This window comes from Tenrec ecaudatus, chromosome 5 (genome assembly GCF_050624435.1).
Source record: "Tenrec ecaudatus isolate mTenEca1 chromosome 5, mTenEca1.hap1, whole genome shotgun sequence".
Lineage (NCBI taxonomy): Eukaryota > Metazoa > Chordata > Mammalia > Afrosoricida > Tenrecidae > Tenrec > Tenrec ecaudatus.
In genome coordinates, this window is record NC_134534.1 from 22,383,672 (window position 1) to 22,527,850 (window position 144,179).

A 144,179-nucleotide genomic window follows, 5' to 3' on the forward strand; every position below is an offset into this window, starting at 1 on the left:
TGCCAGTGCTGAGATGCATCCACTGTCACTGGTTACATAAGACTATTTACCCACTGGCCTGTGATCTTATTGCATTCGGCATCAGTGAGTCTGAAGAGGAATTTATAGACTGGTATCAGACATATGGGCTAATATTAGATTTATGCACTTGATCTGGGATGCTTTCTCAATATTCAATTACTCTTGTATATAAAGCTCTTTCTTATACCCATATGAGTGTTTATATATTTATTTCTCTCATCTACCTAGACTAACACTACATGAGATTAAGCAATACGGTTTCTCATTATTATTTTCTCAGCATACAGATTGAATAAATGTGGCGAAAGGATACAAGGCTGATGCACACCTTTCCTGATTTTATACCACACAGTATTCCCTTGTTTGAACGTTGCTTCTTGTTCTATGTACAGGTTCTGCCTGAGCACACTGAATTGTTCTGGAATTCCTGTTCTTTGAATTGCTATCCATCATTTCTTATGATCCACATAGCTAAGTGCCTTTGAATAATGTACAGGTAAGCATCTGGTGTCCTCTGCTTTCAGTCAAGATCCATAAGATTTTTAGCAATGATATCCCTTGTGCTATGTCCTCTTCCGAATCCTGCTTGAATTTCTGACAGTGCTCTGTGACCACAACCATGATTTCATTGTCTTCAGCACAATTTTACAGGTGTGTGATATTAATGCTATTGTTTGATAATGTCCATGTTCCATTGGCTCACCTCCCTTTGGAATAGGCACAAACATGGAGCTCTTCCAGTTGGTGGAAAGGTTGTTGTCTTCCCAATTTCTTGGAGTCAAAGGTTGCAGCCTCATCTGGACTGTCCTTTTCCCTCTGTTATTCTAGGAGAATTGAGACCAATTATTTGCCTTGGATGGCCACTTTCAAGGTTCGAAGACCTCAGGAACTATGCATCAAACTAGGAAGTAGAATAGAGGCAGAAAACATGTCACTGTATTCATTAACTGGAATGTTCCATGACATCGTGACCCTCCATCTTCAAACCAAGAAACTCAGTCCCTTGAGGTGTCTGGTTGTACATAACCAGCCTCAGCAACTACTCTTATTTTTGTCTTTGAAAATAAATATATCTATCATTTTTTCTACTTTAACTAATTACAGGCAAACATCTTGTTGTTAACGTTGTTAATGTCATCTGGAGCTTTACTGTGCCTTAGGTCTAGCTCATAAATTTGATGACATTGTGTAGCAATTATAATTGTAATGATGACCGTCTTGGAGAAGGGAAGATGGGGCAGTGGCTGGCCTTTCCTCTTGTTTCCACAGTGGAGAGAGTTTTAAGGAACCCTGGTGGTGCTGTGGGAAGTAGGAAGTTCAAGCCCACCAGCGCTCTGCAGAAGGACATTGTGGCAGCATCTTCCATGGAGGTTACAGCCTTGGGGACCACATTAGGGAGGTCTCCTCTGTCCTGCAGGCTTGCTATGAGTCTGAGTTAACTCAAAGGCAATGGGTGGTGGAGCGAGCTGAGACTCCCCTCCTCTTCTCTGCGTAGTATTGGAGGCGGCATTCCTGATTCTCTTAGGAAGGGCGCCCTAATTTTATGTTTTAGGATAAACATCTTGTAACCATGAGTAACTTTTCCTCAAGGGAACATATGAGGACCTTAAACCATAAGTCTTATTCTTCAGCTTAAAAAAAAAATTCTTCAGCTTTGACACATGAGAAAGCTTCATACCCCTTGCTGAGAAAATAATGTCCACAAGATCTTCCAGAAAACTTGGTTTTAAAAAAAGTGCTGCTTTGCTTTTATGTCTCTCCTAGGATCTAGACACCCCTCTCGGTGCATGTTGCAAATGTACAGTGCCTTCCTGAAGGACAGTAAGTTGAAGAGTCCTAACATTTGCACGCCTTCCCTCACACAAGGCTGGAACGAATGTTACATTGATCTTTTAGTTAGGTTACCAAACTTATTCCACTTGCTGCCCTCTTCTCAGGCGGAAAAATTACCCAATGACCCTCTGACAAAAACTTTTGTAGTAAAACCCATGAACCAGAATAAAAGCCCCTGTTTCTGCAGTCCCCTCGGTGTCCCAGCTCTACCCCCCACTCACCCCGGGGACAGTTTCACCCAGTTTGGGGAAAGACTGCATAGGTAGGTTGGAGAGTCACAAGCAGAAATGCTGCTTAGCTCTTTATCCCACAAGTAAGAAGACACCTTCAATTCAGGTTGCTCAAAGGAATCTTGCCTCCCGTGGAAGTCTCAGAGCAAGCAACATCTGAGTTATAAATTAGAATAAAGTGACAGTTTAAAAAAAAAACCCCAAAAGCAAACCAAACCCTTGCACTCCTTTGAATACCAAGTAGGAAAACAGGGACATTAAAAAATCTCTCTTGGCTCATCTGTAATGTCTTGCCTCCTCCATTTTACTGCATCTAAAGGACTCTAAGTGAGTCTTGGCCAAAAGGAAACAGCTCCAGCACTAGCTGGTTCTAAGGTTCAGACTGGTCACAGCCTGCTGTTCACTGGGCTGTGTTTTCCTGCTGGGCAGAGTTACGATGCCACAAAGGCAGAACTGGACAGACTATTTATTTGTTCTCCTTTGCACTTAGGCATGGCAGGCTACCCTCTGCTTCCTGTGCCCACGCTGGAATCACTCTTGGGCAGAGTCCAGGCCTTGCTTGGTCAGGCCCTCTTCACCCTCTCTCTTTTTGCCAATCTCAAAATTCTATATTTAATTTTGAAATATTTTCAGCAAAATATGGACATGTCCTAAAAACGTTAGTTTCTGTAACAGAGAAGACGAAGAAGATATTTTTTTTTTGGAATCTAGGGTGAATTGCATGTGTACCATGCAATCAGTCCCCAAAATATCATGCTGCCTTTTTGGAGAGTGGAAATGCAGCTTCGTGGCTGCTGTCATTCCTCTTTGTGGGTTCAGATATATGAATGAGCGTTGGTCTGCTGCCCACGTTTGATTCAAAGATACATTTAACAGCAAGTCGGCTGAAAGCCCCGATAAAGCCACGTCTGCTCTAAGAGCTTCTGCAACAAAGAGGCTATCAATAATATAGATATGTACTTAGGAACTTCCGCTTACCAAGTAAGAGCCTCTCTTACTTAGATGTGCATGAACTGCACTTTGTATAGGCTATCTTCTTACTTACCATTGCCTTAATTTTCTGTTTTTTACAGACCAAAGCCAAAAATAGAACCAAGAGCTCCCATGTACTTAAATATCTCTGTTGTTAACATTTCATACATGCTGTCATACTTCATCTTGATCAAAAGATGTATTTTTAGAGTTTTCTGCCCTGCTTGATAGTAAGTTGTAAAGATAATGTCCCTTTACTCCTAAGCAGGAGCTCTGGTAGTGTCATGGGATACGAATTTGACTGATAACCTTGAAGTGAGAAGTTTGAACCCACCAGCTGCTCCGAGGGAGAAATATGAGGCTGTCTGCTTTTGTAAAGATTCAGAGCTTTGGAAACCTGCACTTCTATTATGTCCTATAAGATTGCTAACCTGGAATTGCCTTGATGGTGGTGAGTTTTTGTTTTATCCCTAAATCCATGGCAGTATATTTCCTAAGAACATGGGCATTCTTTTCATAACCCAGTACAATGCACAAATCAGTAGATAGTCTATGTATTTTTCAAATGTGTTTGGAATTTGAGTCCAGGCTATTGCTACTTCACTGTTCCAACTTAATTTGAATGTTATTGCTCTTCATTGTCCCAACCTATAAAATGTAAAGTCCAGAAGTAGGACAGTATTTCCATTTTGTTCCACTTCTGAGATACTTTTAAATTAAGGAAACTTCAAATACATTCAGAGCAGAGGATCTCTAAAGTCATTGAGTCTCCTTAAAAAAAAAACCCTAAAACCTAACTCTTAGACATTATTTCCCTTTAGTGTTGAAATCATATGTGTCTGAATTACCGATTTTTCCCCCTTTAACAAATTGGATTCACTTTGACCCTGCACTTGGTGGGCATGAGAATATTGACCCTTCACAATGCGTGTCACAGAATAATGGCTTTTCATTTGAACAAACTCAAACGTAACACTTTTTCCTTGTACAGGCTGTGTTTTTGGTGTTAATTCTAAGAATTAATTGTCTTTGCTTAACCCCCAATTCAGGTTTTGTCCAGTGTTTTTTTTTAAACAGTTTAATAGCTCTACCTTTTACATTTAAGTCCATGATTCATTTTCAGTTAATTTTATATAAGGTCCAGGTCTTTTTTTTTGTGCCTCCGAATGCCTAATGACTTCAGCAGTTTCTCTTGAAACCATTATGTTTCCTTCACTCCTTTCCCCCCTTTGTCAAAAATGGGTTGCGCGTGTTTGTCTGACTTTATTTCCTAATTTTCTATTCTGTTCTATTGATTGATCTGTCCTTCTCCTTGAAAGCATCACACTGTCTTCTTCGTTGTTGTTGCTCTTGAGTTTTTTCTAACTCATAACACTTCCTTATGCAGGACCATCCTCATAATAGTTGCTATATTTGAACTCATTATTGCAGCCATGCTATCATTTAATGTTTCACTGTTACTTTGAGGACTAAGGTGTACCTGACCCAAGTCATGGTATTTTCATTAGCCTCATGTTTGTGAAAGTTGAACAATGAAATGAGTTAAAAAAGAATCAATATGTACAGATACATAATAATAATAATAATAATAAAAAGAAAGTTGGACAATAAATAAGGGAGATGGAACAAGAATCAATGTTTGAATTGTGGTGCTAGTCAAGAACATTGAAAGTCCCATGGATTACCAAAAGGACAAACAAATCTGTCTTGGAAGAAGTATAGTCAGAACGCTCCTTAGAGGCCAGGATGGTGAGAGTTCATCTCTTGAACTTTGGACATGGTCTCAAGAGAGACCTGTCCTGATTTAAAGAGAGGGAGAGAGAGAGAGAGAGATCCCAAGAGAATGATATCAAGCTTGGTGAAGCTTTTGTGGTGATTAGGTGCCCTCCAGTTTGTTCTGGCTCATGGTGAAGTAGAAGGGCAGTGAAAAAGAGGAAGGATGGTGACAAGATGGATTGACACCCAGTCACTGCACCAATGGGCTCAAACATAAGGGCAATTAGAAGAATGGCACGGGACCAGGCAGTGTTTTGTTCATAAGATTGCTATGAGTGGTGTTAACAAACGCAAAGACAAGGGAACAATAAGTGATCCAAACTGGTGGTGAGGTGGGTGTGGGAGGCCTGGTAGGGCATGATCAAGGGTAAGGTAACAAGAGGTATTGCTGAAACCCAGGTGGGGATGAAGCACGATAGTGGGACAGGAGGAAAGTCAAGGGAGATGGAGGAAAGAGCTGGGAGGCAAAGGGCATTTATAGAGGTCTAGATAAAGGCATGTACATATGCAAATATGTTTATATATGAGGATGGGGAACTAGATCTATGTGCCTATATTTATAGATTTAGTATTAAGGTGGTGGAAGGACATTGGACCTCCACTCAAGTACTCCCTCAATGCACGAATACTTTCTTCTATTAAATTGGCATTCTATGATGCTCACCCTTCTGACACAATTGCTGAAGACAAAGCGGGTGAATAAGCAAATGTGGTGAAGAAAGCTGATGGTGCCCAGCTATCAAAAGATATAGCATCTGGGGTCTTAAAGGCTTGAAGATAAACAAGCAGCCATCTAGTTCAGAAGCAACACAGCCCACATGGAAGAACACACCAGCCTGTGTGATCACGAGGTTCTGAAGGGATCAGTTATGAGGCATCAAAGAACAAAAAATCATATCATTGGCTGCATACCTCCATGATACGATTGCTGAGGACAAACGGGTACATAAGCAAATGTGGCGAAGGAAGCTGATGGTGCCCGGCCATCAAAAAAGATAGTGTCTGGGGTCTTAAAGATTTGAAGATAAACAAGCGGCCATCTAGCTCAGAAGCAACAAAGCCCACATGGAAGAAGCACACCAGCCTGTAAGATTGCGAGATGTCTAAGGGAGCAAGTATAAGGCATCATCAGAATAACAACAAAAAATCTTACCATAGTGAATGAAGGGGGAAGTGCAGAGTGGAGACCCAAAGCCCATTTGTCGGTCAATGGAGATCCCCTTACAGAGGCGTCTAGGGGAGGAAATGAGTCAGTCAGGGTGCGATGTAGCACGGATGAAGAATACAGCTTTTCTCTAGTTCCTAAATGCTCCCCCCACCTCCCACTGTCATGATCCCAATTCTACCTGGCAAGTCTGGCTAGACCAGAGGATGTACACTGGTGCATATAGGAGCTGGAGGCACAGGGAATCCAGGGCGGATGATACCTTCAAGACCAAGGGTGTGAGTGGCAGTACTGGGAGGGTAGAGGGAGAGTGGGTTGGAAAGAGGGAACCAATTACAAGGATTACATGTGACCTCCTCCCTGAGGGACAGACAACAGAAAAGAGGGTGAAGGGAGACGTCAGACAGGGAAAGAGATGACAAAATAATAATTTATAAATTATCAAGGGCTCATCGGGGAGGGGGAAGTGGGGAGGGTGGGGAAAAAAAGAGGACCTAATGCCAAGGGCTTAAGTGGAGAGCAAATGCTTTGAAAATGATGAGGGCAATGAATGTACAGATGTACTTTACACAATTGATGTATGTATGGATTGTGATAAGAGTTGTATGAGCCCCTAATAAAATGTTTTAAAAAAAGATTGCCATGAGTCACAACTGAGTAGACAGCACTCATTAGGGAACTTAACAGGTTCTACAAGCCACAATCAGTAAACAGTAAGTATATAGTCATTGGTTCACATGGGCGCCTCTCTTAGGCAACAACCAAATCTCTTTCTGATCCTCAGCCTTTCAACTACAAGGTCCCAAGGCTGCTCCTTTGTTCTGTCTCACAGACACCTTCCCTCCGCCTCTGGTCTCGGTCTGGGTGCTTTGCTCTCTTTCATGGTCCCCATACTGCAGCCTCCAGTGCCTCTGGTCAGGGTCTCTGCCACTTCAGACAGAGATGTTGAACATGCTCCACTTCCAATGGTCCTGGGATTTCTCCCCGTGTTCCTGCTTCTGAGGTGGCTCTCTCACATATAGGAATGGCTTTGATAGAGGTGTGGTTTTGTCTTTCAGCAGACCAAGCCTCCAAGGAAAAGGAGGGAGAGTTATTTAAGTCACGCCCTCTAGTAAGGTTACATCTACTAAGGATACATCCACCTTAATCCTGTAACAGTGAAAACTCTAAGCTCACTGCCATGAGTGGATTCCCACTCAGAACAACCCTATAGGGTGTAGTAGAACTGTCTCTGTGAACTTCTGAGAATGTATCTCTTTTAAAAAATCATTTTATTGGGGGCTCCTACAACTCTGATCACAATCCATACATGTATGCATTGATTGTGTCAAGCACATTTGTGGCCCTCATCAGAGAATGTAACTATGGTAGTAGAAAGCTATATCTCGACTCACTAGGGTCATTATGAATTGGTGTCAACTTGAGGGCAGTGGGATTAGATATTCAGTGGAGGTGTTGAGGAAGCAGTTGAGGATGCTTATGGTAAATCTGCAGGAGATACAATTTGGGAGTCCTCAGAGCATATACATGATGTTTACAATCCTGAGAATGCATGAGATTACCATAATCAGAAATAAAGATAAGTGAAGGAAGATATTCAAAGACTGTACTTTGGTATTTAAAAATTTGTGAGGGGAATATGATTGAGAGGAAATAAACAAATCTGTGAGTCAGGCAGGAATTCAAGTGAAGGAAGTGCTATGCCTTCTCTGTGTTTGTAGCCAGGATGTTTATATTCATGTCCCCAGTGCCATCAAGTCAGTGGATGTAGGGTAGAATTGCCCATAGGGCTTCGGAGATTTTGTTTACAGTAGAAAGCTCCATCTTTTTGTTGTGGACTGGCTGTTGGTTTCGAACTGCTGACCTATCAAATCACAGGCCAATGCATAATCACTACGCTACCAGGGTGTTCAGATTAATTTCCTAAATTCAATTCTATGGCATATGGCTGATTTCTTAATTTACTTTATATTTATAATGGGCCATAAATTAGCATGGTTTTTAGGGAGTAATATGTTGTATCTGCATCAACATAATGATATAAAATTGCACAACATAGTGATGTGTTTGGTTTTTATACTCATGTAAATTTCTAGATTAGCAGGGAGGAACCATTAGTTCAGGTAATTCCGATTACAGTTCCTATGTTTGGATTAATTCATGTATCAATTGTCTTAAAACGATTCCTGTCTAAAATTATGGGAGACAAGATGCAATACTGGCTTACTGAATGACACTGGGCAAATCACATCTACATTTCCACCCCTTGTAGTGAGAGCTAGTGACATGTCCCAGAATTTATAAGGTTGCAATTGAGAGTAATGCGGGAAATTAAAAGGGCACGCATTCTTATGTAAGAGACGCTACACAGATGCGAGCTACAGTGTTATCTTGATCATTTTATTAACGCAGAACGTGGAAAACATTTTTGGCTAGAGATGTAAGAAGAACAGGCATGCGCAAAAGCTAGGAGGCAGAGGAGCGCGCTGGGGAAGGACAAAGGCGGGGCCCTGTGTCGGCCACGCCTCCAAGCAAAGCGCCAGGAACGCCGGCCTGTTTATGACGTCACGCGAGGGTTGTACTTCCGCTTCCGGTGGTTTAGTTTCTCTTCTTCCTGTCCGGCTGGAAAGATGGCGTCCCGCAAGGAAGGCACTGGACCAGCAACCACCACCTCCACCTCTGCGACCGGCGCTGCAGGGAAGGGCAAGGGCAAAGGCGGCTCCGCAGACTCGGCCGTGAAACAAGTGCAGATCGATGGCCTGGTGAGTTGCGTCCGGCTTCCTGGTGCCCACGTGGGGAGCGCGGCCACGCGCGTTTTCGTGCCGCCTGCTGTCTGGGCTTGGGGAGCCTGGGCCAAAGTGTTCCCCTCGCTCTCTCCTCCTGAGCCTCACTTTGTGTTCCGTGGACACGGCATCCTGCTCTGCCTTCTGACGGGAGCTGAGCGTTGGGAAAAGGGAGCCAGGCTAGAGGCTTCTGTAACAGATGCTTGGCAGTCTTGGAGACACTCGTTTGCATCTGGAGAGTTCTGGGAGACTAGTAGGTGAGGGAAGTGTCGAGAAGGATCTAGGACCCTGCCTTAGGGCCCTTGGAAAGTGGAGGGTGTGGGAAGGTTTTCACTGCTTCTGTGTGGGATCTGACTAATGCAACTTACTAGTATACAGCCACCTTTTCAGCACATTACCTGAAAACTACATAATCGCAACAAAAAAGAGAATTGCCTTACCTGTCTGTAGTGGTTGAGGTTTGTGAACTAGGTCGCCTAAGGCCGTCTGTGCCAAGGGAATGGTCTAGGCCCGGAGGAGGCAAGTGTAGAGTGATGGGAACTGTTCTGTTGTTTCCAAGTAAACTGCTGTGTACCACCTTCTAGCCATCCTTTTTGAAAGCCTTCCTGTCCCCCTTTAAAAATCATTTCCTTTGATTTTGCACACCTGTGATAAAAAGTTTATTTTCTGCTACTACAGGTCTTCTACTTTTGTAATAAGGTAGTCTTCTATGATTTATTGAAATAATTTAATCGCAAGGAGCTATGTGTATGTGAAGGAGCCCTGGAGTATGGGCCCTTGGCTCCTCATCAGAAAGTGGGCAGTTGGAACTGAGCAGCCAGCCATTCTGTGGAAGAAAAGACCTATTTGATGGGCGATTGTAAAAAATTTAACTTAGCAAACCCTACTGAGCAGTTCTACTTGGTCTTTTAGAGTCACTGAGTAGCATACAACATGACAATGTTAATGTGGAAACTATCCATAATTTCAATATTTTAACCTGTTGAACTTGTAAATTAAAATGGGAAGTATAAGCTAGTAAACTGGATGAGTAAGAGCCTTTCAGTCTTCTGAGTTCTGCCACTTACGAGTTCTGTGATCTTAGGCAAGCTAGATTTCCTAAGCCTCACTTCCTCTGTCTAATGGGGATGAGATGTAGGTAGGCTATGGAGTTGCTGACAATTTATATGATATATAGTAAATTGTTAGTGTGAAGGTCATTATTATTATAAGCATAATGCCTATGGATAGCAGGGTTTGAAAGAGGTAGCAAGTAGTTTGGAAAATCCTTGACTTCTCCACTTATTGTCATTAGCACAGTATTTTGTAAATATCTATTCTACTAACAATTTGCCTGCCCCACTGAAGGCAGCAGTGTGCTCAAGACTAGCATATCTTTAGAGATTGACAATCTGTTGGAAGAGGACCTGAAAGTAAGTATCTAGTTTACTTACTAAATGTAATGTCTTCAGTGACTTTGGGTCCCAAACCACTCTTACTACCGTGGAGTCGATCCTGATTTATTGTGACACTATGGGATAGAGTAGAATTACCCCATAGTGTTGCCAATGCAGTAAATCCTAACAGGGGCAAAAAGCCTCCTCCTTCTCAGGAGCAACTGGTGGGTTTGCATGCCTGACCTTGTAGTTAAGCAGCCCAATATTTAGAGGTAGGTAATTAGCAAATATTTTAGGGCCTTTTACTAAGTATTGAGCACTGTTTGACAAGATGAATGATAACAGGACACCATTAACTCTGTCCTCGGTGTTGTACGAGGCTGGTGGATTAAAGTTATTGTGGGGCTTCAGCAAGACCAAGAGACTTTTTCTCAATTTTTTATTCACTATTTTGTGCTAGGTGCAGGGGATACCTGTGCAAATGACTGCTCTGTGTTTATGAACTAGACGTTGGTGTACATGGAGTAAATCCAGAATTGGCTCGCTCTTGCATAATTTCTGCACATAAATGTCCTGTAGATCCCTCAGATTTGATACACTCAAACTAAATTTAGAACTTTAAACCCTTCTCTCTCTCTGTTCTCTTTGTCTGGCTTACTCGTAATTGTCCTAGTGAGGAGCCGTGGAGTTGGTTCTGATTCATAGTGACCTCGCGTACAATAGTTGTTAGGTGCCACAGAGTTGCTTCTGACCCACCAGAACGAAGCACTGCTCAGTCCAGCGCCATCCTTACAGTTGTCCTCACAGCTGTTCCTGTGCTTGAGCCCATTGCTGCCACCACGGTGTCATTTCCTTTCATTAAGAGCTATCCTCCTTTTTACTGTCCCCTCTACTGAGCATGTTGTTACTCTTCCAAAAACAAAGCAAAAAACCCCAAACTCATTGCCTGCAAGTCTGTTCTGAGTCCAAGTGACCGTGTAGGCCAGGGTAAGGGGATTTCCAAGGCTGCACATCTTTGCAGGAGCAGAAGCCACATCTCTTGTTGTGGGGCAGCTGATGGGTTCCAACTGCTGTTTTGAGTTGGCAGCTGAGTGCTTAATTCCTGTACTGCCAAGGCTCCTTTAAAGAGGGAGGAAATTCACATAAGAGATAAATAGTGCCATCCAGTTGACTTGGGTCGGCAACACAACGTGTAACAGAACACCACTGGTTGTGCCTCATCCTTGCATCCCAGTCGTGGCAGCTATTGTGTCGTTCTGTCTCGTGGAGGGTCGTCCCCCTTTTGGCTGACCCTTTGCTAAGCATGCTGTCCCTTTCCAGGGATTGTTCTCCCTGACAACTTGGGCGAAGTAGGTGAGACAGTCTCCTCTCTTCTAGGACATTTTGACTGTTCTTTCTCCAACACAGACCAATTCTTACTTTCTCATTAATCATGACCTTGGTTAGTCAAGTGATTTCATCTTACTAGGCCTCACTTTTGTCTTTTTCCACACGGGCATGAAGATAGAGTGTTTCTAAGGATTGTGAGAATTAGATGAGGTACGTAAAGTGCTGAGCATGGCACCCATTTCCTAGTGAATACTGCTCAGTTCATCTTTCAAACATTCACTTCATGTGAGAGTTCGGATCTGTTTACTCCTTCCTTGGGTGGCTTCAGGGACTTCCCACTTTGTTTCCAGTTCAAGAGTGAGTCCTTGCTTTTAATTTTGATTCTTTCTGCCCTTCGTAGGAACTACACATTCCTGCACTGTGGGGCTTTTCACAGAATGAGCTCTTCCCTTTGTTCATGAAGTGCTGCTTGTAATTTCTCTCTGGTTGATGTCTATGGAATTAAAGATGTGATTTATGTACTTATCTCTTCCCCTTTAGTTTTTTTGTGTTCTGTACCGATTTGGAATCGGTATACTCTAGATGTGTTTTGTTTTTCATTTATTTTTTAATAAATACTTACTGATTGCCTACCATGTAGCAAATTTAGTCTTGCTAGATGCTGAAAAGGAACCCTGGTGGTGTAGTGGCTGTGCATTGAACTGCTCACTGCATGGTCAGTAGTTCAAAACCACCAGCTTCTCTGTCGAAGAAAGATGAGGCTTTCTACTCCCTTTAAGAATTAAAGTTTCAGAAACCCAAAGGGGAGTTCTACCCTTCCCTATCGGATCCCTATGAGTCGGAACTGATGGCGGTGGATTGGTTGAGGTGCTGGGAGTGTTTTGGCGAGCAAGCTGTACAGCCTCATTCTCATGACCACTCTTCGCCTTGTCTAGACATGGAGGAGCCAGAAAGCCATAGTCAGCCCGATATGTAATTGTGTTTGTTCTTGGCACTTTGGCATCGGCCAAGCCCAACTCTTGTATTCTTGCATCTTTCCTTCCCTACCTGTGGTCTCATTTTATCTGCTCTTCTGGGTCTTTATTATTCACTTTCCTTCAGCTTAATGAACTTAAACTTCACCTTATTCTTTTTGCTCTTGCCCTAACTCTGTTTTATTCTTAGATCCCCTTTTCTTTTCTCTTGAAGTCAGAATGGTTAAAAAAAGTCTGTAATTTAGTCTTTGATCCCCATCCCCCAGAACTCACTGTCAAACCCAGCACCACCAGTTCGTTGAATCAGGATTTCTAAAAGACCCCTGAGAACATTGGCAAATAACTTAAAAAAAAATCAACTATACATGCAAAAGTTCCTTTAATGTAAAATATAAATGATAAAGTAAACACCTAGTTGAGCCCCAATCGACTTGAGAAATAAAACATAAGAAATACCTTTCTAATGCCTTCTCCATTTATCTTCTTCCCCCACTTTCTGAAATTTGTGTTAATATGTTTTCCCTTTTACCCTCATAGCATTGTATCCCTAAATCCCTTTTTAAGATTAGTGGGTACTGTGAACAGGTCATTTATTTTTAGTACTTTGTGGTATTCTGTGAATATAATAACTTCACATTCTACTGTTAGAGGACAGTTAAACAGCTGCTTTCCTTCTCTTTTATACAAGTGACGGAGCAGCTCTACCCTAACACACAGGGCCACCAGGATACCTGAAGTTTTTCTTCATAATAACTGAACATGTACAAGGTTCTTTTGGGTAAATAGCTCATCTCACTGCTGTCGAGTTGATGTTGACTCATAGTGACTCCAGAGGACAAGGTAGAACTCCCTCTGTGGGTTTCCTGTTGTTTTTTTTATTTAAATACTTTTATTGAGGGCTCTTACAGCTCTTATCACAATTCACACATATATCCATGGGTCAAGCACATTTATACATAAATTGCCATCATCATTTTCTTTCTATTTTAGCCCTTGATATCAGCTCTTCATTTTTTTCCCTTCCCCTCATGAACCATTGATAAATTATTATTTTTCATATCTTACATCGTCTGCTGTCTCCCTTCACCCAGTTTTCTGTTGTTCGTCCCACCTGGGAGGGGATTATATGTTGATTCTTGTGATCAATTTCTCCTTTCTCACCCCACCTTCCCCTTCCCCTCTTGGTATATCTGTTCTCATTATTGGTCCTGAAGGGTTTATCGGTCCTGGATTCCCTGTGTTGCAAGCTCTTACCTGTAGCAGTGCATATGTTCTGGTCTATCCAGATTTGTAAGGTAGAATTGAGGTCATGATAATGGGGAGGAAACATTAAAGAACTGAGGAAAGTTGTATGTTTCATCGCTGCTCTACTGCGCCCAGAATGGCCCGTCTCTTCCTTCTGACCCTTTTGTAAGGGGATGTCCAACAGTCTACAGATAGGCTTTTGGTCTCCACTCTGCACCCCTCCCCACACACCCCCAATTCACATTGGTATGATTTTTGTTCTGGATCTTTGATGCCTGATACCTGATCCCATCGACATCTTGTGATCACACAGGCTAGTGTGCTTCTTCTATGTGGGCTTTGTTGCTTCTGAGCCACATGGTTGCTTGTTTACCTTCAAGCCTTTAAAACCCTAGACACTGTCTTTTGATAGCCAGGCACCATCACTTTTCTTCACCACATTTTCTTATGCATCCATTTTGTCTTTAGCGATTGTGTTAGGAAGCTGAGCATCACAGAATGCCGGATTATTAGGACAAAGTGTTCTTGTGTTGAGGGAGTACTTGATTCGAGGCCCAATGCCCATCTGTTACCTTAATACTTAACATATAAATATAAGGACGTAGATCTATTTTCCAATCGTCATGTAAAAATATGTTTACATATGTGCATGCCTGTATTTAGACCTCTGTAAATGAGGCTGTACTTCTTTATAGGAGTAGAAAGCCTTGTTTTTCTCCCATGTTGCTGCTGGTGGTTTCAGACTGCAGACCTTGCAGTTGGCAGCTCACCATACTCCTTAGGGTGAGTACATGACAAACTTTAGTACATGATTGAGTACCGATGGTATTAAAGGAAGGAACACAGGCTTCACTGAAGGCATTGGCAGAAAATAAGACTCCAAAAATTGATAGAATAACAATTGAGATGCTTCAATAAATGAATACAGCACTAGAGGTAAACGGAAGAAAGGATGAAGTCAGAGAGCCTGAGAGAAAACTTCAAAGGGCATGTTGAGAAGACAAAGTAACATACTATAATGAAATGCGCAAAGACCCAGAGTTTGAGAAAAACAAGAACATGCTCAGCCTATCTTAAACTGAGAACTGAAGAAAAAAGCCAAGCCTCAACTCTCAGTCCTGCAAGACTCCATGTGTAAAATACTGAATGATGCAGGAAACATCAAAAGAAGACGGAGTGAGCACACAGCCACTCTACCCCCCGTTAGTGCATATTCCACAATTTCAGGAGGTAGCATATGAGCAAGAACCAAGGCAATGAAGGAAGAAGTTGAAGCTGCAATGAAAATGTTAGCTAAAAATAACACACCACTCCTCCCTCCAAAGCCCCCCAAAACCAAACCACATTCACTGCCATTGAGACAGTGGCGACTCATAACAACCCTGTAGGTTTAGGTGGAACTAACTACCCTTTGAGTTTCTGAGACAAACTCTTTATGGGAGTAGAAAGCCCCATTTTTCTCCCGAGGAATGGCTGGTAGTTTCGAACTGCTGACCTCACAGGATAACACAGTCACTATGCCACTATGGCTCCTTTCCAAAAACAAGGTTCCAGGAATTGATGAAATACCAATTGGATTATTTCAGCAAGCTGATGAAAAAACGGGAGTACTCTTTTTTTTTTTTTTAATGCCAGGAAATTGGGAAGACAGCTTCTAGAACGACTGACTGAAAGAAATCCATATTTGTACCCATTCCAAAAAAAAAGGTGATCCAACAGAATCCACAAATTATAGAACAATATCAGTGATCATGTGCAAGTAAAATTTTGCTGGAAATAATCCAACAATGGTTGCAGCTGAACTTTGAGAGGGAGCTGCCAGAGGTTCCGGCCGGTTTCAGAAGAGGGTTGAAACAAGGACTATCCTTGCTAACATCAGCTGGATCTTGACTGAAAGCAGAGAATACCAGAAAGATGTGTACTTGTGTTTCATTGACTAGGCCAAGACATTTGAATGTGTGGATCATAAACTATGGATAATTTTGAGAATGATGGGAATTCCAGAACATTTCATTATGCTTTTGCAGAACTTACATACAGATAAAGAGAAAGTTGTGAGAACAGAACAAGGGACTATTTCATGGTTTAAAATCAGGAAAGGTATGGAACAGAGTTATCTTCTCATCATACTTATTAAGTCTCTTGTGCTGAGCAAATAATTGAGATACTGGGTTATATGAAGAAGAATGGGGCATCGGAATTGGAGAAAGGCTTATTAACAGTCTTCAATATGCAGATGATGCAATCTTGCTTGATGAAAGTGTCGCGCGCTCAGTCTCGCCAGCAAGAAGGACATGCCACAACAGGATTCTTCCACAGGCGTTTAATGCGGGTTCGATTTGCAGATGCGGAAAAAGACCCCGAAGCCCCAAACTACTGCTGCTTATATGCACTCTATGGGGACGTGCTGTGCATTGATTGGTGCGTTCGCCAGAACCCTTATTAGCATACTCCAGGGTGGAGTTATGACTATTTCATCTAAGCAGTGCGCATGCTCTAAGTGGTTGTTTACCACTTAACTGGGCCACTGCCCTGACTGCCCGGCGCCATCTTGTAATGGCAGCGAGAGCTGCGGCTTCCCACAATGAAAGTAAGGAGGACTTGAAGCATTTGATGAAGATAAAGGATTGCATCCTCCAGTATAGATGACAACTCCATGTAAAGAAAATGCAAGTCCTCACACTGGACCAGTAGGCTACATCATGACAAATGTATTAAAGATTGAAGTTTTCAGTCAAAGATTTTGTTGTACTTGGATCCATAATCATTGCTCATGGAAGCAGCAGTCAAGAGTTAAAAAGATGTATTGCATTAGGGAACTCTGTACAAGTAATCTTTAGAGTATTGACGATCAAGGATGGTCCTTTGAAGACTAAGTGCATAGAATAGATGTATTTGAATTGCCGGTGAGGACTATTGAAAGGACCACGGACTGCTAAATGAATGGACAAGCCATCTATCTGTATTGCAAGAAGTAAGGTGAGAAGCAGGAGGCAAAACTTTGTTTTACATACTTTGGACATACTGTCAGAAGAGACCGGTCCCTGGAAAAGGACCTCATGTTTGGTAAAGTGGGGTGGCAACAATGAGGAAGGCCCGCCATGAGATAGAATGACATCAATGGACTGAGGCTTGGGAACATTTGTGAGGATGGTGCAGGACCAGGCATTGTTTCATTCTGTTGTGCACAGGGTCACTATGGGTCGGAGCCGAGTTGATGGCACTTAATAATGGAGCAAATGGAAAGCTGAGAAAGACAGAAAATGGTGCATTTAAAAAATAGGTCCCTCACCCCTAGTATCACCCTCCCCCAACAACATTCACTCTCCCCTTTGACACGTTTTGAATTCATTCTAGCTTTTGTTATTTAATCTTTTCAACTGGAGATTTTAAGAAAATGTTTCGTTATTGTTGGTTTTTTGGTGTGCATCATTTTCTTTCTATGAAATCCAGGATAGGTAAATGTATAGAGAGTTTAACTTTATTACGTTTCTTGGGGTTATGGCAGGTGAGGTTCAGGGGACATGAGGATCTAACAAGTACTAAAGAAGAAAAAGTTCTAAAATTGATTGTGATGACTGCTCAAATTCGTTTAGTACTTTTAAACTTTGATTTGTACGATAGATATATGAATTACATGTCAATAAAAGTGTTAAAAAACAAAACCAAAACCTCTGTAGCAGGAGTTCTGTTCTGTAACATGTACGACTGCCTGTTGTTCGTCAACACTGGCAACAGTTTTGGTTTTAGATGCCTTGCACATTAAAAACACTTAAGTATTTGTGAGTTGATTATTGTGTTTTTGTTTACTAGTTTACTTGGGGGGGAAGTACGTGTGTTAATTGCTCTTATTGTTTATAAGGCTGTAGGATTGCTTGACTAGATTATTTCTCATGCTTACAGCAGCTTTTGGGATAGCTCTTATTCGTGTTATACTTAGCTGGACGGTTATTCGGGCCAAATGAGAAAGTGCTGGTGGAAGTGCTTTGTAAACTGAGATGAATATTTCCTATGTGTTAAGGATTTATGCTATGCTGTCACATATATTGCTGTATACTTTTAAAAATGATGTTGTATGAAGTTACAGAGACTAGATAACAGCTTGCTCAACATTTATAGAACGGAAGCTCTTGTTTGAAAATCTAGTCCCTGGAAGGACATAGTTTGACCTTTTCATTGTAATGTTTTAAACAAGAAACAGTTACTTGGCTTGGGCGTTCGTCTCAAGGCTATTACGTCAGTGGGGAAAAACTTGCTTCCTGTGTCTGAATTTGTCACTTACATGACTTGGAAACCAGCTTGAGCACCAAAACATGTTATTGTTGAATTTCATTTATAACATTCCATAATTTAGTGTCTCTTTAATCACAGCATTTAAAAATTCATTTTATTGGGGCCTCTTACAGCTCTGATTATCATCCATCCATCCATCCATCCATCCATTGTGTCAAGCACATTTGTACATTTGTTGCCCTCATCATTCTCAAAACATTTGCTTTCTACTTGAACCCTTGGTATCAGCTCCTCATTTTCTCCCCTCTCTCCCACTCCCCTTCTTTCACGAACCCTTGGTAATTTATAAATTATTATTTTGCTATGTCTTACACTGTCTGATGTCTCCCTCCACCCACTTTTCTGTTGTCCGTCACCCAAGGTTGGGGTTATATGTAGATCATTGCAATTGGTTCCCCCTTTCTACTCCACCTTTCCTCCACCTTCCCAGTCTTTCATCTCACCTGGATTCCTTCAAGTTGCCATCTGTACCTGTATACATCCTCTGATCTAGCCGGATTTGTAAGGGAGAATTGGGATCATTATAGTGGTGGGTAGGAAGTATTAAAGAACTAGAGGAAAGTTGTATGTTTCATCATTGCTACACTGCACCCTGACTGGCTCCCCCCGCGACCCTTCTGTAAAGGGATATCCAGTTGCCTGCAGATGGGCTTTGGATCCCCACTCCGCACTCCCCCTCATTCACAATGATATGATTTTTTTGTTCTTTGATGCCTGATCCCTGATCCCATCAACACCTCATGATCACAGGCTGGTGTGCTTCTTCCATGTGGGCTTTGTTGCTTCTGAGCTAGATGGCCGCTTGTTTATCTTCAAGCCCTTAAGATCCCAAACGCTATATCTTTTGATAGCCGGGCACTGTCAGCTTTCTTCACATCTGCTTATGCACCCGGTTTGTCTTCAGTGATCATGTTGGGAAGGTGAGCATCTCAGAGTGCTGGATTATTAGAACAAAGTATTCTTGCATTGAGGGAGTACTTGAATAGAGGCCCATACATATACGCACATAGGTCTATTTCTCCATCCTCACATGTAAATATATTTACATATGTACATGCCTGTAGTTAGACCTCTATAAATGCTCTTTGCCTCCTAGTTCTTTCCTCTATTTCCTTTCCTTTTGTCCCACTATCATGCTCAGCCTTCATTTGGGTTTCAGTATTTTCTCGGTTACATTGCCGTGGATCAAGCCCTACCAGGTCTCTTATACCCTCTTTGCCACCGATTTTGGATCACTTGTTGTTCCCTTACTTCCTTTCCCCTACTTCCCCCTCCTATGTGGCCCCAGAACCATTGGTCTTGTTTTCTCCTCCAGATTGTTTATCCCGCCTATCTTATCTAGGTAGACCTGCAGAAATAATAACATGCACCAAAACAAGACATAGCAAAAGAAGGCAACAAAAGAAAACAATGACAAAACCAAAATAATGGCCTAAAAAAAAAAAGAAGAAAAGCCTGTAAATGGTTCAAGGTCTGTTTGTTGACCTTTAGGAGTGTTTTCTTGTTGAGTCTGATAGGGTCCCAGGCCTTGGCCCCAAAGTGAATTTTTGGTATTCCCGCTCTGCTCCCCTTGCTGTTTTGTTGAACCTCCTTAGTGTTTTGCCTTGGTGTGGTGGGGTCAGATCGGGTGCACTTCCCTCTCCAGTGTTGTTCCCCGTAGGGCTATGGGTCAGTAGGGGATGTCGTGGGGCTGATCATATGGTCCTCTCTGTTGATTGGCTGCTCTCAGTGGGAATAGTGTCCTCAAGGCTTGGTGGGCCAGGATGTGCTCCACTCACTCTTCCTCCCCCTTCATTTGCTCCTGTGTGCTCTGATCAGGCATGTCCCTCTCCCTTAGCCATAGCTCCAGTGCTGTTCTCTGAAGTAAATTCTTCCGGGGATGGGGGGGGGGGGGGTCCTGTCCACGTAGTTGGGATTGGGTCTGGCCCCTGAGACTTCTCTACTGGTTCCCTGCTTCATGCCGGTATGGTGCATTCACATCTTGGAGCACCAGGTTTAAGTCTGGTCCTCTTTCCCTCTAATCACAGCATTTTGAACACGTATTAACCATGTTTTGATGACTTAGTATTTTTAAGAACTTACGTCATTGACTCATGCTGGACCAATAGGCCTTAAGCCATATAAATGTTGTTTCTGTGAATGCTCTGTGACTTGGAATTTTCGATGCAGTGACTGTAGCTGATCTTTCTCTGAAGGTGCCGTTTTAAAGTAATATTTCCATCTTCCCATTTGATTTCGAGTTTTTTTTCATTGTGGATGAAAAAACAAACAAACAATGGGGCTTTCTACTCCTGTGAAGAGTATAGTCTTAGAAATTCAGTGGGGCAGTTCTAACCCTGTCATAATCTTTCTGTGAATCTGTCTTATAATCTTGCTGTGAGTCCGCATTGACTCATGGCAGTGAGTGAGTGAGTGGATGAAAAAGTAGGTAATTTACTTTGTTAGAATTGTTTTTTGCATGAGAGCAAGCACAAACCAAGAATTAAATGTCTAGTCTGACATTTAGATTGCTTAGTTATATTGTTTGCTTAGGCAAGCTAGTGTTGTGTAGCTTTCTTTAACAGAAGAAAATGGTTGACACATTTTTGTGTGAGGGGTCTTAAAAAATATGGAATAGAATGTGTTAAGAAAAGATTATACCTGGATTTCTAATTTGTTTCGCAATAAAATAAACATGTACTAACTTCTTCTAACACCTCTGAACAGGACCTAGTTTTTGGCATTAAGACTAGGACATCAGTTTGGAAAGTGCCCTTATCAGAGCAACATGAATTCTGCTAAAATTGAAGCAAGTACCAACAACAAATTTACATGGAAGGTTGGGAATGATGAAATCCTTAATGCTGTACAAAGAGATTGTGGGGACAAACAAATGAGCAGTTTAGAAATGGCTTTCTGGTCTTGGGAAAGGCCAAGATGCTGCTGCGGAGGAAGCCTGCAGTGGCAGACCATGCCATCAGTTTCCATGCTGTAACTAAAGACGACTAATGAGTCACAGCACAGACAGTACAGTGACTAGCATCAGAGGCATCTCTGTTGGTTTTGCTTCTATACCTCTGACTGGAAACTTAAAGTCAAGCAAACTTTCTGCTCAGGGAGGACCAAAGCTGAAAAACGTTAAGGGAAGGCGAGAGTAGCCGGTGTTAGAAGGAGGTGCTGCCGCTTGGTGGAAATACTTTGTTACAGGACAAGGGGGATCTGCTCCCTAGGGATTCTCAGGCTGTGGACCTTAATGGGAACAGAGCATCTTTCTCTTGAGAGGCGGCTGGTGGGTTTGAACCGCTGACCTTATAAATTAGCAGCCAACACTTAGCTCATTATGCCAGCAGGGCTCCCTTTAATTCAGATATTGCAGGAAAAGTCTCCAAAACATTCACTTATTTAAAAATAAAGAAGGTCTTTGCTAGATCTTATTTCTTCTATTAACTTCTCTCACCTTTATTTTACCAGGTCTACTTTGCATATTTCTTTATAGTAAAGCTTCCAATTTTAGCATTTACACGAAAATGTTTGCATTTATTTTCCCAATTAATTCACAGTTTTGTTTTTGTAAATATTTAAATTGTACCCAGCGTATTCATTTGGCAATGCATGGGAAAATATAGTGAAAGAGAAGATAGGATTATTTTTTTCTGGTAAACTGCTATGTGTAGAAGATCTTCCATCAACTGGATATGTCCTATAAAGATTAGGTTTAATAACAAACTGCAGTGTATTCTATAAACTCATCTGTTTGATGACAAGCAATTTGATTAAACTTACCCAAGAAGGCTTCAAAAATGTATGTAAAAATAGAATGAAAAGAAAATGGAATTTTCATGAGGTTTTTGAAGCCCCCTTATATATACACCAGAGAAGTAGGTGCTATTTTTGCTCAAGGCGGTGGCAAATTTAAGCATGACTGAAAAAACGTATTCATTCATTCAAAAAAATAGTGGCAGCTCTGTATTGGCTTCGTTGAAACAGTTTTTGTTTTTAATCCTTTGGATCTGAACATCAATACAAATTGTGGGGTCCGATTCTCACTAGCCTGTCTTCTTGGAAGCCAAAAGAAACCCCCCCAAACATAAGCTCACCGTCATTGAGTTGATTCCAACTCTTAGGTGTTCTTCTTTTATTTTTGCTTCGAGTTGTATTTTAGCAAGTACTGGCTTCTTTTAAGAAAGCCGAAAGAAACTAATCGAAACACCAGAAAATCACATGTGGTTGTTGTCAGTGCTTAGTCAGTTCCAACAGACCGTTCTGGCATCTGTGATCCATAGAGGAATCTGCGCCAACTCGTTGATTCAAATGCATCAATTTTCTCTTCAGTCTTTCTTACTTATTGTCCAACTATCACATATTTATGAGGCAGTTAAATACTCGAGTCAGGCACACCTTAGTCCTCAAAGTGAAACTTTTGCTTTTTTAACACTTTAAAGATGTCTTGTGCATCAGATTTGCCTAATGCAATATGTCATTTGCTTTCTTGACTGCTAAGTCTATGAGCATTGCTTGTCGATCCAAGAAAAATGAAACTTTTGACATCTTCAGTCTTTTCTCTGTCATGACGTTGCTTATTGATCCAGTTGTGAGGACATTTGTTTGCTTTCTTTTTTTAATTAACAAAAAAATTTAAAAGTTTTATTGGCACTTAGTGTAAATATCACACAACTCATTAGTTTAGTCATGTCAAGAAGAGTCATCAATCATTACCACAATGAATTTCAGAACATTATCTTTCTTTTTTTCTCCAAGATTTAATCTCCCTAAAACCTTTCTTGTTGACTCCTGAAATCCCCTCATGTTCCCCATCTCTCTGCACTCCTTGGATCCCCTGAAAACCCTTGCACCAGCTGTTATCTGTATGCACCCCTTCCTCCTGGGCTTCACAGACTGGTAACCCTAACAGAAACAGTAAAGAACAAAAGTGAAATGAAGGCTTAGGATAAGACAGCAGTCCTACAAAGGTAAAGATACAAACAGCGAGTAAGGAAGATAAGGACCACCGTCAATATTTAAGAACCAGGGAAGAAGTGTTTGTTAAGGAATAAACAAGAGATCCTTGCACCTACAACACATTCATTCTCGGTCTAGAGGAAGGTCATCTGACCAAGTGTCAAGTTTGATCCAGCATAATCAGGATGGCAATGATGTATATTGGACAATGAGGCTGTCCCAGACCTTGGCCTGTGCCTATAGGGCAGCGGTTCTCAACCTGTGGGTTGCGACCCCTTTGGGGGCTGTAGAACAACCCTTTCACAGGCATCACTCGATTCATAACAGTAGTAAAATTATAGTTCGGAGTAGCAACAAAATTAATTTTATGGTTGGAGGGGTCGCCACCACATGAGGAACTGTATTCAAGGGTTGCAGCATTAGGAAGGTTGAGAACCACTGCTCTAGGGGATCTGTCATCGGCGTAATCTGACTAGATTCTCTGCAGATGGGTTTTGGGCTCCCTCTGTCCTCCACAGCCTTCAACATATTGGGTGTTTACAGTTTTAGCAGTGATGCTTTTTTGGGTCATATTTGAATTTTATTTTTGTCATCTTTGGATCACACAGCTGGTGTGCTTCCTCCAAATGGGTTTAGTTGACTCCTTCCTCAGATGGCTCTTTGTTTGCATATAAGCCTTTAAATCCCCAGATACTATACCTGTTGATAGCCGGGCACCTTCTGTTTTCTTCACCACACTTTGCTATAGCACTCTTATCTTCAGTGATCATTTCATGCAGGTGAGTATCAGGCAGGGCCACGTGATCAGAACTAACTGTTTTTGGATTGAGGCTAGAATTCAGTGGGGGCCCAGAATCCATCTGCTTGTCCCTGGGCTATGTATGACCAGAACCCCCTAAGACCAGCTACCCAAACGACAACAACAAACCAACTAGCAGACAACAAAAGACAAATAAAAACAAGCAAAGGAAAGACAGGAAATCAAAACCCCAATGGGAACAGTAAAGTAAAACCTTGTAAATCATCCCACTAGGGCACTAGGCGATCGCACTTGTAACATCGGTCTTTCAAATGACACACCTCTCTAGACACTGGAGCTATGAGACGTCTGCGCAAATGCAGTTCCACTGTTCACCAGAACCCAGGAGTGGTTGCTCCACACAGTCCGCGGAATCTCCCATTCCACTGCTCTCTCTTTACCTGAGGCATGGGAGTTGGTGCCAGGGAGAAGCTTCCTGGATCAGTTCTTCCAAGTTCAAATCCCTACCCCACAGCTGTCATGTCGCTGCAAGGGGAACATTAAGGTACTACATATATGGTCATTAGGATTTATTTTTACTTTGATTTGCAATTCATACGGAAGGCTTCAGCCTTTGACTTTTTTTTCCTTTTTAAAAAATCATTTTATTAGGGGCTCATACAACTCATCACAATCCATACATCAATTGTGTAAAGCACATTTGTACATTCATTGCCCCCATCATTCGCAAAACATTTGCTCTCCACTTAAGCCTCTGGCATCAGCTCTTCATTTTTCCCCTCCTTCCCTGCTCCCCCCTCCCTCATGAACCCATGATAATTTATAAATTATTATTTTGTCATATCAGCCTTCGATTTTCATTGGCAGTTGTGTCATCTGCATATTGCAGGTTGTTCATAAGCCTTTCTCCCGTCCTGATGCAGCCTTCTTTATGTTGCCCAGATGATTCTCTGATGAGTTCGTCAGCACGCAGACTGAGTAAGAGTGGTGAAAAGGGACAACTCTGGCCCATACCGTTCCTGATTGCAGTCCATGCCGTCTTCCCTTTGAATGGCTGCCTCTTGGTCTATGTACAAGTTCCACATGACCATGTAAAAGCTTTCTAATGCTACTGAATAGAACAAACTTGAAATGTTAGGAAACTATATGGATTTTAGAATTTTTTTCTCTGTATTAATTAGGAAATTCTGTTTTTGCCTTTTTATTATTTTACTTTAGAAGAATTGCCATCTTGCTAAAATGTGGGAATTTTTGCAAGTTCTTGGTTGGGGATATATATTAAGTTGCTAAAGTGTACACCTTTTAAGTTAAGCATCCTGACTAACTTTGATTATGAATAGATGCGACATTGGGTAGTATGACCATCAATTAATTGGTAGACAGTTCTTTTTGGTTTTACACTGAGTGAACTTGGTGTATGGCAGAAGTAAAGTAGACTGTAAAACTGACGTTGTTTGCTATTTGTCCCACAGAAACAAGCATATTTATTTCCCCAAGCAGTGCTTTACATTTTTTAAGTACTTAGAAATATTTAAATCATTGTTCTTTTTTACTAAACTTCATTTTTATGGTCAGACCACTTTTTTGAATACCAGAGGTTGTAATACCTTCTTCCCTTCCCAAAAATTACCAGTAGATTTAACACGAATAAGAAATATGGACCATCAATGAGAGTTAGGTTCAATAGAATAATAGTGGAATAGGTTCTTTCAACTGAGATGTCATTGAGATGACATTAAGTGCATTGGAGTCTTGGAAACTAAACCTATGTGTTAGGAGCAAAATGTCATTTTTCTATTGAAGATACAGGCATTCCTTGTCGGACTGTGAGCAGTCCATCGTTATGAACCAACTCCTAACAATGTGAGGTACCTACAATGGTTCATCATAGGAAATGGGCACTGCTTTGTGACATGCATCAAAATAATGATTATTATGTTGGTTGGGTTTTTTTTTTAAATGTTTCTGAAAATGTGTCTATGCATAGAAAGCTACGCCCATGTTAACCGACCTAAGATGTGAACAGTTAGTTCCTAAGTCACTGACTCAAATACACATCTGAGTTAGGACGGACTTAGGAACAGAACTCATTTGTAAATCAGAAACTGCTGCCTGTGCTTAAAACTTGGCTGTTTCCTACTTTCAAAAACTGCCTGGAGGTGGAGTGTTTTGTGAACTGTAGGTCCTGCCACCCTGTTGATTATTTGTTGATTTATTTGCTCTTTCCACTCCTTGGTTTGTGTTTTTTTTTTTTTTGGTAAGGTTGAGATTGCATATATTTAAATTTCTTCTTTCACAATTTAACTCGCATATTATTTGACTCAGTTGGTTATGAAATGAAATCCCTATCCCACTTGAGTCATAAAATGTGTTAGAGACTAATGCAGCTTTCTGGTTTTTGAATTTACATTTTGGCAATAGCTACCTTCTTTGTTCAATGTTAGAAAAATGATCCAGCCTTAAACAAATATGGAAACTGCCAAGTTCACAGATCAGTCAGTAAATGAAGCCAGAATTAAATGAAAGTCTAGATATTGATTTTACATAATATGCTAAGGGAGAGATTTTGTGGCATTGCACTTACTTTGACAATAAAATTCTTTTAAGGTAATAGTTGTTCTCTGACAGTGATTGATGGGAGGAATTCAGGCTGTGGATCTTACCTCCCAGAATCTACAAAACTGGCATAAAGCCAGTTAGGAACCATTCATGCTGCCTAACGTCTTCTCCAACTGGCCAGCAATGGCTGCAGCCTGGGCTTGTTCCTTCCTGTTCCAGACTTCTGAGAAATGTTTGTGGAGTGGACCTCATCTTTCATTGTTAGCAAGGATAAAGGTTGGTCAAAGGAAGATTTTACACACACACACACACACACACAATATTTTGAAAAAACAAAAGCAAAAGAATTTAACAATTTAGCCACCTTCACTTTTTATTCTTTTAGGTTTGAAAAAGCAGAACAGAAAGTTCAGAGCTTTCCTTGATCAGAATTATAGTTTTTCTCATAGACCCCATACACATTTTGTTAAAATTACATCTAAATACTTTTTTATTTTTGGTGCTAATGTAAATAGTGTTGTTTTAAATATCATAACCTAGTTTTTCATTGCTGACATAGAAGAATGCAAGCGACTTTTGTATATTAGCCTTGTGTCCTGCAACCACTTATTAAGATCCAGGAGTGTGTATGTATGAGGGGCGCCAATGGAATTTTTTTCAAAGCCATGTGTTTAATTTTATTTACAAAACAATCTTGTCACCTTCAAAATACTCTCCATTACACTTAATACATTTGTCAAACCTGTGATTCCATTCTTGGAAACATTTCCCAAACTCATCTGTTTGGATGACCGACAACACCTCCCTCTTTTTTTTTCTTCATTTCTTTTACTTCGTCACATTGCTATCCTTTCATGTCCCTCTTCATTCACGGGACCAAAAGAAGTTGCATGGAGGTCAGGTTCTTGGAGCAAGAGAGGCATGCTATTTTTGCCAAAAACTGGTGCACTGAGATGACTGCATGTGCAGGTGTATTGTGGTGGTAAAACATGTCCCCCATCTGCCACAGCCAGGCCTTTTTTGTCACACACAGTTATGCAATCTTTTCAGAATTTCTAAATAGCTTAATTGACAGACCTGGCTGAATGAACTCCAAATGGACTGTGTGTGAGTTGACATTTTTGTCCATTTAGGAAGTTGACAGACATCCAGAACGCGGTTTGTCATCAACTGACACGTCACCTTTTTTGAAATGAGAAAACCTCTCTTACACTTGAGTTTTTCTATAGCGCTGTCCTTGTAAGCTATGTTCAACATCACAACAGTTCTGCAGCATTTTTCCCAAGCAGGAAACATTTCACAGCCCCATGCTGCTCTCTTAAATCGACCCAAGCGAGGTTCGAGAGAAACTGCTTCTAAGAAAAAAATTTACTGTGACCAGAGAGAACCTTCCCAGGCAATGCCACCGAATATACTAACTCAGAAAGAGATGTTAGATGCTCGCCTAGTGGGAAGAATGCATACTATGAAAGCTCTGCTTTGCCCAGTGCCGTTCTGTTTTATTTTGGGTACCCCCTTGTATGTATTTTGCTGTTGTTGATTCCTTGGGGTTTTTAAAACTTAGATGATCCTGCCTTACGCACACAGAGGCATGTATTTTTTTTCTTTTCCGTTTCTTTCCCAATCTTGATTTCTTTCAACTAATAGTGTTAGTTCAGCTCTCCAATAGTGTTAAAAGGAGTGGTGAGAGGTTACCTCTTTGACTTAATACTGTGTGTGTATATACATGCTATTGTAATTCATTTATGTGTGCGTAGTGATATGTGTGACTAGGGTTGAGGAGTAACCACATCAATGAGAGATTAGAATTTACAGTAAGCAGAAGCTTAGGCTATAGGGTTTATGTGGGTTTTTCCCGTTTCTCCTTTCAGTTCACTAAACCCATACTTTACTAACATACTTGAAATATATGTCTAAATCATTCTGTTATGTTACTAGCGATAAATTAAGTAGTTATATTTGTTTGTGCCCTGTGTATTTTTAAGACCCCCTTCCTTAATTTGTTCCTTATTTAATGGTCCCCCCCCCCCCAGACGCTCTGGTTTTGTTGTTAGTTAAGTATTGGACTGCTAAGTGCAACATCAGTTTGTCATACCCACCAGTTGCTTATAGCAACCACTTGGCAAATTTCTGGATTAATGTATTAATGGAAGAAGTTCAGTGGAACAGAAACTTGGCAATTCTGTGCCGAGCTTACAGTTCTTGTTACAATAACTGGGCTTTGCAGAGGTGCTTATTTCACAGAGCATTATCTTAGCTCATTCAAACGATGCTCTCTATGTAAACTTTCTTGGTCAGTACGCATTTGGCTGCTGTCTGTGAGGTGAGCGGTTTTAAACCACCAGTTGCTCCGTGGGAGCCTTGGGGCTTTTCACTCCAGTAAAGAGCTGCAGCCTCTGAAACTCCCAGCGGCAGTTCTACCCTGCCCCGTGGGGTTGCTGAGTCAGAATTGACTCCGAGGCAGAGTTTGGCTTGGTGCAGAGTTGAACGTGTTTGACATGATTTTGATGGGGAGGTCTGAAGCATTCTGCCGCACCTTCCTTTGTAAGCAGGGTGGACGGTTCATGGTACCCATCAGGCTTACTTCTTTCTCATGGGTTTCATTTGTTGAGATCCTCTACGTTGTGTTTTATATTTTATCCCATCTTATGGGATACTTATTGTAAAAGTTAAAACCTCTGTTGCTTTTAGGTTTTTTAGCTTTGGTCAAAGTTACATTTTTTCCTTTCTTTAAAGCCAGACACACCTTAGAAGAAGTATGAGAAGTTTGTTTACTGGTTGCCATCAAATTCACTCTGACCCATGGAGATAATGTCCACCACTCATTCCAATACATTCTGATGATCTTTGGTGGTAGGACCATGTGGTAGATCACTGACTCCGGGTGATGCCGTGGGGTCAGCTTGAACCGTGTGTACTCAGTGCACAGCACCAGACCTTTCAGTGAGGCAGGCACCTCTTGGTAAACCCAACTTTCCAGCCTTTTTGTTAGCAGCTGAGTTGTGTTAACTGTGTCACTTATGAGAGATTAGACTCAACTCATAAATAGATAAGAGAAATAGTTCTTTCAAATGGTCTACGTGGAACAGTTAACAATAATAGGGAAAATGGGTCCATTAGGAAAATTTCTGCACACAGTCCATATGTTCAGGATCTTGCAAATTGAGGTTTCTTGCTAAGTTAAGATGTGCCCAACTTTAGAACATGCAAACCTCAGAAATCTGGGAGCTACATCTAGAACCAACTGACTGACTCCGAGAATAATGCGTACAGTGGCAAAATAAGGGAAGTGTGCATTTAGCATGTGACACCATTTGTGAAGTGGAGACCCACGGCTGTGGATTTGATTCTCACTCAAAGCCATGGGGTCAAGTTCTGTAATGGAATTGCTAGTGTTGTCATCCCTTGCTTTCTCTAAGGAAGGCCCAGGTGTCCTCATGCACCCTCCGCCAATGCGGACTCATTTCACTTTGATCTAGTCCTTGCTGACTCGGTGATCCTATTGGACAGGATAGAACTGCCTCTGTTCTGTGCGTTCCCGAGCCTGTCCTGTATGGAGCAGAACACCTGGTCTTTCTTCTTTGATTCTGACCCTTTGATGTCAGGGTAAGCACTCCTTTGTGGGTGCTCATTATGGGGAGTTTCAGGTCTCATTTCGGGAAGCCAGTGGTGGCTTCAAGTTAGCAGCCAAATGCTCGGCAGTGCAGCACCAGGACCCCTTTGTGCTCACTCCTTTGTGTTGGGGTGATATTTATGAGGTCGCTACGTGTTGAAATCAACCCCATTGCTATAGATGTTTACTGATCCCTTCATAAATAGCTCACTTTTAAAACAAAAGTCAGGAACCTTGTGCTGGTGTAAACCACCATGTTGATTCCGACCACCTGAGGAGTGACAGGGACGCAAAGCCACAGTTGAGCTGAATTGTACGAGGCTAAGCACATAGTCTGGGCAGTTAGAGACACCATTCCACTGAAGCTCATGTTAAGAGAGAGCTTTATATAAAGGGTAAGTGCACATCAAGAAAACATCCCAACCCAGTGCTGCCCAAGCCAAGTTCAACATTAACCCACATGTCCAACAACAATCCACAAAGTCCTCCTCCATCTCACAAAACACATGCAACGATGCCGACTGCAGGAGGAAAGCTGAGTCAGTGAACGTGTAAACATCTCAGCGCTGGCAGGGTTCTTCACACAGCTGCTCCAGCACCCAGAGCTGCATCAGGGAAGGTCCATGTGGTTTCTCCTCGGGGATGTCTTGCAGGAAGTGAGCCTTGCCCCACATGTTTATCGGCCAGGTTGGCACAATTAACTAACTCAGGGTTTTAGGCCATGCATGAATAGATTTCTTCCAAACAATGCACACTTAAACAACTCTGCGATCAGTGGTTGGCTGCAGACACGTAGTCTCAGTAATACTCTTGTCTTAATCTTGTTAGGTTGCCTTCATAAAAAGAAAAAAAAAACGCCCTTTCAAAACAGCTAAATTCAAGACTGACTATTTTGCTCCGATCTTGGTGACAGCATTTGGGATCCCAAGGGGGTTGTGATCTTGATAGACCGTCTTAAAGAACACAGGATGATCACAGGGACTTGTTAGGAAGATTGGTGAGGAAAGGTCAGGGCAGTGGTTCCAAAGAATCGTTTTCCATTATGGCAAAGCACCTGCTCATTCTTTGAGGGTCACAAGAGCTGCTTGATAAAACTTTGGTTGGGAAGCCTTAACCCACTCACCATACGTACAGCTCTGATCTTACCTGCTCCTTCACTCTATTCCCCGAATTCAAAGAACGGGATTTGAGTCTCTTGAGGATGCCCAAATTACTATTTTAATATTGGTATAAACTGAAGAGCACAGAATTCTTCAGGGAACGGTTTCCTTATGGGAGCAGAAAGCATCTAGCTCTTGAGCAACTGCCGGTATGTTTGAACCACTGACCTTACACTTGGCAGTCTAATGCTTATCCCGTGCGCTACCCGGGCTCTTCAGAGAATGGTTAGACTGAGAGGGAAACATCTTTTTCAGGAGACCTAGATGGAGAATATGTGGAGAAACAATACTTCAGGTTTGATAAATGTTTCTGTAATTTTGTAGGTAGACTTTTTTGACTTACTTTGCATGTTCCTAAAGCCTTACTATGAAGTAGTTTTATTTTTTTTTCTTTTGAAGTGGTTTATTTGAATCACCTGGAGAACCTAACAGTAAAAACTCACTGAAGCAAACAAAACAGGACACAGGCAGGAATCCAGCCTGGATTAATTACCTCAAGATTTCAAAGTTAGCTTCTGACCTCAGCATTTTTTACTGTTCCCGGGTGGTTCTGATAGAGAGTCAGGGTGAAGAGCTTCCATGCCATTTTGGTAAGCTGAGAGTAAATGTTATAGGGCTTCTGAGTGGGCGGGGTCATTTTGGGCACAAAAGTACTATGGGGTGTGCTTTCCTTATATCAGTTTTAAAGAGAAAGAACAGAGAGCAGGACATCAGTAAATAGGAGTAAATAAACAAATATCAGCACTGTTTTATGGACAGGCATACAGTTGGCTGGAGAGAAAACTGGGCTAGTGAGCATGACTGAACAAGTTTGGTAGGGTAGCATTTCCTTGTGGCTTGTGAGAATGGGGTCATTAACAATTGACAGCTGGATTGCATTCTTGCAACTATTTCCAGAGACCGGGACTCAAGTCTGACCACCGTCATTAGTAGCCCTCCTTGAATTGTTGCACACACCACGAAGGAAGCGCTGCCTCTATGACCCCTGTAACAGGACGTTCTCCAGGAAGGCCTTTTCAGCCTAAAGACCGGAAGTCCACAGTCAGTGCTCTTGGGAGTGCAGTCGAGAGATAGGGAACTGCGCTGCACAAGGCCTCTTAAAAGTGTTAAAAAGCAAGGATGCTACTTTGAGCACTAAGGTGCGCCTGACCCAAGTCATGGTATTTTCAACTGCCTTATATGCCTGTGAAAGGTGGACATTGGATAAGGAAGACCAAAGGAAAACGGATGTTTTGGAACTATGGTGTTGGTGAAGAATATTCAAAGTACCATGAACTGCCGAAAGAACAAACAGATCCGCCTTGGAAGAAGTACAGCCAACCTGCTCTTTAGAGACAAGGATGACTTTATCTCCCACACATTGGACATGTTATCGGGAGAGACCAGTCCCTGGAGAAGGACATCATGCTTGACAAAGAGGAGGGACAACAAAAAAGACACTTGACAAGACGTATTGGCACCGGGGCCGCAGCAGTGGGCTCAAATGTAAGACCCGTCCGTTGTGATGGTGCAGAACTGGGGGACGTTTCGTTCTGTTGTGCATAGGGTAGGGCCACCATGACTCTGAACCGACTGGATGGTACCCAGCAACAAGGACACGTCCCAGACATGGCGAAGTAGTTACAATGTCTTGGAGTCAGAAGTTAGATTTCCCTTAAGTGTGAGGCCACCTCTGTTTTCTGATCTGTAAAATTATTAAATGGAGAAGCTGGTGTTGGTTACTTTATGTGGTGGTTGTGAGGATTTAATGAATCCTGGTGATGCAGTGGTTATGTGTTGGGCTGTGATCTGCCTGGTTAGCAGTTGAAAACCAGCAGCAGCTCGGGTGACAGACTGCTGAAAACAGTTACAGTCCCGGAAACCCATAGGGCAGCTGTTCTCAACTTGGGGGTCAGATGACCCTTTCACAGGGGTTTCCTGATTCATAACAGTAGCAAAATTACAGTGATGAAGTAGCAAGGAAAATAACTACATGGTTGTGGGGGGCGGGGGCTTACCACCACATGAGGAACTGTATGAAAGGGTTGCAGCATGAGGAAGGTTGAGAACCACTGCCCTAGGGGGTTGCTGTGAGTAAACATTGACTTAATGGCCGTGAGAGTTGCATGTACGGCACTTGATAGATCTCTGATCTCCTCATAACACGATGGACTGTGAGAGAGAAGTAAAGGTTCACCACTCAGATAGATGTATTGTGAATATCTTCTGTGGCAGGACCATATGTGTCGGGTTACAAGAATGTGGTAGTGAGTAAGGTACAGTATCCTGCACTCGTGTTCTTAGATGCTGCCTTGTTTGTTCTGACTCAGCAGCTTGTGTAAAACAGACACATACTGTGCTCCTCTGCTCTGTGCCAACATCACAGTTCCATTTGAGCCAGTTGCTGTAGTCACTGGGTCAGTCCATCTTTATTGAAGGTGCTCCTTTTCTGATCCTCTGTTTTCTCACATGTGTCTTGCACCAGGGACTGATTGCTTCTGATAGCATGTCCAAAGTACCTGAGATACACCCTCCCATTCATGGTTCTAAGGAGCTTCTTACCTGTATCACTTTCAAGACATAGTTCTTTCTTGTAATGTTCTTTACCAACACCATGTATCAATATATCATTGTCCAACTTTCCCATGCATATATGGCTACTGAAAAATACCATGGTTTGGGTAAGAGGCATCTTAATCTTAAAGTAAATTACTTGCTTTTCAACATACAGATCAGTATACAGACCACTTACTGTGAAAGCATACAATGGTGATATACAACTTGATTTTAAACCATGCAGTATGCCCTTATTGCGTTTGAATGACTGCCTGTTGGCCTATGCTCAGGTTCTGCATTACCACAGTGATGTGTTCCCATCGTTCTCAGTCTATCCATCTTTATTATGATCCACTCACTCATTCCCTTTGCATAGTCCACAAAGCACAAGTAAACAACTTTTTCAAGTATTGTGTATCTTCAGCCAAGACTCATTTGATATTAGCAACAGTATCTAATTTCATATCTTCTTCTGAATCTGGTTTAAATTTTCTAACAGTTGTTTTATGTATTGCAACATTTTGAATTACCATATATACTCGAGTATAAGCCGACCCGAATATTAGCAGAGGCACTTAATTTTAACCACAAAAACTGTATAAAATATGTGCTGGGAAACTCGGCTTATACATGCGTACACACACACACACACACACTTCTTGCAAAATGTTACTTGATGTGATATTAATGACATTGTTCAGTTACTTTTGTATTTTGTTGTTTTACCTTTCTTTGGAGTGGATCTCTTCCTGGCAGCTGGCTAGATTTCTGCCTTCCAAAGTGGTGGCATGCTTCCAGGACTGCAGCAGTTTGCTGAAACTTTAATTCGAGCTCCTTCAATTCCTAGAGTTTTGTTTTTTGCCTATTGAATCCTTAGGTATTGCAGCTGGAGTCTTGAATTTTGTTGTTGTTCTTTCATCTGAGTTAAGCTGATCATGTTCTTTTGCTTTTTAACTCCAAGTCTTTGCATATATAGTAATTAAAATGCCTTATTTTGTTGTCTGGGGTTGCATTTGGAAATTTGTTTTTCCGCTCTTATTTCATTTCATTCAATCACTGTAGTTTTTCTTGAAAGAGTAAATTACAGAGATCTTCTGACATCCACCTTGGTCTCCCCCCTCCCCCCCACTTTCTTAATGACTCTTTGCTTTCTTGTGACATTCTTTATGTGTTGTCCCTCAACTTGTCTGATCCTCACTCCTTAATGCTCATTGTATGGACTCTTCTTGACATGCTCGTCTACATTCTGTGAGATACATTCATGACAGCTTCAGCTCCAGTGGCTCTTGGCTGAGGTCAAGCTCTTCCTCACTGTCTCCTCCCACAGGTGTAGACTAAACCTCCAGTCCTGATAACCGGAGGAATGATCTTTGACCTATTCCTAGCCTAGGAGAAGACTTGAATTTACTGACTGCTCCTCATCACAAATATTTCAGTTTTCTTTACTAATGACCCCCTTTACGTATATACTTACTCATATCGATTCTTTTATAGCAAGTAAACTACTGTGCTTTCTCCCATCTTAGTTGAGTACTTTTAGTGGTAAAATTTCTCTCTGATTTTGGTTTAGAACAGAACCCAAGAATTCAAGGATGCTGCAAAGAGTGAGAAGAGGATGATGGTGACTACTTCTTTTGTTTGGAGCTCTGTACTTCTCTTGATGCTTTAAAAAGTTGCATTGACTTTTTGGGTAGACCTATCAAGCCAGCTCGGCTCAGCTATTGGGTTACATTTCCTGTAAAAGTCAAGGCAGTTTTTTTTTTTAATTGGCGATTTTAAGAAATTGTGATAACTCATTTTTAAATACAAGAGGCTTCAAAAATGTTCATGTAAAAATCTGATTTTTTTCATCTTTGTGTATCAGTTGTTCCCTTTCAATACAGTCCTTTTGGCCTGACCTCTTTGTGAAATTGTGCCTGTCCTGGCTCTCCAGTGCATTTTACACAAACAGGACCCATCACAGATTTCCACAAAGATGCACAATAAGCTCGTGTGGCTCCTAGCATTTCTCATGTACTTGTACTTCACCAGTGGTTCAGTGAGTTCATCACCAGCCTGAGTGTTACGCATCTAGGAATCTACTGGACCTAAACTAGGTGACTTGAAATCATTTAGAGTTGTTTGGTTTGTTCTTACTAACTCATCTGTTTTGTTTATCTGTTTGTCCTATTTTGTTTCAAGTGTGAAAATAATTTTCCTTGGGAGAAAGCTACATCGAGTAGGAAGTGAATAATTCTGCTTTCTTTTTATTGACAGCATCAATAGTGTCGATCATTTGTGATCACTTTGCTTGGCTAACCCTGTGTGAAGTATTTTCCGTCTCTTATCTCATTCTCAGTAGTGTCACCACTGCTGGGAAACAGTTTCATCTGGCAAATTACAATGATGGTGCTAAGAAGATGAAGGTGAAATCACGTCCGCAAGGTTACTGGTAGTAAGTGCTGCGTCTAGGACTCACACCCATACTTGTGTGACTCTTAAACCTATTTTTGTGCCTTGTAAGAAGCGATTGGTTCCTCCTTTTTCCTCCTTCTCCCCCTACCTTCCCCCTACCCTCAGGATGTCACTACTCTCATTATTGGTCCCGAGGGGTTTATCTGTCCTGGATTTTGTGTCAGAAGCTCGTATCTGTACCAGTGTGCATGCTCTGGTCTAGCTAGATTTGCAGTGGTTTGTCTTGTTGTATAATAGCAAACTTAGGGTAAACAGATATGCTTTGGGAGTTAATTGGGCTTAAATCTTGACTCTACCACTATTACTTTTTTCTCTGCTTCAGTTTTCTTAACTGTAGCGTGCATAATAATTTATAAGGTGGTGTGAGAATTAAGAGGGTTTGATGATCGTCGATGTTAGCTGCTCTGAAGTTGGTTTCAACATGTGGTGCCCCCAGGTATAACGGAAGGAAAGAATTCTGGGCCTTGCCCCCTCCTCACAATCGTTGTTTTGTTTAAGGGAATTGTTGAAGCGAGTGTCCACCCATTTCATCAAGGATCGACCTCATTTTCGCTGTTCTTCCTCTTTACCAAGCATGATGTTCATTTCCAGGAGATTATGAGTTATTTATAGTAAGGGAATCATTAGAATATTGTCTGATCCATAATCAGTTATTATTAAGTGATTATATTGTTTTTGTGAAGAATGCCTTTGTTTTAAATGGGATGTAGGTTAATTAAACACTAATAAATATTAGACCTATTTTTTCCTCTGAGGACTTTTCATTAAATATTTGACTATTCGCCTTTGATTTTAACAGCGGTTTAATGATACAATCAATAATATTCAGGAACTTTTAGATGTTAACAATACTGTGGATAAATTGTGTTGATCAAGTACTGTTCTAAATGCTTTATTAACTACACCTTGTTGTAGGAATGAACTTTAAAATTAAAAAAATCATTTTATGATTTTAAAGGGGCTCGTACACTCTTATCACATTCCTTCCATCCATCCATCCATCCATCCATCCATCCATCCATCCATCCATCCATCCATCCATCCATTGTGTCAAGCACATTTGTACATTTTCTGCCATCATCATTCTCAAAACATTTGCTTTCTACTTGAGCCCTTGGTATCAGCTCATGTTTCCCCCTCCCTCCCCATCCCTCCCTCATGAACCCTTGATAACGTATAAATTATTATTTTGTCTTATCTTGCATTGTCCGACGTCTCCCTTCACCCACTTTTTTGTTGTCTACCCCCCAGGAGGGGGTTATATGTAGATCCTTGTAATCGGTTCCCTCTTTCTACCTCTCCTTACCCTCTAGCCTCCCGGTATCACCACTCACCACTGGCCCTGAGGGGTCCATCTGTGCTGGATTCCCTGTGTTTCCAGTTCCTATCTGTACCGCTGTGCATCTCTGGTCTAACTAGGTTTGTAAGGTAGAATTGGGATCATGATAGTAGGGGGAGGAGAAACATTTAAGTACTAGAAGAAAGTTGTATGTTTCATCATTGCTATACTACAGCCTGACTGGCTCATCTCTTTCCTGTGACCCGTCTGTATGTGTATATCCGTTTGTCTGCAGATGGGCTTTGGGTCCCCACTCTGTACTTCCCTCCTCATTTACAATGATATGATTTTTTGTTCTTTGATGCCTGATAACTCATCCCTTGGACAACTCGTGATCACACAGGCTGGTGTGCTTCTTACATGTCAGCTTTGTTGCTTTTGAGCTAGATGGACGGTTGTTGATCTTCAAGCCTTTAAGACCCCATACACTATATCTTTTGATAGCCAGGCACCATTAGCTTTCTTTACCATATTTGCTTATGCACCCATTTGTTTCCAGCCATCATGTTGGGAAGGTGAGCATCATGGACTGTGAATTTATTTATTTAATTGTTTTTTAACAAATCATTTTATTGGGGCTCCTACAACTCTTATCACAATCCATACATACATCATTTGAGTAAAGCACCCTTATACATTCATTGCCCTCATCATTCTCAAAATTTGCCTTCCACTTGGGTTCCTGGAATCAGCTCATTTTCCTTTTTTCCCTCCCCCTCCCCCCTTCCTCACGAACCCTTAATAACTTATAACTTATTACTCTATCCTATCTTACACTGCCTGGTGTCTCCCCTCACCCACTTTCCTGTTGCCCATCCCCCAGAGAGGAGGTTACGTGTAGACCCCCAAGATAGGTTCCTTCTTTCTACACCCCCTTCCCTCCCGATGTCGGAATGTGAATTTAATAGAACAGAGCCTTCTTGCATTGAGGGAGTACTTGAGTAAAGGCATAGGATTGAACTTTTAAATTGCCCTTTCAGCCATGCTCAGTGTTAACTTCCATTATCGTTTCAAATATTAGGTGAGAGAATAATATATTCCATTATATTAGAGCTGATTATTTAATGACAGGGTGCTTATTGTTTCTTGGTGAGGACAACTAGGTAATGTTTGAGCCTGTGTTTTCTTGTATTTTCCATTACCAAACAGATTCTTGTTGGGTACATGTTCCCATTGTTGTTTTTTATAATTAATGCGGTGGTCTGTTCAAGAAGGCAGGTTGAGAATTGTCGGAGGCCTCTGCTTTCAGGTGTCCAGAAGATTCTGTGTCTGAATGGTAATTTCATCATTAGGACATTATCTTGATGAGCCTTTCTCATTAATAACCTGAGGAAAAGTGGGCACAGTGCCCCGAGCCCCCTGAGAGTTGATTGGCTTTGTAGCTATGAGCGCTCTCTGTTGACGTTTTGGCATGCATACCTTTTAACATTTGACATGCAAAGATTACTTGGTATTGTAAATTGGCCTGCAATTCACTTTTTTCACTAAAGAGTTTCAAGTGTACATGTAGAGTGTATGCGCTTTAATATTTATGTAAGGGTAAAGGAAGTGATTTTTTTAAGAAATTTGGTTAAATCTAGCATATAATTTTGTGGCTTTGCAAACCCCATAATGTGATTTATTTATTTTCTCAGAAATAAGGAAATTAAACTGTAAAAGTGGGTTTTAAGCTCCTTCCTATATTTTGTTTTAGGTGGTATTAAAAATAATCAAGCATTATCAAGAAGAAGGACAAGGAACTGAGGTTGTCCAAGGAGTGCTTCTGGGCCTGGTTGTCGAAGATCGGCTTGAAATCACCAACTGCTTTCCTTTCCCCCAGCACACGGAGGATGATGCCGATTTTGATGAAGGTAAGGACGTTTATCGTAAGGGTGTCTTTTTCTTACCTACAAGTGGATGGTAATATAATCATTATAATCATTGATACTTTCTTTTTAGGATTCTCTGTCAAGACTAGCTTAGGTTCCAAATTTTCTGATTTTCTTCAAAGAATTAGCAAAATTTTATGAGTTCAGGATTTGTGTCTTAAACTTAACTAGTGTAGCCTTTATTTACTTGAAATTTTTGATTCTGATATGTAATCAATTGAATAGGGAAACTATTGTGTCCAGCACCCACTCCTTTATACAGTTAGAATTTTGACCCCATCAGTGTGTAAGACGGGATGAATTGAACTGCCTGCCTCAACAAGAAAGGCTTATTAATTACTGAATTTATTTTAGAGGCATTTTGTGTACTTTAGTGTGTGTAGTTGCCTTGTTAGCAATGGCTTATGGTTGGAAAAAAATAGTTACAACAAAGACCAAGGTCAGTGTCCTAATATATTTGTTACATATATGTAAATATGTAATATACATTATATGTATTATATATTAATATATTCTAGAATACCTTTTAATTTGCCTCAACTCTCAGATCTCATTTTATGTGCATATGCTTTAACTATCATTTTGTTACTTGTTACGCAACGTCACATTCTCATAACTTTGAGTGTGAAGTGGATGCACATTATATTCTCAATGAAGTTAAATACTGTGGTCGTCTTTGTACTTTGCCCTGAAAATCAGTTCTGCATTAGCTTATTACCCCCAAAACCAACCAGGGCAACCAACTTTAAAGTACTTTCAAGAAAAGCTCTGTAGTTTTTGCTCTCTGCCTTGTTTTTTAAAATCGGTCATACTTTCTTCTTTAAGTCTGAATTACTGTAATACTTACCCCACGGGCGTGATGATGGTACAGATTTCCCCATAGTCACTTCAGGCAATGCCGGGAGAGCTCTAGTTCTCGTCTCACCAGCCTGTCTGGGAAGCTTCATGATGGTTCAATAAGAATGTTTCTAGAGCTGCAAGACAAAGGAATGTTACTTTAGTTTCTTTGCTTTATAAGCACGGAGTTTGAAGGGTTCACTTGAAAGTGCCTTGTGCAGTTAGCAGGCTTGTGGCACTAGTGGGAGCAGAATCCATTTCCAAATACTCTACATTCTGTCACATGGTTTCCTAGGTAATTGCTTTTGCTTCATAAAATTTTAAGTGTAGAATATGAACAAGAAATACCATTCAGTCAATTCCAGAACCACGAGTAAAGCAAATGGTGTTATTAACTCCAGGTCTTCATCGTTGGAAGCTAACTTCTTCTATGGGTTAGAAATAATTGACCAAGATGTGATTGTACTAGTGTGGACCTTAAACCGCCTGTGAAAAATGATATAACAACACCAAGCTAAGGAGAGATTTCAGCTTAGTATTACATAATAAATAAAATAGCTGAGCACTGCATTCTGTGAGCTATGTGTACACTGCCCTGTAATCCTATGTTACTCTACATAGTTGGAAGTTTTAGCATGCCTATTTTCTAGATCCGGAAATTACTGATGCTTTGCATAGTAAATAAGTTTTTTTTAAATCGTTTTATTAGGGGCTCATACAACTCTTATCACAATCCATTCATACACCAATTGTATAAAGCACATTTGTACATTCATTGCCCTCATCATTGTTAAAACATTTGCTCTCCACTAAGCTCTGGCATCAGGTTCTCATTTTTTCCCTCCATCCCCGCTCCCCCCACCCCCTCCTCATGAACCCTTGATAATTTATAAATTATTATTTTGTCATATCTTGCCCTGTCCGATGTCTCCCTTCACCCACTTTTCTGTTGTCTATCTCCCAGGGAGGAGGTCACATGTAGATCCTTGTAATTGGTTCCCCCTTTCCAACCCACCCTTCCTCTACCCTCCCAGTATCACCACTCCCACCACTGGTCCTGAAGGGATCATCCACCCTGGATTCCCTGTGTTTCCAGGTCCTATCTTTACCAGTGTACATCCTCTGGTCTAGCCAGACTTGCAAGGTAGAATTGGGATCATGATAGTGGGGCAGGGGGGGAGAGGGGAGAGGGAAGGGGAGAGGGAGCATTTAGGAACTAGAGGAAAGTTGTATTTTTCATCGTTGCTACATCATACCCTGAATGGCTCGTCTCCTCCCCTAGACCCCTCTGCAAGGGGATCTCCAGTGGCCTACAAATAGGCTTTGGGTCTCCACTCTGCACTGTCCACCTCATTCACTATAAGATTTTTTTGTTCTGATGTTGCCTGATACCTGATTCCGTTCGACACCTTGTGATCACATGGGCTAGTGTGCTTCTTTCATGTGAGCGTTGTTGCTTCTGAGCTAGATGATCCGCTTGTTTACCTTGAAGCCTTTAAGACTCCAGAACACTATATCTTGATATCCGGGCACCATCAGCTTTCTTCGCCACATTTGTTTATGCACCCATTTGTCTTCAGCGATCCTATCATGGAGGTGATGACACAATGATATGATTTTTTGTTTTTTAATGCTTGATAACTGATCCCTTCGGCACCTCGTGAGTACACAGGCTGGTGTGTTCTTCCATGTGGGCTTCGTTGCTTCTGAGCTAGATGGCTGCTTGTTTGCCTTTAAGACCCTAGACACTATATCTTTCGATAGCCATGCCCCATCAGCTTTCTTCCCCACATTTGCTTATTCACCCACTTTGTCTTCAGTGGTTGTGTCAGGAAGGTGAGCATCATAGAATGCCAATTAAATTGAAGAAAATATTCTTGCATTTAGGGAGTACTTGAAGTGAAGGCTCAATGTCCTGCTACCTTAATACTAAACCTATACATATGTGCACATAGATCTATTTCCACATCCTCATATATAAATATATTTGCATATTTACATGCCTTTATCTACACCTCTATAAATGCCCTTTGCCTTCCAGCTCTGTCCTCTATTTTCTTTGATTTTCCTCCTGTCCCACTATCATGCTCAGTCCCCACCTGTGTTTCCACAATTTTTGGTTACATTACCCTTGATCATGCCCTGCCAGGTCGCCCACACCCTCCTAACCACCGATTTGGCTCACTTGTTGTTCCCTTGTCGCTGGGTTTTTCAACACCACTACCTTTCTCCCCACCTCCCCTTCTCCCATGTCCCCCGGAATTGTTGGTCACATTGTTTTCTCCTCCAGATTGTTCATCCAGTCTATCTTACTTAGACAGACCTGCGGAGATAATAACATTCACAAAAACAAGACAGTGCAAAACTAAGCAATAATACACAACAAAACAACAACAGCAAACCAATGACTAAAAAACAAAACACAACAAGAAAGAAAAGCTTGTAGTTAGTTCAAGGAAACTTATCTAAAATCACACAACTAGAGAATTGACAGAGTAACAGTTTGAAATATGCAGCTGCCATGATTGTTTCACTGTCCTGTGCTACTTTTAGACAGTTCATGAAGTAATGAAACTGTGTTGTGTATGTCACCATTGCATGATATGAGAAATCTGCTTTTTGCACCAGCCAACTTGTTTTTCTCCGTGTACCTTTAGTAAAAACTACACGGTTACTAGGAGCCTTGGTGGTGCTGTGCTTATGCGGTGGGCTGCTAACTGCAAGGTCAGCAGTTCAAAACCACCAACTGCTCCCTGGGAGAAAGACGGTCCTTTTACTTCCATAGAGTTCCAGACTCAGTGTTACCCTGTCCTATAGGGTCACTGTGAGTCGGTATCAGTTTTGTGACTGTGAGTCTAGGGTTTTGTGTGTATGGGGTGCCATTTTTGTTATTTGTGAAAATCTCAAATAATAACCATGTGTTTCTTTATAGTTTTACAAAGTAGATCTGAACTTTATGTTCACTTACCTAATACATTTTTTCTATCCTTAGTGGACAAAGCCCTGGTGGTACGTTGCGTTATGCATTGGGCTCCTAACCTAAAGGTCAGCAGTTCAAAACCACCAGCCTCTCCAAGGGAGAAAGATGAGACTTGCAGTTTATGAAACTTCCAGGGGCAACTCTACCCCAGTACTCTCGGGTCGCTGGCAGTCAGAATTGATTTGATGGCAGTGAGTTATCCTTAATGGATATTCATATATAATTACCATTAGATTCTTATCAACCTAGATAAAAAATATGATATCCCTAATGGTATGTCTTAGAACAGTCCTATCTGGAGTGAGCTTGTGTAATGCAGTTAGATGTGTTATCGGGAGGGGCCGGTCTCTGGAAAGGGACACTGTCTGGTCAGGGAGAGGGCTCCGTGAGAAAGAGGCAGGCCCTCGGGAGATGCACTCACAGGGGCTGCAGCCGTGGGCTCCATCGGCAGTGAGCGGCCGCAGGGCCTGGCGGTGCTGTGAGCTGTTGTGCCCACGGTCTCTGAGTAGGCGTCGGCTCCGTGGCGCTTTACAGCAGACATCAAAGACCTGCTGTTTCGCTTATCCTTTTGGGTTATTTTATACCCACTAAACCCATACTTTGATTCTGTTGAGTGAAGGTTTGCTATATGAGGTGGTTATAGGAATTGGAAGCGACTTGACAGCACGAAATAACGAAACAACACTATTGTCTATTTAGGGAAAAAATGTTTTCTTTCACGCCATGGAAGTAAAGCACCACATTTTTTATACGGTTCCGGTCTTGTTTGTATTTGATACTTCAGGTCAAGTGGAAGATTTTTAATCTGTAGTTGAAACACGGAATTTAAGTTTTACATTAGGGACTGGGAAGTCATCTGTGAGTCAGCCACCTGCTTTGGTAATGAAACTGTGTTGGACCACGGCCATGCCACTTGTTGATGCGTTTTCCCACGGCTGCATCCTGCTTCGTGTCATAGGAACTAGCAGTACACGAAACAGTCCCTGTTTGACCCACAACAAGTTTGACACCCTTGTGTGAAATGTAACTGCTTCCTACTCTTGGGTGTTCTCCCTCTCCTGAAAGGTTGAAGATTGCCTAGTTCTCTCTGTTCATTGTGAATTGGTGGCTTTCTGTTTGTTGTTTATAAATTCTAGGCCTTTAATTTGGGCTGGAACATGGAGTCCGTCCTGTATTTAATGGGCACTGAAGATATCACTGTTAAGCTGTTTGTTTTGCCTCAATTTTTTGGCCTTAATTTTCTTAGAGCCACACACTGAGTAGTTGATGTTCCGGGGAACTGTCTGCACATCACTTTGAAAGAAGGCATGATTAAGGTCAAGGTTGCAGGCTGTCATAGACCTGTGGAAAGAGAAGGGTCTGAGGCCCTGTGGTGCGGTGTGAACCCACTGAGGGGAGACCTGTGAAGACGGTGTCTAGGTAGCCACCCCCAGCCCCCAGGGCGGGCTATGCTGCTTATCACACCAGGTGCAGTCAGTCAAAATCAGCGTGACGTAACATAACAACAAATAAAACCCCAAAACCTGATTAGGAACTTTAGTTCTATACCAAGCAGCTGTATGACACTAAATAATTTAACTTGCCTAGTGGCACACTGGTTAAAACAATGGCTACTAACCACCAGGTCTGAGGTTCGAACTCACTAGCTGTCTCCAGGAGAGAGACATGACAAGGCCATTCCAGAGAGATTCATTGGCTTAGAAGCCACGTGGGACCTTCTCCCTTCTAAGGGGCTAGGAGTCAGAATTCGACTCATGGACGCTGCATTTTGCTTATGTGAAGTTTTTCCCTCAGGACATGGGAGTTACTCACGGAGTCCTAAAAACAACCAGGGGATAATTTCCTTATAAGAGGAACTCGCGTAGTGCTACCTTGGGTTATGCTAGATAGTTCCATGATTCACGGCCTAGAAAACTACTTGGTATGAAGTTTCTCTCATTTGTTTCTCTCCCTTAATTTACAGATTGTTTTTACAGATGTGGTAACTCCCGTGAGAGGTGTAAATCTTTGTACACTTTTATAGTTTAGAATTTACTTTCTAGTTGAAAGTGAGTAACTGCCGACAATAGAGAACATAGCCTTTAAAAAACGAGTCGCAAAACTCATGTTAAAATTCCCATTAGGGGGCACTATTATCAAGCTTAGGAGAACAAGAGACTAATTTGTTTTCTCAGACATTCAACCCGAGGCTTGCAAAAAGGGAAAAATATTTCATCTGATAAGATTCAGATACTGTTTTCTACAGCTGAATTCCTCAAATATGTTATAAAGTGCACTGAATTAAACACAGATCCAATAACTCACTGTCTTGTTTTTCAACAGACTAAATCAGTTTAATATTGTAGGTGATATAAGAAGCCTATTTGATTCAGCAGTAGGGCCAAATCCGTAATTTTTATTTGAAGTGCACCTACTTTTGTTTCGCTCTCTTTAAGTTGGTCACAAAGGGCGACCCTTGGCCTTCAAAATAAGTTTATTTCACAATGAAGTGGGAAGACTGCATGGCACTGTGAACCTGTAGTCAGACGTCGGGAGGAGGAAATGCCAGACGGAATGACACACATCGAGCATGTGCAGCTGGTGTGACCACCTGAACTCCCCCCCACCCCCCACAAACGGTGCCCGCGCGCACCTAAGCACAACCCTCTACGTCCCCGCTCATTTTCCCCAGGAGAAAACGGTTATTTTAAAATCATTTTCCTTTTTAGTTCAACACGTTTGGTACAAGAGCAGGAAATTCTAGTGTGGGGTGTTCTACACAATTACTTTGCTACCATTAAGCTTTCACAAGAAAAGCAGGGCTGTAGAATCTTAAATAGGCATTCTGAAGGAGAAAGTATGAATTGCCAAAATGTAATTAAAAGGAGCTGTGTGCAGAGTAATTTTTCAAAGCTGAGGTGTTAATTTTCTCTGGGTTCTAAGGGAGTTCGTGGGTTTGTATGGTTAAATTTGCAGTGCTATCCAGGCATGTGAACCACATTTTAGATTTATAAAAATCGCTGCTTAATTACTTGGCTTCTCGAAATCTCTCCTTCTGTTGATGCTTCCTTTGCACAAAGCCCGGGTCCGTGGTGAACTGCTCAGCCCTTCGCTGGTGGTTCCCGCCTGGCCTCTCAGTGCGTGACTTCCAGATCGCCTTGTCAGTGTGAGTAAGCGCTGACCACAGCCATGTGGTCCACGGTCTTTGAACATACATGTCTCGTTTCTCTTGTTGCAGTTCCTTAAAGAGTTTCCTCTTTAGAGCAGTATTAGGATTTAGAAACAATGAGGGCAAGCATGGGGGGAAGCTTCGTGAACAAATTCCATTATCCTCCAGTTCTGTTTTTCCAGGATAATTTGGAAACCCGTTTGTGTGTACAGGTGTAGACCTACATTTGGGGGGGGATTTGTTTGGAGCTTAGTTCAACTAAAAAGGGATATCTGTCTTGAAGGGTGAGCTTTGCTTACTGACCTCAATTCATTAAGTAGAAGAGTGATAACATATTTCAAGTATGTCAGAAAAAATTAATCCACATTAATTTGTTTCAGCTGCCCCCCTGCCCTACACACACACACACACAACACACAACACACCAAATTGCATTGAGTAAGTGGTGAAAAGAACATAAAAACAACCCAAACCTGACTACTGCTTGGTCGGTTTTCAGTGGGAGAGACAAGGGGTTGTGTAACAGGCTTGATCACAAGGCCAGGCTGAAGGTGGAAAACAGTGGAACGCCCAGCTGTGAGTGCTGTCGGGGATGCCTTCAGAGGGGAGTGCTGTCGGGGATGCCTTCAGAGGGGAGTGCTGTCTGGGATGCCTTCAGAGGGGAGGCAGGGCCTGATTTTGCAGGTGTACATCAGTTGCAATTTTAAGTAATTGTTAAATGAGTTTTATCCTTTTGAGTTTGTTCCAGTTATTCACATTTCTGGATCCTCGTCAGTCTCTAGTAATACAGAGTAATACGATTTAATTAAAAACATTGTTTATATAATGTAATATCTAGTCAATTCATAACCATTGTTGGTTAGAGGTAATTCTGTTTAATGATGATCCTTTTGGTGTCCAGATAGAGAAGTTGTTTTTGACTTAACAGCCTCCTTTTATCAAGTCCTGACAGTGATTTTAATGCTCATGCTTATAGTGACTTGTCCCCCATGGTGCAGCCCTACTTAAAATATTTGAGTAAAATATTTATGAAATTTCACATATTTAATAAAATATTCAATATTTCATTTTAAATGAAACACGGTGTAGGTGAATAAGGAGAGAGACTCAGCACGCTGAATTATGAGCCGAATTCCCTGGGTTCTGTCTGTTCTTATTTATGGTAATATTTTGAAAATGTTATATCGTCCACATTATTGATTTACTGCTGCATGTTCAGGGCATTAGACTGTAGATTATTGTTGACTTAAATTATTTTAATCGCTCAGGAAGCTTTAGTTTGAGGTATGAAATGTAAACATTGAAATTTGTCGTATATGCTCAATTTTTGGTTTATTACGAGGATGAGAATAATAAGATATAAAACCCAAGTACGAAGCCGCAGCCTGATGCCTGATGTTTTTATGTCTGTTTCTGTTCTTGCTGCTTGAGCGTCTGCAGATTTTCACTGCCAGAGTAGGAGCTGCATTTTAAAAGCTTAAAAACAGTTTGGCCGTAACTTTATGTTTTAGACTATATTTAAAAAAGAAAGAAAAATCTGAAACACTCCTAGCATGGGAGGATATACTACTGAAAATGTGTTCAAGGTAAAAGCGTTTTTGCTTAAAAGAAATTAAAGCGCTTTACACTCTACCCTCCCTTGTCCCCAAAGTGTAAGTGTTATGGTTTGGAAAGAAGCCAAGTAAAACCTGTTCAAATTTTGTGCAGACTTAAAGTAATACTTTAAGATTTGAAAATTACAGGTGGATACAGTGCTTAAATAGTATTTAAAATTCCGAAGTTTCCCAAGTCTAAAAATATAATCCTTAAATTACTATTCCCAGTGGTTTAAATTTTAATTGAATCAAAATTGTCTTTCTATTGAACCACAACAACTTCAGGTAAAGGTGTTTGAATTTATTACTAGACCTTGGGGTAATAATCATTAAAAACGAACTGTTTTGGCACGCCTTAAAATGTCAGAAAGAGCCGTGATTTCAGTATGTGACCCAGGGGTCGATGTGGTTTCTTGTTTTTCCCCAAATCTTCCTCACCAACACAGTTGAAGGTTCTTCTTCCCTTACTCAGAAGGGCTGCCCAGCCTGACTTCCACAATTAAATGCGTTAGCGTATCTGTCAGGTTTGTCCCTAGATAGACTCATGTTCATTAGATTTGATGTTTTCATTTTAATACGGACAGTTAGTGACATCTGTTCTTAATGTATCCCGAGTAATCGCATCGTCAGTTCTCTTGAGGTGTTCTGTTTGCTTTAGAATCATCACTTTGCAGGTGAAATCCTCACAACTGGACTGACCTAGGGACATCCTTTAATGTACAGTCAGTCTTGAATCCCTAATTGGTGTGCAAGAGAATTGTACACTTACTCCAGGGGCCTGGAAGAAGCTGTCTGCCTTGTTGCAGAAATGGAGAGCGGGTGGCTTTGAGAGGCTCCTTTCGGCGCAGCTAGCAGCATGGCAGCCAGAATTGGCAGCCGAGCCCAAGTTGGGGCTGTTTGCACTTGTCGCCTGCTGTTAACCCCAGCAGGCTGCAGAGGCAGCGCCACAAGTGCCCGTTGTCCTCAAGCCTTCAGTAGCTCCCAGGCACATCTCCTCTCGTGTAATTTTCCTTTCCCATTCATCAGAGGAGCATCTGAGCAGGAGCGGTGTGCCAGCTCCTTCAGCTGACCCTTGCTTGCTCACATCTTACCACAGATCTTTTGCTAAAATGCACCACCTTAGCTCCGCCGAGCAATAGATTTGGCTTTGGGGGACTTGTTAGACCATTATAGTAATGAAACCAGATTATTTGTATAAGTGAACATTAAATCACTCACACCACCAGGTGAAGCTGCCCAGAAAATATTTTGTGTAGGTGGGGAATAAATTGAGAGTTGCAAATATATGGGCTTGCCATTTGAAATGTCTCCGAGGCTATTTGCGGTGTAAAATACTTTCCCCTCCCCCACACACATTTTACAAATTCGACCAGCTGACTGCTTCATTTTCATCTTTGGAATGGTTTACGTATTTTTTGGACCACTTTTCATTTATTGGTGACTCTCGGGCTCAGGTGAAAGTTCCTTCATCAGAGTGGCAGTACCTGGAGGGTGGAGGGCGGGCGGGGTGGAGAGGGGGATCCGATTACAAGATCTACACATAGCCTCCTCCCTGGGGGACTAACAGCAAAGAAGTGGTTGAAGGGAGACATTGGATGGTGTGAGATATGATAAAATAATAAGAATTTATAATTTATCAAGGGTTCATAAGGGAGGGGGAGCAGGGAGGGAGGGGACAAATGAGCTGATACTAAGGGCTCAAGTAGAAAGCAAATGTTTTGAGAATGATGATGGCAACAAATGTACAAATGTGTTTCATACGATGGATGGATGGATTGTGATAAGAGTTGTATGAGCCCCCAATAAAATGATTTTTTTTAATAGACAAAAAAGTCCTCCATCAAGAATTTAATCTGTATTGAGTGCATCCTTAGAAGGCTTTTTTTTTTTAGTAAAGTGAATGATTTCTTCTCAGTTTTTACATTCCTCTTTTCAGATCACCGCCCAGACATAAGAAAAGCAGACATGAAAAAGCCTCAGTGAGAGAGAGGGAGGGTAGTCTGAGGACTGATGGCGCAGTAACTACCTGGGAACTGTGGTTTTGGAGGCGGTGTGGGAGTAAGGGATTAGGATCCCTGCAAGCCTCCTGTGGGGCGCTGTCCTGCACCAGGCTGGAGATGTCTGCCTGGTCAGCAGTGAACCTCTGCTGTTTTCCTCTGAATACAGATTTGTACTTCTTTCCAAATTGTCTAAAAATAACGTTCACTCTACACATGTGGGCATATAGCACGTGTACACATTCACCATTGTAGCTTTGACAGGACATTTGTGAAATCATTTAATGTATCTTGCAAAGTTTCTGGAAAGCTGAAAAGGAAGGGAAGCTAGACATCGAGACTGAGTCTGGCTCTACGGACAGTCCTCTTGGGCCTCTGCAGCCTCAGTGTTCCTAGTTGCAAAGTGGATCGTGGCAGGAACTTTTGTAACTTTTTTAGCAGATGGTCCCACAGTTAAAAATCCCGGACCAGCACCACCAACATGCCTATCTAATACGTAATCCATCAGTAATTCCAGTCGCTTTCCAGGTTCATCGTAACACAGATGACTGCTATTTGTAATCACGATTTACAAGAATTGACTTAAACAGCTACGTGTTGGTGTTACTGTTTACTCCCAGGATAAATGCCTATTGAAACCAATACTCGGTTCAGAACGTTTCTCAAATTTGGGGGTGTTTATATTAGGCATTACGTTTTACAAAAGCAAATCTAAACCTGCGGACCAACAGAAAATGAATGGGGGTTGAACATAAACAGACAGCTCCACTATTGTAAACCCGTGCAACTGCTGACACCTCCAGTGTTTTGCTGTAGGGGATGGGGAACTAATCTGAAAGGATAAGTTGAGCGGGGCAGGTTCAGGGGAGGGAAAATATGTTCTTATTAATATCATTGTAGTTACCAACAGCAATTTGAAGAGCTGCTTCATTTGACTTTAGAAATCAGTGTGTGACGGATGACACTGCAGGCTTTCTAGAATCTGTTGCTTGGCAGATGACTTAAGCAGACAATACTGATAAAGCCTGTCATGTGAATTGCGTTCTTTACCGAGTACACAGCATGGCTAAGTGGTATGTTGTGCAGCGAATGCTTCCAATCTGCTGACTGCCATCTGGGCAAACAGAATGAAAGGGGAGAGGCCTCTGGGAGGGAATGGATCAGCTGTAAAGAGTCTGTGCGAACACTGGGTGCCACTCATGAAGCACGAAGCAGTTGGTGCTTTGCCCTTAGAACCCAGTGGAGATGGGCGGCGCCCTTCGCCCTCACCCGGCCTCTCGAATGGCTGTGGTTGATCCCTGTGGGTGAAACAGACCAGTAAGGCTGAGAACAGGGCCAGGGTCATAATCCCCTTTTCTTCCCCTAATCTTTTTCTTGCTTCTCTGTGTGGCACCAGATACTACAGGTAGATCGAGTACTGTTTGTATTGCCTCCTGGCCTACCTATGTGGAATATTTTTGTAGGTGAATTCTATGAACCATAATTTATAAAATATTGTAAGAAATACTGTTTATGAAATATTGTAAGAACTAAAAAAAAAAAAGGTAGTAAGAGCCATGGGTGAAAGCTTTGCTTTGAACTGTCACAAGTTGTAAGCACCAGGGACCATGATGGCGAAGATGTGTGTGGGGAAGAGGGATGGTCTGGCCAGGTTCGTATCTTTACCTTGACAGTGGATCAGTCTCTTACGGGAATGTTAAGTTTATAACATGCAGAACAGCCCTTTTTGTGTGAGTAACTTATGAACCCTTAACAGAACTTTGTTCAGTGGGCGTCATCTGGTACCTTCCTAGGCATTACCAGAGCTGGAATGCTACTCACCCAAAGAAGCCATCGTGGTTCTGTGGGTTTACCAACTTCCGCTCCAGTTCTAAAACATTCACAATGTGACCTGCGCCCTCTCTTTAAAATTTTTAGACAAAAAGTTGTCTTATCAGAAAACTGCAGTAACTTAAGCAGATCCATAACTGGAGGGAATTAATAACAGAAAGGTTTTGTTGACACCAGGAAGTAGATTAAATAGTGCAATTGTGGTAATGAGTACCATACATGATAAGCCCCAGCCACCTGGGTTTTGTTAGGTTGCTTGATTCTTTGATCACAATATTATTTCAAGGCTTGTCTATTTAAATTGCTAAGGTTCCTGTCATCTTTGTGATTTAGACCATAATTTCTTTCATTGCAATATTTATAAAAAGAAAGGCCCGCGCTAAGCTGAAATTCTCAGGGCCCAAAGGAGGCACAAGTTCAATAGTAAGGCTAACCTTAGTGCAAGAAAACCTGGTAAACATTTGATTTTTCCAAGTACAAAAGTTGAATCTTTTTACAAGTACAAAATCATCTGGATTTGCTTCTCTTTAGTTTTCTGCTGGGATCACAATTATGCTTTTGTGTATCATATGGTATTGGCACTGTAAGGATGCTTGGTGTAATTCAATTAATGACTGTTTGATATAAAATGAATGCATTTAAAAAACTTATTTCATGTTTTGAGACCACTGGCAGTACTACTATCAGTTTCCCTTCAACTGGTATTAAGTGGTTTTGACAAACATCTTTGAGAATTTATGGAAAGAGTTTAACTACTTTACCCATCCTGAGTGAATTATACTAATCACAGAGTTTACTTGTTTGATAAATTGTCTTGCTTTGCTTTTGAACTTGAAATTTTAAAAACCTTTGCCCCCAATAAAAGTATTTAATAATAATTAAAAAAAACCAATACCTTTGGTCAGCTTAATGTAGATGAATGAAAATTTTAATTGACAAAAAGAATAGACTTTCTTTTCACTATTTTAGGAAGAATATAGAAAATAGTCTTTCACCAGTATTCAATAGTGTTTCTGAGATATATTTAAACACATATTTTAGGTTGGAAAAAGAAATACTCATCTTGATGATTAAAGGAAGATTGGACAATTTAAGATATTATTGTCTGTAGCATAATTATTATGGAATGCATTTTTAAAATTTACATGTATTATGCTTTGTGCATTTCTTCATGCATTTGTTTTCATTTTGGACTACTCTGTTAAAAATGTAATCTGGCTTGCCGTTTCCATATCCCAGTACAATTTAAACTCTGGTTTTAAAGGCACTTGGTGGTGCTGTCGGGTAAGCAGTGGCGTGCTTACCAGAAGCACGGTAGTTCAAACTCATCTGGAGAAAGACGAGGGTGTGTCCACCTCGCATGGCAGGGCAGCATGAGTGAAGATTTCGTTTCTCTTAGGGCCGTTCTCCCACTGCGCTACATGCCAGGTTTTGTGTTTCCGTTCTTGCTGGCATGTCGGTTTGCCTAGTTCCCATCATTTTGGCCGTGGTGAGTAGTGGTAGGGTGCCCACTGCTTTCTGTTTGCATTCCTATTGTCAGTTCTTTTAGGCATGTGCCTAGGATTGCAGTCTTAATAAACCTGATTTGCCTTGGCTCATATATGGATCTTTTTGCTTTCCCTGATAAGGCGACAAAGGAGAAAACATTAAAAGCAGGAAAATATTTGAACATGGGAAAGCCTGTTTACTAAGAATTTGTAACATATTCTTGTTTGGGGAAAGTAGAGTTGAACTTTTGGTTTTAGAAGTAAAGCATGCAACTCATTCATTGCAGAATGAAAAGACAAGCGTAGATTTCGGAACAAGTATAGTATGAGCACGAAAGTTTTAGCAAAGCCAGCTGTTCAAACCCACCAGACGCTCCTGAGAAGAGGGTGAGGTCACCGGCTCCCATTCAGATTCACAGCCTCAGAACCCCTGAAGAACTGCTGTGTGTCTGCGGCAACTCCACAGCAGTGAGCTTGGGGTTTATAGTATTATAGTATTAGCACAACACACTGAGAAGATCGGTAAAGAAGAGCGACTGCACTTTGGGGAATAGTCTGAAATCATAATGCAGACACTGAAAGCTTGTGGCAGGGCGGTGTGTGTGTGTGTGGGGGGGAGGGGATCTCTTAGATTGAAGCTGTTGCTGGTCAATCTAGATTCCCCAATAGAGATGTGATGGGATAGAAATCGGTATTTTGTGAAGAGTGGTTTCTGGTATGATTGACTGGAGGCAGAGGAGACAAGAATAATGAGGGTCTGAATGAAATGGACGGTAGCAATGAGAATGTAAAGGTGACAGTGAGAGAAAGATGGAAGAAATGACAAAAGATTGAGTCGAAAGGTACCCACAGACACGTAGGGGTTGACTAAGTGCGCCGTGTAACTTTAATATCTGACATATTGTAGAAAAATTCCATTTCAGTCTGCCATCCCTCTGGAAGCCTGTGTCAAATGCACCTGTTCTGCGATAATGGTATCTATTTGGAGCAGATGGGCACAGGAAATGTAAGCTGTTGGTAACCAGCAGGTGGGTTCCTACACTGACAACACACCACCTTTAGTCAAATAGGGGCTATATAAGTTTTATTTATTTATTTTTTAACTTCAGGGATTATAGCAATTTCTCTGCGCCATTTAAAAAGGCTGTACGTTATGTGAAGTAGTCATTGCTATTTAGACTTGTGCTGATATTTTTAGGTTTGTCTTTATGGAGAGAGTCATCTTTCGTTTAAAGCTCCAAAGAATGCAGCTGAGATATACTCAGAACAGAACAGAGTGCGGTAGGTTAACATCTTCCAAGAGAACAGGCCATTCATGGCCTGGGCTGCTTTTGCCACGTGCTCCCTGACCCAGGGGTGCTTTCTGCCGCCGCTTGGATTCACTCAGTCAATCATGTCACAGATAGTTTACCAAGTGTCAACCGACTCGCAGCTTATTCTCCCAGGCAGTGAGGGATACAATGGTAAATCATTGTGCATTAGATAGTTAACCGAATGAAATGACTGTCTTATGCTGAATTCTGGGGGAAAAATAAACAGGTGCTTTAATAGGAGGCACCCCACTTTAAACAGTGGACCAAGAGCCCTTGTATGGAGCTTTATTCAGCTGACACCAGGAGCAGAGGAAAACCAGGTGCGAGGGCTCTGAGGCGAGAACATGCTTGGCCTTGTTTAGGGAGCATTCTGCAGGCTGAATTAATCTGCTGGAGACGCAGGAGATGCTTCAGTACCCAGCACCTTGAAGGGGTTTTGGTTGTACTTATAAAGCTGCAGGGAGATTTTCAACTATCTCAATACTAATGAATGATTATTATATTTCTGATAAATCCGTGAATTTATACCTTCACTGGGAATTTTTATTCTTATGGTTGCATTTGGAGTATTTATGGAAATGTAGATTAGTGAAAATGTAGATAGTGAAAGTACCATGGACTGGCACAATTATAGAAAAATTTCTTGAAACAAGTATGGTCAGAGTGCTCCTTACAGGCAAGGATGGCAAGATTCATCTTACATACTTTGCACATGACATCAGGAGAGACCAGTCCGTGGAGCAGGACACCGTGCTTGGTAAAGTAGAGGGACAGTGAGCAAGAGGAAGGCCCGAGGCAAGGTGGATTGACTGACCACACCAATGGGCTCAATCACGGGAGCAATTGTGAGGATGGCGTAGGCCTGGGTCGCACCCAACAAGAACAGCAGATTGGTGATGGGATTTCCTGGTGGTGGTGTGTTTTATAGGACAGTTTATCCTGCGATTCCATAGCCTTCATAAGCAAGTGCTTCTGGAGCCTTGGGGAGCCTTCTCTCTTAATTTTTTTTTTAAGCCGGTAATTTTAGAATCGTTTTAGGGACTCAAAAGTTGCAGAGCAAGTACATATAGCAGCTGCGCTGTAGCCGCCTGCTGCCAGTTGTGTTTCCTCTGATGTCGCCCTCATGTGTTATGGTGTGCACATGACTCAGAAGCCAGTTCTGGCACACCACTGGTTACTAGGCTGCAGATGCCACCCGCTTCGCATCAGGCTTTCTATTCACGTCTTTTTGCTTTTCCAGGATGCGCTTCAGGGTGCCACACTGGAGTTTATTCCTCGTTCTCTAGTGACCGTCTCTCAGCCTCCTCTTTCTAGACCGTTTCGGGCAGACGAGTAGGTGTTTTGTAGAATGCCCTCAGTTCGAGTTTGTCTTTCAGTTGTTTTAATGATTAGACTGGGATTACAGGTTTTGGCAAAATGCTGATGCTGTTAATTTTGGCCACTTAGTTAAGATAGATATTTGTCATTTTGAGTTAACATGCTTCTTTAGAAATTTCTAGAAGCGAAGGGAGCATCAGGACATGGGAAGAAACAATTCGAATAATGCTTCTGTTTATGCTCTGGATTCCTATTTTTTATATTTAAACAACTTTCTTAGCAGTATCAACATATTTTGTGACTTAATATACAATTTCCAGGAAGATTAAATGAAAACTTCAATTTATATAGTGTGCCACCTGGGCTGTACCATAGAACTCTAAACTCATGCTCTCCAGTTGTTTCCACACATAGGGACCCTGTGGGCAGGTGGGACAGTGCCTGTGGGTCTACCCACACTGTGCAACTCTTGACAGAGTGGAAAGCTGTCTTTCTCCTGTGGAGCGGTGGGATGGGTTCAAACTGCTAACCTTGCAATTAGCAGCCCAGCCTGTAACTACTCTGCCACCAGGGCTCACCTAGGTGGGTTAGGACCCATTTCTGACAGAATACGAATTAGGTACTGAGAAACAATCATTGTATGCATTGTCTCTTCAGCATCAGAAATGTTTTGATACAGTGATTAACATTCACCATCAGTGATGCTAAAAATTGTCATTAGTAGAGTTGGTTTTCTACTGCAAAGTTGGTTTATATAAGAACCAGTACGCTTTTTAAAAACAATTTTATTGGAGGCTCTTACAGCTCTTAGAACATTCCATCCATCAATTGTATCAAGCCTATTTGTACATGTTACCTTCGTCATTTTCAAAACATTTTTCTTTCTACTTTAGCTCTTGGTATCAGCTCCTACCAGTAAGCTTTTAACATGAAATTATTGTCGAGACAAAAATACTAGAAATAATTTGCTTAAAAATAATTTTAAATAGCTCTGTCTTCTCTTTTGGATGTCTGAAACGTCTTAGCTTACTTTCTTTTAAACATTTAAAAATATGAGAGGAAATATTGATGTTTTAAGAGCATTCCTTTTACTTTTTATGCATCTAAGGAACATTTGGGTATTCAAGGCTCTGTTCATAGTGCTGACTGACTACCTTTCGCTGTGTGGAACAGTAGCTGTGCACCCCCATCTTTTTCTCTAGGAGGTTCTTTAGGAATGAAAGGATTTGAAATTAGGAACAGAGAAGCAGTGATCTCTGCATGTTGTCATCCTTATCACCACGCTCAGTGAGGGTTGCTTTTGTGTTTGGTCTTCCATTGAGGTCAGAAGGAAAAGTCTCCCTATCATAGAGGCCCTTCGGCATTTTAGGCAGCCTTGTAGGTTTAAAGCTTGGAGAACATTTCCTTTGTTTTGGAAGCTCAGTTTGATTGTCAGCGTGACAAGCCTAATTTGGAGCGGAAACATTCACGGATTTTATTATTTTTTAAGTCTTTACCTTTGTGTTGTTTAATAACCTTTAGTTTCATTTGAAAATCAGTACTGCTTCTTTATCTGTTGCTGCTGCTGTTACTAGCACTGATTTTACTGGGTTTGGGAGCCATACTTAAAGGTAGTCTGTTCCAAAGAAAAACAACCTCAAGACACAGACGTGTGATACAGAAGATTGGATACTGTTGCCTCCAAGTCAAAGCTCACATTGTTCCTTGGCAAACCTTTTATATAGAGAATACAGAGCAGAACATACATAAATGAGCCATAAAAGACACGTTATTCTACTAGGTGGATCAGAACAAACTGTGGATAACATTGAGAGTAATGGGAATTCCAGAACACTTCCTTGTGCTCATGTAGAAATCTGTACTTGGACCAAGAGGCTATACAAGGGAATACTGTGTGGTTTAACATCCAGGAAGGTGTGCTTGCTGAAAGTGAGCAATAGTGGAAACACTTGGTGACAAAAAGCAAGGACTACAGCCTATCATTTACAACTCAGTGTAAAGAAGATCAAACTCTTCACAACTGGACCAGTAGGTTACATCATGATAAATGGAGAAAAGATGGAAGTTGTCAAGGATTTTGACTTTTCTTGGATCCACAATCAGTGCTTATGGAAGCAAGCATTAGTGCCGAGATCAAAGGACACATTGCATTGGGTAAATCTGCTGCACAAGACCTCTGTAAACTCTTGAAAAGCAAGGATGTTACTTTGAGGACTAAGGTACGCAGGACCCAAGCCACCGTATTTTCCGTCACCACATATGCGTGTGAAAGCTGGACGTTGAATAAGAAGACTGAAGAAGAGTTGGTGCATTTGAAGTGTGGTGCTGGAGAAGCATATTAAAGCCCTGCGGACTGCCAGAAGCACACACAAATCTGTGGGGGGAAGAAGTACAGGCAGAGTGCTCCCTAAAGGGAGTGTCTCAGGATTTTGGATGTTGTCAGGAGAGACCAATCCCTGGGAAAAGCTGTCGTGCTTGGCAGAGTAGCTCACTGAAAATAAGGAAGACAGTCCAGGAGCTGGGTTGTAGCAGTGGCTATAGCCGTGGGCTCAAGCACGATCGGTGCTGCAGAAGGTGCCCCAGGACTGGGCAGGGGTTTGTTCTGTTGTGCAGAGGGTTGCTCTCAGTTGGAACCGACACAGTGGCATCTGATAACATCAACATCAAGATATATGTGATAGAGATTATCATCATGTCCTGGGGAAGTCCACGGGTTTTGTATAGGAGAGGCATGTGGGAAGCTGGTGCGTTCTGAACTTTGTTACACTCTTATGATACAGATGTATGGGTGGTCAGATGTGCCTGCAAGTTGTTAGGAGTGTGTGACTATAATTCTGATGACGCTATTATGTGAGCATTTATCTTTAACTTTCCTATTATTCCAGACACCGTCCAAGGCAGATTTACCTTATGCAGTGCATTGTTGGATCTCCTGAGCTTACCCTCACAGGCAGCAGTATCCAGTCTTATGTATCATTTGTCTCTATCTTTAGGAGGATAGCATTTCAATTGGTATTCCATCAATTCCTGCCCCCCCCCTTTTGAGGGGGGCTGATGTCTTCATTAGGGCAGTTTGGACTTCCTCCCTCAGTCCTTGCGTATAATCTTCCTCTTGGAATGGTTGAATGCCCAGTCATTTGTTTGGGTTCTGTGACGCTGTGATGCTATTATTTCCATGGTCTTGATGCTTCCTGCTAGGCTTTATTCAGAATACTCTCGTTTTCCACTTGTCTCCTTTGCCTGTGTCATTATACTAGACCGTAGGGCACTTAGCTGCCCTGGTTACTTAATGCCTTCCAGTCTGCAGTATCTTTTTGTTTCCCTTGAGGTTGACCCCCTGCTTTGTCATGACTTGACTAAGGGGATGGGGGAAAAATGAATACAACAAAAGTGAGGTGCCTTCTCATCATGTGCTAGCAACTTGACAGTAGTGCTAGTGATGATAAATTGAGTTAGGGAATGACTGCCAATCTCTCCACCGAAAAGTTGCTATTCTCCGCTTTCCATACCTCAGTCACTAGCAGAGACTCACTATGTTCAGACCCGAGGGGAGGGTGATTCAGTTCCACCTTCTGGTGGAAAGAATATCAGAGAATTTCTGCAACCTCTGTTCTTCCCCGGAAAGAACAAAATCCAACCGACTGCCATGTAGTCACTTGGGTTTTACTGGGTTTGACTCTGATTAGAACTGCCCCGTAGGGTTTTCAAGGTTAAATCTTGACAGAAGCAGACTGTCTTCCTCTTCTTTTTTTTTTTTAAACTTCAGATTGACTGGTGGGTTCCATCTACCACCCATCCATTTGGTTAGCTGCTGAGAATTTAAGCTTCAGTGGTTAATCAATATGATGATGACCATCAATGATGTTTTCATTCGCTTTGTAATTATGGTTCTCTGATAGATAGGATGTTATTGAGATCAGCACTGAGACTTATTGTTTCTCCAGGATGTAGAACAGTGAGACATGGTAAATGCTCATTATAACATTAGTGGAATTCATGTGACTGAAAGAGTGAGATTGTGAATTGTGTACAGAGCTAAAGTATTTAAACCTGATCATATGCATTGGAGCCATATCAACAGTGTGCAGTATACCCCCCAAAGTGTTTCAGTTTGCCTTTTAAAATTTGCTTAAAAATAAAGAATAAATTCTTCCTTAATTTCAACTACATTTAGAAAAAAGCATTTCTTTTTCTTTGCTTTGAAGGAGAATTGATTAGAGTGAAGCAGTGTAACAAAATAAATTTAGAACTAGAAGTCTTATTTTATGATTAAAGATAACTAGCTGAATGTTTTGAGAGCACCCTATATTTAGAAGGGTGGACTTACTTGGGGAAGCATGTAATTTGTAAGTAAATTAGCAGTGATAGAAAAATTCCTCCCAGTTCTTAAAAAAGGTGTTTAAAAGTACCAATGTTATGTTTAGCTTAGCTTTGCATTATAAATGGACTCTCTGAACCACTACGCGCACTAAAATTAACTCCACATTGAATGCCACTTTTACTTATAGATGCCGTCATGCTGTATTAAGTTTTTCTCTCCTTTGTTCTTTTTCTTTCCTTTTTCTTAGAGATTATTGGAAGATCCTCTGGGACAGAACCAATAAACCATTCGTGCATTTGGTCTCTTGACTTTTTGCTCAATAAAAAGTGAGGAGAATTTCCCTTAGTACCGTGAAGACTTCACAAGATTGAGAACTGGTTTTGATGTTTAGTTTCAGGTGCTCCTCATCGGCCTATGGAAGATGAGCCTTTCTAGGTACCTTTCGTAGGCAGACAGTTGGCTTCTCTCATACCAGTAGCTGTGGGAGATTTCTAAAGCACAGGCCTTTCATCCCTGCTCTTTGGTCTCACTGTTTCCAGTCTTCAGAATCTAAAGATACATCTCCGATGATCTTAATCTTAAAGACCGTTATCCTTGTAATGACCAAAGCATGTGTATGCTTGTTTAAGTTCCTAACAGGCTCATCCACCTTTCTTGCTAACAGGAGCCACTAGTGTCCCTGGTTTCTTGCATCCATCAAGGGGCAGGGGGTGGTGGGGGGCGGTAAGAATGACATCATTAAAAGAGCAGGTATTATCTTGCTAGATTTGGATTTCCCCAAGTGGGCAAAGACATTGAATGGATGGGAAGAGGTTTCAAATTGGAGTGTCCTCCAAGAAGAGGCACTGAGGATGTTTGTGGGCTATGGTAAACATTTATGATTCCTTGTTTCTATTTTCTCTTCCGCAAAACGGAGACATTTGTTATTTATAACAGCGCATAGTCAAAGTGATTGATTTGTTCAGGAGTTTGGCCTTTATACCATTGACATTGGACAGCCGGGAAGGCTTTTTATAAGTATTGCGACACTGGTGGGATCTGCTCAAGGAGAAATAGTAGTTGGCTACGAGAAGACCAGTTAGAGCTGGTCGGAATGCCGAGAGAAGGCAGCTGCGAGAAATACGATGTCTACTCACTAAAAGGTTAATTTGCAGGAGCGAGTAGCAGCTACCTTGATTTGTGGACTAGGATGAATTGCAACCTATATCCATTTTGAGGGAGAAAGGGCTTTCTGCTCCAGTAAAGAGTTACAGTATTGAAAAAGGGACAGTTCTAACTTGTCCTGTAGGGTTGTGAGTCGGCATTGACTTGATGGCAGCAGGTTTGGTTTTGGAATTTTATACCCATTTTGAAGTTTTTGCAGTTTACCCCTTTGAAAAATCTGTCTTGTCAGATTTATTTTATATCAAGGCAATACCAAAGCCACAATAAAAATAACTACTATAATTGTACTGCATTTGAAATCATGGCTCCTTAACAGCCATCTGGGATAGTGGTAAGGACATTGGTTCTGGAGCTTAGCTGACTTTGTGCGTTTGAATCTGATCTGATCTTGAACATGTTAATACTGTCTTCCCTTCAGGGCTTTTCTGAGGATTAAGCAAGCATGTAAGGCATTAAGGTAGTGCCTGGCTTGTAGTAAGCACTTAATGAGTGGTAGATACTGTTATTTTTTCACAAAAGCACAAATTCTGGGCGTAGTTATTAGTTCGTGTTCTGCCTGGAGATATATGAAACTATATAGGGTCTGTCTTGGACTGAAGTATAATTTAAATTTAATCATTGGGATTATGTTTATCAAATTTCAAGATCAAGCCTTACTGAGTGGACTAATTTGCATTGTATAATTCAAAGTAACCATGGCAAGTTGAAATTTGGAATGTTTTAAAACAGGGTCTATTTAATAGGAACAAATAAAGGTTAAGGGCCCTGAGGAAAGAAACATAAGCCCTCCCTGGCTCTGCAGGAGGGGTAAGGGCTCAGCTAGAGCTTTCTGGTAAAGGAGATAAAAGTAAGTTCATAACATAATAAAATGAGAAGTGTCTGTCCTTTGGAGTGGCTCTGAATTAATGAGGACAGTGACTGTGAGGACAGGCAGAGTAGACTGTAGCTGCCCCTGCAACTCCAGTTTAATTTCCAAGCTCTCTGCTAACAGAAGCACCCAGTCGTTTTACAAGGTACACAGGTGTAATAGACTAAAAGAGGCAAGGCCAGCGAATTTACCAACACTGATTTGCTACACTGGGAAGCAGTTGAGGAAAGAATACGTCTTCAGCGCCTTCTATGTTTCAAGCAGGTGTCGTTTCCTACGTCCTTTTGATTTCGTTCATATTTTAACTCATCCTTAAGGTGATCTGTAGCCAGTTGGAAAGACCCCAGTGCCTTGATTCAGTGGCCTGTCATCAACCTGTAGCCTTGATGAGTCTCCTGGTTTGCTTACGGTGCTTCCTGCTTTGACTGCAGTGCTGTCTGTGTTTTTGTATTTTGAAACTCTTTGATTCATGTGTGTACGGTCTGATTTTGGTCTAGGTCCATTCAGCCTTATATAGTTCAATGTCAGATTACTCTTCATCATGTCCTATAATATAGCGTAATAAACTTTCCAAATTCATGGGGAGTAAGAGTCAGGATCAACACCAAAATTGGTTCCTGTGAGGCTGAGGGTTTGGGCGCACAATAGAACCTATTCACAGTTATAAGGTTAGTTAGGGAAATAATAGGCTGCAACTTGAAAGTAACAGAACAGCTCAGGATCAGCATCGGGAAACACACTGGCTAGGTCTAGAACAGCAGTTCTCAACTTGTGGGTCGCGACCCCTTTGGGTGGGTGGGTGGAGTGTCGATTGACCCTTTCACAGGGGTCTCCTGATTCCTAAGAACAGCAAATTTAGTTATGAAGTAGCAGTGAAAATAGTTTCACGGTTGGGGGTCAGCACAACACGAGGAACTATATTAAGGCAAGGTTGAGAACCACTGGTCTAGCAGGACCAATGCTGGGTGGCTTTCAGAGCCAAACGATTGTGGAGCAGATGAGCTCTTCACTGGAGCAGCTCTCTGCCACTGCTACTGCCCGCCGCCTGCCATTAGTGGTTGTGGCTTGTCTGTTAGAGCACATGCTTTCTCTGCTGGCCCATCTTAGAGTTTGTAAAGTAGCTCTCAGCCCCATGCCGTTCAGTTCTCCCAGCTGTCCACTCTCCACCTCTAACTGGCCTAGTTCGGAGTCATTGTAGCAAGCAGCTATCTCAGCTGGCCATGTCTGTGGGCTGGTTCAGTTCTACCCAGCCTGCTGGCAGCTATTAACTAGTCCCCAACAGTCTGGGGACTGCTCTGCTCCCACGGAGCTCTGCTTCTCTTCCAGCCTAACTTACCGGGCAGCTCCTTCAGCGAATGGGCCTAGAATACATAAAGTTAGTTTGCAGCTCTCTCAGCTGCTGATTTTTAAACATTTAAAAAGTTTTAACTAAAACTATGCCTTGGAAGTCTTAAAACACAGGGTATGCATGTTCTAAGGGATGTGCTCCCCTCCTGGCTCTTGGCAACCAAGAGTTCTTTCCCATCCTGTAAACCTCTGGGTCCTGGCTCTCTGTGTGCCAGCCCTCAGCAGCAAAAAAGAGATCGAGTGTTCTGCTACTGAACACACGCACACAAGGTCTAGCTAGTCCTTAAGCCTTCTAGTTTCACTAAAGACACCATGTTATTTTAAAGAAGTCTGTACAGTGTTTTAGGCTCTAACTTTTGATGTAGTCATGAAATAGATTTATGTAATTGTTGTCCCTAATTGTAAGCTACCTGACAGAGCTAGAAAATTTAGGAAGGAAAGATTTCCAAGTCTCTTCTGAGTGGACTATCTTGAAACTTTGTAAGTATTTCATATGTAGCATATTTTCAACCCAGCCATTATTTATACAGACTCGCGACTTGAACTTTTATTCAGTGAAGAAGGCTTGCAAGCCACATCCGACCTCGTCAGACTACAGGAAGGGAGGAGAAGGCAGCCCCGTAGCTCCCAAGGCTGATACGTAGGAGGCAGAGGTCAGAATGTGTCTCCCGTCCAGTCTTTACCTTCCAGCCACTGTTCCTCCCAAGGCACTTGACTTCTCTGCTGGGCTGGCAAATCATTGCAGTGGCTACACAGAACGCATAAGCAATACTCAGGATTATGTGGTTTAAGGGAGCTAGCAGGTTACAAAATATTAAGGATAAGATAGCAGTTTATAAAATGTTAAGAGTTCTTCTTTTGCTACCAGCACGCTGCCTCTCCTCAGCCTTGCCGGCAGCTGGGTGGCTCTGAGATCCTCAGCCTCTCAGGGGCGTGGTCCCATGTCCCCACTCGGCCTCTTGCCAGCGCTCCTTCGCCCAGGCGCACAGTCTGGGTGCTGTTGTTTTGTTGCTTCTTCACGCAAGAATCTCAGGTGCCCTTCACTCCTGGTTCTCCTCGTTTCCTGGTCCTTGGATTCTTTGTTGCTGCTTCTGAAATGGTTTGTTTCTGACAGAGTGGAATGGCAGAGTTCCCTCTATTATATACCCAGTTTGCATGGCCCCCCTAATCATTTGGCAAGAGTTACAAATATAATGGGATAAAGACCCATACCAAGTACCGTATACGTGTATAAGCTAAGTTTTCCCAGCACATCTTTAATGCAGTTTTTGTGGTAAAATTAGGTGCCTTGGGTGATATTCAGATCAGCTTATACTCGAGTATATACGGTAATATCACTTTAGTGTGTTACCTTATTTTAGTGAACGTTAACACAGCAATATAAATTCCCATTCAACAATTTCTGCACACATCAGTCACTAACATAGGCTACATTCTTTACAATGTGTAACCATTCTGTTTGTTTTAAAGTAATTGTTGACTGAGTATTTAGTGGACTATTACAAGTTTCTATCACTATTTTGATAGTCGGTCTGTTCCCAGTTTGATCAGTTTATTCAACTTGTTTGCATCCTTTAATTAGATGAACGTGTCGGTGCTCTTTGACATAACATGATTTTTTTTTCACAATAAGATCTTTTATTTGTTAACATTAAGTCTGAATTTTAAACAGATTCTTGAACTGGTGGCTCATAGCCATCAGCTCGCTCCACTTTTGTACCTGTCTCATCTCCAGTAGTTTTTCCAGAACTGCCACCTTCACCATGAAGCTCCATGAGTTTTCCCAATTCAAACTTGGGCTTTTTCAGCATCTTTACTTTTCTGACAAACACATCATGGAGAGGATAAATAGACTGGAAAGCCTTTTCTATGTCTTTCCCAATGCTGTCTGGAATCAATTTATTGACCACTTCTTTCAAGTCATTCATCTGCACCTCTCGGGTCATGATTTCCATCATTTTCTTTCGGATTTGGCGGACCTGCTGGTGCTGAGCATAAGAGGTCTTCCGAATCTGATTATTGCATTTTTTAGTAAAACTAACACAGAACAGACGAAGTAGATACCCATCGGTAGTCTTGACATCAACATGAGCTTCAATCATGGTCTGCCACTTCTTGACCATGGAGCACATCTAGTCCCGTGTCAGGTCCATGCTGTGGAAGTTGGTCAGGCAGTTTTTGCCCTGAACATCCTCGGTCATTAACTTAACTTTCCTAAAGGCAACCTCGTCGTTCTGTAGATCAGCAAGGCTCGCTTCAAAAACTCACCCTTGAGGCCATCAGATGCAATTTTGGTTCCTTGAGTCCTGGTGACTAGTGTTTTCCCAATATTTCTTATGTTGAACATAGCTGGTGCTTTCACATCATACCAATCTTTCTTAGAAAACGGATCAACCACTTTCTTCTTAGCTCCTTTTTTGCCACCTTTGGTAAGGCGCTTGTTCTTGCCAACCGCCATGGCGTCGTGCAGAGAGCCAAAAGGCGACATAACATGATTTTATAGGCTCATTGTTTCACATTCTGGAAGCGGTCATTTTCAAAAGATACCTACTACCTCCTCTTAGAAAAGGATGCTATTTAGAAGCCAACAGCTTGCCACTGAGTGCACATTGCTGTTGGGTGTTGCTGCTCCTGGACGCAGTTTCAGCCAATAGAGCTCGGGAATGCATGCAACTATTTAAGTGCACTCGTGGACACACATATACCCTCTGTATTCTTGACTTTATACTGATAACTCCAACTGCAACAGGGTTTATCCTAGTTTTCGGTTTCCATATTTGTTAATTTCCCTTAACTGATAATGAAATGATGGCCTGTTTTATTTCCAGTATGTTCACTTTTTTGGTTTATTTCTCCTCTTATGTGGCAAATTTTGTATCTCTTTTGTCATTCCCTACCCCGTGTGGGTATCCTCACATTGCTCAGGCTGTTACTGTACTAGCCAACCCCCTCCACTCCTTCATGATGCCTTCTCTCCCTGCTTGCTTATGTCAGGATGGCATATCAGGCCATCCACCCAAGTGTTGCCTTGCTTTATCCAGCTCAGATGCTGACTCCCATGCTGTGCTTCTTCTACCTCACCTTCCAGGTCTCTGATTCCTCAGGCAGATTCCATCACATGAGGGTGTCTGTCTTAGTCTGTTGAGGATCTGATATTCTCCAGGAGGCAGCCTGCCTGCCTGCCTGCTCTGATGCCTTCCTCACCTGCTTGAGCTCTTATACTCAACTCTTGGCCACCCCACTCACCCCCACCAAGCTATAGACATTTTATTTTGAAAATATGCACTTGTACACAAATTTAGGCATATGGGTTTAAGGCTTAGCTTCATTTGTAAAGACCTTTGCCTTGGATAGGTCGGTTGTGGTAGTCTTATTTGTACAGATGATGTGAGAACAGTCATGGGATGAATAGAGGGAGCTGGGATGCACTTTTTGCTTTCTTTGAGTATTTGTTAATATGCTGGAAGTCAGCTCCAAGAGCCAGTTGTATCGCTATCTCCCATCTTTGAGGAATTAAACAAACTATCTGACTCATGCAGTGTCTCTAGCTTACCTGAACAGAATTTAGCTTTTGAAATCTCCTTTATATAGAGTTGCTTCTGAACAACAATACACTATAGATCGGCAATGTAAAAAAATATATGTGAAAGTAAACATGAGTGAGCTGTTTAATCTGTCCTCAGAGTAGAAAGGGCTTTTCTACACCTGGCATGGGAATGAGAGGCGCATGCCTTAATCCCGAAAATCAAGCCCATAAAGCTAAAAAGTGAACGTCCACAGCCAAGTGAGAAAATGTTTGCAATTCAGTAATGCCAAGAGACGAATTAAAAAAAATATGATGGGGCTTCAAAATATTCCTGGAAAATGGAACTTTTGGAAGCCCCCTCCTGATCAGAGAAGAAAACAAACCAGTGGAAACATTGGGCTAAAGATGGTTCAGATAAATCACAAGAAAGAGATACAGATAGCATTTAAATGTGGGAGGATACGTTCAACCTTGCTTATATTGATAATTCATATTGAAAATAATTTAACTAGCAAAGTAGGAACATTTGCTCATCAAATTTTCAAAAGTTAAAAAATTTGATAGCACACTGAATTTGAATTTGTAGGCGGTGATGATGGGGGTTTAAATCGGCCCCAATTGTGGGGAGAGAAATTTGCCCTGTAGTTACAATGTCTGTCTGCAAAGTCATGACTGCCCAGTGATCCGTCCAAACTGCAGTGTACTAGACTCTAGGCATTCACAGATATATTATTCTTTTTTCCACCATGGGATCAACATGTATAAATAAATCACTCAGGGAGTTAGCCTTGCAGCCCACCCAGTTCAGCCTCAGCGCGCATTTTTCCATGCAGCCGTGTGGCTCTCGCCACGGTCCTGTGTGGGTGGTACCATTTGAAAAGCGATTACAGCTCTGTTCGCTTCTGGAAACCATGGCCCTGAAAATAGACCCTTGTTAGTTCTGATAGAGAAACTGGAGTGCTAAAAAGTGATTGTTCTCATCCAGAATATCGCGTGTTAGGATGCAAAGAGAAGTGGTGAGAATCTGTGACAAGAATAAGTCTCATGTTGAACAAAATCGAAAAAGATTCATTTGTGGCAATAGATATAAAGTTAAACTTAGAGAAAATGTCCTTAAAATTTAAAAAGGTTAATTTTCAATATGCTGTTTCATTTAGAAGGGCCCCTGCTGGCTCAGTGGTTACCAGTTGGGCTTCTAACCCCACACCTGCAGTTCTAATCCACCAGCTCCTCCCTTGGAGAAAGGGCTTTCTGTTGTAACATGTTTGGATTCTGACACTCAAAGGGCAGTTCTTCCCTGTCCTGTAGGGTCACTCCGGGTTGGCATCCACTTGATGGCAGTGAGTTTGAGTTTTTGGTTTAATTTAGAAATAGATTTTAGATGCCTTTACATGTGGATTCTATATTACACCAGTTTGCACCCTACCAGTTTTATCTGAAAATGATACATACTTGCCAGTAGAAAAAAAGTGTACTTTTTCGGATATTTCTGTAATCAATTAAAAGTGAATACATTATCTTTTCATAAGTATTTTTTCTTTATCTTTGTGAGCTAACTATGTGTACTTTGGGTAAAAGTGTGCTTCCTTATGTTGGTCTGTATAATGTGTGGAGGCTCCGGAAAGGTCACGGAAATTTTCCTTTATCTCTTAATTCCACAAATATCTGGAAGCCCCCATGTGCAGTACCAATGATCTATCAGTGTTTGAATCTGTGTTGATACTAGAATTGTTAAGACTAAACAAAGTTACAAAATCCGCTGGTCTGAGGAGAGAATTTGTAGAAAAAAAGGGCATGAGGGGGGCTACACAATCCGAGGACTGCCATCATGTCGCTGGATTGAACACACAAAAAGTTGAATTGCCACCTGGTTGGCTATGCAGATACTTTTGTTTCATAAAGTTTTTGGACTTAGAAAACCATACCCCCAAATCTACAACCACCACACATGAATTTACTTACTGCTTCTCGTTCTTAGGGTCTTTTAGTAAGCTATTATTTACAGTTATGAACGATTAGTTACTAAAATTTGTTGAGGTGTAAATGATACTAATTAGTTGTACGATTAAAAATGTAGTTTCCCACAGATTGAACATTACCTATATTTTGGGTTACACTGTAATGAGGTATTACTAAAATTAGTGCTATTACTTCGTATATTCCTGCCTCACTGCTAGTAAAAGCCAAAATTTAGCTGGTATTGAGACAAATTAGAAAACATAAAGGAAACATTTTTAGGGGCCATTTCATGTGGCTCTCTTAGCCAAGGTCTCTAACTCCTACCAAGTTACCCTTTCTGCTTGGGTCTGGTAAGAAAGGTAGGGAGAAGATATTAGTAGGATTCACCAGGCAGTAATAGTAAACAGGATTCTCTGGCATGCTGTCCTGCTGTGTATAAGAGCCCTCTCAGGAAGGTGGGATCTCATTAAACAGCAAAAGCCAGAAGTGGAGCAAGTCCTGTAGACCCACGATTCCTGAGCAGTGAACCTCCTGAACACAGAACATCAGAGGAGCAGCAGCAGCAGCAGTAGAAGAAGAACCAGGAGCCAGTACATGAAACAGAGTGGTGGACTTACTAACCCGCAGAGCAAGTGAAGCTGAGGGTTTTAGGGCAGGAGGCTGGCTTGTGCAGTGAGGTGCCTCTGGGCACTTAATGGGGCAAGTTGGACTTGCTGACCTGAGGAAGGGGAGCAGAGTGTCTTTGGGCTGAGGCTTACTGTAGTGGGTACCTTAGGACACTTAATTCAGGGAGCTAAGTTGCAGAGTGGGCTGAATGCCTTCCGCTTAAGGCTCACATTAGAGTTGTATGTCCTTTGGGCATTTACTAGCAAACCTGAAAGAACTTTGTAACAAGTGCTGAGATACAGCTGTATCCTGAGTATTTCTCACTTGCATTACCCGCATGTGAAGGTGATTCCAGAGAGGCTAGTTAGAGAGGCCTTCCTAGGTTAATCTAGAAAGCAGGATTTTAACAGCTGATGATGTCAAACAGTGAATGCTAGGGAGAAAGATTTTATGTTGTGTTTTGACTAGCTGCAAGAAAACCACTGTTCCAAAAGGAGTGATTTTTAAAATAATTGCGTCATGATCCACTAAACCTTAAAATGAAAAGCAAAGTTTCTTTCTTTATTTTTTTTCACATCTGTACAGTCTTTGCCCTAATCATTTTTTCTCCTCTTTTCTTTTTTTACATTTTATTAGGGACTCATACAACTCTTATCACAATCCATACATATACATACATCAATTGTGTAAAGCACATCCATACATTCCCTGCCCCAATCATTCTCAAAGCATTTGCTCTCCACTTACGCCCCTTGCATCAGGTCCTCTTTTTTTTTCTCTCCCTCCCCTTTACCCCCTCCCTCATGTGCCCTTGGTAATTTATACATCGTTATTTTGTCATATCTTGCCCTATCCAGAGTCTCCCCCCCCCCCTTCTCTACTGTCCCTTTCCCAGGGAAGAGGTCACATGTGAATCCTTGTAATCAGTTCCCCCTTTCCAACCCACTCACCCTCCACTCTCCCAGCATCGTCCCTCACACCCTTGGTCCTGAAGGTATCATCCACCCTGGATTCCCTATACCTCCAGCCCTCATATGTACCAGTGTACAGCCTCTGCCCTATCCAGCCCTGCAAGGTAGAATTCGGATCATGGTAGTTGGGGGGAGGAAGCATCCAGGATCTGGGGGAAAGCTGTGCTCTTCATCGGTACTCTCGCACCCTAATTAACCCATCTCCTCTCCTAAACCCCTCTATGAGAGGATCTCCATTGGCCGACACTTGGGCCTTGGGTCTCCACTCTGCACTTCCCCCTTCATTTAATATGGTGTATATATATATATATATATATATATATACACATACATACACACACATATCTTTTTTTTTTTTTTTTTTGCATGATGCCTTATACCTGGTCCCTTGGCACCTCGTGATCGCACTGGCCGGTGTGCTTCTTCCTTGTGGGAAAAAGCAAAGTTTAAATTTTCCCACATCTCATTTTTTCAGTTGGAGGGGTGCTCTCTTGTGTTTTTATAGCCTTAATTAAAATAATAATAATTGGGAGTTAATACATATATCATTCCATAGTTCAGTCATATCATGCAGTATTATACAGTTGCTACCACAATTAGTTTTCCTTCCCGGACCTCCTTGACATGTCTCCTGTTTACCCCCTCCCCGCAGCAGTACTTTCTTAAAAGTTTGACATACCTAATTAGGGCTTCCTTGGTGGTGGGGTTTGGAGGCAAATTTAAAAGACTAAAGAACATAGCTGGCTGGTGAAAATGTAAAGAGAATATTTTAGCAACCAAAACAAAGAACACTTGAAAACCCTCTTTGGGGAGTGACACTTTGGAGTGAGCTTTAAAAGGAAGATGCCACCTGAAGCCTTCCCCCATCCCCAACCCCAAACTGGCTTTGTGGGTGTATTACTTACATAGTTTTCTGTCAACTTTCTGGGTAGGGGCAGAGCCTAGCAGGTCCATCAGGTCACAGCCTGTTGGTGCCTCCTTGTGGGTGTGACTTCCTCATAAGGAGGGTCTAGGACACCTCACACCACCCTGCCCTCACTTTGAGAGCTGCCCGAGCCACCGCCATCTGATCCACATCCCTACATTCAGCATCATTGCACGTGGCTTCCTGAGTCCGAGGAGGGCCTTACAGAGCTGGACTGGGCTGGGATGTTCTTGATCTAAAACTCTTTCTTAGACATAAATGATTGTCTCTGGATTTGTTTCTCTAGCCAAGCCAGCTTAACACGTTATAGTAACTTGGGAGTGGGCCACTAGAGAAACAAATCATGAAGATGGAGAGTGGATGCTTGTTTGACCCACCTCCTTATGGTAGTTTTACTTTGGCTAGCTGGAGGTCAGATACGGCCATACTGTTTACTTGATTGTTTTCTGCAAAAGACATGGAAAGTAAAGGTTTTGATTTCTAGAAGTTGCTTTTGGTTAATCCTGTCTGAAATGGCAAAAATAAAAGGAATAGCTGTATATTTTGAGCTCAGGGGACAAATGGCCTCTGAAGCTTCTGAGACCATGCTGCTTAGTTAAAATGGCTAACAGCAGGTCAAACTGGCTGACCAAAAGGCCCAGAGGTCTCAGGTCATATTGCATATGAATAGTTTATATGAGAGGATTGAATTTGACTGTTATAAGAATGTGTTTAACTTCTGACTCTACTCTGCTTTTTCCTACTTCTTCTGCCTACTATTGATATAATGGGTAATAAAAATGACTGTTGGGAAGTATGAAAATAGAGTTTTTAAGCTAATTGCCTCCAGCCATTAAATTGGAACTTTAAATGAGCTTGAGACAAGCCTGCAAAAAAGGCTCAGGAAACATCCGCCCCAGCTGGTGCCTGTGCTTTGAGTCTTTAGTAGATTTGCATTTGAAAAGACTTGTTGAGAGATGTTGACTGACTGAAGAAAAATCGGGAGCATTTTGCTATTTGGTATTTTGAACTAGTAGTTTGCTCCTGAAGCTGGAAAAATCTGGAGCCATGAAACTCTCCTCTAGCTGTTCTAGGGCAGCCTGTGGCTTTGCTGGGTGACCACCTGGATCCACTTGTTCAGTGGAAGTGGGAGAAAGCAGTTGAGTATGGCCAGTGACACCTGTGGACCTGGTTCACAGTGACAGAGAGATGGGAGCATGTTGGCTGGTCTGAAGTTTGAATAGTCGAGCAGAAGCTGAGCCTAGATGGCTAGCGTTGAGAATTTGTGAAAGAACCTATGGTCAATAGGCAAGGGAGCTAATGGGCACCCTGCCGAGGCTAAGCTAGGTGGCCTACATTGGTTTGACTAGAACCCTGCCAGATGAAGATAAGATTTTTGAGCCTGTGAATTGGTGTGCATATTCTGCTAACTTTCTGGATGGCTTTTTCTGATTTGACTTTGCTTATGGATGTGAACTTACAAGGTTCCCAGTGGAATGAAGATGCTTCACATCAAAGAACATGCTTGTCTCCTCAGAGCGCTGGGTTTATTTTAGTGGGCAATATAGAAAATTAGACACCCAGAGTTGGGGAGATAAAGGCATGAAGTAGCTAGCTGGCTTATATAATTTCATGGGTGGGAGAATATGTTCATAGAATTATGGAATAGGTGTTTATATAATTGTACTTGCTAGGTATAGACTGTTTTGTTTGTTTATACAATATTGTGCTTAAATGAGGCTGGAACATTTTGAGTGTTATGCATTCACTATACTTCTCGGTAAAAATATGATCCTACTATTGTCTGTTTTTTGAAAATTATGCATGGCTAAAGAATCATGTAAAGATGCCATATGACAAGGGGTGGTCTGTGGTAGTTAAATAGTTTCATATCAACTGGAAGTGTAGGGGTGGAGTCTAGCCTGTCAATCAGGTGCCTCCTTGTGAGCTTGACCCCATAAAGAGGGTCTTTCTCCCCCCCCCCCCCCACACACACACATACACACACGACTTCACGACTTTCAGCTTCCTGCTCTGGAGTTGCTCAGAGAGTTGTCAGAGCCATCACCCTTGGATCCACAGACTTTGGACCCACTGGCTGGTAATGTTCCTGAATTCTGCATCATTGCATGTGGCCTCATGAGTGTAAAGAGGGATTTAGGGATTTGACTTGGGCTGCGCTGGTATTAGTTCTTGATACAAAAATCTTAACCCATAAATGAATGTCTCTGGATTTCTTTAACCAACCTGGCTGAACAGTGGGGAATAAGTGGGAGAGGGCCGCATTTGAGTTGTGAATGGGAACTGGCCCCATAGTAGCATTTTAGGTACAGTGTGATATGTATGGGTATTAGGGATGCAGTCCACAAATAGGTGGTTATTTATAAACAAAACAATTATATATGCCCTAACTAAACTACGCAATGAACATTTGCTCTCATGAGGAGGGGTTGTGAAGCCTAGTGATGTAGTTTGTTCTGAGGCTGCTAATTTAGCCCCTTGTACTGAAGATTAAGAAGAAACAAGGGACTTATCTAAGTAGTCAACATTGGACTTGAATGTATTCTCACTACTTTTGATGAAAATTGTGTGGATTTCCTTCAGTAAGTAAGCATGTGTTCAAGATGCGCTCACATTTTGTTTGCTGATCAGAGCCTGTAAAGTGTTGAGTAATGGCTTTCATGTTCTTTGCTTAATTTAACAAATGTACTCAAAGCATTTTCTATCCATATTTTCCTCTTCTCATAGTTACATGAACTCAGCAGAGCTAATCCTTGAATATTTGCTGTGTGTAGGTATATTAGACAGCTTTCTTATATATGCTGAGAAGCAGAAGAACGGGCTATAAAATGATTCCTGTAAATCAAGCCTAGAAAGGATTGGTCGCTTAGGATCAAAATGCTAGCAGTCTAGGAGGATTAATAAACCAGCGGTCCCGCTTCAAGGCTGAGCTATCTGCTGGAGGAAGTACAAACCGCTAAAAAGAAGGGAGTTGGGAGGTTGTAGGGAAAAGGGGCTTGATACCCTCTAAAGGCAGGTATACTGACATTTAGCAGTAATGGCGTAGAATGGTTTTAAACAGATCCTGGGATGACTGAAAGTGTTGTGGATAGGAGTATGTTGTCATAGTTTGAGGGGAAAGAATATGGCAGTTTTGCAGCCTCTAGGGTTTCTGGGCCATGTTCGTGTTGAATGTTCTTCCCAGTTGGTACAGGGCAGGGTACCCAGAGTTCTGGACGATTCTCTAATATAAATACACTTGCTCCTACTGTGTGTCAGTAATGAACCCATATGCATTCCCTCTTACTGAGCCCTTTTTTTTTTTTACTACAGCTATTCTTCTTAGCCATAGTTAATATTCGGTATCTTCAAACTAACTGATGAAAGAATTCCATGCAAGACAGCTGTTGAATGTACTAATTCAGGAATTTATAGTTATTAAAAATATAACTAGCATCTCCCCCTATTTTATAATTTTCTGAGATTTGAAGAAATCTCACCTATAGGTTAATATCCCCTGCCCCTCTTTTTATTCATTGATATTTTAGGGGGAATGTTATAAAATATTATTTCTCATATCCCCTTTGAAATACTTTTTTCTTTTTAAACAGTTTCATTGGTACATAATCCACATATACAATTCAGTAGTTTAACCATATCAAGAAGGTGTACAATCATTACCACAATCCCTTCTAGAACCTTTTCTTCTTTCTTGTTCTCTTTTGTTAATAGCTGCTCTGAAAAACAGTGTGAAGGATATTTAGGGAAGCCTGTGTCCATCACGTGGATTTTGACTCTGTCCAGGTAGCTGCTCCACCGGGCTGGCTTGGCTGTACCCTTTGGGGTGTAGAGAACCAAGTGTTTTCCCTGGAACGGTGTGGTGGGTTCAAAGTGCCAACCTGTCGGCCAGCAGGATTGCTTATCTCACTGCCGTCAAGTCCATTCCTACTTTAGAGTGACCTTCAAAGGCAGGGTAGAATGGTCCCTGTGAGTTTCCTAGCAGTTAGCAGCCCTATTCCCTATGCCACCAGGGCACCTCAGACTCGTCATAGAATTACACGAATCAAGCGCACAATTTAATGAGTAACTGCACCACCAGGGCTTCTTACCGGAGAAATCCCATGGAATAAGTGCATAGTTCAATAAATTACTGTGAAGCAAACATCCCGATTTCCATGGCGGTGGTTAAGAAATAGCCTACAGATAATGCCACAGACCCTCGTAAGTGTTCCTGTCCGGTTACAGCTGCCGCCTCTGCCCACTCCTCCACGGAACCAAGATTCTGATTCCTGCCCAACTTACTTAGTTTATAATTTTACCAACTGCTTTGTGTATTCATTGTGGATTTACTGTTTTTGAACGTTGTAAATGAAATAATTGTATTCTCCACTCAGCGCTAATTACGTTTGTGCGTCCATCTTATTTTGCTCATTTTTCACTGCTATATTGTGTATGGATGTTACATTTTCTTCAGTTCCTACTTTCACAAGTGGGCACTTAGGTTGCTTCTCCTTTTTTATGCTAATTTTTTAGATATTTAAAAACATTGGGTTTAGCATCCACTGCCTACAGGATGAAAGTTCTGTGAGCTTGGCCAGCCCATAACCCTTAGAGCTGACAAATCAGGCATCATGCTGAATCCAGAGTAAGTACCGAGCGTCTCCTAAAGAAGACGCTTCATTACTGTCTGTGTAAGTTCAAGAGATGACAAGTCTGAGTGGGGAAGCCCCTGGGCTTTTTTGGAACAATATTTTAATCTTTTATTGGACTTGGATTTTCAGTGTTTTGCTGAGGGAAGTTCCCTGTCAGTTTCAAAGAAGATTTCGTTTTCTCCTTGTTATCAAGTAAAGGCTGTCATCATCGTATGCAGCAAGACGTGTGCCTGCCTCCTTTATTATTTCCAAGATACTGTGAGGCGTGGTGAATTAACCTTGCCCCTTGACTTTAATATGGTGGGAAGACAGTTTTGACTATTGAGTCAATTCTATTTTTTATAGTTATTAAATTTTTCTGATGTCTTTAGGTCATTTTGATAGTATCCTCTTAGAATTATTAAAGTCAGTAATTATATTACTTTTATGAATATTCTAAAGATTTGTCCATTTTTCACATATTCAAAAAACACCTTTTAATTTATCTTGTTAATGGTAATGCTTTTTAGTTCTCCATTTTAAACACCAACAGTCAAATATCTTACATTTACTTCTGACTCTTTTGGTGGGTATAGTGTGCTCTTATTTTTCTGTTATATTAGTGTGTATGCTAACCTCTATCGCTTTACGGCAGTGGTTCTCAGGCGAGTCCTGATCTTCTATTCTTAGTCTTCTTGGGAGAATGTGCATGCATCAGAAAAATCTTTAAAAAAAGTTTTCCATTGGCACAATCCATCTACAATAAACACAGCTTGGAATTATTTTACAATGCTTGCTCTAGAATAAACTTTTTAAATCCAAAAAGTTTGGGAATATACGTATTGTTTTCCTGTGGTTTACTGTTGACTTATTTTAAGATATATTTGCATTACTACATACAATTGTTTCCTGTATTTAATAGCCTTCCTTTTATTTACCTTCATACATCCAGCTACAAAGACAGTTTCAGGCAGACAGGCTACTGGGTGCCTTAGTCTCTGTGAAACTGGAATGAATTGGTTTTACACATTTGCCAGAACGTGTTTGATTGCCATTTCAACACTTGGAAATAGTTACATTCATGCTTAAGTTACCATTTTCTGCAAACAGCTTGGCAACTGTGGTGTCAAAGACCAGGCAGTCACTATTCAAAATGGCTGTTGCAATTCCCTCATGGATAGATCGAGGAGTGGCTTCCCAGGCCAAACGCCGCCCCGGACTATTTAGCTCAAGTCGATAAGCAAAATTGTCAGCTTGCTCCGGGGTTCCTATCAGCTGTACAGTTGCAAAGAAGGGCTCGTTGCCCTCGTATCTCTCCAGCTTCTCCAATACGATCATGAACTGAAAGCCGAAACAGGACTGTATCATCACCCAGTCAATAGCCCCCGGAAGGTCGATGTCCAGAGCTAGGAACACGGTATCGGCTCCTTGCAGGGTGGTGATGGGCGTCTGATGGTGCATCAGATGGGGCACGACGGCATCCACGGAGCCTTGCCACTTGCAGGCGACGCCGGGGAACGGGCAGGAGTAAGGCCTGAACTCACAGAGCTCTTCGTGGCCCGCCTTTTCTGGGCGTGTCAGGGTTCTTTCACATCCAGAAGGGGCATATCTACAAGGGAGGAGCCCGAAAGCGGCTGCGTTCTCCATCGCCCAGTTGCGAATGGATCGCCGTGGGCCCCGAGTCCTTGGAGGCGGTTGTGTAGTGGGCGCAGGCGCCTCTGGGATGGTGGTCGCCGGGAAGGACCTGTGAGGGCAGCGCTGCTGGAGCCGTCCGAAGGCTCGCCTCTGCGGCTGCGGCTGCGGGAGCCGCGACCTCGGCCTCCCAACCGCTCAACCGCGCTCCGTCGCCATCGCCACCGCCACTGCCCAGCTCAGTCACCGCGGACACACTGGCCGCTCCATCCTCCGCGAGACGCCAGCCGCCCTCGCGCCATGGCTGTGCCCGTCCACGCCACCGCTCGAGGGCGTGCCCTGCCCCTCTGGGCAAGTTTAGTTTCCAGTGGCTTCTCTGCAACCGCGGGCCCTCGCTGACTCTTGATGTCCATCTTCTTCCCCGCACGTGTGTCCCCAGCCGGCTTTGCTTTCTCGGTGTAGAAATGGTTCAACACCTGGCTGCTAACTGAAAGGACCTGGAGATCTGCCCCTGTAAGATGACCCCCCCCCAAATAAATAAATAATACGTACATACGTACCCCCCTAGAAAAAAAACAGCTGGGGCAGCTCTACTCCACGCCAGAGGGTCAGCACACAGCACAGCTCTGTGTGACCACATTAGCCTACTTTTAAACAGGGCCATATTTTCAGGTTACCGAGGTTGACATTTCAGCCCATGTGTCAGATACGATTCAATCAATAACCCGTCAAGTATGTTGCTTCACTTTTCCCCAGTAGTATGAATTTCATATACATACATACATACATAAAATTAAGATAAATTATGGGTTAGATATAGTAATAACTCTTAATATTTTATTGCTTTCCATTTAAGCTACAGTCAGGGTATGTGTTACGAATTCTGAAGTTCTTGTCTACATGAGTGTTTTTAGGCGGCGGGGCGGTCAGACCGGATTCATAGTAGGTTAGTGCCTGGGATTTTGTAGGTTCCTAATGATTACTTTTGTACCTGACTTTCCATTTAAGTGCCTTTAAAAGGATCCATGGAATTTATAAGTAATTTATCTACTCTCAAGTGAGGGACTTAACTGGGGTCGGGGGTGGGGGGCTTTGGTTGGATTTGTGTATTTAATTCAACATATTGAGGTTATTTTTCTATAGCCTTGAAAATTATTTATGAAATGAAAGTGGCCATGGGAAAAATCAATTTGGAAATGATGTAGTTTTTAAACCCTGTAAAAGTGCCCCAGATAAACATATCTCTTACTATTTCTGAATATATCCTGACCTAAAAATAAAGCTGAGTAGACAATGTTTCATAAAATTTGGGTTTTCTTAATGGAAAATTAAAAAAAAAATTTTAAATCATTTTATTAGGGGCACATACAACTCTTACCACAATTCATACATATATCAATTATGTAAAGCATATTTGTACATTCATTGCCCTCATTATTTTCAAAACATTTGCTCTCCACGTAAGCCCCTGGCATCAGCTCCTCATTTTACCCCCTCCCTCGCCGCTCTCCTCTCCCTTCTCCCTCATGAGCCCTTGATAATTTATAAATTATTATTTTGTCATATCTTACACTGTCCAACATCTCCCTTCACCCACTTTTCTGTTTTCCGTCCCCCAGGGAGGAGGTTATATGTAGGTCCTTGTAATCGGTTCCCCCCTCTCCATCCCACCCTCCCTTTACCATCCTGGCATTGCCACCCTCACCACTGACCCTAAAGGGATCATCCGCCCTGGATTCCCTATGTTTCCAGTTAAAATTTACTTTTTTTTTTTTTTAAAAAAGCCTGATTCCAACTTTCTCCAGTTCCTGTATTTCTTTGTATTTTGGCAATGCAGTAATTAAGTTGTGGCAACTGTTACTTTGAAAACTTACGGGTTGCAAAATTGCTTCCTCAATTTGATGATACTCATTTGTGATTCGCTCTCTTGCTAGGAATTGGAGAATGGTGCTGGAAGGACATTTACACCTAGGCCTTTTTAAAAAATGTGTCGGCTTTATTGATTCTTAGTAATTGAAACTTCTTTATGTATTATTCTTTCATTACCATATACAACCTGAATTGCATACTGGAATTTTGGGGTGTTTTTCTCATGACACAGTTGCTAGTGAACAACCCCTTTACGTAGCTTGTAAAATTGTTTAGCACCTTTCAGTTTTCCTATCAACCTTCTCTTGAGTCTGTTCCCATTACTGAACTTTAAGCTACTGTTGTTGTCCCTGGACTGACTTGTTACAATGATTTCTTAAAAAGCTGTCTCTGCCCAAGTCTTTTTCCTCTTTATCCACCCTTCACTGCACTACCAAGCACTGTCGGAAGGCAAATCCGACAGCATCCTTCTGCTGTTCTAAGCCAGAGCCTGCCCAGAGCCTGTGACCTTTGCGTTATGGCTTTGGTTTGCCTTCTTTTTGTCCCTCTCCAGTGCCTATTATGTAGTATGCGCTTGTTTATAGAAAGCTCCGAAGAATTCTGTATTCTGTACTCCTTCACATTTGTTACAGTGGTTTCTTCAGGCCAGAGACGGCTCTCGGGTTTTTCTGCTTGGCATTCACTTGGTCATCCTGCAGAATCAGCACAACTACCATCTCCTCTGTAGGGCAGTTAATACCCTTCCCCAGAATCCTCTTTGCATTGCCTCTAGACACTGTACAGCGTTGAACGGTTCTCTTGGTGTTATGGATTGAGTTCTGACTCTCCAAAATGTGCATATTTGACTTGGCAGTTGTGCAACGATGTCGTTTGACAACTGTATAATGAGACTCCACAGTGTGATCTGATGTGGTCAGCCTAAGGCGATATGTGACAGGATATGATGTGAGGTATGTAGCCTGCATCACCTTTTAAAAATTTAAATAAAAGAGATTAAACAGAGAGAAAACCAGTTATTCCCACTGAGAAAGACAATTTGGGTGCAGAATCTGCCCTTTGGTTCAGAGATTTACACGTGTGCTGGGTACCTAGAACCAGGGAACACAGAGTACGCCTCTCCTTAGAATTCTTCTGACCTTCCTTCTTAACTGAGAGTAAATGTCTGCTCCTTAAGTCTTCCACGTGTGATATATCTATCACAGCAGAACCAGGTAACTAAGATGCAAGCTATTGCTTGTGTGATTTTTTTATGTTGTAGGTAATAATGGTTTTAATTCAGAATATGGAATTCGACAGGTGAAGCTTAATTTAACTCAATAATTAGACAAAGCTTCACAAATATTATTTACGTCTGCCCTCTCATTAAGACTTTTGTGAGTTTTTTTAGTACAGGCACAAAGAGGCAAAGCTGGCAGGTCAAGCGTTCTCTGTGGAGTTCCCGTGTTTGCTGGTCCTCGTTTTCTACTGTCAGTTGAGTTTGTGGTATTAAAACGCTGGGTGACACCCTGTGTCTCACTCGTGCGCACTAATGGAAGGAGCTGATAACGTGAGGCGGTGGAAACATTTTCTTTCTAAACACTTTTCAGTTTGCAGTTGATTTCTATTACTCCAGGGGGCTGATCCTTCACAGCTGTTAGAAACCCTAAGCGGGTTTTCTCTCCTGCTGGGCAGATCTTAACTTGTTTGGGAGCCTTTCATGGCGCAACGGGGGCTTTTAAAAATGTCAAAAATGCAATTCAGCCTGTACTGCAGTTAGTGCAGTTTTGTTTGTGTTGTTTATGAACATTAAAAAGTGAGTGGTGGAGAAAAGCGGGGGCCCTTGGCCTGCTTATGGCAGTGGCCTTTTTGTGTTTCAATAATGCAATTGCTTCTGGTCCTCTAGACTGGCTCAGTTTTCCTGTCGCATTTCTTCAACCCCAAGTTTTCGTTCTTAGTGACAAGTTGAAAGGTAAAAGATTGATAATTCACAGGCAAGAAATAGCCTACATCCTGTCTTGATTAATGCTCAGGTTAATACACCAGGGAGAGGGATGTAATCAGCAATCACCTGGTAGAAGTAGGCTATTGACTAGCTAGCTGACTGCTTTGCTGTGGAGTGTGTACTTAGAGAAACATCTCACCCTTAGTTGTTGGCACCTTGCTGAGCAAGAGTAAGAGGGAAAATCACGGTGTCTGAAGATCCTGTTGCTCCGTCCCTTTTTGTTCTCCGTTGTGCTTTGGCTGCTTATCATGAAGATTGTGGCTGTCATAACGGAATACTAACCTTAACGGCAGATGTGAGCCCAGAGCATGTTACACGCCTCACCAGATGTTCTCGCCCTGTCTGTAGGGCAGCCTTCTGCTTAGTTTCATCAAATACTGTAAGAGTCCTGAATCTGAGGTTTGTTGTAAATATACTGAGGTTGTTTACAGATAAAGAGAGGGAACAAGCCCTGCCTTTCAAAACTTTTATCAAATAAGTTACGCGCCAGCTCTATTTTATAAATATCTTGCTGGTCGATAGCGTCTGGGTGACTGCAGGAGAAGGTTGGGCTGACTTGAAGTCCCTCTCCTGAAATAAATTCTCAAGTAGCATTCTTTCTTGACCGTGCCGCAAATATTTATGATCGACATATCCCATCCGAAAAAAATTTGAAGCAGATGAGTTTCTTGTTAATTTGACAATTTAAGGCACTTTCTAATTGAACAAATTGCGAATGTTCGTAATCATAACATCTGCAGGATGTTGATTTATAAACACTGTAAAACGCTGTGTTTTCGTGCTATGCATACTCCCTGTAGAGGATGCTTACAGTTCAAAAGAATTATTTTTCTTATCTATTTCCTTCAATCTTTGAATTTTTAGCACCAGTCATAATTCTGAGTCTAGAAAAGATTTCAGGATATTCCAAATTTCAGTGTTTTTCTTTCCCCTCAATAATGGCCTAGCAGTGTTATGTAAGTAACAAAGGAGTGGTGCTTTGTAAAAATAGCTGTAAAGGCTATGGGGAAATACATCATCTTATGTCAACGAGGTAATAGGGATAGAACAGTTACTCGGCAATTTTATTTAAAAAATCAAAATTACTGCCATTGAGTCAACCCTGACTGATAGTGACCCTATGGGACAAGGTAGAATTGGCCCCTGGGGTTGCTGAGGCTGAGATTCTTTGCTCTAGTCTAAAGGGCCGCCTTTGCTCCGACAGTGAGTGCCTGGTGGGTTTGAACTGGTGACTTTGTGGTTAGCCGCCCACACTCACCACACTCTCCACCTCCAGCACTCCATTGTGGTACTTCTTAATGTGTGTTACCTAAAGAGAGAGAGAAGCGTCATTATGGAAATTCTTTTTTTTTTAAAGTGATTCTACATCTTCATGCTTTAATTAAAAAAATTTTTAGGAAAAATTCTGGAAGAATAGATTTTTTTACTGGCTGTGTTTCAGAAGAGTCTTTCTTTGTCTTTTCTACTTTCCATTACATAATTTGATAAGGGGGGGTGGTGGGAGGATGTCCACCAACTACCCTCGTGTCCGCAAACCTTTCCATCTGATGAGCACTTGATCCTCTCCGCCCAGTTTCATCTTGGATCTTTCCAGTGGTGTAAGCACAATAGCTCCTCTTTGCAATTAAACACAGAACAAAGACAGGCTCCACTTATTCATAGTAAATGGGGACACACCGATTTGTAATTCTTTTTTTCCCACAGAATAGGACTTACAAGGGGCAGCTCTTACTTTCTCCTTTCAAAGCTCTGCAGTCGTGGCATCGTGTTACAAGTTAGTCAGGGGCTGTGCTTTGAACCCACCAGCTGCTGCTCCTCGGGAGAAAGAGGAGCCTTTCTACTCTGGTAAGCTGCAGTCTCAGTGACCACAGGAGCAGTGTGACCCTGCCCATGTAGGGTGGCTTTGAGCTGGAATCAAGACTACAGCAGTGAGTTTTTGAGTAGTAGACAATTCTTATCCTTTTCCTCATCATCGGTAAAGTGGGTAAAAACACCACAGAGCAGTGGTGCTCAGCCTTCCTGATGCTGTGACCCTTTAATCCAGTTCCTCATGTTGTGGTGTCCCCCAGCCATACATGATTTTCATTGCTACTTCATAGCTGTAATTGTGGGTTGCAACCCACAGGTTAAGAACCACTGTCATAGAGGATTGAACATATAAATTAATGCATGCAAAGTATCGGCCGCATACCAAACCAACAAAACCCGTTTATTCATTCTCATGCCTCAAATATGGACAATATAATAGATGAAATTAAAAAGAATATAACATCTGTAGCCTGCCAGGTAAAAACGAAGAAGCTTCAAAAGGTTCATGGAAAAATCCCATTATCTTTAATTTCGTTTTCCCACTAACTGTTGACCGCCTTTCACAGAACTCTCAAGTGTTAACGTGGCCCTAGCATTTACAGAACGCACTGCCACGACTGCTCAACTTGAGTCTTTCCTTATACGGCCCTCCACCCCCACCCTCGCCAACTATTGACATCCACCATTTTCCACCTGTTTCTATTTTAAAGATGTGTAGTTTTAATTTTAAAATTTCATTTGGGTTTACCTTATCTACCTCTATACACACTCCTACCACCACCCAGCTGAGAAAGCCAAACACAGATGCAGCTCAGAATTTTAACGCACACCCAGGCCCGAAGAGCAGGGTGCTAAAGTCGGCCCGCAGGGCATTGCCGCAGGAAAAGGCCGCCTGGGTTCCCTGCGTGTGGGCTGTGGCTCGGTTTGCTCTTATTCCTGATAGGAGAGCAGATGCCGATTGCATTTTTTGGTTTATGATGCCATCTGTAAAATGTTATTGTTTAGTAGGTGATAGGTGCTCTGAGATATTTTGACCTTTAACATTCATGGAAGTTTAATTGATTTTCTCTGGACAGGCACTTAATGTACTATTCATAATTCAATGTCAGATGATTATCATCTAAGCTGAGGTCTCTATAAAAAAGGTTCATGGGTCATAACCATAGAAAGCCATGTAATTTATTTTATTTTATGTATTCTCTTGATTAGTTTGATGAATAGAAATAGCAGGCCATTTAAAGGTAAGAATTTAACCCCCAAGAAATCAAACATGTCTTGCTCTGTTGGCTTTGTAGACTAGGAGGATCATCCTTAATAAAACACTATTTTAATTTTGAAGAGAATCTAAACTTACCAGGCACAGTCCAGACATGACCAGTCATTCCTATTATTTACCAACTCCCAGTAGTTTAGCCCCAGAATATGCATCTCCCACCCTCTTGGAATGTGATTTAGGCCTGGAAACTGTTTGGTGAGGGCATTTGATCCAGGCTGCCCCTGGAAGCAGGACTGTCTTAAAAGAAGCCTTTCATCTGGCTTTGAGAATCGTTGGCGGCAGGGTCTATGTATAACATGGCTGCATCTCTCAGAGTGAAATGGGAGTGAGGGCTTTGCTGGGAGAGACGTGATGGCAGGGAAACCAAATAAAATAATCTCTAATCGCCTCAATTTAATATCATGAAATGAGACACTGTTCACGTAAATTATGCCTTTGACCTCGCTGTTTTGACCTAATTGCCCAGCTTCCTTTCCCCAGCGAGCCTCTTGAGGAAGCAGGCTTCTCGTCTTTCCGTTTCCTTCTTACTCCAACGGCACTCAACGGGTTTTAATTGGGTTTTGCTGGGAGCTTAGTGTGGCTTAATTCCTTCTGTGTAACGGACAGTGCTGAAGCAGATGGACCCTACTTTTATGTTCTTTGATCTGAACGGAGCCTTTGACACAGTGCGTTTCTGTGCTCTGGACCCTTTGCTGTAGTTCCATAGGAACATCTGGTTTACCTCTCGAAAGGCTTCTGTTACTGAACTCCTCAAATTCGTCCACTTCTCTTTGCTTTTTTCTCCCTATCTTATCTGTATCTTTAAACTTAACTCTCATTTTTGTGACCATGTGAATTTTGTTATGAATTAGAGAACAGAATGCACTCTATTTGAACTTGCAGCCATTGCTGGGGTTTTTTCCTTTTTAAGGGTGGGTTTTGAGTTGTACAATTAATTGAGTTGCTGTTTCAAAGTATTCGGTAAAGAGGGGAAATTATCCATATTATATCATCTTTAACTCAGTGACGGTTATTACTTTCATGCATGTTCTGTGCCTTATTTTAAAAATCTACTTTACAGTTGAGAGCGTTTTGGATCTTTTGCACCTTGTTTTAGCCACGGTTGCATGTGTGCTACTGTTGTATGGAGTCAGCCTTACCAGCTACCCCGCCCGCACTTGTTTGCTTTGCTTTGGGCTTCTGCATTTGCTTGTTTGGGGAATTGTATCAAGAGGTGGGCGTTTTGAGAAAGCACGGTTGCTGTGATGGAACTCCACTTTCAGGATTCCTCTAGATGTGCGAGAGGACGTCAAAACATTTGTGGAAAAGTTCCATTATCTTTCCATTTCAGTTCTCCACAAACTTCTTGAGTCCTTTCATGTGTCTGCTCTGAAAAGCCTTGCATGTTCTTGTCCTCCGTCATGTTTTGGCAGTAGTGGATCTCATACATTATTCCGGTCCTCATTACCTAGTGTTTCTGTAACAGAAATATCCCCCATGACTGTATTTAGAAGGGCAGAGTTCAGGTCCAGGTGCTAGGGCAGGCTCCTGCGCTCTCTGTCTGCTCTCTGGAAGGTCCTGTTCTCTTGCTTCCTGGTTTCTTGGCGGTCTCTATGTTGCCTGGCTGCACTCTTCCCTTATCTCTGCTGCTTTCACAGGTTTTTTATTTCTCAAAGAGATTGACACCCTCTACCAAGCCCATTTCATCAACACGACAAAGACACCCCTTTCCCAAATAAGGTTATAACCACAGACATCTAGTGAGTTAGGAGTAACAATACTTATTTTTGGAGCTGCATATGATGCACGCAAATCATCACAAATGTTAGGTGCCGCCGAATCCATACCGGCTTCAATAATGACCCTTTGCTGCACAGCAGACCAAAATGCAGTCTGAGCCTGCGCCCTCCTCATAGTGTGGGAGCCCATTGTTGCAGCTACTGGGTCGCTCTGTCTTTCTCTGATGGTGAAGCAGTCTCATCTCCATGGCTGTTTCACATATCGAACATGTGAGATTGTTTATGGTCTGCTCCATGGCTTTTCTACATTCGTAACACTTGCTACGTTCTTCAAGGTTAGTAGCCCTGGTGGTGCCGTGGTTCCCCTTTGTCTGCTGTCTGGAAGGACAGCAGTTAGAAACCGCCAGCTGGGCCACTAGACAAAGACGAGGCTTTCTACTCTCATAGAGAGTTCGTCACAGAACCCTACAGAAGCAGTTCTCCTCTCTCCTTTAGGGTCACCCTGGGTCAGAACTGACACACTGACAGTAAGTTTTACAGTTTATGCAAGAGCACTCACAAACCAACTCCACCATATTTTAATTCCACTTTCCATGAACTTGTTTAAGCCCCTTCTGATGTATGTGATACGGGTAGCTAAGCTTATTTTTGCTGGTTGGATTTTGGCATTTTGGACATTGTTACAGTGTATCCCTGACCCTCACACACGTAAGCATACAAAATCAGCAAGCAACAGTGCGACGGTGACTGGCTGGTGACCAGTGCTGCGGAGGCTGCGCCCGTGTCAGAGTGCTTGGCAGCGCCTGGAGGCTCTGGTTTCACATCAGGAGGAAGATAGGGAGTGCATACTGAGGTGTAGTGGGGAGAGGTCTGGGGTACGGCTGAATGTCCAACATGCCTTGTCCTCTCACTCCCAGCAAAGAGCTCTGACCCAAAATGTCAGCATGGTCTCTCCAAGAAACCCTGACCTAAGGAGACTGAGGGGAATGACCAACTGCGAGTGTGATGATTTATACTAGGAATTGAAAAAGAAAAGCGTGAATTGGCATTACAGCGACACCTGTCTGAAGTTTACATTTTAATTTTAGCTGTGTGATCCATTTGCCCCTCCCCCCCAGCTCCCAGGTGTTTTAGCTATTTATGAAACCTTGTAAAGCAAAGTGGCATAGTGCCATCAAAACATTTAATGTGATATTAAAATCAACTGCAATGATGTGTGCATGAATCATTTGTTTTTTTTGTGCATGAAAACGAAAACTTTCTAAAGAATTATTTCCAGGAATAATGAAGGTCATTTAGAAAAATGGACAAGATCCCCACTCCCAAATTATTCCAAATATTCCAAGTCAGCATCACACTATTGCAGAGAATCTCCTAAAACTAGCTTCCAAGTTAAAACGACAAATACTATGTTTGGCGAGAAAGCAGTATATCCCTTTATGAGCTGATACAGCAAAATGTGTCAGTCACATCGGCTGTGCAGAGCATGGGCCAGTACATATGTTGCTTTTGGATATTCCCCGAATGAGTAGGCATGCAAAGAAATGTTCGTTCTTCGCGATGGGTTCTTGCTGGGTAAATTTTGTGTCTGACTCAAGAGAAATATTTTGTTAAACAATTATTTTTTGAGCTACGATGGAGAACTGGAAAAAGTCTGTTGGAATCAGTACTGATGAGAGTAGGGGGCTTAGGGAAAAGGGGCAGGGTGAAAACAGTGTGCTGGACTCCGTACTGACAGAGTAGGGGGCTTAGGGAAAAGGGGGCAGGGTGGGCATTGCCACTCCAGTGCCCACCAACGTACTGCTTTATAAAGACCAGCTGTGTAGGGTCTCAGATTCTCTCTCTTCTTGCACTTGAATTCTGACATTGGGATGCCTCCATCTTTGTGGCATCTTACAATTAAAATTGGTTTTCTTTCCCGCTTTCTTGTACTCATTTGGAGTTTTAGATTTAGTAGAGTAATGTATAATGCATTCTAGTATTAATCAATGTAGAAGAGTGAAAATAATAAAATGAAATGTGTGGTGTGACCTTGACTCTGCCTTTCCATATGGCCTGTGCAGAGGGAGGGACTTTCATGAATCTTCAAAGGGGAAGAACTGGTTTTTTTTAAAAAAAACTTTTTGATTATGACATTGTTAATGCCGATACAAACAACTCGGATTTTCATAAATGAATTCCTGAAATAGCTTTTTTTCTTTTCTTTATACATGTGGCCTCTAGAGTGTCACAGTTTTACTACAGAGTGAAAATGCTACGTCTTTTAGATACTGGAATCATAGTATCAAATCCACCTTACAAAGCCTTGATCATTTAATTTCCTGCAGCGGGAAATGGATGTGATTCTGAGCACGCTGAGACTGTACCCACTATGTGCGGCAGCGTATGGCCATCTATAGGCTCTTGGGACGTATGTAAAAGCCGCATTTAAATACTACAGTGAGATCTGACTAGCTTTCAGAGCTGAATGAGATCAGGATTGGAACCGAGTCTCCTGAAGTGCAGTCGTGATTTTAGGTTCGGTATATTCCTTAGGTTGAGACGGCAGTGAACACACGCCATGCTTTTTCAAATTTCTGTTTCAAACAGATAGTAGGGATTATCAACAGCTGCTTTTCCTTGATGAAGTCCGAGTGCGGCGTTTCTAATTTAGTAAAAAGAGCGAGAAACCCAAGCTCTCCTAGCTGCACAGCCACATGTGAGCCAGACCGCCCATCTCCAAGCTCTGTAAGCTTCCCGTTTTGAGACACTCCAGTTGTTTTAGAACTATGAAAATGTAAATGATTAAAATTTTTTTTTCTTTTTTTTAAATTTTAACAATTTATTGGGGCTCATACAATTCTTTTCACAGTTCATACATATACATGCATCAATTGTATAAAGCACATCTGTACAGTCTTTGCCCTAATCATTTTTTTCTCTTTTCTTCTTTTACATTTTATTAGGGACTCATACAACTCTTACCACAATCCATACATATACATACATCAATTGTATAAAGCACATCCATACATTCCCTGCCCCAATCTTATAAAGCACATCCATACATTCCCTGCCCCAATCAAAAATTTAATAACATTTTTGGAGGTGGGAATTGGTGGTTTCATGCTCCTAAAGTGGACTGCAGGCGATGGAAGTGTGGAACCCTGTGCTGGTTAGTGCCGACTTGTCTGAATATTGGGAAGAAGCCTGGTGACACTGCAGATCATCTCCGTCTAGTTAGCCGGATGCCGACTTCCTGTGGGCTGCAGGGAGGAAGGCCCCTTGCTCTTTAGTCTGGAGCAGTGATTCTCCACCTTCCCAAAGCCACGGCCCTTTAAGATACAGGCCCTCATGCTGTGGGGACCCCTAATCATAACATTATTTTCATTGCTACTTCATTACTGTAATTTTGCTAGTTAAGAATCGTAATGTAAATAAATATATGATAATCCAGATATATTTTCATTGTTACAAATTGAACATAATGAAAGAATAGTGATAAATCACAAAAATATGCCATTATATATTGTGAAATATTTATTTCTTTTAAAAAAACATTTTATTAGGGGCTCATACAACTCTTAGCACAATCCATACATATACATACATCAATTGTATAAAGCACATCTGTACATTCTTTGCCCTAATCATTTTCTTTTTTTACATTTTATTAGGGGCTCATACAAGAAATATTTATTTCTAATTACAAATAAATGAACTTTTGTCTTGATGTATGGTGTAGCATGGGTAGCAATCTTCTTCCTGGGTACTGGTATGTGGGCGGATCTGCATGTGGGCAGACCTGACTGGAGCCAGACAGAGGAGCGGTGTCTCGGTCCCTAAGATCATTGGAAATATGTGTTCTCCGATGGTTCTAGGTGACCCCGGTGAAAGGGTCACTTGACCCACAGGTTGCAAAGCACTATGCTAGAACCCTTGTCACTTTATAAGCCGAATGCTACTTCACATTCTTTGGACCACTGACTGCTGTGTCTTCCTCTCATTTGGGGTTCGTAAGGTTTCTAAACTTACTGACCTTTTTCCTTCTCATTTCTCTCTGGAATAGTAGCACCTACAGCCACATTCAGTACATATAATTGAGTCTAACTTCAAAACATAGCGTCTCCCTCCCTCTCTCCCCCACCTCTTCCCGTTAGTCTGAGTAGACTACAGAAACAAATTCATAGACACTCATGTGTATGGGAAAGAGACTTCTATACAAGAGCAGTTGATTGTTGAGAAAACATCCCAGGCCAGTCCAGATCAAGTCCATATGTCCGATATTCGCCCATACATCCAATAGCAATCTCTGAAGTCCTCTTCTGACTTAAAACAAAACACATGCAATGACACCGAATGCAGAGAGAGCCCAGCCTCCACATGGCTCCTCCACATGGCACGGGGCCTCCCAGTGTAGCGCCATGTGTCTTGTCACTAGCGCGTCTCTGGGAGTGAGCAGAGAGAGAAAAGTGTCTTCTGCCTCCTGGGAGGAAATCCAAGAGTTCTCAGAATCCCCAGGAGAAGGCCATGCCCACACAGAGGCCTCATTGGCTGTGACCTGATTGACAGACTAGACTCCATCCCTTCACTATTAATCTGCTCAAGCCCCAAATTGACACCAGATTATGTAACTAACAACCCCCCCCAAAGCCACAAACAAACACCCCCACAACAACTTCTGATATATTGTTCATGAAGGGTTCTTACCTAGTTCTCTTTAATTCTTAAAAATGAGTTTTTTCAAGCTCACAAGAGTAATTATTGCCATCATCCTGTGTCAAGCATTAAGCTAAATCGTGTGTTCATTAGTAATAAACAAAAAAGTTGATGATATTTAAAGCTCTCTTTCTTATGGTCAGGTGGAGGCCTTTTATTGTATTAATGGAAGGGCCAGAATTGCGGTTTAGCTCTCCTGCTCTCCGGCGTGCAACCACTCATTTTCATAGTAGTATTCTGTAGGCTGAGTCCCAAGATTGCTTTCCTGGGTGTAACTGGCAAAGAATAGTTTACCTTAAAGACCACGATGATGTTTTCTTCAGGGAACAGGCAGCATTGAGGACAAATGGCTTAACTGGTCTGGGATGTTTTCTCAACAGTCAACTGCTCTTGCATAGAAACCTCTTTCTGCTACACATGAGTTCTGCTATCTTTCAGTACAACAAGATAGATTTAGGTGATGGTGTCATTTCCTAAGGAAAGAGCTTTTGGGAAAAGTCACCTTGTGGTTCTCTTCCCCGCCCCCCATAGGAGTTCTGGTCACTGTTCAAACCTGCTGGCCACCCCCTTGAGAAAAGATGAGGCGTTCTCTCCTTAAAGAGCAACCCACAGGGGTGGGTTCTACCCTGTCCCACGAGGGTCACTATGAGTCAGAATGGACTGGACGGCTTTTTACTGGCCCCAGGTGGTGGGCCCTCACCACCTACAGAGAGAGGCCTTTTCCATCCCCATCACCTTGTGTTGACCAGTCCCTACAAGAAGCCCTTAGCATATTATAACTCCCAAAATAAATTCATGTATGAAGGGATGAATGCATGAGCTTTTCCACCCCAAATAGAAGGAAGGCACTTCGGTAGGCCATTTGTGATGCCTGTGTCTAAGTGAATCTTTGATGTTTCTTCCACAAAGAAACCATACAGTTTTATCCCGTGGGGGTAAAAGGTGGGCGAAAGTGGTTTATGTGATTTGAGAACACTTGGAAATGTACATGCTCTGGTACAGCCTTGCCCCTTTTCAGGCATTGTTTTTTAGGCCTTTGGCCCATTTTCAAAAGACACACACACACTCATTCTGTTTGCTCATTACTGTGGATCCTGCACTGGAGGGACATTTTGAGGGGCGAGGGGAACAGTGTCCAGAGAGAGAAAACACAGCTCTCCTGTCCCCAGGTCGTATTTAGGCTTACCATTGGAGTTGTGCATTTTATTTCTATCGGTGTAGTCCGTAGAGGTTAATTCCATTTTAGACATCTGGCAGGATCCTGCCTGCCAATTGCGGAAGACAATTATTTGGTCTGCTTTGTTTCGTAGCCTTCTAACATCCTTCTTTTGTAATTTTCATGCCGTTCAGTGATAGCACCCATCGTATTCTCCCCACCCCACTTGCACCCACAACTTCACCTTCCTCTCTGATCCAGTGGCCCTCCATAAAAGGACATTTTCGTGAGCTCAGGACTGACAACTTCTCAGACAAGTCTCAGGAATGGTTTCTTACGGTTTCTATGTAAAACCTCGAAAAGCCAACATTACCAATTTGCTTCAAGATGTTCTTTAAGTGTATGATTGTAGAGCCATGTGCCTCCAGAGTACATTTATTTGTAACACAGCTGAGTAAGATTTTTCTTCAGGGTATTTTAATAATTTGCCCCTTTTGCTAGAGACTTACTCTCCCTCCATAGAATCTATTGGGATCAGCATCCCCTAGCTTTAGAACAATCTTAACTCACCATATATACTTGTGTATGTCATTTTTCAACACATGTTTAATGCAGTTCCTGTGGTAAAGTTAGGTCCTTCGGCTGATACTCGGGTTGGTTTATACTTGAGTATATGGTAGTAGCTCAGCCCAACTCCCCTGCTGGAGCGCCATGTATGTGCCTTCTCTTGTCCACCCTGGGAAGCATTAATCTGGATCACTAATCTGTAGCTCCCTCCAGCTCTCTCAGATGCACTTCTTGTTTTTGGTGTAGGACAGGAGTTTCCATGTTGCTCTGGTGTGTTTCCTGGTGAAAGTTGGGGCTTTCTCTTGACCTTGGTCTGTCTTTGCTCTTCCTGATGGTGATCTTTGTGACCTTGGTACAGATCTGTACTCCTAGGGGGCTACTTGGAAACAGAATTAATATGAGAAAACATCAAGTTTCCTTGAAAGCTCATGCAAGATATTGTCCCCTTAAAGGAGATTGCAGCAGGTATGTAATCGTTAAAACAAGCCACAGGTTTCCCACCATCAGATTTTTCATGACATGGCACATGGCTTTCTGCTTCATCGTGGTGTGATAGTAATGAAAGCCGTCAGCCAGATTCTTCTCTGTGGGAGAGGCTCATGGGTTTGAACTGTGGACCTTTTGGTTAGCAGCCGGTGCTTAACCACCTTGCCACTGGCACTTCTGGTAACGTTTGCAACCAAGGAAACCCTGTGGGCAGTTCTGCTTTGCTGTACAGGTTGAGTAGGATTCAACTCTGAGACACAACAGCCTGTTCTGTAACTTGTCGCTCTCCAGCTCTTGCCCGTGTTCCCGTCTTTAAGTTGTTGTTAGGCTACTCCTAAATGTTTGCCTCCTTCTCAGGCCTTATTCTATCAGATCATCTTTTAAGGCTTGTTTTTTTAACCAAATTCTCCCAAATGGAGTGGTCACCCTGTTCTGAATGGTGAGTTACAAAGATTTTGCCGCATCCGATTGTGTTGGTGGGCATTGTTTCTGGGCAGCTTTGACCCACTCCTCTTACTGAGTTGGTACCTCGCTCACTCTTTCTCTCCCCACCCACCCTCTGTCCTTAGTGGCTTTAACATCACCTGTTGGGGAAGGAGCAGGGAGCTTATTTACTTTCTTTTGAAGAGTTATAAATGGAACCAGGAGGCAGAAAGTTAGGGTGCAATGCAATTATGTTGTTATATATACAGTAATAATAGAGCACCCAAGATTACCTTTTCTTGAAATCTAATTTCTGCAGCTTGTCTCTTTCTTTATTGAATCTGTTCTTTATTTTACTGAATATAATTAGCTTATGGTTTTAGTATCGAAGTATTTTTTCCTTTTGTAATCCTTCCTGATGGTAGGTTGTTTTTGATCATTTTCGTATTTGCCCATATACATTCTGCTTCAGGAAATGGATGTTCCAAAGTCATGGCTTTGCTTCTTGTGGTCACATGTGCAGTCTCCCATTCCCGTCCCCTTTCTCCTGACTGCTCCCCAATAGGAGGAGGAACACCGCCCCCCTTTCCTGTCAATAAAATTTACGCCACACTCAGGCAACCAAGTTAATCAAACACAATTTTCCAAAAACGATTCCTTTTACACAGGTAAGTACCTTGTTTTCTAGTCTCACCATTCATTTCTGAACCATCGTCCTGTGTTCTTCGCACAGGGAGCTGTGTAAGTGATTTTATTTAACCCTCATTCCGTGAAGTAGCTACTGCCATCCCACCTCTCCTTTTTGGTTTAAACCTCAAAGGAGAGGCATCTGCTGAGGTAAATTTGCTGGGATCGTACAGGTGGGGAGCAGTAGAGATGGCATTCCTTCCAATCTGGTTGATACCTTCTGATTCGAGGTAACCCAGTATCTGATCCTCTTTCTGGTTCCCACCATTTGTGAGCACCAGTGCCCATGGGAATGTAGACACCGGGGAAAGCACAGGCAAGTTGGTGAGCAATAGAAACATTGTATTATGATGTATGGGCAGGGTCATTTAATGTCATACGCACTGGGCAATTAAAAATAAATGATAAGTAAAAATGATTTCCCATTTCTCACACCCTGGAGAACTGTTGTGACTACCATTTTAACTTTCTCCTTTTCAGGGGGAGGAGGCAAAGTCAGTTATTTGTGACATATTAGTATATATACCTTTTCTAGGAGGCCTGATGGTGTATTGGCTACATGTTGGCCTGCTAACTGCAAGGACAGCAGTTTAAAACCACCAGCCAGACTCCTCTCCATGGGAGAAAGGCTAGGCTTTCGACTCCTGTACAGAGTGACAGTCTCAGAAACTCGCAGGGCAGTTCTGCCACGTGCTACAGGGCCACAATGAGTTGGCGCCCACTTAATGGCACTGAGTTTATTTTTTGGTTGGTTATAGATGTGCTTAGAGCACTTCCCCATGAAGTGCTCCTTCAGCAGAGCCACCTGGGTTGGACGTGAGGCTCTGGGATCACCATATCGTGGTTGCAAGCTGAAGAACTGCATCTGCTACCACGATGGTTCCTGCTATTGCAGCGTCCCTTACCTCTGGATGAGCTTGCCTCTTAGAAGGTGATGTCATACAGCTTTCCCCCAGATCTTAAATGCTTCCTTCCCTCCCAGCTACCATGATCCGAATTCTACCTTGCAAGTCTGGATAGAGCAGAGGTTGTACACTGGTGCAGATAGGAGCTGGAGGCACAGGGAATTAGGGTGGATGATACCTTCAAGACCAGGGGTGTGAGGGGCGATACTGGGAGGGTAGAGGGTGAGTGGGTTGGAAAGGGGGAACTGATTACAAGGATCTACATGTGACCTCCTCCCTGGGGGACGGGCAACAGAAAAGGGGGTGAAGGGAGACGCCGGATAGCGTAAGATATGACAAAATAATAATTTATAAATTATCAAGGGCTCATGAGGGAGGGGGGAATGGGGAAGGAGGGGAGAAAAAAGAGGACCTGATGCAAAGGGCTTAAGTGGAGATCAAATGCTTTGAAAATGATGAGGGCAAAGAGTGTACAGATGTGCTTTATACAACTGATGTATGCATATGTATGGATTGTGATAAGAGTTGCATGAGCCCCTAATAAAATGTTTAAAAAAAAGGGTGATTTCACTGTAGCTTTGTCCACTTTCCAGCACAGGTAGCGCTCAGTACTTTCAGAATGAAAAAGTCAAGTGATTTTAGGGGCTACGTATCACCACACTTCTGTGTGAACACCCAAAACAGTACCTTCAAAGGCGGTCATTTGTTTTCTTGGGAACACTTCACACTCATGGCTGAAGCTTTCCGTCATGTTTTCTAAACAGCAGAGTGAGTGAAGGAGCTGGTCTGTTTAAATACTGAGTTGAGTGACTATCTTCTGTCCACTTTCTCTTTTCAAGTCTCACTATGTAGCTACTATGCCGGTGCCAACTTTTATAAATATTTGAAGAAAATGATCAGGACCCTATTGTCATTATTCCTTTAAAATATCATTTTTCAGCTGTTCTGTGATGCAGTCATGTCCCATTAGCCAGCTTGGTGTAGTTCTTTCCTGGATGAAATGAAATAAAATTTCGTAGGTCGGCCTTGTCTAATGATACATTTTTAAATAACGTGCACAAAGAAGGGCTACTCGTTCAGCCCTTCTCTGCTTGTTTTGCATGAAAAGTCCAGATTTATGGGAAAAGTAAATCAAGAGTGATAATTTGGTTGCAGAATTGGCTTCTCAAAGAAGTATATAATTGTTGTCCTTTGAAGTCTCACAGGGAAATGTCATTGGAAGCTTCAGTTACCAGGGAAGGTGTTACCTGCTTTGAGAGCTGGCATTTTCCCCCTCTTTTTAGATAATGTGTTTCTCTTTTTCCTCTAATTGCTAGTGTGCTCAAAACCAAATACTTTCTGATTAATTGGGACCTTCTCTAGTGCATTAGCGACAATTTGGTGTTTCTAAAACATTCCATTCTTTTCAAAAATATTGTCAGCGCCTAACTGTTGCCAGGCCTGAGTCGAGAACCTTATAAATAGCTTTAAATATGACAGAGGCGTGACTGTTCTTATGAAAGAGCGAATGGTACACATCACACATAGCACGAACACTATCTATTTTTCTAAATACAGGCGTTCTCATTTGGTGAGATGCCGGCTCTTGGTTGCAGCCAAGGCCAGGCCAGGGAGTTCCTCCTGGTGAAGGATTTCACCTGTGACCCCACAATGGTACGTTCCTTTCGTTTACATGACTGCAGTTGACCCAGTTAGTGACGGCTACCTCTCGTCCACCAGGTGCCTGGGCTTCCATGATGCTCTAGATCCTCATGGCTCTGTTTTATGATTCAGTTAAAAGTTAACAGCGAGAATCTGCTGCTGGGTGCACATGCTAGTTTCTTTACATGCTGTAAAGAATCTCATGTATTTCACAGAAGACTTGTTGAGGCACATTTCAACCCCTTTAAAGCCCTATTTTCCAATAGTTTTCAAAGCTCTTAGTTTTGAAAGACAAACTATAGTCTACACCCCTCCCAAGTCTTATCCCCAGCATGACAGTCAAAACAAATTACATGTCAGAATCCATAGGCTCCTTAAAGAAGAAATTAAATCACCTAGGACAAATGAACTATTTAAATACAGAAATATATATTCTGTGAGATTATGAAAGCAGCATTTTTTACATCTATTTAAATGGAACAGATTAGTTTCTAGGTGGAATAAAATTTATATTGGAGACTCTATTGAGAAAAATTGAACTGCTACCAAATTCTTAAGTAGTCACAAGGGTAATGTCAATAACAGATGCATTAATTGAAAGGGGAGAAGGATGACTACGTGATGGAGACAGGGTGAGGAGAATATGGAAATTGTAAGAAATCTGTAGGCCCCATAATTTTCTCTCCACCCAAAGTCGACTCTTACAGAATTCTTTTTTCAAATGCACATTCTGTTTGCTTAAATCTACATCTGCTCCAAGCTTCGAACATTGCCTGAAACGTATGTGCCACTTGGCAGAAAGTCTGATCAGAGCGAATTGCAGACTAAAGTTTGTCTTGTTAAATGATGGGGCAAATCTTGCACAGTTGATAGCGTGCGGCTGGGAAAGAGGCTTGTAATTATTTTCTTAAAAGACCTGCTTTGGGCACCGTCATGCTAGGACAGATAGGAGATTTGAGGTGCTCCATGGCATGGCTGTGTCTGTTGAAATCACTGGTTTGCTTCAGGAAAGTGGTGGGATTTTGTTTGTTGGCTTTTGAAGCCGTTTCCAGCTCCTGATTGAGTTTAGCTTGTTTCTGTGTTGTACAGGGTGGATTCCTTCTAGCTCTGGTCTCTGCTCCTTTACTTCCAGTGTGTGTTCGGGTCGTCTGTGATCTGAGCCAGTATGTAGCTGCAAAGTGGTCTTGGCATACATTTCAGATGGTAATATGGAATGCAGGGTTTTCAAGTTAGGAATTCAAATTAGCATCAGTTTGGACTTTTAGAAATCGTTGAAGGCATTCTTGCCACCTAAAATCTTATTAGCAGTGCTGAGTTATTCAGTAATTTAGTCATCAGTTGTACATGTGCTGTGGGGTCAGGAAGCCTAGGAATGTGTTGTATCTTTCTGCAGCTTCTGAGGGCTGTGCTTTTTATTGACTCAGAAAGCCTGCACCCCATACTTGGCTGCTGGGGACCTGAGTCTTCTCCACGTGCCAGGTTGCCCTGGGTATTGGAGTCAGGGTCTGGAGTTGGATTAGTGCAGCCCCTTTTCTAGCTATGGTCAGTGGCTTTTCTAAAAGGTTAATTCATTCATCCCGATAAACGCAAGATTGTAAGGAACAAACCACTTGCAGACACTGAGTAAGTGCTCAACACAGGCTAGGTCTCCCCCCCCCCCTTTGTGCCTCATTCCCCCTTTCCAAGTGCATTTATATGTATTTGAAAAAGTGGATTCATTTGGTTCTGTTTTTGAACCAGTCAGATAGCAGGTCCGTTAAATTGTTTTGAGTTTTTATAATTTAGGTTAGGCGACTTTACTCTTTTAAAGGTCCCCAAAAACCTAAGGTGGTGGCTTTCTTGAGTGAGCTTTGGAATGCTAACCGTAAGTTTGGGTGGATCACACCCACCAGCCACTCCACAGGAGAAAGATGAGGCTATCTGCTTATTCCCCGCCCCCAACCCCCCCCCCCCATGGGGGGATCAGAAGCACTTGATGGCAGCAGAGTTATAACCAGCAAACATCTAGGACCAGCCTCTCCCAACCCCGACCCCCAATCTACTTGACAGATCTTGTCTTTAAGGTGTGCTATATACTATAAGGCCCTGCTTTCAGCTCATCTTAGCCCAGCCAGATGTGTGCAATTCATGGTTTCTGTTTTTCAGTGAAAAGTTGTATTTCATGAGGATTCAATCAACATAAAGTTGATTTTGAAAACACGGGTGAGAAATGGAAGGGCAAAACAATTCTGGGTACTTCTACTGAACACCAAAACCGTGACCCTTCCCAGGGATCTTGGGTGACCTCACACCACATTTTGCCAGTATACCTCCAGATAGAGCAGGTTCAACTAATACAACATATTCTTTTCCGTGTTTTCATATTCGAAGATAAAACAAGAGAAAGGCCACAAGGCGGGGGGGGGGGGTTGGAAAGGAATAGTTGTCGGGCAGCCTGCCTCAGTTTTGTATGGCTACACCTGTAGGCGTTTTAACAGGGACTGTTGTGCAAAGGAGCTGCCTGGGAAACGTGAACGTGGCTGTACTGGTGCCAAACCTGGAGCAGTAAGTCAGTGCTGTCAGCCAGGCGCTCCTTTGCTTGGGAGAGGCTTAACCAATTAAGACGATTGTAGAGGTTGCCGGAATTTCCAAAACTCCAGCTCATTTTTATAATCCTTCCAGATTTCACAGCATTACCTCAGTTGCATCTAAGTGTGCAGCTTATGTATTAGTAATTTGAGTTGGTGTAGTCCTCGCTACCAATTTGTCTTTGGAAATCCTTTGCTCCGCACTGTTCCTCTGGCGGCAGGGTGTTTGCTTCCAAACTAAGAATGCTTAGAAGGCCTTTTCCTAATGTCCTCATTACACATGGCTGCTGAGCATCACCGTAAACTTAAACACCCCTCCAAAGAGTCTTCCCCTTGCTGTTTATCTCTAGGAAATTCCCTGGGAACACTTAGCCATTAACTTGGAGGGAATGCCATGGGTGGAAGTCGCTGCATGGGCTTCCGTTAAAACAGGAAGTGTCCCAACTACTGGCCACCTCTGCAAAGTTGCAGACCCCAAAACCCAACGCCAGCCCTCGAGCCCAGGCCGCATGGCGACGCTGTAGGACAGGGTGGAACTGACTGTTAACCCTTTAGGGGAACAGGACATCTGCACTCTATTGATCTGGGTGAACTGGCCACTATTAAATTGCGCAGACCGTGCTAAGCGACCTGCTGCTTCTTTTTCTTCGCCATGATTCCTTTCCTCTTGAGGTGCAAATTAAGCTAGATAGGAGCAAATTAAATATGTTTCAACCCAATTTGTTGTACCTTTCCATTAAAACACCAGCCAAGACAAGTGAGGACCAGCTAGGGACAAGGCGGCAAATGCTTTTGTCACCCGCTCCCCTGCTAGCTCCTTTCATCTTACTCCTAAACCCCAGAATAAGTGATGAGAGAGTGACTCAGTCACTGTCATCAGGAATTGGTCTGCCTCATAGCCACAGTATAGTATGGGGGAGAGGGGGCGGCGTGTAGAACTGTGCCCGTGAGTTTCTAGAGACTGTTTATGGGAGTAGAAAGGACCAAAAAAAAGCAGTGACCATTTCCAAGCAGATACATATCAACACTTCAGGATTCTTTTGTGACTACCATAGGCCAGAGGGGCTGAGAGATGCCAGCTGGTGTGGCCGGTTCTTGTTGGCGACAGCCGGGAGTGAGGTTGTGAGGCCACCGAGTGGGAGTCAGCGGTGCGGTGGGTAAATCGACCCCACTTCAATTTTCCTGGAAGCTTTGTCAGGATTTGATCTTGTAGTTTTTGAAAACTTGAATTGTAGGAGAGAGGGGGAAACTGGGTACAGAAGGCTAGCTGTAGCTGAGGTGACAGTCCATGCCTATGAAGACAGTGAGGACCCAGGCCCACGCATCTGCGGAGAAGATGCACGGAGTTCCTTGGCTGTTGCTGAGCGGTGTCTCTGAAGCTTGGTTTTTTTTTTGTAGATGGCTTAGTACAAAATAAGATCGCTTCCTTCCTTTACTTACTGAAGTCTCGTTTGAACAGCCTTACATAATCCGGGCCGCAGGGCATCCTCAATGCTTTGGACCCACCACCTTTCCAGGCGTCTGATTCTTCTAGGCCCTTGCTTTTTTCTGTGCACTGCTTCTGAGTGAGGGCATTCATTTAGATTTATACACACAAGGGCACTTGCAAAAGTGTGTGATAAAAATGGAATGGAAGAGATAAGTAAATTTTCCAAAAGACAATTAGGAGGCCCCTCACTATCGTGTGTGTGTGTGTGTGTGTGTGTGTGTGTGTGTGTGTGTGTGTGTATACACTTGTCTCGTTTTAATTTATGAAATCGGGGTGAGGCATCATCAAGAATGCTCTGGAGCTTACATATTTTACTTTGTAGTAGTGAACATCCTAGTGTGTAGTAGGTTTTTTTTTTAGTGTTGTAGGTTTTTTAAAGCAGTTTTTTATCAACTTGTCTATCATTCTTTTTACACGTACATTTTTTTGTCCATCCAAGATAAATTTAGGTTATCGGGCACGCCCCGCCCCTGTTTCTCAGTCCACAGAAGTAAATCTGTGGGAGCAGAGTTCACTCTGCTGCCTCATGGTGCTTAATTTCCCAGACTGTCCACTGGGAAAGAAACACAACATTTCCATCCTTCATGGAGTGGTAGACGGAAGCCTGGATGAAGGAGGGATTTGGCTGCCAGTCTGCTACCGGCACTGGCTCTTACCCTCCAGTCCGAAAACGCTTTGTGTTCCGACAGAGGGGAGGCTTCACAGAATTGCAGAATATTTTTTCAGAGAAATGCATTCTTATGAAATGTGTGCTTCTTTGAAATACAAGTGGATACTACTTACTATTGGTCCTGCTTTATAAACCGTAGTTTCTAGTTAGCCACCTGGTAAACGATGTGGAGCGGTGGCATGTGCCTGGGAAGGAGGACTGCTCCGGTCCTCTGGAGAAGGGAAAGCTGAGCGCCGGAGAAGAATGAGCTCGATACAGGAAGTCTGGGCAGAGGCCACAGCGATCTCTCCCTAGATGACAGGCTTGTCTTCCATCAAATCCACGCCAGTAGGCTCAGACTTCTGCTAATAAATAGCACCACTGAAGTGAATGCCGGCAGATGTTTCCGAAGGGCTGGTTCTCTCCCTGGGTGTGTGTGAGTCACCCTCTTATAAAAATCGTGCTTCGGCTGATGATTGTTAGGTAATCGCTCTCTTTACCTTTAGAATAAATAGCAAATTTTCTTCCAGCTCTTGTTTTGGTGGTAGTGGCTGGATTTAGAAACTTTTCATATGGAAGTTAAGTATGATTAACATTTTTGCCGAATCAGTGATTTTACTTTGATCTCAAAGAATTGTGACCTTCTAAAGCAGGGAGACTTTATTTACCGTGGATTCGGTCCTGTTTCCTGTAGTCAAAGGCGCTGGTGGAACGCTTATGCAGCCTGCTAGGGAGAGTCACCTCTGTGCCACAAACAGAGTCTCTTAGTTTTAGACCAGCGCTGATGCTTGAGGCCAACACCCAGTGTGGGAAATGGAGTGCTAAGGTGGTAATGTTTTTTAGTAGTGGTTTAAAATATAATAGAAGACTGTGCTTTTGTTGTCACGTTTTAGTAATAAAATGGTTTGCTGTATAAATAAATGTTTCTGATATGACGCAGTCCTCTCATGGACTGAAAAACAAGGGACATAAATATCGGTAGCCACACCATCTCCACTTTGGTCCTCCCTCCTCGCTCAAGGGTCAGTCCCCTTCCAAGACAGCGGCTGCTGTCCATGCTGACAGCGTAAGACCCTGTAAGCAGCCAGAGGAAGAACAACGAAAAGCCAGTCCTCAGTAGTTATTACCTTTCAGCATGAGAAGTAGAATCCGTAGATCAAGCAGGCATATAATCTAAGTGTCTGCTAACAGAAGGTGTTGAAGTCAGACCAGGTCCATCTGAGGAAGGAAGGCTCTTTGACACTTTGTGACCCCGAGGCGCATTTGCTCTGCGAAACCCAGTAGCATCATAGCCACAGAAATGAGGAACGTGGAACTTCAGCTAAAACCTAATTAAGAGTACGGAAAATAAAAGCTACGTTCCTAATTAAGCAAAAATGTTTGTTTTTACACACTTGTGCATTCCCAACGTACGTACAGTAGTAGCTTGAACAGTAAGTCGACTGTAGGATTCTCCCCGGTGCCGACTGTGTGGTATTAGACTGTGTTGCTTTTTGCTTGGCGTCTTATGTAGTGTGTTGTCTGTTTGCACCTATTTTTTTCTTAGCGCGTACTGCAACAACTCAATAACATACATTCTAGTCATTAATTCGACAAAGTGACGATCAAATAAAACTTTCCATATATAGTGATTAATGTATTACTGTTACTGGTTCCAGTGAACAAACTAGTGTCTGTCACTGGGCACAAAGAACACACAGGCAGGAAAAAGTGAATTCATTTTTAAATGTAGTGCATGCAGTAGGGCACCAGATGAAGGCAAAAATACATTCTGATATTGTAAGTCAGCCTGTATCCTGTTTATATTTAATGTGGTATTTGTTCCCCATTCGTTTTTCTGATGGTTTTAACTGAGCAGTTCTCAGAGCTGGGTTGAAGAAGAGACTTACAACTTTTTGTACTAATGTAAGTGAAACTTCTTCCTGTCGGTTATTTTTGTAAACATCCCCCCAAAACCTTTCCCGTTTTCAGGATTTAATAGAGAGGCGTAGGAGCTATATGTAATAATTTCTAGTTTAGAATAAGGCATGCAATGTTCTATTTTTAATAGCCTCTCTATAAAATAGTTGTTTATTAGAGAAGAAAAGGAAAGCCTCAATGATGGAAAAGCTCGATCTGATTTTCTTTGTATGTGAGTTAAGGCATGTGAAAATCTGGAAACCCGTTTCCCTATTGCTGATAAACAGCTGTGGGGAACGTTGCTTCCCCGAAGACCTCTTGTAGCACTGGCATGGTGACCTCGTGTTGTGTGTGTCTCCAGTCCAGTATCAGATGGAGATGATGCGGAGCCTTCGCCACGTGAACATTGACCACCTCCACGTGGGTTGGTACCAGTCTACGTTCTATGGCTCGTTCGTCACGCGGGCGCTCCTGGACTCGCAGTTCAGTTACCAGCACGCCATCGAGGAGTCCGTGGTGCTCATTTACGGTCAGTCGGGGCTGCCTTTGTCTTCCCTCCCTTCATCTGATGACGACGGCTCTTGCTTTCTGTCGTTCTGCCTCCGAGCAGCCTGGCAGGGCTCCCCAAGTAAATACCACCCCTGTTTCTGCAGCAGCCTCAGCAGCAGCTCAGTCTAGACAGGGTTTCCTTCTTTCTGTTTATTTTTCTTGCTATCAGAGCCCTGATGTGTACGCTTTGGAATGCTGGAGTAGCTGCTTCGCTTTCCGCCTCCATCTCCCCTCCCTCCTTGCAGGAGCTGGTGGAACCCGACCAGATGTCTCACAAACCCGGATTGCTACAGTGTCTGGCTCTGTACGTGACTGACCAATCATAGCACAGCTTGCCAAGGGCTTTTTTTCCGCCCCCCCTTCCTTTCTCTCTCTCTTTTTTTAATGCCTCTGACAGCAGCGTACAAAACCTGGACTGTTTCTTAGCACAAAGATTTTTTTCTTTTCGGCCTATTTAATGGTGTTTCCTCAAGCTCTCCAGACCAGATGTTCTGTGCTGTATCAGAACTGTAGGCAATTTAACAGCTTTATAGCCGCCCCCCTCCCCAAACACTCCCAGGCTGCCATCTCTGGCAGACTTGCGTATAGTTTCCAGCTGAGAAGTAAATGTAACGTCCCGAGTATCTGTCAGAAAAAATACTAATGAATACGATCAATCTTAGGAGCTGCCCCCAAATTGTTTCAGTATGTTAACAATTGGATTATAGTAAAGAACAAGTTGTTAAAGTGGACTTATATTGGCTGGAAACATTGCATCATCAGACCTTGATGAATTTTCCACTTGTTTCAATCTATTTTCGTTTTTTATTTTATCACCTCTTGCTAAAAGTTTCACTGTGTTAAGTTTCAGATGACATGAATGTGAACACCGGTTTGAGGCGACTGTTGGCCTCCCAGAGCCGTTATCATACAGCAAGTGTTAAGCTCTTGTTCTCACGGGGTGTCTGAGCAGATAGTTTTAACAAAATTAGTTTCTCTAAAATGTAAAAAGACAGTTTGTGATAGCACTTTTGATATGAGTGGCTTTGTGTTTTAGAATCCATTTTAAGCAAGAAACCTGAAGAGCGGTTATTAGAAGAGATTCGTTTCCTCTGGGAGGTCATGCATGTTAACTCTCAGAATTACGTGCAGTGTGTGTTTAATCCGCATTGGCATTTTCCCCTCCTGATTCTGGAAGGTGACTTTCTGGTGCTATCTGAGAGATCGATTTGAAACTATCTTGACTGTAGTTGGAGCCTTCGGTTTTTATTGTAGGAAGGAAAATCTTCTCTGGTAGGTAGAATAAGTAGGACCCTGAAGTTTCACTTACCGTTGGCAATAAAGCTTTGAATCTGTTTCCGATTAAGCTCTGATTATGTTTTGTTTTATCTTTATTCTGCAACGATTGCCGGATAAGTAACAAAATGTGCCCACAGTCAATGTTGGAGCACTGCTACTGACACATTCTGAGTCATTTCTCCCTCTTTTCTTTATTTGAGATCCCATAAAAACTGCCCAAGGATCTCTTTCGCTGAAGGCATACAGACTGACTCCGAAACTGATGGAAGTTTGTAAAGAAAAGGATTTTTCTCCTGAAGCGTAAGTATTGGCATATGGTAAAGGTTTGGCATTTCCCTTTAAAAGTTTAGTTTGCTACATTTACTGAGTCCTCGCTGGTGGCTGGTGGCACGGCAGCACTTTGGCCATGCGGCCTGGAGAACGTTTGCTCGGCTGCGTGCCACTTATTTCCCCCCTCCCATGTTTAGACTGTTCTTTACGCACTGTCTCATCTGTTGTGCTCACCTAGAGTGAGTTCTGTGCGGTGAGAAATTAATCAGCTGCCGGGTTTGAAGAAAGCACCGATTGACTGAGGAAGGTGGAGAAGCGTGCTCGTGCTCGGGGCTGTCAGACCTGAACTCAGAGCAGGGCTCTTGGGGGCTGTTGGTGCCCTCTTCTCTGAGCTGCTGCTTCACCAGGGAGTGGGGAGGAGAGACACTCCAAGGGTCCAGTAACAAATGTGGCTTACTAGAAATTCAAGAATCTCAGATAAGAGGAATTCAGAGTGTCTAAACAACAAGGAGAAAATGGAGTGATAGAGCTGTTTGCAGACCTGCTTAGTGCCATTGGGGATACTTATACATTAAAAAAATTTTTGTTTTAATTCTTCACTTTTGTTTTAAATCAGTTTAATGGTTTTGAATCCACACAGGACAGTTCGTTGCTAGTTTTCCATTTGCCTTCAAATGAAGCAAGGGGCAAAGAATCGAAAAGAACCATTCCCGGGCATAGTTGCTGGCAGCCTGTGAGCAGCTGTGGGTTTGAACCATTGTACGTGACAAGTCCCGTGAGCGTTTGCTAGTTGCTCATCCCTTTAGTTCTGCGAGAGTTAAAATTGCGCTCTCCAGAAATGGGGATGTGTCTATTAACTGGGGTTTTTTTTTGGGTATTAACGTAAAAAAAATATGTTCTAGGTGGTCTTCTGTAACTCTCTCTATGGTAAATTGTATTTTAGTCACAATGGTAAAAAAAAAGACAGGATTATGAAGAGTAGGCTTTTGTTGTCATTGCTAAGAATCTTATTTCTCTGGGCTTTTATATAGTTCAATATGGGAAAGATGAGGCTTTCTACTCCATAAAGAGTTTGCCTCAGAACCCCACTGGACAGTTCTACCCTGTCCTGCAGGATCACTGTGGATCGGAATCGACTCGAGGGCAGTGAGTTTGGTTTTTCACTTTCTGAAAATAGATAACATGGTCCCAAACTCAAAGACGTCAGAGGTACTGAAAGCACTCCACCTGTTTCTCTCACTTTCTAAAAAGACTGCTTAGTAAGGGAACTCACCAAAAGATCCTGAAGAAGGCCTATAATTGGGTAGAATATTTGAAATAGTCAATTTAACACTCTGACCACCAGTGTAAAAGTATTTCTAACATATTTCACAGATTGAAAAAGGCAACGATCACCTTTGAGCACATGTTTGAAGAAGTGCCGATTGTAATAAAAAATTCACATCTGATCAACGTTCTGATGTGGGAACTTGAGAAGAAATCAGCGGTTGCAGATAAACACGAATTGCTCAGCCTTGCGAGCAGGTGAGTCGGCCAGCCTGACAAGATTCCTCACTTGAACAGGGTTCACCATGTTCATGGAGAGCCGTCGACTTAGGGTCTCAGACCAGTCCAGACTGGTTCACCGCGCAAAATCAGAACAGCCTGGGCTTGCTAAACCGAATGGAGCCCTGGGATGGGAAACCTGGCAGGGGCGAATAGGACTGGCAGGACTGGGGGAGCTGCGCCTTCAAGGCTGTGCACAGGTACCAGGCGTGGAGCAGGGCATCCTGGGTCCGACTCAGAAGACTCGGAAGCCTGTGTGTTATGGGGTGCTTCTCTCAGACGTCATTAGGATGGCATTTCCAGTCGGACGTTGACCCAACGTCGATTTCGATGCTCTGGTTTGCGTGCTGATAAACCCATATTTTACACAACTTGGATCTGGTAAGAACTAGCCGGAAGCCTTGATTTACATACACGTTACCTATAAAAGAAGAAATAAATTCCTTGGGAACATTTTTTGGTTAATGAGATGTGTACAGCTATGTGTAGTGCTTGTCTAGCCCACCTGAGGTCACAGGACAAGATGCCAACCTGATGCAGGGACGTGCTCTGGAATCCTGAGCCCTGCCCCAGGCTAAGAGCCCCGGGGCAGCGCCCTTCAGTTCAGGTGCCGTCAAACCCCAGGTGGAGCAGGCCAAGTTTTATTTGGCTGAGCGTATTTACCGGGGAGCCCGTCTTCCAGTGCTCCCCCTGGTCATTGAATACCATGCAGGAGGCAGACAGCGCCGCTTTCCTTTGCTGCTGCACTTGCCCTTGGGGGTTTTTACCAAAAAAGTTGATTTTTTCAGAGCTGGACACTAGCTTGTACCATCTTTTCAGAGCTAGACACTAGCTTGTACTAGTGACAAATGTCAGCTAAGTTATTAGCCCAGTTGCCGAGACCATACATAACGTGTTACACTGGTACCACGCTGCCTGAGGCGCTCCTCAGCAGGTTGTACCCGGTATGGGTTTAATGATTTTCTCCCCACAGAAAGAGAACAGAGTCCTATGCAAGGGCACTTTAAAAAGTTCATTGAAAGTGGAATGAGAGGGCAATGGAAATTCCCCAAGAAGCTCCCCCTACATACCCTTTTTACACTTGATCTTAGCCAAAAGGCCGAGAAACTATGTACATACCCTTTTTAAATGCCCCTTAAACGTTCATGATTTTGGGTGGTGTGAGGTAGCTAGCAGCTGGCCTGCTACAAGTCTGGAGGAGTTGGCGATCGGTGTCTTATACTAGCTGAACGGCTGAAAGAAATCAATTGTGTTTTCTTAAACAGCAGGTTTGGAGCCAAAAGTCAGTTTATCAGATTTCTAATGATCTTTGATAGAAGCCCCTGAGAACACGCACACTTTTCTGCTTCCAGGGGCAAAGGCAGGGAGGAACTTCTAAGGGACTCAGAGCCCAGTGCTCTGCAGCCTCAGGGTGGGTGAGACTGTGGTGGAAAACCACCTTCCCTTGCCCGGATCCTTGGGAACGCTTCTAGACTCCCTTTATGGGGTAGGGGCATGGCAATTTGAACGGGGCCAAGTGCGATCTCACCAGGTGACAGGGCTCGTGTGGTGCCGACTGCAGACACATATGCACGACACACGTTTGTCTAGTGCAGAAAGCGGTGTTTTTCATGCTCGCACATTGGACGCACCTGTATTGAAAGCATTGCTCTAGGAACCGTTTTCAGCATGTAAGGTTATAAGGTGGTTTAGTAATGGACGAATTCTCTTGCAGTCAGTTTATGACACGGGAGCTCTGGTTCATGCAGTCTGTCTCTGTCCCGTTCCCCAAGCCACTGTTGCTGAGCACACCCACACAAATACCCCTGTGCTTTCACATCCCCCGAGAGCAGCCCTGTCGTGTCTGTCTGTCTGTCTGTCTGTCTAAGGAAGCCTTTGGAATCGCAGGAAATATGCTCCCAGCTCACCATAGCAACCAAGCTCTCGACAAATACTTTGATATTTTTTTGTCTTCTGCCGTTTAGTTTAATGAGTGAAGGAAAAGATGGGAATGTAACTTTCATTCAGCTCCGTTTTTCATTTCTAATCTGAAGTCAAGTGATGGTGACAGGTCAGTTCCTATCAACGTCTTTGTAAGATGCCCTAGCAGAATCGGCTCTGGAGACATTTTGCTTTGGGCTTGCCTTTTACAACCTGTGTGTGCATACCAGGTCTTTGGTTTACCGGAAACAGTGTGAAGAAAATGACCACATTCCTTTATCATTTAAGTTTTCAATTTATTAGATGGAAGTTCTGGTTTTACTTATTCCATAATGGCCTTAACTATTACTATTTTTAAATGTGCTGCATACGCCTCTAGCCTTTTTGCAAGTGAAAAATGATGTTTTTATTTTCCTCTTTTGAAACAATAAGCTGATCCTGGTATCTCCATACACACTGAGAAAATGACACTGTGGCCAGAGCGGAGTTCCCCCTCCGTGTTCTGGGACGGACACGTCTGTTTAAGTTATCCATTTCCAGTTCTGTGTTTCCTTGGCAATATACGAAAATGCTGTGCTACTGAACCACTTACCAAGAATTCCCTGCTTTGGTATTCTAGTTGGAACCGCACTGAAAATATTCCCAATGAAATTGCTCTTGGTAATGGACCTAATTTTCTGCGAATGTCATTGGTGAAATGGTTCTTTGTTGTTAAATTCCTTGTGTCCTTCAAGGCCTGTGGTAGTCGACATGTTCACTCTTCCCAATGGAATCTATTTCTAGAGAGATTGATTTTGGTGGGCGTTATGGGAACTGGTCACGGAGCACGTATTTGTACCCGCGGCGGTATTGTCTGCTTTCATCACTGTATGTGCTTCAGCCCATCATGGGATGATGGGCTCCCAGGTGGCAGTGACTCGGAGGCCGGCGCAGGGTCAGGTAGCATTTTGTTCTGTGGAACGCAGGCTATGAGGTAGAGCCCACTTGGCAGTGCCTAACAGCACACGCAGCACTTTGCAGTAATTTTTTTTTCCTCTGGCGATGAGGATAAGGCTTTATTTGGGTGTTAAAAAAGGGGATTTCTTTCCCTCTCTGTGTATCTGGCAGCACCTCCGCTTTTTGTTTTACTTTCCCTACATGAACGACATATTTAAGAACTAATAGCGTTCTTGACGACATTTCATATACAACACAGGGCGTTTTAGGTCCCAGTTCTTTCATTGGTGAAATTGCGAGGAGCCATGTCCCTCTTAGAGCCAATCCCAGCACGCGTTCTTGGTCGTCTTTTCCTTGGATGACTTGTTTACATGCTCTGAGGCACAGGTAGACTCTGGCATGCTGAGGAGGTGGTGTGAGTGATTCAGAGTTGGAGTTAACTTGGTTCCTAAGAAATAGATGCTGGAGATGCCTTTTGATGGATAACAGCTCCTCTCCCAGCACACAAGAAACAGACTACTTGGGGTGCCTGCGGTCCAGGGGTAGGTAGGTTCAGTGTGGAAGGGTGATGCCTCTTCTTCTGTCAGAGAGAGAGGGAGAGAATGGGAATATGTACGTACACACACGTACGTGTACTCTCTTGAGCGCGCGTTGTATGAAAAGGCAAATCAGTTTTTGTTTAGAGCAACGGCAAAACCATGACCATGACACGTCCTTATATTGACTTTACATTTCAGCAACCATTTGGGGAAGAATCTACAGTTGCTGATGGACAGAGTGGATGAAATGAGCCAAGATATAGTTAAATACAACACGTACATGAGGAACACTAGCAAGCAGCAGCAGCAGAAACATCAGGTTTGTATCGTGTGTCTGTTCAACAAACATCAAGCTAGTTCATCTCTCCGACGCGCTCAGGGCCATCTTCAAAATGATCACTGAATGTTACTCTGTCGTATGTCAGATTTTTTGTTAATACTACTCTGTATTACTCTTTAGAGAGTGTGTTCCTGATATAGTCGTCTGTCACTTAACATTCACAGTACATCCCATGAAACGGGACGTTAGTTTTGGACATTGCACAAACACACTTGTTTATAGGCAATACCAGGATAACAAACAAATGAACAAATATGGTCTTACCTGCCTTTAAGCCTAAACTGTACTTAATCCAGAGTAGTTCAGATCAGATCATCCCTAACCCAATCAGTCAAATGTGTGTTTTAGCACATAATGTACCCTTCTGTGTGTTTAAAAACAAATCAAACATTTCCAGATAAAACTACATCTTAATACAGTAATAGTAATGTTTGATATGCTCACTCAGCACGTAGTGCCTTGTGATTACAAACTGTTGTATGTCCTTTATATTTTAAACTGATAAACTGGGGGCTTGGGCCGCATTTGGTATCAGCCAACACAACACATGACTCAGGTAATTTACAAACTGCACTTGAAAATGTCTAGGTGGATTAAGCCAAGGTTATGCAAATAAGAGATGTTACATTTATTGAGAAAGCACAGGCAAAGAGAATCCAAAATGTCACAGCTCATTTCTTGACTAACTATAATTGGTTTGGTAGTGGCTCATTGCAGCATAGTTAGCAATCTTCCGTTCACTTAAAAAACTGAGCAGTTGTGATTAAGAACAAGCAATTTGATAGGAAATAAAAGACCCTCTACTGTGGAACAGGTAGTATAATACAAGTAAAATCTCTCAATCACCCGAATGTTCTCTTAAGCATGTACACGACACCGCGGTCGTTTAACCTTTACCTTTACTGGTGCTGCCTGGAGACCACGCGGTTCTCACCCTCCTTGGAGCAGTGTGCAGGACCATTTTTGCTTTGAAATGCTACCATTTTATTTCCCGTTCAGAGCCGGCATAGGACTCTTCTGTGTCTGCAAAATGTACTGTGAACTTGGTGCCGCTAAATTTAGAGTGAAAATAGTGTTGTCAGGCAATCTATTGCTTCTACCCTATTTATAATGGAGAAGGCGTAAGTAATAAAGTATCTTCATCAACAGAAGAGATGATGTTTCCAAACCACGGATCATCTCTTTGGCAAAAGACTAGCCTCTGGTATCAGAGGGGAACACCCCCTCCCACTCCGTCATCTCTCAGGCAGCTGTATCTTAAAGGTACATTTGGGAAATGGAGTGTCTTGAGCAAAATTTGACTCACACTCAACACCAGCACCATTAGAAATGTAACCGTTTGGCTCTCCTACCTCATAAGTAGCTGCAGGAACCCTCAGGAAGCAGGTTACTCTGTGTAGGGTTCCACCCTGGCTCGGTATTAGCTGCGTTTATGTAGGTTTGTGTTCTTGTGGGTTTAAAGCAATTCACAGATGCAGTGATAACAGTGAGAGGTGGGGCTCCACAGGACCGCCTTGTTTTCCCAGGTCTGGCAGCTTTGCCAACATTGACAGGGTGCCGTACCCCTTTCTCTACTTTGAATAGAAAATACTTGCTTTCTCTCCAACAGGCTCTGCTTTGCATAGGTTCTGCCTTTCACAGTGTAGCTCTTTATTATAATTGGCCTACAAGTGTCTAGCTCGTCTATACAGCGTGTGCGCACGTGTAACAGGTATGCAGGTAGTCCACAGCGTGTGGGGCGTTCCCTTCTGATGACTGTACAAGTCAGTTCTGACTTATGTCAAATAACTAACTCCTTTTCTGTTTTCAGGGTTGCTGCCTTTTCTTAGTAGCTTTACAGATCTGACCTTTGTCTGTAGGGGTCACACCAGCAAATTGTGAGGGAGAACATGTTGCTAACGAACAGTTCCGCCAAGAAAACTGGTAGACGACACCGCATGTGCTGTGTCCTAATGGAAGACCACACCGCATGTGCTGTGTTGTAATGGAGGCTGCCTGTACTGAAAAAGCAGACGGGGCGCTGCACGGCGTCTCCCATATTCTCTGCAGAGAACCGTAAAAGTGCGTTATTTGAGTCTTTGCAACACCACCTGAATCTGGTACTCGTTCTTTGCTAAGGCATGAAGTGATCCTCTCTGAGAATAATAGTCAGCCGAGCATGAGAACGTGATCAGAATTACAGAGCTCTCCGGTGTAGGACTTCCTTACTTCGTTCCAGCTAAGTGTCTGTAATTCTGTAAATGTTACTCCTTTTCAGTCACTCATCACAACTCCTTTGCTTTTGAAGGCCCATGACATGCCAGTTTTATTTCTGTGATTTGGCTAGGCAGACTCTTACAGCCCAGGATGGCACTGTTGCCTATTTAGCTACTTAGATGTAAGAGCTGCCAGTGGTTACAGGTCTAAGACTAAGTCAGTCATTTAGAGCTATAGGGGTTTTGCAGATTACATCAGTAGGGAACGGTTACGACCCCAACCAAAACCAAGTGGAGACTCAGTCAGTTCTGATGGATAGCAAACCTAACACAGGGTTTCCAAGACGGTAAGCAGTCATAGGAGCAGGCAGCCTCATCTTTCTCCCCCGGAGCACATGGTGGGTTTGACCCACTGACCTTGCAGTGGCAGCTGTACACCTGATCAATGATAGCGTTTTCCCTCTGGATTGTAGTACCAGCAGCGGCGCCAGCAGGAGAATATGCAGCGTCAGAGCCGAGGAGAGCCACCGCTCCCTGAGGAGGACTTATCCAAACTCTTCAAGCCCCCCCAGGCCCCGGCCAGGATGGACTCGCTGCTCATTGCAGGTACTGTGTCAGCCCGAGCCAGACGTGGTCACGTCCCGGTCTCTTTGAGGGGTCAAAGGCAGCCAACATTACAGGCAGAGAAAGACCAAGAGCTCCAATGTCTACAGGGCTAGAAAGATGAATTTGAATGTGGCACCTGTAATTTCTGAAGCTTAGGACTTCATAAGTCTGTGTTATATTTAATATCTTTTAGTATTTCACTCTGTATACATCTAAATATTTTGAGATGGCATTAGAAACTTTCTAAAATGACAAGGTTTGATTTGAGGCATCTTTCATGGAAACGAAGAAAAAAATATTTACCATCGTAATGAAAAAAGGATGATTGGCTCAAATTTCTAGTTTATCCTTGAGCCCAAGTCTGCGTAAAGCTGTGCTTAACTGGCGTTGAACCAAGTGTTCTGACTTTGCCCACCTGTGGTAGCACTAGGTCTAAATATGTTGACATTCGTGGCTGTCAGAACCTAATCTCTCTCACGCACACATGTACACACACACACACACACACACACAATATTTGCTGCCGAATCCAGTCTGACTCATGGTGGCCCCAAGTGTGAGAAAAGGACCAATCATCGCCAGGCCTATCTGCTAAGCTGCCTCTGGGTGGATTTGGATTGCTAGCTTTTCAATTAGCCAAATGTGCACTTGTTTGCATTAATCAAAAGTAGTCGTCTGTGCAAATGATAAAATCCGTTTTGATCCATTCTGGCTGATCCACTCATGAAGAGCTATTAAGAGTAAAAAATTCTCCACAGAAAAGCTGATCTTGCACAATTTCTCAACTCTTGTATATTTTTTGGATGAAAGAATACTGAATTCTTTCCAACTTTCTAATATACATTAAATGTAAAAAACCGACATTGTCCTTAACATCCTTTCAAGATCGTTGCACTTTTTAGACTTTCAGAAATTATGTACAGCTTAGCAGCAGAAAGACAACCAATGACAAACCGATGGCCCAAGGGCATGGATGAGAAGTTCATCAGAGGACATTCCGTTTTCCAACAAGCACATGAAAAGATACCTAATGCCAGTAGCTATTAGAAGAACTCAGATCTGAAATCACATGAAATACTCCCTCAGCTCGATTTGACAACAGAAAATCCACAGAGTAGTTGGTGAGCTGTAGAGCAATGGAGTCACTATCTGTTGCTGATAGGAATGTAATAAAATGGCATGGCTCCTATCGGAAACAGTTCCACAGTTGCCTAAAAACATAGAGCTACTATATGACCCAGCCATCCCAGGCCTTGAGTCCCACCCACAAGAGGTAAAGGCAGGACCCTAAGCAGAAAACGGTACTCACTTTAACGCATCCCCTTTCACAGTGGCCCAAAGGTGGCAATAATGAAATGCCCACCGCATCTTCCAATTCATAGTAATCCTGTGGTGCAGAGATGTGGCCGCCAGGCTTTCCAAGGACGTGACCCCTCAAGGGCACGGCCTGCTGTGCCAGTCTCTTGTGGAGTGGCTAGTGGGTTCTGAGCACGGACCTTGTGGGTAGCAGCTGAGCTGCTCGCCACTGTGCAGCCAGGGTTCTTGCCTAGATGGGGTACGGAAAGGCCCAGTGGCACAATTTGGCTGCCATCAAATAAGTACACCGAGAAGGGCAAATACCACACAATCTCACTTTTGTGAAACAAGCAAACACAGTGGCTCTTCCAAAAGTTGGCAGCAAAATGCTAATATCCTTTCATTCTAGTTCCCCTCGGCGTTCAAAGATGATCGAGCAGCGGGGGGAGGGGGGGGGGGCTGACTGCAAAGTTGAGGTGATGTTAACGATGGAGGAAGCTGTGGAAAACGCTAGCGAGAGTGACTTCATAAACAGATGCAAGCAGTGTCGCCGAGCTGTACATGCAGAAGTTGTTCACTTAGCCAGTGGCCTGCCGCCCTGGACAGAGCTACGCTGTAACACGAAAAAGCAGCTGTGGGGCTCGCTCTTCGGGTGGATCCTGATCGTGTTTTGCCTCTGCTGGGAGGGATCGTCTGCATAGACCCTTAACAATTCCAAAATGAAGAACTCCTGCACTGCTCACGCTGGGATCGGGGAGTCGGGTTAATCTCCCAACTGTGGTCTTATGTTCCCATACCTCTTAGTTGCAGTGCGTGGCAGGTCTGCGTAGACTGTACATTGTAATAGACAGCTGATATGTGGCCCCTGCTGAAGATCATTTTGAAGACTGTGATTTTCCTTCATTCTCTCCATTAACAAGACAGAGCTTGTGTGTGTGTGTGTGTGTGTATGTATGTATATATATACACACATATATATATGTTCGCATATAAGTTCCTGATTTTAGAAAGACTTACTGCTGATTCTCTTGTTGTTGATCCCTGTATGACTCATGGCACATATTGACTTGTTCTTTTTTTCCCTTCCGAACCACACAGGCCAGATTAACACTTACTGCCAGAATATTAAGGAGTTCACTGCCCAAAACCTAGGCAAACTCTTCATGGCCCAGGCGCTACAAGAATATAACAACTAAAGGAAGCTCTCAGAACTGGAGTTAACGTGGACTCTTGAGAGCACGCGGGGGCAACTGTTGGATTGAAAAGTACAGAAGATTTTCTAAGGCCATTGCTTGCTTTGGCTGTAATGCCTCTTTTCAAGCCAAAAAATAAAATGAAAGCATGTTTTAATAGTCTTGGCCTACTTGCTTGTTGCTTTCAGATTTATTTTATTTAGCTTTTGGTTTTTGTTTTGGCTGTAGGTGTGCATTTCCAAATAATCAAACAAGGTTGACCAGAAGCCTCCCCGGCCTCAGAGTGATGAGCCCCCTCCTTTGCTACCTCTGAGGTGCCGCATTTCCTACTCCCCCATTCTGGAGGCCCGGATACCTGCTGGGACTGTGGACACGGCCGGCCGTTGCTCCCAGCAAGTACCTGCCGGTCTGGGGTTTGTGTATTTCTCCAGGAGCCGGGGGACTTGCCCTACTTCCTGTGGTCCACCTTTCAGTCCCTCACGTGATGGCAGGCCCTTGCGCACAGGCCGTTTTAGAACATAATTTTAAAACAGTGGGCCTAGCCATTTGAAGACGTAATTGACCCAAGTGTCATGTGTGGTGTGAAAAGGAAGCACATTCTGGTTTGGTTTTCTTGCGTATGGTTTTGTTTTCACTTGGCATGTGTTTATCTGTGTGCACCAGGATATAGTGATCTGGTAACAGTGAGTGTTGGGGGTGGAGGGAGGAAAGATTAGGCAAACAATAATGCTTTGGGGGGAAAAAAACCAATATCAAGATTCACATCTTAATGATGACTTTTGAAACGTGTAAAACAAAACCAAACCAAAAAAAGCAACGAGGTCTCCCAGGTTGGTATGGTGTGCCTACGGGTCCACCTGTAACGTGATTTAGACCATGGCCATCTGACCCTGAGAGGATTCCTGGCTGTGAGAAGGTTGAACACATTGTGGATCCCCACTTTTTGACTATTGTTTTGAAGGCCCCACTGAGCCTGGGGCGCACGGTGGCCGACCACACACAGCTGGTCCCCCCTCAGCTCTTCCTTTGGTCGTCTCCCTGTGTCTTCGCTTCTGTCTCTAGGGGAGAAAGTGTTACTTGAAAGGGTGACTGAGTCTTAAGTTAATTCTCTACCAAGAGTTACTGTGTTCACTGATTGGGGGTTTTGTTTTATACAACATTTTTGGGGTGAACTTTCAAATTATGAATTTTTTACCCCCCCCCCTCCACAAAGCTCTACTGCCGTGTAGTTCTCCTTCCCTCCCTCCCTCCCCCCCCCCCCCCCAAGCGCACTGTTAGTCGGAGAGTATCTCATTGCGGAGAGTTCTTAAGCACTCAGAATCCACCCATAAGGCGAAGGTGGGGAACGTCCGGCCCACACCAGCTAGTACCACATGCCTGACCAAAGAGAAGCAGGTCTGGCTATCGCATTAGGGGCGAGTTAATTAAATGTGCCCAAGAATTAGGTTCCACATATTCAAACAGCCTTTGGCAGAAAAAAAAAGGTTCTGCAAGGTCAGCAGTTCAAAAACATCAAGCGTTTCCCAGGAGAAAGATGGGGCTTTCTACTCCCGGAAGGAGTTAAGCCTTGGGAATTCACAGGGACAGTTCTACCCTGTCCTGTAGGGTGACAGTGAGTTGGCATTGACTCACTGACAGTGAGTTGGTTTTGAGTTTGCCCGCTTTCAGGCGATAGTCTTCAGCCCTTCTTGTCTGGATAAAGCGTACATAAGTTGGTAACACAGCAGGCACTTTCTGAGCATGGGCGTTATGTGTGTTAGGTGACATCAGGTCCGTTGTGACCCACAGCAACCCCCTGCACAAGAGAATGAAATACCACCAGTCCCTCGCCATCCTCACAATTGTTTCTGAGCTTGTTGAGCCCATTGCTTCCACTGTGTCATTCAAACTCGTTGAAAGTCTTCCTCTTTTGCTGCCCCCTCCCTTTTATTTGCCAAGAATGATGCCCTCCAAGGACTGGCCTCTCCTGACAACATGTCCAAAGGAGGTTTAAGACGAAGTCTCAGCGCCTTGCCTCCAAGGAGCACCTTGGCCTTACTTCCAAGACAGATCGGTGTGTGCATTTGGCCGTCTGGTTCTCTCAGCAGCCTTCACGAGCGTCCACGCTCAAATAGTCTATTGACAATGAGGGGAGCCGCTTAGCATATTGGTTGGTTTCTGCTTTTACAAAAGCTCGTTACCACCATGTGTAAAGAACCTCTGAATTCATGGTTATGCTCCCGTGGGAAATGTGCCTGGAATGCTTTTCTAAATGGGGGTTTGCTGACCAGAGGTATGCAGGATTTTAAAGATCGTAGCTATATTACCAAATCACTGTCATGACAGCTGATAGCCACTTCTCGCACCTATGATGATTCTGTATTTGGGTCAGATATTTGAGTGTGACTCTTGTCAGGCAGAGCCAGTGACAGTCCCTGCCAAGGATGGTTTCACCCTCCCCTGACTCATTTCCCTGCATTCTATTCATTGGTTCCTAGATGTGAGCTTTTATTATGGCAGTAAAATGCCCTTGGAGTCTCAGAGAGCCAAATAAAAGGGAAGTGATCGAAATCGGTGGTGAGGAGGGTGTAGGAGGCCTGGTAGGGTGGGACCTAGGGTAATGCAACCAAGAGGAATTACTGAAACTCAAATGAAGGCTGAACATGATAGTGGGACAAGAGGAAAGCCAAAGGAAATAGAAGAAAGAGCTAGGAGGCAAAGGGTATTCATAGAGGTCTAAATAAAGGCATGTACATATGTAAATATTTATGAGGATGGGAAACATCTATGTGCATATATTTATAGGTCTAGTATTAAGGACATTGGGTCTCCACTCAAGTACTCCCTCAATGCAAGAATATTTTGTTCTAATAAACTGGCATTCCATGATGCTGACCTTCCTGACACAATCGCTGAAGGCAAAGCAGGTGCATAAACAAATGTGATGAAGAAAGCTGGTGGTGCCCGGCTATCAAAAGATAGAGCGTCTGGGGTCTTAAACAAGCGGCCAACTAGCTCAGAGGCAACAAAGCCCACATGGAAGAGGCACACCAGCCTGTGCGATCATGAGGTGTCAAAGGGATCAGGTACCAGGCATCATCAGAACAAAAAAACTGAATGGGAGTGCCAAATGGAGACCCAAAGCCCATCTAGGAAACGACATCCCCTTAAGGAAGGGTTGGTGGGGTCTAGGAGAGGAGACAGCCAGTCAGGGTGCAATGTAGCAACAATGAAACATACAACTTTCCTCTAGTTCCTAAATGCTTCCTACTCCTCCCCCACCCCCACTATCATGATCCCATTTCTCTCTTACAAATCTGCCTAGACTAGGGGATGTACACTGGTAGAGATAGGAACTGGAAACACAGGGAATCCAGGACAGATGATCCCTTCCGGACCAGTGATGAGAGTGGCGATACCAGGAGGGTGGGGTAGAAAGGGGAAACCGATTACAGGGATCTACATATAACCTCCTCCCTGGGGCACAAACAACAGAAAAGTGAGTGAAGGGAGATGTTGGACAGTGTAAGCTATGACAAAATAATTTATAAATTACCAAGAGTTCATGAGGGAGGGGGGAGTGGGATAGGGGGGAAAATGAGCTGATGCCAGTCTTAGGTGGAGAGCAAATATTTTGAGAATGATGAGGGCTATGAATGTACAAATGTGCTTTACTCAATATGGATTGTGAGAAGAGTTGTATGAGCCCCTAATAAAATGATTAAAATAAATAATAAAAGGGAAATTCGGTCAAATACATGCCTAATTGATACGTTCCTTCCCGAGGGTGAAAAATCCACAGACTTGGTATTAACTGCAGTGGAACCTGGGAGAATGGCCTGGTTTGGATTTCTGGGGTTTGGCAGGATGCAGCCCAGCCACTGTCCTGTCACCGTCTATTTGTGGGAAACTTGTGAGTTTTCCTTTGGCAGGGCTCTGCCTTCCACGGGTTCTGGTGCACCCGGGTTTCACTGTGTGTGTTTCCCAAAGGTGTGATCTTCCGTAAGTTCCATTATCCATAAGTCAGGGAAGTGCATGCATATATGCTTAGTGGAGGAACTGGGTAGCTTACAAGAGTTAGGAGTTATTAGGGTGGGAAGAATAGTTTGAGAAAACGTCAATGGAAACGAAACCTCCACCGTATGCAGTGATTGGAGTGCTATATTATGACCTTTTTCAGGAACAAATACATGTGGTTCATCCATAAATATTTGCCGTTTCAAGGTAAAATGAGGAAAGCTACTAAACTGAGTACTGGGCCTAATAAATCATTCACTCGGGACAAAAAAAGGCTGACGTTTAAAGAAGAAGAATAATAATGAAAAACCAAATGTTCGGAACCAAGAAGTAGAAACCATTACCGAAGTTCCCCAATATTTATGAGTCCTCTTTTTAAAGCTGAGAGCAGCCTTGTTTTCAGTGGGAGACTCTTCCAGCCTGCCCCAAATGCTGAGTACTTGAGTACTGATGAGAAGGAAAGTGATTTTTCCATTTGTTGAGATTGAGATGGGGCCATTTACTGTTAGTCTAATTAATAGAGCTTGGTGTGATTTCTCATTTACAGCCTCGAAACAATGTTTTGCGTCTTCTGAAGTGTTACTACGTTGTTCACACTGTTCTTGCGGCATCCTGTACAAAGACCGATGCCATCCTCACTTTCAGACCCTGCTGCCGGAGAACAGATATTAGGCGGTTAGCTCTGAGGAACTGAAAAATGCGTTTCAAAGCCTTTCTCTCAAACTATCCCATCAAAGTGTTTTCTTCCCACTGGACATCTTGTTCTATTAGCAGTTTTCTATCTTTCCTCTCCTGCCGCCCCCCACCCCCCGCCCATGCACCTGCTAGGTGTCAGGGTTGGTTTTTTTTTTTTTGTATTACCAGGGGCAAAGGACACTGAATCTGCAGCTGTGCCCAGGCTTGGCTACCACCAAATGCCCCTCTGCACAGGAGGAAGAAGTTCTAAAATTGGGTCAAGCTGATGGGGTGAATTGCTAAGCTTAGCAAATGACTCCAATGTCCATCTGGAAAGGATGAAGTTGCCCAAGACAGGAAGCATCCCTGAGAACCTTGGTCCTTAACCAGAGTCCCTTCCTGGCTTAGGATGTGTGGACCAACTCAGTGGTTGGTGAGCCTGTCGGGGAAGGGCCAAGAGCTGGGCCTGTTCAGAACGGCAAGTTGAGGAAGAGAAGTGGGTGCTTTCTGAATCCCACAGCAAGCATCCGTGTTGCAGGCAGAGCTAGAGTCTGTGGATTTGGCTGTGACTCCCAAATTGAACTCCACATTTAACTGGATTTAAGAGCAGGGGTTGATGTGACACCAAATGACTGTGAAATGATGGGGAACCAGAAGCAAACGCTTGGCCTAAGTTGACACCACCAGGAAGAATCAGCCGTGAGTCTTTTTTTGTCAACACAGACTTTGGGCATCACAACAAGCCTGTGGCTGTGCTGAAACTCCCCCCCCCCCCCCCTCTAAGTCCCTCCTGTGCTCAGAGATTCTTAGATCCCCATGTGAACTGTCTGGTGAGGAATTTGTCGGCGCCACCATTTTGATTCCATGGAATCTGGTGTTAGGTCCACTTGCATTTTCTTTTCAGTTGGACCATCTGGCGGGCAAGCATCCCACAGGCTGAGGGGAGCCATGGGCCCTTGTTCAGAAGCACCGTGGATCGAGGGGAGAGGGGATGGTTGCTGGATCCATGCTTACTCAGGACTCACTGGAAGCGCTCTGAAACAGATTGCTGACACATGACGGGTTCTCCCCCATGCTTGCTTTCTGTCCCCGGAACATCAAAGGCAAGAAAATCCCCATATTTTACTGTCACGGAGGGAAAAAAAAAAGACTTTTTCCATAACATGGCAGCTGAGATGTGTACTTTTTGTCTTCATTTTATAAAGAAATATAAAAAACTTTTTCGTTTTGCCAAAGACTCACTTCTTCAGCATTGCAGGGCGGTGGCCTGTGTGCCAGTGTCCTCGTGTGAAGTGAGGTGACTGCAGGAGGAAAATATTCTTACTGCTCCTGGCATTTAGCGTAACCTCAAAGAAGCAGCTCAGGGGCCCCTTGTACTTCCTCGGGGAGTGTTTTTTTCAGTGACCCTTTGCCAGGGCACAGCCACTGGGCCAGCTCCCTCTCCCCCTCCTTTGTGGACCCAGCTGCAAAGGGCTTGCACTTCGAGCAGTGTGTACCACTGCCGCTGATGGCAAATGGCCCTTGCCTTCTCTTTTCGGGCCCGGCGTCTTGTCTCTCGCCAGTGTCTCACGTTGGGTGGACTGGAAACCGTTCTTGTTTTGTCACGTCTCCTGGGCAGTCTGTGCCCACCTTGGTTTATCTTGTGATTCAGCACGGCTCCCCCTTGTTTAACTCCTGCCTAGATTCCAGCTCCTCTGCTTCTTTCCGTTTGATACTTGCCCTTCCCCGTTTTTGAGCTTGCATTCATTTCACATAATACAGAGCCTTTCATTTCTTCTCTGATCCAATCATGCGCCCCTAACTGTCATAACCCTCCAATCTGACGGGCAAGTGTCTCCAGCACCTCATCTGCCAGATGACAGTGGTGAGGATCTGTCTGTCCCTTTGGTGCGCACAGTGCCCGTTATTGCTAATGGGAGGTCTTCGTGTGCATCAAGGGGAAACGAGACCTCTAATGAGCCACAGGCAGGAATGGCAGCGGAGGGTGTCCACGCCTAGCCCACTGTCCTCTAACAGGAAAACACTTTCAGGAGGCTGTGCGCCAAAGAAATACAGGATACACGTGCTGCCTGAAAAAGATCTAGTCTGTGCCTAGTGGACAGGAAGTGGTAACTTGGCTTGTCTCTGAGTTTGCTTTGTCAGCTGAAGGGCACCCCTAGCATGGGAGTGAAAGACCCCTAGGTACTATTTATAGTACCCCTGGGAGGCTGTTTATATGGAAGAGCAAGATTGTTTTTTGTTCTTTTTAAAATCATTTTACTGCGGGCTCATGCAACTCTTATCACAATCCATACATACATCCATCAATTGTATAAAGCACATTTGTACATTTGTTACCCTCATCGTTCTCAAAAAATTTGCTCTTCACTTAAGCCCCTGGCATCAGCTCATTTTCCACCTCCCCTTGTCCACTCTCTCTCATGAACCCTTGATAATTTGTAAATTTTTTGTCATATCTTATACTGTCAGACATACCCTTCACCCACTTTTCTGTTGTTCATCCCCCAGGAAGGAGGTTATATGTAGATCCCTGTAATCGGTTTCTCCTTTCTACCTCACTCTCCTGGTATTGCCACTCTCACCACTGGTCCGGAAGGGATAATCTGTCCTGGATTCCCTGTGTTTCCAGTTCCTATCTGTACCAGTGTACATCCTCTGGTCTAGCCAGATTTGTAAGGAAGAATTGGGATCATGATAGTGGGGTGGGGGGCGAGGTTTTAGGAACTAGAGGAAAGTTGTATGTTTCATTGTTGCTACACTGCACCCTGACTGGCTCGTCTCCTCCCCTCTACCCTACCAACCCTTCCTTAAAGGGATGTCCAGTTGACTACAGATGGGCTTTGGGTCCCCTGTCCGCACTCCCCCTCATTCACAGTGATAGATTTTTTGTTCTTGGATGCCTGATAACTGATACCTTTGGCATCTCGTGATCACACAGGCTGGTGTGCTTCTTCCATGTGGGCTTTGTTGCTTCTGCGCTAGATGGCCGCTTGTTTGCCTTCAAGCCTTTAAGACCCCCCACACAATATCTTTTGATAGCCAGGTACCATCAGCTTTCTTCACCACATTTGCTTATGCACCCGCTTTGTCTTCTGCGATTGTGTCGGCAAGGTGAGCATCATGGAATACCAGTTTATTAGAACAAAGTTTGAGTGGAGGCCCAATGTCCTCCTGCTATCTTAATACTAAACCTATAAATATATGCACCTAAATATATTTCCCCATTCTCAAATATAAATATATTTACATATGTACATGCCTTTATTTAGACTTCTATAAATGCCCTTTGCCTCCTAGCTTTTTCTTCTGTTTCCTTTGACTTTCCACTTGTCCCACTATCATGCTCAGCCTTCATTTGGGTTTCAGTAATTCCTCTCAGTTGCATTACCCTTAGTCCCTTCCTACCAGGCCTCCTACACCCTCCTCACCACTGATTTGGATCTTGTTCCCTTGTCCCTGGGTTTGTTAGCATCACTTCCTCCGCCCCGCCCCCCCCCCCCCGTACCTCCCCATCTCCAAGTTCCCCTGGGAACTGTCAGTCCTGTTGTTTTCTCCTCCAGATTGTTCATCCAGCTTATTTTATTTAGACAGACCTGTGGAGATAATAACATGCACAAAAACAAGACAGAGCAAAACCAAGCAACAAAAGAAAACAAAACAACAACAAAAAGTGTGACAAAAACAAACAACGACAACAACAAAAAAGCTTGTAGTTAGTTTAAGGACTGTTTGTTGGCCTTTAGGAGTGTTTTCGGGTCGAGTCTGATGGGCACCAAGCCCTGGTCTCAAAGTCTAATTTTGGTATTCCCTGGGGACTTCATTGCTCTGTTCCCCTTGCTGTTCTGTTGCATGCCCTTAGTGTTTTGGCTTGGTGTGGTGGGATTAGATCGGGCACAATTCCCACACTGTGCCTCCAGTGTTGTCCCTGTAGGGCTATAGGTCAGTGAGGGATGTGGTGTCTCATAGTGGGGCAGTCATATGGTCTTTTCAGTGGATTGACTGCTCTGAGCAGGGATCTTGTCGTCCAGGTTTCGTGGGCCAGGATGTAGTCCACTCTCTCTTCCTCCCCTTTCATTTGCTCCCATGTGCTCTGATCAGACATGTCTCTCTCCCTGAGTTGCAGCTTCAGTGGTGTCCTATGAAATAAATCATTCTTGGGGGAGGGGCAGGTGTCCACGTAGTAGTTGGGATTGGGGCCGGCCCCTCAGACCTCTCCAGTGGTTCCCTACTCCATGCCGGTATGTGCAAGATTGCTTTTAAGAGCAATCCTCTCCTACTTTAAAAGGCTGCTTTTCAATCCACTAAGTGCTGCTTGTACACCTTTCTCTTTGGGAAAAGGGAAGGGACAGAAATGAAGGCAGTGTGCTTGACTTTGGGAATTCTGAGGCCACGAGACACAACTGTTCCTGCTCAAACCTCACAGAGGTGGTGAGTGGCAGATCCGAGGGCGCCCTCCCTTAATAGGACCAGAACAGGGTTGGGTCTTGTGTCCACGGTGCCACTGCTCTGCCAGCAGTACCTGGGTCTGCCCTCCCCTCTCAGTGTGACTCCAGGAGACCCTTCTCATCTCCAGCTCTTCCCTCCACTTACCTCTGCGATCTGCGCCTGAATTCGCCAGGATTCTGGAGCTGGGCTCTGGGGCTCATGTTTGTCCCTAGACCAGGTGCACACACACCTGAGACAGGCAGAGGCTTTTTCCCAAGAAGCAAGTGCACATCGAGGGGCCTTGGCGGCACAACAGCACAATGGTTAAGTGCTCCCCTAATCAATTGAAGGTGAGCGGTTCAAACTCAACCTTCCATCTGTCTCTGTAAAGATTACAGCATCCGGGCAGTTCGACTTTGTCACACCGTGCCCCTCTGAGTCAGAAATAGACCCAGTGGCACCCAACAACAGGTTTCCCTGGACCCTCTCGAGCCTCTCTTTGGCAGCCTGTGGGGCGCAGAGCCCAGCAAAGTCCAGGACATGGGAAGGAGCAGAGAGGAGTGAGGGCTCCCTGGGCTTCTCACACTTGGATGTACAGTCCCCACTTTCCCTGGGATCCCTGCGTCCTCCTGTCCTTCAGTCTCTTTCAAATACCTTGGAATATTCTTAAGACTGCCCCTGCCCTTATTGGTTTCTTTGGCACCTGCCTTGTGCTCTTAGCTCTCCTCAAAACACTTAACCCCACTCACTCCTCCCATAAGCCAGGGTTTATTGCCTCCTTAGGCCTCTGTGGGTTTGAGAACGTCCAGGCTTAAGAAGCAGTGGGAGGAGAGTGTGAAGAAAAGGTCTTTTGTTAATACAGTTCATCAAATGTTAGAGCTCAAAGGGAGTCTAATTCAATCGCCATTCGCAGCATTCACAGATGTGCAAACGGGCCCCAAGAGCTCACGATAGGGATTCCCCCATGACCTGGCTTTAGTGCTTTTCCTCCAGATCTTTCACTGCCCTTTTGCATTTGTTGTTTTTAACTTTTTTCAGCGAATCCTTTTTGTTCTCAACAAATTCAACAACTTATCAGACCTCCCGATAACTTGTCTCGCCCCCTCCCGCCTCCCTTTTTATTTTCTATTGTTTGTTTGCCGAACATTATCTTCCCCTTCACACTGGTGGTGTTGTGGTTACGAGTTGGACTGTGATGCTCAAGGTCAGCAGTTCAAAACCACCAGCTGCGCCTCAGAGAAAGATTGGAGCTTTCTACTCCCACGAAGAGCTCCTGGCTAGGAAACTCACAGGGGACTGTTCTAACCCTGTCCCGTAGGGTCGCTATGAATCAACATCAACCCAATGGCAGTGGGTCTGGTTTGGACTTTGGTTTGGTGTTTTCATTCATTGATGCCAGGGTGCTTCCTGCTTCCCCTCACACCCACACTCCCACCTGTGGTAGCCTTCATTGTCTGTTTGTTTTCCAGAAAGTGTGAATGTAGCCTTACAAGACGGAGTCCTTTTTTCTGTGGGATGCTCTGTGGTTCATCTTGGGGATAAGGTGGGTGTGGGGGTGTTAGGAGCACTGAGGGCGGAAGCTGGTAGCTGGGGAAGAAGCAACCAAGCGTGTGTCACTGTCACCTTGACTGTCCCCACTGGGAAGTGGACGGGGAAACACATTTATGTGGCTTTGCTGGGGACGGGCAGTGAGAGCAGGCGTCCAGGATTCTAAATTTGGTCTGAGAGGAAAACATTTCCAGCCAAACAGAATTCAACTAGATTCTTCTGACGGTGAAGTGTTTCTTTGGAGAGGCAGATGCCGATTTGGGTGAAGTACAAAACAGTGCCGGGGAAAGACGACGTAAGGGAGTGTGTGTTCGTGTTGGTGGTAGGAGCGGCCCTTCACAGGAATTTGGGGGGAAGCTCTAACTCGCCTGTGCAGAACTTTCTAAACTCGGGGTGATTTTGCAAAGGTTAGGTGGGATCCCCCTCCCGCCCTCCAAACCCGTAGAAAAAGGGGGAGCCGCAGTCATTTGTTAGGAACAAAGGCATTTGCATTTGTGAGGTTCATGTCATTCTATTCATGCTTCTGTGAATTCTGAAATGTACAGAAATTCAGAAGATCATCTGGAGTCGGGGGAGGGAGGAAGAGAAGGTGTTGATTCCGCATGGTGATGATGCCCCGACGAGGCAAGTCAGAGATGACAGCCTCCTGAGAGACACTTCCATCCTGCATCTCCTAGCGGGGGCGAATTGGGGAGCTGCGCAGAGAAGCGATTAGAGGCTGGTGACACAAATCATCCACGGGTCCTGACTGTATTCAGCACCCGCAGGAAACCATTGCTCCCTATGCGAAGCACACTCGGACCAAAAGATGTTTTGGACACTGCGTCTCTCAGTACTGGAGGCTTGACGCTCATTTAGTCGGAGAGGAAAAACCAACCAACCCGTTAGCCAACCACTAGGAGTAAGAATTGAATGTTGCTTCCCTTGTCAGCTTGGCCCTTCTGCATCTTTCTGCCCCTTTAACTTGACAAGTGGGTTTTAAGCTTTGCAAGTGAAGCATCCTTTTGGTGAGACAAAAGGAGAGTTACACAGCGCTTCCCTCTGCTCTGTGTTCACCGTGGAGTACCTTGTGTTGTTCATCCAGCCAAGAAATGGGCCCCAGACGGGGCTCAGCACTGGGAGCAAAAGGGGCTTTGTTGACTCAGGGGAGTGACTCTCCCTGTGTGGACCCCAGCCCAGCATCCCCTGCAAATGTATTAGAAACGAAAATTCCAGGCTTCGACCCAGACTTCCCATCAGGAGCTGTGAGCATGGAGCCCCACTACCTGTGTTTCAACAATGTCTCCAGGGGGCGCTGATGAGGACGTTTGTTCTCTCCTAAACCCAGTGCCACTTTGTGTGTGCCAATTCATGACCGCCCTGGAGCACAGGGTCCCGCTGCTCCATGTGGTTTCCAAGACTGTAAGTCCTGACGAGAGCAGACTGCCTCATCTGTCTCCCACAGAGCAGCCGGTGGTGTTGAACCGCTAACCTTGCCGTTCGCAGCACAAGGTTTCACCCACTGTGCCACAAGGCTTCCTCTTCACAATAGGTTAGTGGCTCCCAACCCTGGCTTAAAGGAGCCTTACTGGCTGCTAACCAAAATGTTAGTGGTTTGAACTTTGGGGGAGAATTGTGTGGCTATCTGCTCCCATAAAGAGTTAAAAACCCAAACCAACCTGTTGTCGCTGAGCCAAAGTCTAACTGACCGTGACCCTAGAGGACGGAACTGCCTGCCCCCACGGGGTTCCCAAGCTGTCATCTTCCAGAAGTCCCCTGCCTTTGCACCACCAACCAGCCACAGCCTTTAAAATCCCACGGAGCAGTCTGCCCTGGTCTATGGGGTTGCTATGAGTCAGAATCAGCCTGAGAGCAGCAGGGTTTAAGGGGAGGTCATTTCGGAGGCTGAGCATCATTTGATAGTGTTACATCCGAGCAAGCAAGCGTGACAGCATTCAATGGAAGGATTTCTTCTTGATCTTTCTAAAAGCAGCTGGAAGAAGTGCTTTCTTAGCAAGCTGCAACATCTCAGCGCTAAGTGCCTATTCAGAGACAAGGATTTGTGGGCACAGTTGAAGGAAAGCCGGTTTGCATCCCTTTAAGACCATCCTCAGACTAAGGACAGAGCTCCCTTCCCTCCTTCTTGCTGCCTGCAGCTCTCTCTCCTTCTACTTCAAGGGTTGTGGGATTTTTTTTTTTTTGCAGTGTTTTCTAAAATAGCCGTTTCCTCTCTTTTCTAAAAAGAACATATAGAAATTTAGATTTAATGTGTTACAGCTTGCATTTAAAACTCTGGAAAAGTGAGAAATAATTGGAAGATAACCGTAGCAGCTGCCTAACCAGTTGTTTCAAAAGATGGCAATAAAATATCAAACTTGAGACTTGCTATTTTTGAGCGCGGATGCGTGTCATTGGTTCTGATAGATTCCTAACCTCCCTGCCACGTTGCTATTTTAGGAGGGGAGGGCGCTGGTGACAAGTCACGGACTCGGATGAATCTTTGAAGGATCTTGGTGGTAGGCGGGGCCCTGGGAGGAAGCCTTCTTCCATAAGCTAGCCGTTTTTCTCTCTTTAAGAAAGGGGGAACCTCACCTCAACATAGACCACGCCGCTTATTGGCTTGCATTAAGAGGGACTCCCAGTTTGGAGGGGTTCTGTTGTCAGGAACAAAACCTGCAGTGGAACCAGCACAGTGGTCCAAAGAAGAACCGGAAGGAGGAGGAGAGTGGAGAGGTGTTCGGGCAGTGAGCGTTTGCCCTGGGTACCACTTGAGGGGGGTCGGGGCCAATGAATAATGTCTAGTCACCCTCTCCATTTCCCCTGTCAGCTGTGTGCGCCCAGTTGGCAAGTGAACCCTCATTGCCATCCACCCTGCTTGCTGGGGTCACACCTCTGGGAGAGTGAGCAGTTTGGATGGAAGACGCAGGGTATTTGCATTACAAACAGGAGGGGCCGGGCGGTTTCCATGTATTCAGTGAACATCCGGAATCACACCTGGACGGAGCACCACAAGTCCTGTCCGTGGGGTTAGCCCGCAGCCAGAGCAGGGATGACTCAGGCTCCTTGGGGTACACGGAGCTCCGTTTGCCTGTGGGGTAAGGTACAGGATGTCGCAAACGGGCCTGCCCAGAGCATGTGAGTGGGCATTCTGAGAAGGCAGACGCCCACTGACTGCAGCAGTGGTGAGGGGATGGCACTGCCTAGGTCGTGGGAGGGAGTAGAGGGGATTCTCAAGGAACATGCCTTTGGTGGAGATTCATAACTAGCCCCAGCCTCTGGCCAAATGAATGTGCGAAGGCTCACTTAAACACACGCGGACCAGTTCTTACAGAATTAGCGAACCTTTCACATGTTTGTGAGGCGTCCTGGTGCCATAGCGGTTACGCCTTCGGCGGAGATGCGAAGTTTCATGCCCCAGCCGCTCTGTGGGAGAAGGAGGGGCTTTCTTCTCTCATGAACGGTTACAGTTTCAGAAACGCCCTGTAGGGTCCGTGCTATGAGTCAGCATCAACTCACTGGCCGGCTAGGGTTTGTTTGGGTTTTACTATATATAATAGGAGCCCTGGTGGCTTCCTGGCTGTGTGCTGGGCTGGTAACCACAAGGTTAATAGTTCAAAAAACACTAGTTGCTCCTCGGGAGAAAGAGCTTCAAGAGATACACTCTCGCAAACTCCCGGGGCCAGTTGAACCCTATCTTACAGGATCGCTGTAGGTTGACATAGACCCCATGGCTGTGAGTTTGATTAATACATCTACAAAGTGAAGAACACAGTCTATCCACAGGTGTTGGAGGCACCTCGGGGCAGAGCAGAACCGGTCCACAGAGTTTTCCGGACGAGAACCTTCATGGGAGCAGATGGCATGGCCTTCCTCCCACAGCTTTCAGCAGCTGAGCACTTCACCGCTGCACCAGCACCACTCCTTTTAAGAATGCACACGTCGTAGAATGGTTGGGAGGTCACTGCACAGGCTTTCTGGCCAAAGTAGCGAGTCCACAGAACCTGTGTCCTGCAGGAGCGTCCAGAACGGATGTGGGATGCCAGGAGAAGGATGCTCTGGTCCACACACCTTCTCCCGTCAAGGGCCAGCCAGCAAATGCCGGTGGCTTTGTGGTCCCTACGACCTCCGTGGCCGGCCCTCAGCGCTGCTGTTCCCTGGGAAAGCAGACCTCGCAAAATGAAATCAGGGGAATGAAAGACCATGACGGTATTCCAATAAAACTTTATGTACAAAATCAGAAGCATGGCGGGATTTGGCCCCAGGCCCAAATCTGCCCAACACTGAGTATTGACAGAGCAAGGCAGCGTGGTGGAAAGACAGGAAGACGGAACTGGGCATTTGGAGGCTTATGATTCTGCCGCTGACCATGTCCAATCGACGTCTCTGCGCCTTAATGAACTGGTTTGTCATGCAGCAATCGGATTTCCTGCCCAAATAAGGTCGCCAGCATAGCACTGATAACATGGAAGGGCAGTAGAAAGACGTTCTCCAGCTCTCTGCTAGCAGCAGTATTTTTTTGTTCATGTATTCAACAAACATGCCTTCGGCATTCAGTACCTGAACCGTGAGCTTGGGGGCTCTAGTGGAGCCTAAGAAAGATCCTGCCCTGCTCCTGGGGCATTCCGTTTTCTGAGACTCCAGTGGTGAGTGGTACTATAGGCACAAAGGATGCCTTCATTTTTTTTACAGAAAAGTTTTGTCCCGAGCAGGCTGATCTAGGTACGGGAGAAGGCGAGTCCTCCCACTATCAGCATGGCAGGCAGGACAGGCCTGTGGCATCGGGTTGCTATGACCTGGAACTGACACAATGGCATCTAATCACCGCAGCAGGAGCAGCATCGGCAATAGGGAGGAGAGGGGCTATTTTCCCAAGATTCCTATGGAACAGGAATTCGGATGAAGTCAGGCTGCGGCTTTGCGCTGTAGCCAGAGCCTGTGTGTAAGAATAGTATACTCTGTTTATATAGCGCTCTCCACTTCCAGCCACAGATGTTTCCGGCACCTGGTTAATTTATTCAGGAAAGGCCAATGCTCATTAGGACCCCAAGTCCCAGAGCGAAGTTTTATGGCTGGGGAAACTGAGGTACTGAAATTGGTTATGGGATTGGCTCACCTCACAGCTTGCTGGACTTAGGACTCAGGCCAACACAACTGTGGGCCCAAGGGATGTGACCCCGGTCTCCCACCCGGGGACTCCCTGACTCTCAAGAGCGGCTGAGACTTCTCAGACCCACAAGTCCAATTAAGCTTAAGAAGCATTAGATGCACTGGGGAGCCTGCTGGGAAAGGGTCTGTTTTGACAACGGAGAAGCTGGAATCAGGAAACCAGATGCTGCTTCAGGATGAGAGAACTTGGGCAGAATCCGACTGTGAACTGGAGGTTGCGCGTGTCCGAGACCAGGCACCGAAGCACCATCTCTGTCCTCCTGTCTCAAGGTCGTTGCTTTTCACTCCCGGGTTGGCCAAATGAAGGATTTCCTCAGCAGAGAGGCCTCTGAGGGACAAACTGCAGTCCTGCCTCAGTGGATGACATTTGTCTCCCGGAGTAAGAGGTGCATGCCACGGTCACCAACTAAGGGGGGCCTTTCCCGACATGTAGCGTGGGAGTGTTACTGATGCTTTGACAAAAGCTTATTCAATATTATGGGCTAATTTTATTTCCTGAAAATTAAAGAAAAAAGAAAAAGAACTGTTTTGTTTTGTTTATGACATACACTATGAACCTCTGAAATTCAGTGAAGTCTTTCTGGCTCCTTGGGATAAATCAGTGACTCTCAAAATCGGTGGGAGGCAGAAAGATTTTAAATGCTTACCCAAAGAGGCCATGGCTATTTTTTTTAAAGGACAACTTGACATAAAGAACAGACTCTTCCTTAGTTGCCAGGCTGGTACAACAAACCCCAGTGTTCTGGACACAGTCACGATGCTAACGTGAAGGCTGGGAAAACGGAACACCGCCTCTTTTAGGAACGGCTGGACGCTAGCTTTCACCAAGGAAGGCTGACTTGGTGAGTGGTCTCTGTATTGTGTGCGAAAAGCCAGCTGAGCTGGATTCTTCTGCACAGGCCATGAGGGTGGCTAACCTGCATACTTGGTCTCAGGCTCCTGCGGCTTAGTTACAGCACGTGTGTCTTAGATGCTTCCATGTCCTGTGAGCGCCGAGGCAGGCTTGTACCCCAAGTACAAAGGCATAGGTCAAACTTAGCACTGTCTGTGAGGAGGATGCCAGGAACAGAGCTCATATTTACACGCACTTGTTTTAAGCCACTAAATGTGCTGTGCGTATCACTCCAGCAGCATGTGTTGCTATTTTGACTAATTCACTGAGCCTCGGTTTTCTCATCTGTGAAATGGGAATAAGATGATCACCAAATATCATTGTGAAAGTTAAAAAAATTGATTATTGGTGAATTTCACGCTTCGGAGCCTGGCAAATCCGAAGTGCTCAAGGAATGGTACCTGCATTTTGGAAAGAGCCCATTGGGACTGCTAACCATGAGGACAGAAGTTCAAAACCACTAACTTCTCCATGGGAGAAAGATGAGGCTTTCTACTCCTGTAAAGATTTACAGGCTTGGGAACCCAACAAGGCAATTCTGCTTGGTCCTAGTTAGCATCAATTCGATGGCCGTGGTGTTGTTGAATATGCTGTTTGGGGGATTGTAAGGTTGAGACTGTTTCACTTGCATCAGCTGTAGGGATGGCCAACGCTAAGCTATGCAACAGGGAGAGGGAACGGGTACCCACTCCAGGGCATGCCTACAGTGGCTGTGGGCTTTGTAGCCTAGCGGATAAGTAAGATTTGGTCTAATTTGCCCACATTCTCTTACCTAGTCTCCATCGTGTCTGCAAACACTTATTCACTTTACACATACTAAATGAGCTCCTGTTAGATATCAGGCTTGGGACCAGGCCCTGGGGGGACAGGAGGAGGAGAAGGAACTGTATCTGTGGTTCAGTAGTAGAATTCTTTCCTTACCTGTGGGAGAGCCAAGTTCAAGGCCCAGCTATTGCACCCTTCTGCAAGGTGACTTGAGTGTTGTAATGATTGGGTCTCTAGGAGTTTGGCCAGACTGGATGGCAGTCAAGAGCAGCAACAGCATCACTGGGCCACCAGGGCTCCTGTCCCACAGGTAGATTGGTTAGGATTTACAACATACATTTGGGGTGGGGGAACACAATCCAACTCCTAATAGGCATGTGATGAGAGCGACAGAACAAAGGGGTGTCACCTGGAGAGTGCATCACAGGGCCCAGTGGCGTGCTAGGAACAGTTAGGGAAGAACTCTCTGATTGAGGGAATCCTTGGGGCTGAGTTTTGAAAGACACAGGAGCTGGCTAGAAGAATGGACCAGAGAGGGTGAGACTCTAGAGCAAAGGCATGTGCCGAGGCAGAGAGAGTGTGAGTGATTCAATACTGGATAAATCATCAGAGAAATTCTTGGGGATGAAAAATAGAGCAATTTCAGCCCTTTGCTTTAGGAATTAATGCTGCACTCTTGAGCAAAAGGGCACCCCATGAAACACACACTCCCAAGGAAACCTCAAATGAGACCGTATGTAGAAATATCAAAGGGGTTGGGATTGATCTGCTTCAAGGAGGTGCTTCAGGTCATGCTTGATCTATTAGTGAAGTCGTTCTTAATCAAGTCATCAATAATCAGGGCCTCTCAGAGTTCAAATGAAGCCTGTGTTAATCTGCGTTGAATAGAGAAACAAATCCAGAGACACTCATATATATGTAAGAGAGAACTTGTTATCAAAGAGTAATTGTATATTAAGAAAACCCCCCAGCCCAGTCCAGATCAAGTCCATAAGCCCGATATTAGCCCATATGTCCAATATCAGTCAATAAATTCCTCTTCAGACTCACACAACACATGCAATGATGCCAAATGCAGGAAGATCTCAGACCAGAGGGTGGAAAGTCTTGTGGATCCAGTGGCAGTGGAAGCATCTCAGCGTTGACATGGGTCTCCACGTGGGTCCTCCAGCTCCAGGGCTCTGGCCACCATCAGCATAGCTCCATGTGGCTTGTCAACAGGAATGTGAAACAGAAAGGGTGTGTCTCCCACCTTTAGGGAGGAAGACAGGAGTTCTCAGAATCCCCAGGAGAAGGTCATGCCTACATAGAGGGATGATTGGCAGGTTAGATGGACAGGTTAGACCCCACCCCTTTGCTCAAGTTGGCAGAGATGATGTAACTGCCACAAGGCCCAAGCCCTTCTCACCATATTAAAAGTGATGGAACATGGAAGCAGGGAGAAGATTAGTCCGAGGAGTTCATGTCAGAGCCAGTAGGCCACTTCAACGTTTGGAGAAGAGCAGTGAGCCAAGTGTGACAATTGGAGGCTTAGACCAGTTGTGCTCTGTCCCTGTGGCCCTATGTTGCTCTCCGTCCAGGGCCCGACAGTGGCTGCTTTTGAGAGCTCTTGGGCGGGGGCAGCTCCGAGATTCTCTGTGGGAAGGGCACACACTGAAAGCGACAGATTTTCTGAATTTCTTTATTAGCCTCCACCCCACCCCTCCTTAAATCCGTAGCCTTTCTTAAGCACCAGGAACATTAGCTGTTGTCTAAACCAGGCCAATGTCATTAAAACTGGTTTTCCTTCACCTAACCACCCAGTTTGGGCCTTCTGAGTATCACCAGATGAGCATTTTCTGCAGTTAGTTGCCTTAAAGATATTCATTCACTCACTCACTCACTCACTCACTCACTCACTCACTCACTCACTCACTCACTCACTCACTTGCAGTTGGCAGCCCAGTGTGTAACCCACTCTGCCACCAGACCTCCTTCCCAAACACAGCTGCCATTTGGCCGACCCTTGAGTGGTTAGGGACCGATCATGTGACTGACAAACACAGACCTATTTATTCTACCGTGTGCCCACCGATCACCGGGCGCCATGCGTACATGCCAGCGGGCTTGTCTCGAGGAGGCCTGCCTTCTAGAATGACTTCTTTCCAAGACATCTGCTCTGTGCGACCGTCGGTTCAGTCCTGTTTCCTTGCCCGCGTGCGCCCTGGCTGGACAAGCCCTGGGAGTGGAGGAAAGACGTGACAGTGATTGGCAGAAACAATGTTTCCAAGAAGATGTTGAGAAAGAAGGAGAAAGGAACAAGAGAGGAAGAGAAACAAAACGGACTTGAGAAGGGGAGAGAGAAAGTGGGTCGAGGAGCGATGGAACAAATGGCCCCTGCTCCTTGCCTGTGATGGATGGTTCAGACCAAGGAGCCCTGTGCGTTACAGCTCCCAGCTGGGACTCCTGCATCGCCCATAGGAGAGCCTGGTTTGGAGTCAATAAATTCCATATGCAAAGTGCTGGCGAGGGTGTTTCTGGTTTGCATTTCTCGGCCCTTGCTGGTGTATGTTTTTTAGCACGAGAATCTAAGGTTTGCAAAGAATGAAGAAGCAGGGGCAAATGGGACAGAGGTCAGGTGGGAGTGCAGAGTACTTTCTACAACATGCTCCCCTGTATAAACTGTGCTTTCAACCTGAGGATCCTTCATGCCTCGATCCAGAATGGGCGTGACGGCTGCCTCTCTCCTCTACGTCATGTCTTTGATACATCTCTCTCTGCCATCATCATTCCCTCCAGAAGAAGCATCGCAGGCAGTGTGGTAGTTACAAAGTCTGCTGTCAATTTGAGAAGATTAAGAGTGAAGGGGTGGAGTATAACCTGTCAATCAGACCACAGCTGATGGATGACCTCATTGGAGGTATTAAGGAGATAAACAGCTTGCTGGAGGCTGGATCCTGGCTTATGCCATGAGAGACTCACTACTGACAAGACACATGAGGCTATGCAGATGGCAGCGAGAGCCCTGATGCTGGAGGAGCCACGCGGAGACCCACGCCAGCACTGAGATGCTTCCACTGTCACTGGATACATAAGACTATCTACCCACTGGCCTGTGATCTTTCTGCATTTGGCGTCATTGCATGCGTTAAGTGAGTCTGAAGAGAACTTTATACATTGGTATGAGACATATGGGCTACTATCAGACTTATGAACTTGATCTGGGATGCTTTTTCAATATTCAATTGCTCTTGTATATAAAGCTCTTCCTTATACACACATGAGTGCCTGTGAATTTGCTTCTCTAGTCAACCCAGACTAACACACAGGCAGTGTCTGAGGAAGCATGCAGAAGATGCAAGCCTCAATGAATAGCTTCAGGTAGCTGCTTCCCATGACTGGCTTTCTCTAAAATGGAGTCTGACAGCAGCCCTCTGCTGGTTGTAGTTGCCTCAGTGACAGACCTGATTATGGTCTGGGTGCGGCTCAGACCCCACCAAGGAGCCTGAAAAAGTCTGGTGCATCCGCCAGGACTTATCCTTCCAGCTCTGCTTCTGGTGCTGCCTCCATCACACAGCTTCTGTTCCCCTTACAAGGGGGCGAGCTATCAACCAGGGTCCAGTCAGGGAAACAGAACCATTGCGAGTACCTAGGACAGAGAGGATAGAATGCAGGGAATGTGTCAGGTGGGGGAGGGTAGACCAGGAGGCCAACAGGGAGGATGGGACCATGAGATATTTAAAGGTAGGGGTGCAGGTCAAAGGCAGAAGATGGGCGTGCCTCACTATTGAAGTTGATGGCTATTTGCGTTTCTCTTCCTGTGACTCCAGGCTCCGTGGGGCCAGGGACCCTGGAATGTTCATTGTTTTGTTCCTAGTGCTGACATAAGTGGGGGCTTCTGACAATCTGGGGAATTAAAAGACCCTGAGCTTTTTGTCAACAAATGTTTTAAACCTTCCACCTGTAGTTAGTTCTTAAAAGAAATGCATTTTGGAAGTTGAAGACTTTGGAACATAATGGAAGGTCATTGGCTTGAATATACTAGCAGTTTGCTTCCATAAAGATGACAGTGTTGGACACCTTATGGGGCGGTTCTACTCTGTCCCACAGACAGAGGTGGGTTACGCAACGAGCAAGGTAAGCACTGTTTACCTGTGATTACTTCCCCATCAGTAGTCACTACAGCTTAGGAAGGCAGCCTGTGTTTGTCATGCTTATTGGGGAATCGGGTGCTGTCTATGCGGTCATTATGAGCCAGAGGTCTTCGGCCTCATAGAGGTTCAAAAACCAAATAAAATGCATTACCACCAAGTAGGATGCAGATCCATAGCAATCTTATCTAAGGTTTCTGAGGCTGTAAAACGTCATGGGACCATTTAGTCTCAAGTTTCTCCCTGTAGGCAGGTGGTGGGTTCGAACCACCAACCTTCCAGTCAGTAGTCCAATGCTTACGCGTTTTCACCACCAGGGCTCCATTCCATAGACACAACAGCCTTGGTAAACCAATGGTGGCCATTCTACTCTGTCCTACAGAGTTCAACCACATAGGGCTTGGTGTTTGTATTTTTCCCTTCTGAGCAATGAAACCCATGGGACCACAGATGGCCATCTCCTGGCCTACTGGCCTTCTTGGATATCTCTCTGCCCATATGTTGCCTGGTTTCATGAATTTGGCCAAGGAAGGGAGGGTAAGTGGTACAGATTGGTTTTCAGATGACTGAACTGGGATTATAACATAGTGGATCGCTGGGTCAGCTTCCCTCCTCATCCATGGGGCACTAAGGCTTGTCCTTTGTGTGATGGCTGTAGGGGTCTCCACTCATTCATGGTAATGGGGATCAGGAACCATTGTTACTGCTGAGGGGAGACCCAGGCCCTCAGGGCCACCACCTCATTAAAGAGCTTGCTGCTTAGTTCCAGTGTGGTCCTTCCTGAGCCCCGCTGCCATGGTAACTAGGAAGTCATCTTCATCTCTGCGAAGGTCTGAGGATTCCTACCCCGTCCTGCGCAGCTCCCTGCTGGAGCATGAGCCCTCGCCAGCTGGGAGACCCGCTCCCCCACAAACCCTGGGAAGCTGTTCAGGGGGCTCTTCGCTGATTCCATGCCGCCTGCTTACCAGCGCCTTCATTATTTCACACTCCAGATACTTGAAACTGCCAGTGGGTCACCCTCCGCTCCCTGCAATTAATTGGTGGCTTTGAAAATCCAGCTGTGCTCCGCATTTCACTGCTGATTACAGATGCAGGAAGGAAGCCAGGGTCCTTGAGTCAGGGCCCTTCCTGGAGGAGGGAGGGAGGATAGGGGTCCAAAGGACCCTAAGTGTCTGGGCTTCCGCACTGCGGGGCTGTGGGGCGGAAGCAAGCAGAGTGAGGGGAACATGTCAAAGGAGACAGGAAGGCAGAGGGCGCCTTGGAACATGCATGGCCAGGACCCAGGAAGAAAGGGCTCGTGAGACTGCAGAAGGAGAGGAGAACTGGGAGAAGGCTTGCACGTGGAGGTGAGTGCATGCAGGTTGGTCATCAACTTGAAGGAGAGTTGATGGAGCACCAGAGGCTGAGTCTGTGTGTTATCTCATTTAAACATCACTCCAGGTATGTGCATGTGTGTGGGGATAGGTGGGTAGGAATGGGGGTGGGGGGCATTCTTACTTCCATTTGACAGATGGGGATCGAGAGGTTCAGAAAGGTTACAGCAGTTTGCCAAGATGGCACCTGGCGGGATTGTGAATGCCAAAGTTGGTCCAATCCTGGCTCTTCTGACCGCGGTGTAGGGTTTTATCTCCGAAGAGAATACTCAGGCTTGTCATTGCACAAACTCTTCTAGTTCATGGCAAAGGAGTCCTGGCAAGGCCAGGTGGTAAGACCTCATGGCAATCATTAGAATCAGAGGCCCAGGGAAGACAATTGTAATTGCGATACTAGCTCAGAGGTTAAAGTCCTGATCTTTAGATGTCGGGCTTTCCCCTATAAGACCAGGTTTCTGGAGGCGGAGAATTGAAGCGTGGCATTTGTAAGTCCTTTGTCAATAGGATCTAAGGTCAGCAGCAGTGTGCACAATCTCAGGGCCAGCCTCTGCCTTCTGTCATCGAGGGAGCAGACATGTAAGATTTATATGTGAATGTGTTGGCTTAGCTCCACACAACAAAGGGCCCAGGTGAGGCCAAAGACTAGGGTGCCATGTCTTTTCTTCAGGGTTGGAGCGTTAGCCCATGGAGGCATCTTGCCTTCAAGGTTAGAGATTCGGGAGGTTGTTTAGCGATTAATGATATTATGTTTTCTTAGATCATAGCTGGGTTAAAGTGGACGTAAAGGTTGTTTACAACCCACATATACTTCACATGCTTCTGTATCTAAGTTCAGAAGCATTCTAAAGAGCTTTCTCACGAATGACAGGTTTCTACCGACTTATAGTCAGTGTTAGCGAGTTTCACAAAGGTAGACCTATTTCTCTTTCTGAATTCATTTTATGAGTGCTTATATAGGTGTGTTTTTGAGAACTGTTTTTGGAGTGTCTTATACTGTATGGAACTTGAAGTCATTATAAACTCATTCAGGACGAGACTTTTTGCCACTTTGGCAAGTGCCCCAATGTTGAAATGAGAAAGCGCACTGGACAGAGCCCAGTGTCGTTGACCTGTTACCACAATGGTTTAGCTACACTAGTGCTTCCCATGCATTGTGATTGGCTTTATTCACTGACCTTGGCTGGTGGAACAACCTCTATCTGGAAGGTTGCATTGTGAAAGGAAAAGAGGATACGATGACCCAGAGTTTGCTCTTAAAGTCTCCGATTGGCGGTAGGACACACCTCTTCTGCTCAAGTTTCACTGACAAAATCAAGTCTCACAGCCAAGGCTGGGAGGGGAAGGGCATCCTCCTTATTCTCAAAAGGAAGATGCTGTGGTTGACAACAGAGAGTTATCTGCTCCCCAGGCCTTCATTCTCTCCTTAATGTGATGCTGAATTTTGTGTGTCAACTTGGCTCGACTTTGGTTCCCACTGGTTTGGTCAGGTCCTGGTCTGGTCGTTCTAATGGAGCTGTGGTCTTGGGGGTTATGTTGCTAGGGGCCATCAAGTAGGTTCTGACTCATGTCCAAAAGAACAGCCATCGCCCAATCCTGTGCTTCCCTCACCGTTGTATTCAAACCCATTGTTGCTGCCACTGTGTCCATCCATAGGGTATAACCAATTCTTTTTCATAATGTCGTCATCTTTCCATTGCACAATCTAATCTAGCTGTCAGTTGAGATCATGCCAGTATCAAATGAATCTTAAACCTGTATTTAGGATTCTGAGTTGTATGAAGAACAGAAGGATCACAGAGACACACAGAGGAAGACAGGCAACACACACGGAAAGGAAGCTCCCAGAAAGAAGCACTATGGCGGAGACCCTGGTTTGGACTTTTGGCCTTCAAAATGGTGAGAAAATTCTTTCTGTTCTTTAAAGTCAACCACAGGTGGTACTTCTGTTCTAGCAGGACCAAGTAACTAAGCCCCAGAGTCCATGCTGGCATGTCCATGACTGATACAGGCAGAGCCGTGCTGGCGCACAAGCCTTCCCTAAAACCAGCCTCTCCCGACATAGGAACTCTGCTGTCTCTGGGTTACCTAGTTACTGGGATCCTTTTTCTGCACTGGGCTAAGAATACCTTTCTTTTGAATTGTTAAAGTTCAAGAATTATTGTACATATAGGCTGCACATTTTAAGTAATTGTAAACCAGGGTAGTTTTTCTATTGTAGTCATGTTAGTTGTATTAATGTTAGAGATTATGGATGGCTTAAGGTGCTGACTTGCTGAGGAGTGAATTGTCGTGGTTAAGGTCATATGTCAACTTGGCTAGACTATGATGCTTAGTAGTTGGAGAGACATTAAGCAATCATCCTTCATTTTGTGATATAATGTGAGCAGTTAATCAATTGAAAGCAGTGTTTCCTTGGGGTGCAGGGCAGGGGGTGTAGCTTACATCCAAGATCTATGGATATCCTGCAAAGCTCGTCTCTCTTGACCCTGCATCCAACTCCAAGCTCTTGCAACTTGAGCCAGCAGCTTGCTGACTTGCCTGAAGATTTTGGCATTCACCAGCTCCCACAGCCCTATGAGCCAACAGCCTGCCATGTGACCTGCCAATCTGAGGCTCATCGGTCCCTGAGTCAGAAACCTCCATCCTGGTGCCTGGTCTACACATTTAAGACTTGCTAGCTCCCACAACTGCATTGACCATTTCCTTGAAATAAGAACCTTCATTTATATCAGCTTAATTGGTTTCCCTCCCCTAGCCAAAGACAACAGTCCATAAATGTGACTTTGTTTCTCCTCCCTCCTGAGTCAGAGTTCTACTTTAGTATTTTTCAGAAGAAGTGTAGATGAAATCATGGCTAGGAATGATAGAGCAATGAAGTTGAACTGTATTCCACTAAGAAAACACCAAAAAACAGTTTTCAAAAAAAGCCACAAAGTGAACTCAGGCTCATAAGTGTCTTGACTGCATCTTTCCTTAGTGATTTCTCTGTTCATTTGGAATGACAGCACCCGGGCCAATGCTTGCTAAATAGAAAAGAATGGAGAATTACAAGTGTTCATGTACACCCAGCCTTGTTTGTTTGTTTGTTTGTTGTCCATGTGTTCTGAGCAGACACAGTGGAAGAATATTTAAGCAGTTATTGGGGTGTGGTTGAGCCTCCTAAGGAGCTTAATTGAACATCAAAGATGCATTTAAAAACGAATCAGACTATGAATTTCCAGATCGGGCGCCATAAAATACATACACAAAGGATTGTGTATAGGCAATCTGTGGCATCACAGAGTATAAAAATGGCCATAACCTTCCGTCTTTTCTTGTACCATGTCTTTGTAATGTGATGCTGAGCTTCTCCTATCAAAAGATGAAATCTTCGTCTTCTTGAATCTCGGCTGCCCTTCTGATTTGTGTTGATCAATGGAACACAGCAGAAGGGAGGACACATGAGCTCTGAGCTTATGCCTCAAGATGTCTTCTACATGGGTGTGTGCCCTTTGGAACTTGCCCAGCTGCCGTGGGGTCGTGTTTGGGAGAACTTGTTGAAAGGGAGAACTTGGAGTTCTCACTGAGGCAAACCTAGACCAGTCAGATCCCTACTGGTCTGACTCTGACAGCTAACCAGAGACCCGTGAGCGAGCCCAGCGGAGACAAGAAGAACCAACCATCTGAGTCAGTGGTGGGATGCAAATAATTTAGCAAGCAGTTAACTGCCCTCATGATCATTTAAAATAAATAAATAAATGGATAGTTTGTTGTTTAGTAAAGTTAATACTTAAGTATGAACAATCCAAGAGGTACACTAGAGCATGTTATAAGAAAGAGTCCCCCCACCCAGGAGGATGAACAACAGAAATGTGGGTGAAGGGAGACAGCGGTGGGTGTAAGATATGAAAACGATGATAGTTTATAATTTATATAGGGGTCACAAGGGTGTGGACAGGGAGGGAGGGAAAAAAGAGGAGCTGATACCAAGGGCTCAAATAGAAAGTAAATGTTCAGAAAATGAAGATGGCAACATATATACAAATATGTTCGATACAATTGATGTATGGAATGTTATAAGACTTGTAAAAGCCCCCAATAAAATGATTAAAACAAAAGAGTTTTAAAATATGAATGAAAAAATATGAAATAATATCTGACAAAACCAATAAAAGTGTTATTTAAGGTATTTTCAGATTACTTCTTGATTGGCATCCTCACTTGCAATATTCATTGCTTTTATCCGAGCATCATCATCTCTGTGATTTATCCTTAACTATCTTCTCACTGTAGGAGTAGGATCTCACTGCTTTGCAGGTAGGCCAACTAGATGATAGCCATTGCATTTGATAGATTAGAAACAGTAAGGTGACTTCTCGGAACATATCATGTTCAACTTTGAAAAACTCCTTTCTGCTTCTGCTGAACGGCAGCAATTGTTTTCACAATATTTTCAGGTCTTTGAATACTTTCAGGAATTGTCTCATTCACTCCTAATATCTCTTGGGAATTTGGGGTGTAACACTTGGACATTTTTGAATGCTCAGTTTGTTCACTTCAAACACACATCAAACAATCTTAAAATTCACTTAAGTCATTAGCTATAAGGGTAACACAGATGAATTCAGCATCATACCAGGTACTGGCCCTTGGTCCCGTTAGGCATTGCCTTCATCGGTGTCCTCACTGGGTAGAGTTGGAGAGAGCAGGAGCTGATGTCTCCTCCTTGGTTCCCAGCTCTCTGAGTTCAGTCTCTCTACCTGGGTCTTTATAGGCAATCTTGCTGGCTCTTTGACGTCCTTCTTGTGTTTGGCCAGGTCTTACCAGGGTTCCCCAAATGTGTCTGAGGAGCTTCTAGGTGCAACCCTGGTAGGTGGTTTGCTTCTTTTCAGTGAGTCTTCAGTGATTCAGCATTTCTTACTGGGTTTTTAGTCTTTCTCAAAAATGGAGTCACTTATGTCCATAGGTGGTATGTAATTCAGTATCTTGCAATGAAGTTCCACATCTTCCAAGGCAGTTCCACATCTTGCAAAGTAGTTGCACGTCTTGAAAGGTAGTCTTAACACGCTCTCATCAGCACCAAGGTGAAATGAACAACAGCGTGTCAC

General features: G+C 43.5%; 2 protein-coding genes and 1 pseudogene across 2 annotated transcripts; 1 reads left to right on the forward strand and 2 right to left on the reverse strand.

Moving 5' to 3' along the window:
- Positions 1–8,586: 8,586 nt before the first annotated feature.
- EIF3H (eukaryotic translation initiation factor 3 subunit H) lies at positions 8,587–116,302 on the forward strand. The gene is made up of 8 exons (XM_075549344.1): positions 8,587–8,759; positions 39,049–39,205; positions 103,838–104,005; positions 105,504–105,603; positions 106,948–107,097; positions 110,712–110,832; positions 113,522–113,654; positions 116,049–116,302. The coding sequence occupies exons 1-8, from the start codon at positions 8,628–8,630 to the stop codon at positions 116,144–116,146; spliced, it is 1,059 nt and encodes a 352-aa protein (XP_075405459.1). The 5' UTR covers positions 8,587–8,627; the 3' UTR covers positions 116,147–116,302.
- On the reverse strand, positions 65,041–65,905 carry LOC142448665 (small ribosomal subunit protein eS1 pseudogene; annotated as a pseudogene).
- Positions 77,081–86,020, reverse strand: LOC142448474 (E3 ubiquitin-protein ligase SIAH1-like). Its single transcript, XM_075550492.1, has 3 exons — positions 85,934–86,020; positions 82,765–82,815; positions 77,081–77,821 (listed from the first exon to the last, which is right to left on the reverse strand). Exons 1-3 carry the CDS (start codon positions 86,018–86,020, stop codon positions 77,081–77,083), a joined length of 879 nt encoding a protein of 292 aa, XP_075406607.1.
- Positions 116,303–144,179: the final 27,877 nt, after the last annotated feature.

What these genes read in the sequence shown, in the direction of transcription:
- LOC142448474 (XM_075550492.1), bottom strand. Translation starts at nt 86,020, where the DNA reads ATGTATGAGATCCACTACTGCCAAAACATGACGGAGGACAAGAACATG. An exon ending in CACATGAAAGGACTCAAGAA is followed by an intron (nt 82,816 to 85,933) that starts GTTTGTGGAGAA and finishes CTCTCTCTTTAG; the next exon opens with GTAACACACATTAAGAAGTA. An exon ending in TGCTGGAGGTGGAGAGTGTG is followed by an intron (nt 77,822 to 82,764) that starts GTGAGTGTGGGC and finishes CGGCTCCCGCAG; the next exon opens with CCGCAGCCGCAGAGGCGAGC.
- EIF3H (XM_075549344.1), top strand. Translation starts at nt 8,628, where the DNA reads ATGGCGTCCCGCAAGGAAGGCACTGGACCAGCAACCACCACCTCCACC. An exon ending in AGCAGCAGCAGAAACATCAG is followed by an intron (nt 110,833 to 113,521) that starts GTTTGTATCGTG and finishes TCTGGATTGTAG; the next exon opens with TACCAGCAGCGGCGCCAGCA. An exon ending in GGACTCGCTGCTCATTGCAG is followed by an intron (nt 113,655 to 116,048) that starts GTACTGTGTCAG and finishes CGAACCACACAG; the next exon opens with GCCAGATTAACACTTACTGC.